At 37.8% G+C, this 144179-nt stretch overlaps 2 protein-coding genes across 7 annotated transcripts; both read left to right on the top strand.

Annotated features, from left to right (window-relative positions):
- The first annotated feature begins 42295 nt into the window (after positions 1 to 42295).
- SOGA3 (SOGA family member 3) lies at positions 42296 to 87413 on the top strand. Of its 6 annotated transcripts, XM_032862496.1 has the most exons (8): positions 42298 to 43100; positions 45124 to 46235; positions 46696 to 46920; positions 48737 to 48895; positions 78531 to 78602; positions 84689 to 85864; positions 86595 to 86633; positions 87274 to 87348. In XM_032862496.1, the coding sequence occupies exons 2-7, from the start codon at positions 45141 to 45143 to the stop codon at positions 86604 to 86606; spliced, it is 2739 nt and encodes a 912-aa protein (XP_032718387.1). In that variant the 5' UTR covers positions 42298 to 43100; positions 45124 to 45140; the 3' UTR covers positions 86607 to 86633; positions 87274 to 87348. The 6 variants fall into 6 exon arrangements, with proteins under 6 accessions (XP_032718384.1, XP_032718382.1, XP_032718383.1 ...); XM_032862495.1 differs by lacking the exon at positions 87274 to 87348 and having other exon boundaries at positions 86595 to 86931; XM_032862494.1 differs by lacking the exon at positions 86595 to 86633 and having other exon boundaries at positions 42299 to 43100; positions 87274 to 87413.
- Positions 87414 to 104481: 17068 nt separating this feature from the next.
- On the top strand, positions 104482 to 115650 carry KIAA0408 (KIAA0408 ortholog). The gene is made up of 5 exons (XM_032862497.1): positions 104482 to 104642; positions 108619 to 108978; positions 109068 to 109147; positions 111639 to 112968; positions 115052 to 115650. Exons 1-5 carry the CDS (start codon positions 104508 to 104510, stop codon positions 115223 to 115225), a joined length of 2079 nt encoding a protein of 692 aa, XP_032718388.1. The 5' UTR covers positions 104482 to 104507; the 3' UTR covers positions 115226 to 115650.
- The last annotated feature ends 28529 nt before the right edge of the window (positions 115651 to 144179 follow it).

Genomic DNA, 144179 nt, shown 5'->3' with positions numbered 1-144179 from the left:
TATGCACGTGCTACAGATATTTTTTAAAAGGCAAGTCCATTTTAGAAGTATTTTTAATAAATAATTTTAAGTATCATTCTATGATGATATTACGGGTTAATCAAAACATCAGCTCCAGGAAAGGTGTCATCAAATGGTGAATAAGAGGCCATGATTAATTTATTCATTCATTCCACACCAGGTACCAGGAAGAGAATGGTAAATATGAAAATTTTGTATCATCCTTCCTACAGACACATTCACATGGTGACAAGCAAATTTTCTAAAACTAAACTTTACTACCTTAAAAGAGTTCTTCTCCCTACTTTACTCATCCTCCCCAGAAAACACATGAACCATATTTTACCTTTCTTCTTAATAAGAGACAGCAGGAGTGAATTAAGAATTAAGAATACTAAGTCTTCTAAAACAAAAACAAACCAAAAAGCACAAGTGACTATAGAAAGCATGACGACTACAAAAATTTGTTCTGAAGGCTACTAAATTATTGTTAAGGTTTTTCTAAAAGTTAAAATGTTCTAAAATATGTTTAATTTTTACACATGGCAATGAAACGCTGGATATTATTTTCTTAGGACAGAGAGTATTTTAATAGGAAGACATGACATAGGACACTAGTGGTCCAGGCACAGAGGTCTCAATTAGATACGCCCCTCTAATCGCATCGTACTATCGTTTTACCGAACAATGTGTGCTTTGAGCGAGAGGAAATGAGCGGTAGTGTTCAGATGCTGCCACCATGTGGCAGAAGAAAGCAGGTACTGGATCCCTGCTGAAAAGCCCGAAGGAGAAACAACCAGGGGCACTCAATTCTAAGTTTTGAGGAAGTCCCCCAACAACCTCCCCCTCCTTGCGACCCCCAACAGCCAAAGGTTAAATAACTATGAATATATTAGGTTCACTACACCTTGAAGACTCTTAAAGACTGATTTTTACATGCAAAGTCTTTCTATTAATTGTTTCTAACATGGTTTTCTGATCATGCTATTTGGAGAAAAAATGTAAAGAATAATACTATTCAGAAAGTAGGCAATTAAATGACCAATAATTTAGGGGCACCTGCTTGGCTCAGTGGGTTAAAGCCTCTGCCTTCAGCTCAGGTCGTGATCCCAGGGTCCTTGAATCGAGTCCCGCATCAGACTCTCTGCTCAGCGGGAAGCCTGCCTCCTCCTCTCTCCCTGCCTGCCTCTCTGCCTACTTGTGATCTCTGCCTGTCAAATAAATACATTTTTTTAAAAATGATCAATAATTTAACATTGATTAATTTATTTCCTTAATTATATATTCATTCATTTAAGCCAGTGATCCCGATGGTAATAAAAATCTACCTGATCTTAGCCAAAAGGCTGAGATGTGATCTGATAATAATAAAAATAAAAAACTATTTAACAATTTGGTGGCAAAATTTCAGTAGATATTCCTCATATTCTTTCTGATACATCCTTAAATTTATTTTACCCAAATGACATTATATATATTATCATATGATTTTTCAATCTACTTTTGTAACATGTAATTTAATCTTGTATGTTTATAGAGATATTAATACATGTATTTTAAATGCCAGTACTTGTAGATTTACTTTGTTCTTCTGGTTGACAGAATGTCAACCTGAAAATAAAGAACTGCAATGAGAGACAAATGAGCATCTATTTGAGATTAAAGAATTGCAGTTCAGGGAACAGAGATTCAGGTGGAAATTTAGTGTTCCCGCTTATAGGGTGAAAACAAGGGGTTTTGTGAGGAAAAGTTAAGGAGAGCAATTACATGGGTTGAACGAAAGAAAAAAAAAGTTTTTCTATAGGTGTTAAGTTAAGCTACTTTGGGTTTTCCATTAATTGACTACTGACTTTATTTTCAGAAAGTCTACAACCATCATTCTTGCTGCCTTCTCAAGCAATTACTTGAAACAACTGCTGCTTTGCCTAGTCCAAAGGTTTTGGCCCAGTTCAAACAGAGCAGACTAGGGCTGTTCTCTGCAAAGGACATTCCTGCTCTGTTTTAAAATGGCTCCAGTCATATCAATTTTTCACAATAAACTACATTGTAAGTACATACAAACCAGCCTCATAGCATGCAAATTTTAATTGGTTGTGTTAAAAAGAAAACCACAAGCCCAAAATGGCACCACTTAGGTTAAGGCCCCAAATCAGTAAGCCAAGAAAGGCTTAATCCCCAAACTCACTGGGGTTTTAATCCACTCCCCCACCCCTGACCCAGGAATGTAACATTTAACCAGTCACCATGGGAGCTTCCAGGAAAGCACTAGGAAATTTGCTAATAGGCTCCTCCCATTCCCATTAGGAGGACCACCTTTCCAAAACAATGGATTCTATGTTAATAATTTTCCTCCCTATCTCTACATTTTTCTCCCTATCTCTACTTTTAAAAACCTTTCCTTTTCTATAACCCTATGGAGTTCTTCCCTCCTTGCTATATGGAATGCTGCCCAATTCATGATCCAAAATGATGCCAATTAGATCTTTAAAATTCTACTTGATTAAATTTTTGTTAAACAGTTATGAAGTTTTATATTATTTATCACTTTATTCCCGGTATTTCATATAATGTCTGATATAAAATAGTTGGCAATAAACACTTACTAAATAAAAAAATACGTATCTGCAATAGGAAACCTTTTCCTTTAGGTCAAAATATATATAACTTTAAATTCTGAGAGACATTATCACATGGAACTTAAGGAAGGATGTATACTACTACACGTACTGATTAATTTGCACACTCCAACAGTTCTGAGCAAGGCTATTGTAAAGTGTTACAATCTTTGCCGTTCTAACTGATAAAATAAAATTTTAATTGTTTTATTTTTTGTTTTCCTTTTAATAAGAATAACAACATTTGCAAATGATTTGCAGTCAGCTCTTCTCTCTTGAATTAATTGCCTATTTGATTCCTCAACCTATTTTTCTATCTGCTTTTTCCTTAAGGATTTATACAATGCCCTTGTATACTATGGAATGGATATTAAATTTTTCTCTGTGACGTGGACCAAATATTTCAACTTTGATTATGTTGACTTAAATAGATACAAATATCATTATTATTATTAGATTTTTCTGATACCGTTGTGTCTTCATTGAATCTACTATGAGTTGAGCATATGGTTTCCCCTTGAATTAAGGTGGTCAGAAAATAACAAGAATAATTATTATTTTTAAAATATTTAAAAAACAAATTCTAAGAATCAATCCCTTTTATAAAGATATTGGCTATTATAATTAAATTTCCTTAAACACATATATTTATACGTTCCTAATCCTAAAATTCTGTCAAAGTCATGTTAGCCTGTCCAGGTGTATCTAAAAATATAGCTTTATTTCTTGCTTAAACTGTAGTATTATGTTAACATTATTTTAAAACTGTGAGAAAATCAAGACGATAGTATCAACCCAGTCTAATTTCTAACTATTTACCAAATTTGGGGATATTACTTGAACTTATTTTACATGTTCAACCCATTTACTAAAACTTTTAAATTTTTTTAAAGTGTTCTGGTTCTGTTAGCAAGTCTTTTTTCCTTAGTGTGATATAGACTCTTATATAGTAATATTTTAAAACAAGGCCACTAACTTGACTTACTAACTTACTTTTGTTAGTAAGATCAACTTTAGAAGAAAAGGTTTTTCTTAAGAGATTAACATATTTTTTTAATTTGGGAGTAATATTTTTTTCTAGAATTCCTTCAATTGCTCTTTTCCAAAATGATTTCAGCAATATATTTGCCACTATAAACCAATCAGCACATAAATTAAAATGTAATGAATATACCTGTTAGGAACTGAGATTCCTTCAAGGGATTGTTGACGCTTTTGACATTCCCCGACATTTAACAGAATCAGGAGATAAGTTAGCAAGATATTACAAAACTAACATAAAAGACATGACACAGAGCCAACAGACTTTTAGTTAATGTTTTGGCCAGTTCTGGTCTGTCTATACGTCATGGGAGATGGGGAGAAGATGCAGGGGGCAAATAGACTAGGCACAGATTGAGTGAGCTGCCTACTAATGCTATATTTCAAATTCTGGTGATGAACTATTCTCCCTATGGAAATTTAATGTACAAACAGACCGCAAGCCAAGGATGGGAGCTCCATCTATAAACATTCAGTTCACAACATGGTGACCTTGCGTATCACTCAACAGAAGATTGCTGGCTAGGGCAAAACCCAAAAATCAGGGAAAGTAATAAATACTCTGCTATTGTGGAGTTACTTGCCACTCACTAAGAACAGCAGATGCCAGAAACAGGGACTCATGAGACCCTATCATGAACACTTCAAGCTCCGTGTTGATCTAAACCAGTGGTTCTCAACAAGGGGTTAATTTTGCCAAGCAGGGGACATTTGGCAATGCCATACCTTAAAGAGAGGGTGCTATGGACATCTATTTGCAGAAGCCAGGGGTGCAGCTAAGTGTCCCATAGTGCACAGAACAGCACCCCCAAAGTCAATAGTGCCAAGGTTGAGAAACCCTGATCTGGATGAAGAAAAGCTAACCAGTTCGCTCACTGGTATCTCTTTTTAAAAGAGTGTCAACAATTCCATCAATAAAATGAACACTGAGGTTTTTTTTGCTTGCTCAGGCAAGACAAAGAGTACCCCAGTAAGGAACTTCCTTAAGTAGCCCTCTGAAGGGGAGAAGTAACCTATATAAGAGAGAAACGGAAAATTTGCTGTGGTTAGGATAATTAAAGGATTGAAACTTGGACCCAGAAAATGGTAGGTCCTCGTATACAGATTTGTACTTGGTGAGTTAAAGCATATCCTATCCTTCATTTTCTTAGTGTTCACCTTACACTCTTTTTCTGTCCCAGGATCTCATTTAGAATTACAATTACTTGGCATGTTTCCATTAGATGCTTTTGACTGTAATAGTTTCTTGGGCTTTCACTCCTTTTGATGACTGCAACAGTTTTGAGGAAGAGTGGTTAGATGTCTTGTAGAATGTTTTTCAGTTGAGGTTTGTATGATAGTTCTCATGGTTAGACTGAGATTATGGATTTTGGAGATCACAAAGGTACAGTATCACTCTCATGACTTCATGTCAAGTGTACATACTATCAACAGGACATCACTGCTGGTGTTAAATTTGATCAGCTGGCTGAGGTCATATTTGTGAGTTTTCTCCATTGTAAAATTACTCCTTTTTTTCCTGTTGTCTTTGAAAGGAGTCACCATGCACAGCCCACACTTATGTTTATATCACACATTTGTTTATATGAGTATGGACTCATTAATATTTGTTTCATATTTTGGATTTAATCTAGTACTCTGCTATCTTTTTTTTTTCTCAAACTGTTCCAACTTTAACTACAGGGCACTATTCCAACTGGCTCTTATGCTTCTTTGACATATCTACATCATTGTGTTTTGTGATTGATGCAGGGTTTTTCTGCTCTTTGTTTTGTTTTATGAGGCGGTGGTAGTGATTGGAGCACTTCCTTGCTTTCTGGGACCATGGAATGCTCTAAGATTACTGTGTATGTTTCCTTCCCCAGTCTTAGAATCAGCCATTCTGCTAAGAAGACTCGCTTCCTTGTACTGAAGAATAGAATTAGAAACGAAGATGTGGGACCTGGGTGTCTCTCTACTACCAAGCTGTCCTTACTTCTAGGCCCTCTTACCTGACAGATGAGGAAAAATATGTATATATACTAATGCATGTTTCTATAAAGATTTCTATAAAGAGTCACCTGTATCTATATTAAACTAAGCATGAGTTCATACTGATGTCTCAACCTCTGATCTATTACAACACACACTGTTTTAGCCCACTTCCTTTGCTTGTCTACAATCTCTCATTACAAAAGTGAGAAACCTAACTCCCATTATCCACCATTCATTTAATTACTCTCAATTCCAGCATATGTATAGTGATTTTAGAATTGCTAACCCATATCCCCATGGGAAATAATGTTGCCAACTAGAGTATAGTGTTTATATACTAGTAGAGGCTAAAGGCCTCCACTCATTTCCACAGTGACTTCGGTTAGCACCCTTTGTCCTCATACCCTTTAGTGAGAGTATTCATAATTCTATAATGTTGCAGTTTGCATTCCTGGTGTCTCCCAAACTTCTGGTCAATTTTTTTTTATTTTAATACAGTAAAATGTATTCTTTGTGATATGAAGTTCAATGCATAGCATAATGTATCCACTATTACATTATCATACAGGATAGTTGAACCACCCTAAAACATCCTCTTGTTTCATCTATCAATCCTCCCCCCTCCCCAGACTTATGGAATTCAATCTATTTACCATTTTTATAATTTTGCATTTTTGAGAATGTCACATAAGTGAGATCATACAATACGGAGTCTATCCAGACTAGCTTCCTTCATTTATTAATTTAAATTAGTTAATTTATTACCTATTAATAATAGCACAGATCAGAGTGCCCAGGTGGCTCAGTTGGTTAAGCGACTGCCTTCAGCTCAGGTCATGATCCCAGAGTCCTGGGATCGAGTTCTGCATCATGCTCCCTGCTCCATGGGGAGTCTGCTTCTCCCTCTGGCCTTCTCCCCTCTCATGTTCTCTCTCACTGTGTCTTTCTCAAATAAATAAATAAAATCTTTAAAAAAAATAATAGCACAGATCATCAATATTTACAAAAAGCTTACTGTGATTCTGATTGCAATTGCTTTGAATCTATAGTTCCAAGTTGGGAAGAACTGACATTTGATGATTAATGAACCTTCCAATGAATTAATATGGACTACCTGTCTATTTATTTTGGTCATTTTGATTCCCTTCAGCATGTTTATGGAGTTTTCCACATTCACATCCATAAATATTTTGTTAGATTTTTATACTCAAACATTTCGGGTTTTTAGTGCCTTTTTTTTGGTATTTTTAAAATTTCTGATTTCTATTATTTATTGGTATAGGATAGGGAAGAAATTGACTTTTATATATTGACTTCGTATTGTACTACCTTGATATACTTGCTTATTTCTACATAAAGAATCATGTCATCTGCAGATAAAGATTTTTTCTTTTACTATCTGTATGTATTTTATTTCTTTTTCTTGTTTCATTGCAGTAAGTAGAACTTTCAGTAAGATGTTAAGTTGTGAAAGAGGACATCCTTATTTTCTACCCTTTCTTAGAAAGAAAATAATCTAGTTTCTCACAATTGAGTTAGCTGTAGATTTTTTTTTTTGTACATATCCTTTCTCAAGTTAAGGAGTTTCCCTGCATTCCTAGTTTGCTGAGATTTTATCATGAATGGGTATTGAATTTTGTCAAATTTTTTTTATATCTGTTGATATGACATATGATTTTTCTTTTTTAGCCTATTGATGTAATTATTGCATTAATTGATTTTAGAATGTTGAACCCACTTTGCATTTCTGGAATGAACACTGTTTTGTAATGATATATTATTCTCTTTATTCTGGATTTGATCTGTTAATATTTTGTTTAGGATTTTTCTGTCTATGTTCATGCGAAATACTATTCGGTAGGGTTTTTTTCACCTTGTAGTGTCTTTATCTGGTTTTGATATTGAGTAATGCTGACATCATAAAATGAATTGGGAAATGTTCCCTCTTCTATTATTTTTGGGAAGAGACTATGGAGCATTGCTGTTATTTCCTTGTTAATGTTTGAATAGAATTTGCCTGTGAAACCATCTAGATCTGTTTCTTTTTTGAAAGATTTTAAATTGTGAAGTTAATTTCCTTAATATACAGAGGCATATTAAAGTTATTCTTTTTCTCCTTGAGTGAGTTTTGGTTTTTGTATCTTTCAAAGAAATTGGTCCATTTAATTTAGTTATCAAATTTGTGGGAAAAGTTATTCATATTATCCTCTCTGTTCTTTGAATGTGCATGGGATCACTGGTGATGATCCCTCTTTCATTTGCAATATGGTAATGTTTTCTCTCTCTCTCTTTTTTCTTTCTTTCTTCTTCTTCTTCTTCTTCTTCTTCTTCTTCTTCTTTTTTTTTTTTTTTTTTTGGTTCTTGGTTAACCTTACTATTAACCTTACTTACTGATCTTTTCAAAAGGCTTTCATTTATTTTCTGTATTCTTTATTTTCAACTTTTAAAATTTTACTTTTATTTTTATTATTTTTGTACATAGCACATTTAAAATATAAATTGCAGACATACTATGTTCTCAGACCACAATGGAATTAAACTAGAAATAATAACAGAAAGTTCACTGGAAAACCCCAAAGGTCTCGAGATTAAACAACACACTTCTAAATAACATGGAGGTCAAACAAAAAGACTCAAAAGAAATTAAAATATATTTTGGATTAAACTGAAATAAAAAATACAGCTAATGAAAATTAATAAGATACAGTAAAAATGATGCTTAGAAGATAATTTATAGCTTTAAATGTATATATTATAAAAATAAAATTAGAAAATTTCAAAATTAATAACCAGAATTCTACTTTAGGAAATTAGAGAAAGATGACAAAATTATATTTAAAACACTAGAAGTAAAGAAATAATGAAAATGAGAGTATAAACTTAAATAGCTGAAAATGGGAAAACAATATCAAAAATAAGCAAAAATAAGAGCTCATTCTCTGAAAAGGTCCCTAAGACCCATAAGCCTCTAGCAAGACTGGCCAAGACAAAATTAAAGGGTAAATTCCAAGCAATATCAATAACTTTTAAAAAGATTTTTATGTAGTCACTTTAAAAAAATGTTGAAATTCTGTTCTAAGTTTTTAATTAAGATGAATTGTATGGCATTTAAATGATTCCTGAAATGTTGGTCTGAATTTTAGCTTTTGGTTTCTAAATAAATTGATTTTATTTAAAGTGGCCTAACAGCATCAGATAGGCTCAAACAAGAAGACTTGCTGAGTAGTGGCAAAGACTGCTACTCCATTTCTGTATCCCCATCATCCTAAGACATCTGAGTTCAGTTATTATAACAAGGTGTCTTTTCTTCAGAAATCCCAGTATTTGGCCTTGGCGTCCCACAGCTTTGTTTTATGCTACTGTCCTTCCTTTGATGTACCACAACTTCTGAACTTCCCAATGGCTCTATAACTGGCCTACTTGATTAGTGGTCCACAGGGACAGTAGCCTGGACAAATGAGAAGAAGGAAAAAAACAAAAACAAAAACCGGAAACTCTACTCCACAGTTCAAATAGGGTGAGTTCCAGAGAATCAGAAATTCCAGTTCCATTTTGCAGATGCATTTTTGACTCATAAATGTATGGTTAAACAAACAAACTGCCTGTGCTTTAACTTCAATCAAATGATGCTTTTTCATCTCTGATGCTGTCTGAATACTCAGGAATTAGATAACTTCAAATCCTACTCAGAGACTATAAAAACTTTAACACACTAGAAATTACTAGACATCTAAGGTATAAAGGTCTTCATACCAGTTACTAGAAACATATTGGTTTTCAACCACCTGTTCTGACTTCCTGGCTTTCCAGACTTTCTGGTAACCCAGGGTCTGTCATTGCCACTCAGAATCAATAAAATGTGGATCATCTTTTAGTCTAAACATGTCAGCCACCATCTGGAATTTGATGTTAGGAAACACAGACTAGATTGTGTATAATTTCCCCTAAGGAAACTTATCATTCCAGTTGGATTAATAAAATCCTCTTGAAGGAAGTATAGGCCACTATTTTAACTTTTGATCATCAGATAAATAAAATGATCTATCAGTGTGAAGTTATAGGCAAGGAAGTGGAACTTATGCAATCAGAGCAGAAGAAAGAAAAAATGAATGAAAAACAGTAAAGATAGCTTAAGCAGCCTATGGCACAACATCAAGTGGACTAACATTTGCATTATAAGGCTCCTATAAGGAGAAGAAAGAGAAATGGACAGGAAATTTATTTGAAGAAATAATGGCTAAAAACTTCCCTAACCTAGGAAAGAAAAGAGATATCCAGATCTGAGGATTCCAGAGAGTTCCAAATAAGAGGAAACTAAAGTGATCTACACTAAGATACATTATAATTAAAATGTCAAAATTTAAAGACAAGAAAGGAATCTTAAAATCAGCAAGACAAAAACAACTTTTTTTAATTGAGGTATAGTTGACACACAATGTTACATTAGTTTCAGGTGTACAACATAGTGATTGTGCTAGAGAAAAACAAGAGAACTCCCATAACAATAACACCAGATTTCTCAAAATACTCAGAAACTCTTCAGAAACTCTGCAGGCCAGAAGGGAATGGAATGACATGTTCAAAATACTGAAAGAAAAAGAAAAAACTCCCAACCAAGAATACACTACCTGGCAATGTTCTCATTCAGAACTGAAGTAGACAGAAAGAGTTTTCCAAGCAGCAAAAGCTGAAGGAGTTCATCACCACTAAACCAGCCTTACAATAAATATTAAAGGGATTTTTTTTTAATCAAAAGGAAAGTGTGCTAATTAGTAACAAAAAATGTGAAAGAATAAATCTCAGTAGAAAAGTAAATATATAGTAAAGGTAGTATTTTAATCACTTTCAAAGCTAGTATGAAGGCTGAAGGACAAAAGTAGTAAAAATAACTATGATAACAATAATTAGCAAAGGATACACAGGATAAAAAAAGATGCAAAAAGTGACATCAAAAACAAAAAGTGTGGAGGAAGAGTAAAAAAAGTTGAGTATTGCAATGGGATTGAACTTGACTTTTAATCAACTTAAAATAGACTGTTATAGATATGTTGTTATATGTAAGCCTCATGGTAACCACAAAATAAAAACCTAGATACATAAAGATAAAGAGTAAGGAATCAAAACATCATTAATCATCAGGAAAATGCAGATCAAAACAATAAGATATCTCACCCCTGCTAGAATGGCTATGATCAAAAAGACATCTAAGAGATGTCTGTGGAATTGCTTTAAAAAATTAAGCATAGAACCACCATATGATTCAGCAGTTCTACCTGTGGGTAATTATTTGAAGAAAATGAAAACACTAACTCAAAAAGATATATGCACTAGCATATATACTGCAACATTGTTTATAATAGCCAATGTATAAAAACAACTTGAATGTCCATCAGTGGATGAGTAGATAAACAAATTGTTTATATATACACATACATATATATACATACACATACACCCTTATAGAACATTATTCACCCATAAAAAAGAATGAAATCTTTTCATTTACAACAACATGGTTGGATCTCAAGAGATTATGTTAAGTGGAGTAAGTCGGTAAAAAAATACAAATACTATATGATCTCTCTAATATATAGAATCTAAAAAAAACAAAAACAAAAACAAAAAAAGAACATTTCACAGATACAGAGAATGAACTAATAGTTGCCAGAGGCAGGGAGGGGTTGGAGGGTGGAAGAAATGAGTGAAGGGTTATTAAATATTAAAAAATTAAAAAATGAAGTGTTCTAGAGGGGAAAAATACATACTTGGACTAGGATTTAATTTCCTAACGTCTTGAATGAACAGTTACCCTCCCTGCCTTTTTCCCTCTCCCAGCAGCCAATGGACCATGATAATCAGCTATAAATGATAGGGAAGCACTTTGAGAGGAGTGAGAGTTTTACATTTTAGAACAGGAACTGACATCAAGTATCATATAACTCAAAACACTCATTTCATGAAACTGAGGTACAGGCCAGAGACATGATTTGCCCCAAATCACACATTGGCTTAGAAATGGAACTACTAGGTAGAAAGTTTAGACATGAGCAGAAGAGGATCCAGGGGGATGAGATGGGGCCAGCTTCCATGGCAGACCACACCTATTGGTCAAAAGCCCTCCTCAGAATTTGCCTAGGCTGTTGTCACCAATATCCTAATAACCAGGACATAAGCAACCACAGGATCATCCTGGAAGGATGGACATGCACAGAAAGAACCTTCAGGTATCCTGGCATTAACATAATTGACATATAAATACAGTGCCATTTACATTGTGGTTTCCCTCCCTCCCCCTAGTTTTTCAAGAGGATCATGGGAAAATGGCAGGCCAGCACAAGCACCCTGTGAAAAGGAATCCCTGTCAATCATAAAAGGGAGGAAACCTGAGAAACCTCCCCCATCAAGGATCTACATAGGACTGGAAAACAAAAGGAGAGCATATTTGCCGTCTGCAAAGCTGCCCACTATCCCTTCCTGAGAGTCTATTTCCACTTCCGTCAATAAAGCCTCTTTGCTGCTTCACTGTCAATATTTCTCAACTGAATTCTTTCATTGAGAAGACAAAAAATGAGGACCCAACTCAACCCAGAAAGGAACCATGCACTAAATGCAAATATTATAGTTCTTTTACCTGCATACTTGTTTGCAAGAGACATTCCTTACTTTAAAAAAGCTGTAATAATGTATCAATCAGGAGAGTGAGCTAGAGATGGTTCCGCCATATGGTAGAAGAAACAGTTCTAGGGAAAAGATGAGCCTTTCCACCAGCAGAGTGTCCCCCCAGAGAGGCAGCTTGCCAGTAGGAGGCACACAGCTCCCTTCTTGAGAAGAATTTCCATCAGCCTGAGAAGTTACAAAATGGCCAACCTTACAACCAAGGTCTGTGTCATTTGGGGACTTTGTAGAATTGTGAGATATTAACTTCAATTTGAAGCTGGAGAAGAGGAGATAACATTTGGATAACACCTTAGTCATATATCAGCTTCAGCGTGATTGAAAACGGGAACAAGGGTAAACTTCCAGGTTGTTCAGGACAAAGATGTCAAACCAAGTATTCAGTCCCTGAAAAACAACACCTCTCCTACCATCACATATTTAACATAGATTCTCAATAGTGAGTTAATGTGAGACTACAGCATAGAGAGATAAGAGTCCATGGACAGACTTAGAGGTAGTTTGACAGATCAACTAATTTTTCTTTAAAGATTTTATATATTCACTTGAGAGAGAGAAAGAGAGAGAGAGAACAAGCAAGAGGGAGAGGGAGAAGCAGACTCCCTGCTGAGCTGAGAACCCTATATGGGGCTCGATCCCAGGACCGCAGGCTCATGAGCTGAGCTGAAGGCAGACACTCAACCATCTGAGCCACCCAGGCACCCAGATCAACCGATTTTTACCGGAAAACCAGGAGGAATGAGTTCTAGAAATCAGAGAAGTAGTTGAATAAATAAAGAAAAACCAGAGAGATTCTAAGCATGGGGTGCTGACAGAGATAACAGGTTTGGTTAGGGACCAAAGTGCTATTTTCTATTGAAGGAACAAAACAAGAAAATAGGGTGTCTGAAGAGGAGAGGTAAGAAAACAAGGGTGGGGTGCAGTGGTATAGATTGTAGGCAGCGATCAAACTCATTCTGAATTCTGAACTAAGTTTAAAAGCATAGAAACAACTGACAAAAGAGCTTCTTACTGTGTGTAATCCCTCTGCTGTGAGAAACTCAACTTTTTATCAAGGCATTGGGAAATATTTCATATCTCTCATCATGCTCAAGGGCAAACTTTTTACACAGCAAAACAAGAATCCAAGAATAAGCTTCTTATATAACTTAATCTCCCTCAGTTTTCAACTTCCCACAATTCCTGTGAAATGTAACAACACTGTCCTGCCAAAAATGTAATACAAACAATGATGACATTTCACCGTAAGACACAGTGAGACTAAATGTTGTAAAACATAGATCAGAGTAGCAAATCTGTTGAAAAATCAGGCATTGATATGCACAAATCTACAGTGCCTCTCCTGGGAAAATACTTGTTATTCAGAGAGAGTAATAAAAGAGGACTTTCCCCCCTAATTACTATGCAGTGTTGATCTAAAATTCAATATTGCTTCTTAGGAAGGTTCTTTGCCAACATAAAAATAAAGGAAAATAATTCATAGACTAATTTGAATAAAAAGAACTCTTTCAACACATGTGCTTAGTGTTCACTTTTTTTTGGAAAGAGATAACCAATTTATATTCATAATTTCATTTTGGAATCACTGTTCTTAATTCAGTGTTAATTAGGTTGAGCAGAATAACATTTTAAAGCAAGCTACCAACACTGATGTGGAGAGGAACTGAGTTTCCATGTATTATTTCCATCTGTCCTTATTACTTAAGAGACGTTTCACTTATGTTTTGACACTTGAGAATCCAACATGATAGATTTTATTCTGCAAAAGAACCATTAACCATTTCAAGTTAGTTGGCTGAGCTGCTTTGTTTACTTAATTTCCACTCACAATCCAAAGAGATATTTTATAACAATTTAAGAAAAATCAGAAAAGGGTGACTTCAAGTCATTTCTGAAAGACATTACACTGATGAATTAGCTTGGTAAAGGGCAAACCATCCAGGAGTTCACTAGCACACCTGCAGAGTCAATGGAGAGTTTTCAGAAAGCTCTGAAAAGACAGTTAAGTTCCAAGGTAAGAGGAGTGCAGAGAAGCCTAACCCGAAGCAAGGCCCCTGATGAGTGAGGAGGGGAAAGGCAGTTCTCAACCTTACCCTACATGTGTCTTACAGGAACTGGTCCTCAGGCTATATCACTCCTTCCTTGCACTTGGCCCAGATGGTACCTTGGAAAGTGAGGCCAACAGCAAATATTATACTTTATTGAAAAAGAGAGCAAAAACTTATCTAGCTAATCACATTAAAATCACAAATAATAAAACTAAGATGAGACTGCACCACTGCTCACTGTTATCCAGCATCATTTAGAAAGTTTTAACCAAGAAAGAATGGAGAGATAGAAGGAAGAGAAAGAAACAGAAGGAAGGAAGGAGGGATGGAAAAAGGAAAGAAAGAATATGAAAGAAAGAAAGGCAGGAAGGGAAGGCAAGATGGAGGGATGAAAAGAGAAAGAAATCAATAGGGTATATGTATGAAAAAAGGAGAGTCAAATTTATTATTTACAAGCAATAAAATAATTTACCTAGAAAATCCAATAAAGAACTATCCACGCAGATGAGAGTGTAGAATGGCAGTATGTTCTTGGAACAAAAGGAGAAAATTTAAGCCTTTCCTATACCTGGGAAAAATAAGACAAATAAAATATAAAACCAAACAAAATAGAAAAGTAAACAAGACACTGGTAATGATTAAAGAACAAACAGAAAAGAAAAAAACCAGAAATGGAACAGAAAAGAAAATAACAGAAATTGACCCAAATACTTGAAACAATTTGGTATATAATAAAAAAGAACTTTCAAACCAGTTTGAGTTGTTTGGATAATGAATATATTGGACTAAGTAACTAAAAGTCACAGTAGATCAGTACCTCAGAAAAATAAATTCTACATCAAAGCAAAAAAGAAAAAAGTTTTTGAGAGAGTTAATGAAAACATGTAATTGAAGAAATACTGAAATAAAATATTGCTGAATAGCCCCAGATTGAAAGAAGCTTATCAAATTATGTCACCAAGAGCAGAAACTAATAATGGACATATCAAGATTTTTGTTATTTTAAAAAACCTGTTAAACATGAGAATGAAATTAGAAAAATGGGACATGGGAACCCACTGATATCCAGAATTTATTGGATGGTCTTAAAATTGGGACCTTTCTCAATCCAAGTAAATGAAAACTTTGCTGTTGTGTTAGCGGCTGAGCAGATAGAGCTGTTCTAACAATCCTCCCTCAAGTCTTCAGTTAAACCTTTCTCAGCATCTGCACAAATACAGTCCTGCTAGCGTTTGCCCTGAAACATTTGACCAGTGGCCATGCAGGGCAGTCTAGAAGAGTCTATGACTCAGATAAGCAATAAGTTATGCTTTGTCATGAAAATTAAGTAAACAACAGCATACATTCTCTTCACTGTGTAAGGTTACCTAACATGCTTCTGAGATGGCCCAGACGCCTTCCTCCTGCTTGGATATAGAAGGGCTCTCTAGCATGCTTCACCCAGTCAGGAGAATCTGACCAAAAGCTACTCTTCCAGGCTCTGCAAGTTGATGAATGATGTTTCCCAGGAGATTTCTATGTTGCCTCCAAATTTCTCTACAAGCGAAGAATGAGTTAAAGGAGAAATTAATGCAAAAGCTGTTACTTTCTCTATTACATGTGAAACATTTTAAAAATTATGGTTAACCTGATGCATTTTAAAATTACATACTAGGAAGCCAGATGGTTTCAATAATGTTCCAGATATACTAGTGATATATATTACCCACGAATTTATCATGAAGAAATATGTTAACGACTACAGGTATATTTTGTTTTGAGACTCCATTAAAACAGCAACAACAACAATTTTTAGGGTGCTTTTAGTTAAGTATTCGATTTTTGGTCTCAGCTCAGGTCTTGATCTCAGGGTTGTAAGTTCAAGCCCTGTGTTGGGCTCCTTGCTGGGCATGGAGTCTACTAAAAATAAATAAAATAAAAAACCTTTCCCTTCCATACAAGTGATTAACTCTCAAAGTGTATCTAACTGTAAACCTTACTAAATCAATTGTATCCATTAACATTTAGTTTATCAATATCACTAAAAACCGTTCCCATGTTGGTGGTTGATACAGGAACTGAAGGTTAAACTAATTAGCTATCTGGAGAAGCAGCTCTTTTTTACCCAGGGAAAAGGTATAATAATATTTCCACATATGATCAAGTCTTGTAACCTCGAGATAAGAAAACAACATGTTTGAGTTACAGAGGTTCTCATGACTTTTCCCCTTGTGGAGCATATCAAGATTTGAATGACCTCACCAAAAACTGGAGTTATGAATATTGGCTTGATTTCATCTTATAGAGCATGACTTGGTGAACTCTCTAAAGATATGTAAAATCTCTTATTAAAGGTCTAGTGCTCCAGGGACAAATTAAGTGATCACGTGTACCATGAAATATTTCTGCAATAGGAAGGAGCATAAGTTTATACTAAAAATCATCAAATGATGAACTAAACATAATCTTTAAAATTTTCAGTCAAATGGTTAATATGTTTATAAAAGGTTATTGAGTTTCCCTTACCTTAAAATTGTGTTGTAATATGTAGAAATAAAAAAATGCCAGAATTATGTTATTGAATATCGCATGTATAAAAGAGAACAGCATGGCTGCGTTGTATCACAGTTGTTGGTGTGACCAGAGTGAACATGATTCACAAGCAGTCTGACCAGCCTGGTCTGCGCCCTGAGCCTCCCTCTATCTCATCCTAGCAACAAACCCCAGAGCAGCTCCAGGGCCTCCTGAGGGATAAGTGAAAACATCCTCAGGAACGGCCCCTAGCAATCGCTTTTTTACTTCATTCTTATTAACACTATTTATTTCCCAGAAAGAGGGCTCACATACCAGACTGTTGAAAACCTTGAAATCTGACTCATTCTATACTGAAGCTGAGAGCAAATGCCTATCTTTTATAAGAAAATTTATCCCAATTTTCTTAAAATTTCAAAATAATTGTCAACAACAGCACTAGAAAGCTGATTTCTTGAATATAAATTGGAAAAATCCTTTAAATATATGTAGTTCTCAGGGTGTGTGGGGGGCTCAGTTGGTTGGGTGCCCGACTTTGGGTTCAGGTCGTGGCCTCGTGGATCATGGGATCCAGCCCCACATTGCTCTCTGCACTCAGCCAGGAGTCAGCTTGATTCTCTCCCTCTGCCCCTCTCCTCTCTTTCTCTCTCAAATAAATAAATCAATCAATCTTTAGAAAAATGAAATAACTGAATAAATAGAAAATAAATAAATAAACATATGCTGTTATCTTGCTGGGCCCATAAAATGTATACATAGTTGATTATAAATGTATTTCCCATTTATGGTGCCTTTTTAAATACTACGTTAAGCGAAATAAAACTTCCTCAGTTATTAGTGTGAAATAGGAACAATGATGAAATTTCTTAGATTACCACTAGATGGTACTATAAAACCTAGTAAATGTAGTCTGCTCTCCTCGGTTTTGCTCTGTTTCAGGTTCTTTCAGTATGGCTCTTTTAATGATTGTAAGTCCAATGATAGTTAATATTTATTTAATGACTTCTAGAGACACTGATGAAATAATATTGTACTTGTTTAGCGACCTTGAACAAGTCAGTTATCCTCCTTTGCCTCATCTTTGTTTTCCCATCTATGAAATGACCAGACGACTCCTGGTTCTCTTGCAGGACCCCACATCATGACCCCTGGGATCTGGATGAATATGGCAAGGGTGAACCTAGAACCTAAAAGCAACTCAGCATCCTTTCCTGGGATTTTTTTTCAAACTAGAATTGGAGAAATCTAACTAGTACTTCCTGCATGTGCTGGAGAAGCCAGACAGGAAGCTGGCCTTAAATAGGAAAAAAATGAACAACAGAGAAGCAGAAACAAGGGGCTAAGATTGAGTCCTGATAGTGTTCATGTCCCCAGTTCCAGCTGTTCCTGGCATCAGTCACTTGATGGTCCTGCCTTCCCAGAGGCTGATGAGCTACATTTGTTCAACCACACTTGACAACAAAGTGTCCCTCCAGGAAATACTTCTTTTTGCCACAGGTGTTTGAATTGAGTTATCATCACTTTGACCAAAGAATTCTTACTAATCAAGGTGGTGAGTTAACTCTATCCATTCAAAAGTGCAACCAAACCTAATATCTGCTCAAGTCTATCTACCATGGTAAGTAATAATATCATGGTATGTAATTCTCCCAAAATAGGGAGAATAAATTCAAAGCTTATGATCCATTAGGAACAATTAGATTCTTGAAGGGATACACCCTCCCAGAAATGCAAATGGATATTACTTCTTATAACCATCACTTCAGTCTTACGAGACTAAATGGCTCAGCCCTTCCAGACATTTTGCTACAGGTTTTGAAGGGCAAGTAAGTGGTATGCCTTTATTCCATAAACTCACAGTATTCTTGATTACCCCCTTATAAACCAATAGGGCAGACATGTATTTCTTACATTCTCAGAAATGTAATACTAAAGAAAATAGCAAAGATATTGGGGTTTTAGTACAAAACAATAAACCAGTTTGGGTCTTTCTCTCTCCCTTTCTCTCTCTTTTTCTGTATCTCAGTGTACAAGCATAGGACCTTGAGAATCCATAATCCCAATGTACTGTCTCTGAAAGCACATTAAAATGTATCCATTTGCTAGGGTGGTAAGACCAAAGAGAACCTGGGAACTCACCTCTGAGTCTCAATACTCTTTCAGATCCAGTAAGAACATACCCTAAATTGACTTAGAGAAGTACAGAATCACTCCTCTGCTAATTAGTTTACAAGTCAAATTACAGCTGTCTGATATACAGAAGAGGAATATAAAATATAAAAGTAAAACATGGTTTGAAAAAGTCGTTTAAGACTATAAAGTTGTTTTCATTCATTCTTCTCTACGTCACAGCAATTTAAAAAAAAAAAGAAAAAAACACCTATCATAAACCATAGTCCTTTCTCTATAACAGCAGTGTCATCCTTTCCAACTTCTCCCTTGTTGGTAGTGGCACAACTGTTCTCTAAAGTCACTGTGTTTGGAACGTCTAAGAATACTACCTCCCTCCACCCACTGTGATTAATTCATCCAATTCACTTTTCGTCCCATTTGAATTCATTGCTGTTTCTCCATTTCCATAACTATTCTCCCAAACCAGATTTCAGTGACCTCAGACTGGATTACAACAATCCCTCCCTTACTCTCTGTCTTTCTCAAATTTGTTCTCTCTCTGACTGTAGGTAACCTCGACTTCCTTCCTCAGCCACCCATAGAGGACCTCTGTTGTTTTTCACATCAAAGCAAAACTCTATCTTGACATTTGAAACCTCCATCAATTCTCTCTTTCTTATTCATGCATTTACTTTTTATTCATTCATTCATTCCGTAAATAAAAACGCTTTTGAGCACGTACTATAGTCCTCTTTCCTGAGTCCCAAGAAATAGAGCAGTGAAAAAAAAACAAAGCTCTACCATCTTGGACCTCTCATTCTAGAGCAGGGAGGCAGACAGGGAACAAATCAATGCAGAAACTGTTAGATGGAACTAAGTGCTATGAAGAAAAAACTAAAATGCAACAGAAAAGGTAGAGTTTGTTGAATGGACATATATTTGTATAAAGAAGTCAAAATGTTGGGACAGTCAGAAAAGGTGACATTTGAAAAAGACCAGAAGAGATATGAAGATGAAGCAAGCTAATATTTTGGAGAAGAGATTTCTTATATTGGTGGCTCAGTTGGCTAAGCATCTAGACTTTGGCTCAGGTCATGATCTTGGGTCCTGGGATGGAGCTCCAAGTTGGGGGAGGGGGCAGTTTTCTTGTCCCTCTTCCTCTGCCCTCCCTGTCACTCATGCTCTTTTTCTCTCAAAAAAAAAAAAAAAAAACACAACAACATAAAATATTTTTTAAAAATAAAATGTGAAGATTTTATGTATTTATTTATTTGAGAGAGAGTGAGAGTGAGTGGGAGGGACAGGGAGAGAGAATCTGAAGCCAACTTCATGCCAAGCACAGAGCCACCATCCAGGCTAGATCGCAAGACCTGAGCCAAAACCAAGGGGTCCAGCGCTCAGCAGACTAAGCCAACCAGACACTTAACAGCGTGGAAACAATACTTCAAAAATTATGTCATGGATGTGTTTGTAGTGTTATATGTTGAAAGTTCATTGAGTGGTGTTACCATTCCACAATGGGGTATACCTATTCCATGTTACTTTCCTTAACTAAGTGCCTTGCCAGTGAGTTTCCCCAGCACCTGTGTCAGATCAGCAGTAGCCAGATTTGCACTTAGATGTATAGTTTCTTAGAAGTTACATTAGTTATACTGTGGAAAGTCAACTTGAAAGCAGGAGCATGATCTGATTAATTTCCTTTGAACTTTAAAAACACTAAATAAATATCGTGAGAAAGTTATAAAGTATGCATGGGTATGGGGTGCCTGTGGCTTAGTTGGTTAAGCATCTGATGCTTGATTTTGGCTCAAGTCATGATTTCAGTGTTGTGAGAGCGAGCCCTGCATCTGGCTCTGTGCTGGGCAAGGAGCCTGCTTGAGATTCTCTCCCTCTGCCCCTCTCCCTGGCTCACACCAGCTTGTTCTCTCTCTCTCTAAAATAAATAAATAGACAAATAAATAAATAACTATGTATGAATATTATAAAACATCTTACATCATTTTAAAATGTTTTTGGAGAAGGAGTGGGGGAGGGTAAGGAGGTCTCCCCAAAAGAACAGAACACTTCACTCTTTTAGGGTGTGTGTGTATAATGTATATGAAATTGTTTGCATATATGTGTATGTATATATGTGTCTGCATATGTATGTGTGTGTGTGTATCATCTCAGCCCGAAATAGTAATCCACTAAATGTTCAAGAGATTTAGTCAAATATTTGGCCTTGAATTTTAGTCCTTAGATTTTAAATCAAACAATTGTAGTACTTGCACATATATTGTACAATTTCTATGAGTTATGGGATGTGTAGGGGTTTGGGTTTTTTGGGGGGTGTCAACATATTTCACACTTTACTAAGCATACTTACATACACAACACATTTTTTAGATGGGTTTTAAAATACATAATTTTATCACCTGGTTTACAACTAAATATGTTGTGAATATTTTCTCTTTTACAATAACTAAAATAATTGCATTATATGGAGAAAACATAACTTATTATGTACCCTGTTGGGGAAATTAAGAAAGAATTTTTTTTCCAATGAGACTTCATTCTCTTTACAGTGCCTTGAATAAAAAGGGATGTTCTTTTCTAATACAATTTTTTATAAATGATAGAAATCTATCCTTCAACTTAGCTTTTGAACTTGCTTCTCTGTGCCCATCTAATCATCAATCAAGTAATCTATTGTATTTTTTTCCAAGTGCTCTCTCCCATTTGCTTCCTCTTTTCTATCTGTTGTTTCCCTGTACACACACTTCCGTTACTCTACCATCCTATCCCTTACCTCCAATATCTGCCTCCTCTTCTCTTCTTGGCTCCCCTTACAAATGCTTTCTTTCCTTTCTTTTGAAAATACTGTTTTGATTTTGATCAACTCTACTCAAAGCTATATCATCAGTTCCACATTAGTAATAGTTTTTAATAATCTGAAGATAGAATTTAATTGTTTAAAGGAAAATATTAGTAAGTCCCTTGGTAGAGTTCAGATGTAAATATTCCTTTTATCAGGCACTGCATGTTGTTTTAATTTTCTCTGAAATATTTCTGATTTAAACCACTATCACTTTGTGGTAAGGATTTTAAAAATAGCAATGTTTGGAAACACAATCAAGTTTGAGGTATTCTGCAAAGGTAGTGATGAAGGATAGTGGCAAACCCCTTGGGTCCCCTCCTTCCTAGGGACATTTGTATTATCACTTCACTATTGTTCAGTAAACTTTGCTTTGCTGCCCACCACTCTGTCTGGTCTACCTTTTCATTCTTTGAAGTTATGTGACCAAGAACCATGGGCACCGGTGGAGGAAGAACTCTTATAACAGTAGCATATTTTAATAAACCACTAAAACCTGCTGTTATGCTAGTTATCATCTCCTGGTAAGATGGTCTTGGTCAAAATGGAGCATTTTATTCATAATTGCTGTCACCAGTTTGTCATTTGCTGATTTTATTCCTCATGTTTCAGAGGTGTACATTAATGTGGTACATACATGCATTTGTGTGTATGTGTGTGTGTGTCTGTACTTTAGATGAAATACTCTTTAGGTTGTCTCACACCATCAATGACATTCATAGGATAAAGAATTTGCCTTTTAAAGATGCTGAGGTTGACAAATCTTAAAGAAATCATTGTACAATGCTGATGTTGTTTCTTTGAGTGAGACACCATTTAGTTGCGTAAGCAAGATTTGAAGTTATCATAATAATGTAAATTGACATATAGTTTTTTTCTTAGAATTTTTTATGCAAAAGAAAAAACAAACCAAAAAAAAAAAAAAGAAAGACAGCAAAGAAAAAAATTCAAGTGAAGAAAATTGTTTCACACCCACACGGGCTAGCTCAAAATACATAAAATTTAGTTGCTTTAATGGGTAAATTCAAGGAACATAATAGTCCTCTGTGCCTTTCTTTTTTAAATTATTCATTTGTGTAACAATTTTATATTCTTCATTTCTAAGGAAAGCCAAAAGCTCTTCATGGTTTTTACTTCTAAAAGAAATTTAAAATAGTAATTGGAAACACAGAATTTACAAGATCTTTCAGCTACATGGCAGAGACAAAAATCAACTAATTATAGTTTTCCTACATACATAATTACATTCATACATAGTCAGAAAATATCATTGAAAATATGCTGTTTACAACTAAAACAAATATTTTGGAACACCTGAAAATAAACCAAAAGAAAAGTGCAAGTCTACAACAATAAAAACAAAACAAAACCCAACAAAAGGAAGAAAAGAAACATTGTTAAGGACCAATTTTTAAAAAGCAGAAAGCAATGAATAGATTATGTTTTTATGTAAAAATAGCGTAGTATTAGAGAGACATTAATTTGGGATGTGCCCTACCATATACCAATGATCTTGAATTCAGAGTAATTAAAGTAGCATACAATTAACATAGGAATAGATCAACAATATAAGTGGCTAGTACAGAAAAGACATCTATTATTATTGGAATTTAGGATATTATAAACATAGCCTGATAGCTAAGAGCATACATTCTAGAGCCAGACTGGCTGGGTTCAAATCTGATTCTAACACTAACTGGCTGTGTCACCTTGGGAAAACTACTTAATCTTACTAAACTTTAATTTCCTAATGTGTAAAATGGGGATAATAACACTACCTACTTATTTTTAGAATTAAATTAGTTAATTCACATAAAACAATTGAAAGGCTAAACAATCCTAGGTAACAATCAAAGATATTGTCATCATCATCATCATCAGAAGAAGAAGACATCCATAACTATTATCAGGCCGTTGGAGAAAGGATAATGGTTTATTCATTTACTTAAAACGTCCTTAAATCAGTTTCACATCATTCACAAAAATAACTTCCAGATCTATTTGTAACAACTGATTGTTCAAAGTAAAAATAGAACAAAATTGTATTTGAAATGAAATTATGCAGGGAAATTTAATTACAGTTTTGTAATGGAAAGACATTTCTAAGCTAGATACAAACTCCAACAACTAAAGACATAATGAATAAAAAATTATGGGCATACTAATTAAAACTTTTGTGCAAAATACCATAAAGTCAAAAGGCAAAAGTCAGTCTGAAGAAAACATTTTAAAAAGAATGTAGAAAAATTATTATTCAGAATATTAAAAAACTCCTAAAAGTCAGTAAGTAAAATTGAATCTAATCTAAAAATAAGTAAAAGAGATAGAGGCAATTTAAATACAAAAAAATATAAAAAGATGCTCAATATTACTAAAAGCTAGGGAAATGTGTATTAAATAAACATGACCTACAGTTTTTTTATGTAACATAACAGCAACAATTAAAAAGATATCTAGTTTTGACAAAAGGAGGAAAACTAATTTTTCTCAAGTGCTGTTTGTAGGAAAATGTATTAACCATGACATTTTAGAAAGTAAAAGGGCAAATTTTCTAAAAAAATTAAAGGAATATACATTTCAATCAGTATTGACTTCTGGATATACATTCTACAAAAACACAGGAGGATAAGGGCAAAGACACAAAGTTGGTTTTTTACATTATTATTTGAAAAAGAAAGTTAGATACAAAACATTACAAATAACTTAAATATTGGAATATTCATTGCAGGATGTACTATACAGCAGTTGAAGAGTAAGGTAAATCCTTACAAGAAAAGACATTTAAGAGGAGAGGAGTCAAGCTGGCGGAGAAGTAGTAGGCTGAGACTACATCAGGTAGCAGGAGATCAGCTAGATAGCTTATCAAACCATTGCAAACACCTACAAATCCAACGGGAGATTGAAGACAAGAAGAACACCAATTCTAGAAACAGAAAATCGACCACTTTCTGAAAGGTAGGACCAGCAGAGAAGTGAATCCAAAGGGACGGGAAGATAGACTGTGGGGGGAGGGGCCGGCTCCCAGCAAGTGGCAGAGCAACGGAGCAAAAAATCAGGACTTTTAAAAGTGTGCTCCACTGAGGGACTTCGCTCTAGAGGCTAAACTGGGGTGAAGCCCATGTGGGGTCAGCATGGCCCCAGGTCACGCGGGGTCACGGAAGGATCAGGGGTGTCTGAATGTCGCAGAGTTCGCAGATATTAGAGCGGGGAAGCTGGCTGCAGAGACAGAGCTGAGGAATGAACTCTCATCTTGGGGTTACCGTGAATTGGTCGCAGGCTGGGTGAGGTAGGAGCGCGGCCAGAGGCCAGGGAGATGGGAGTGATTGGGCTCTTTTATCTGAGCGTGCACTGAGGACTGGGGACCCCAGCTCTCGGCTCCTCTGGGCCAGAGACTGGGAGGCTGCCATTTTCATACCCGTCCTCTGGAACTCTACAGAAAACATTCAGGGGACAAAAGCTCCCAAAAGCATTGAGGACTTTTATCCATTTTGAGTTTATCTTTGTGTATGGTGTAAGAGAATGGTCGAGTTTCATTCTTCTGCATATAGCTGTCCAGTTTTCCCAGCACCATTTATCAAAGAGACTCTTTTTTCCACTGTATATTTTTTCCTGTTTTGTCAAAGATTACTTGACCATAGAGTCATAGACCTCAGCGTGAGACAAGAATCCATCAGAATCCTAGAGGAGAACATAGGCAGTAACCTCTTTGATATCAGCCACAGCAACTTCTTTCAAGATATGTCTCCAAAGGCAAAGGAAACAAAAGCAAAGATGAAATTTTGGGACTTCATCAAGATCAAAAGCTTCTGCACAGCAAAGGAAACAGTCAACAAAACAAAGAGGCAACCCACGGAATGGGAGAAGATATTTACAAATGACAGTATAGACAAAAGGTTGATATCCAGGATCTATAAAGAACTCCTCAAACTCAACACACACAAAACAGACAATCATATCAAAAAATGGACAGAAGATATGAACAGACACTTCTCCAATGAAGACATACAAATGGCTATCAGACACATGAAAAAATGTTCATCATCACTAGCCATCAGGGAGATTCAAATTAAAACCACATTGAGATACCACCTTACACCAGTTAGAATGGCCAAAATTAGCAAGACAGGAAACAATATGTGTTGGAGGGGATGTGGAGAAATGGGAACCCTCTTATAGTGTTGGTGGGAATGCAAGTTGGTGCAGCTACTTTGGAGAACAGTGTGAAGATTCCTCAAGAAATTAAAATTAGAGCTCCCCTAGGATGCTACAATTGCACTACTGGGTATTTACCCCAAAGATAACAGATGTAGTGAAAAGAAGGGCCATCTGTACCCCAGTGTTTATAGCAGCAATGGCCACGGTCGCCAAACTGTGGAAAGAACAAAGATGCCCTTCAATGGACGAATGGATAAGGAAGATGTGGTCCATATACACTATGGAGTATTATGCCTTCATCAGAAAGGATGAATACCCAACTTTTGTAGCAACATGGACAGGACTGGAAGAGATTATGCTGAGTGAAATAAGTCAATCAGAGAGAGTCAATTATCATATGGTTTCACTTATTTGTGGAGCATAACAAATAACATGGAGGACAAGGGGAGATGGAGAGGAGAAGGGAGTTGAGGGAAATTGGAAGGGGAGGTGAACCATGAGAGACTATGGACTCTGAAAAACAACCTGAGGGTTTTGAAGGGGCAGGGGGTGGGAGGTTGGGGGAACCAGGTGGTGAGTATTGGAGAGGGCATGGATTGCATGGAGCACCAGGTGTGGTGCAAAAACAATGAATACTGTTATACTGAAAAGAAATAAAAATTAAAAAAAAAAAAAAAAAGGCTCCCGAAAGTGATCCCGAGTGGATTACTTAGCCCGGATCCAGGTAAGGGCGGTGCAATTCCGCCTGGGGCAAAGACACTTGAGAATCACTACAACAGGCCCCTCCCCCAGAGATCAACAAGAAATCCAGCAAAGACCAAGTTCACCTACCAAGGACAGCAGCAGATTTCCAGAGGAGGAGAAAGCAAAGCTCGGAACTCATGGCTTTCTCCCCATGATTCTTTATTCTTGTGGTTAATTTAATTATTTTTTTAATTTTATTTTTTCTTCTGCTAATTTTTTTAACTTTTACCCTTTTCTTTTTGAACGTTTTTTAACTACTTTATCTAATATCTATATATATATTTTTCTTTTTTATATTTTTTCTTTATTTGTTTTCTTTTTTTTTTTTTTTTCTGAACTTCTTTTTATCCCCTTTCTCCCCCCCACGATTTGGGGTCTCTTCTGCTTTGGTTAAAGCGCATTTTCCTGGGGTCTTTGCCACCCTTTTAGTATTTTATTTGCTCCTTCATATACTCTTCCCTGGACAAAATGACAAAGCGGAAAAACTCACCACAAAAAAAAAAAAAGAACAAGAGGCAGTACTGAGGGCTAGGGACCTAATCAATACAGACATTGGTAATATGTCAGATCTAGAGTACAGAATGACGATTCTCAAGGTTCTAGCCGGGCTCGAAAAAGTCATGAAAGATATTAGAGAAACCCTCTCGGGAGATATAAAAGCCCTTTCTAGAGAAATAAAAGAACTAAAATCTAACCAAGTTGAAATCAAAAAACTAAAATCTAACCAAGTTGAAATAAAAAAATTAATATGATGTGCAATCAGAAATGGAGGCTCTTACTGCTAGGATAAATGAGGCAGAAGAAAGAATTAGTGATATAGAAGAACAAATGATAGAGAATAAAGAAGCTGAGCAAAAGAGGGACAAACAGCTACTGGAACATGAGGGGAGAATTCGAGAGATAAGTGACACCATAGACAAAGCAACATTAGATAATTGGGATTCCAGAAGAAGAAGAAAGAGGGAGGGGAGCAGAAGCTATATTGGAGAGAATTATTGGAGAGAATTTCCCTAATATGGCAAAGGGAATAAGCATCAAAATCCAGGAGGTGCAGAGAACCCCCCCTCAAAATCAATAAGAATAGGTCCACACCGCGTCACCTAATAGTAAAATTTACAAGTCTTAGTGACAAAGAGAAAATCTTGAAAGCAGCCCAGGAAAAGAAGTCTGTACCATACAATGGTAAAAATATTAGATTTGCAGTGGACTTATCCACAGAGACCTGGCAGGCCAGAAAGAACTGGCAACAACACAATCAGTTGCATTTCTCTACACTACATTCTCTCAGAACACTAAATGAGAAAAACATGCAGGCAAGAATACTATATCCAGCTAAGCTATCATTGAAAATAGAAGGAGAGATAAAAAGCTTCCAGGACAAACAAAAACTGAAAGAATTTGCAAACACCAAACCAGCACTACAGGAAATATTGCAAGGGGTCCTCTAAGCAAAGAGAGACCCTAAAAGTAGTAGATCAGAAAGGAACAGACAATATACAGTAACAGTCACCTTACAGGCAATACAATGGCACTAAACTCTTATCTCTCAATAGTTACCCTGAATGTTAACGGGCTAAATGCCCCAATCAAAAGACACAGGGTATCAGAATGGATAAAAAAACAAAACTCATCAATATGTTGCCTACAAAAAACTCACTTTAGACCCAAAAACACCTCCAGATTTAAAGTGAGGGGGTGGAAAACAATGTGCCATGCTAATGGACATCAGAAGAAGGCTGGGGTGGCAATCCTTAGATCAATTAGAATTTAAGCCAAAGACTATAACAAGAGATGAGGAAGGACACTATATCATACTCAAAGGTTCTGTCCAACAAGAAGATCTAACAATTTTAAATATCTATGCCCCTAAATGGGAGCAGCCAACTATATAAACCAATTAATAACAAAATCAAAGAAACACATCGACAATAATACAATTATAGTAAGGGACTTTAACACTCCCCTCACTGAAATGGACAGATCATCTAAGCAAAAGATCAACAAGGAAATAAAGGCCTTAAATGACTCACTGGACCAGATGGATATCACAGATATATTCAGAACATTTCATCCCAAAGCAACAGAATACATATTCTTCTCTAGTGCACATGGAACATTCTCCAGAATAGATCACATCCTGGGTCACAAATCAGGTCTCAACCGGTATCAAAAGATTGGGATCATTCCCTGCATATTTTCAGACCACAATGCTCTGAAGGTAGAACTCAATCACAAGAGGAAATTTGGAAAGAACATAAATACATGGAGACTAAACAGCATCCTTCTAAAGAATGAAAGGGTCAACCAGGAAATTAAGGAAGAATTGAAAAAATTCATGGAAACAAATGATAATGAAAACACAACGGTTCGAAATCTGTGGGACACAGCAAAGGCAGTCCTGAGAGGAAAATATATAGCAGTACAAGCCTTTCTCAAGAAACAAGAAAGGTCTCAAATACACAACCTAACTCTACGCCTAAAAGAGCTAGAGAAAGAACAACAAAGAAAGCCTAAACCCAGCAGGAGGAGAGAAATCATAAAGATCAGAGGAGAAATCAATGAAATAGAAACCAAAAAAACAATAGAACAAATCAAAGAAACTAGGAGCTGGTTCTTTGAAAGAATTAATAAGATTTTAAACCCTTGGCCAGACTTATCAAAAAGAAAAGAGAAAGAACCCAAATAAATAAAATCATGAATGAAAGAGGAGAGATCACAACCAACACCAAAGAAATACAAACAATTATAAGAACATATTATGAACAACTCTATGGCAACAAATTTGGCAATCTGGAAGAAATGGATGCATTCCTAGAGGAATATAAACTATGACAACTGAACCAGGAAGAAATAGAAAACCTGAACAGGCCTATAACCAGTAAGGAGATTGGAACAGTCATCAAAAATCTCCAAACAAAAGCTCAGGGCCAGACAGCTTCCCAGGGGAATTCTACCAAACTTTTAAAGAAGAATTAATACCTATTCTCCTGAAACTGTTCCAAAAAACAGAAATGGAAGGAGAACTTCCAAACTCATTTTATGAGGCCAGCATCACCTTGATCCCAAAACCAGACAAGGATCCCATCAAAAAAGAGAACTACAGACCAATATCCTTGATGAACACAGATGCAAAAATTCTCACCAAAATACTAGTCAATAGGATCTAACAGTACATTAAAGGGATTATTCACCACGACCAAGTGGGATTTATTCCAGGGATGCAAGGTTGGTTCAACATCTGCAAATCAATCAATGTGATACAACACATTAATAAAAGAAAGAACAAGAACCATATGATACTCTCAATAGATGCTGAAAAAGCATTTGACAAAGTACAGCATCCCTTCCTGATCAAAACTCTTCAAAGTGTAGGGATAGAGGGCACATACCTCAATATTATCAAAGCCATCTATGAAAAACCCACCGCAAATATCATTCTCAATGGAGAAAAACTGAAAGCTTTTCCGCTAAGGTCAGGAACATGGCAGGGATGTCCATTATCACCACTGCTATTCAACATAGTACTAGAAGTCCTAGCCTCAGCAATCAGACAACAAAAGGAATTTAAAGGCATCCAAATCGACAAAGAAGAAGTCAAACTATCACTCTTCGCAGATGATATGATACTATATGTGGAAAACCCAAAAGACTCCACTCCAAAACTGCTAGAACTTGTACAGGAATTCAGTAAAGTGTCAGGATATAAAATCAATGCACAAAAATCAGTTGCATTTCTCTACACCAACAACAAGACAGAAGAAAGAGAAATTAAGGAGTCAATACCATTTACAATTGCACCCAAAACTATAAGATACCTAGGAATAAACCTAACCAAAGAGGCTAAGAATCGATACTCAGAAAACTATAAAGTATTCATGAAAGAAATTGAGGAAGACACAAAGAAATGGAAAAATGTTCCATGCTCCTGGATTGGAAGAACAAATATTGTGAAAATGTCTATGCTACCTAAAGCAATCTACACATTTAATACAAACCCTATCAAAATCCCACCCATTTTTTTCGAAGAAATGGAACAAATAATCCTAAAATTTATATGGAACCAGAAAAGACCTCGAATAGCCAAAGGAATATTGAAAAAGAAAGCCAAAGTTGGTGGCATCACAATTGCGGACTTCAAGCTCTATTACAAAGCTGTCATCATCAAGACAGCATGGTACTGGCACAAAAACAGACACATAGATCAATGGAACAGAATAGAGAGCCCAGAAATAGACCCTCAACTCTATGGTCAACTCATCTTCAACAAAGCAGGAAAGAATGTCCAATGGAAAAAGGATAGCCTCTTCAATAAATGATGTTGGGAAAATTGGATGGCCACATGCAGAAAAATGAAATTGGACCATTTCCCTATGCCACACATGAAAATAGACTCAAAATGGATGAAGGACCTCAATGTGAGAAAGGAATCCATCAAAATCCTTGAGGAGAACACAGGCAGCAACCTCTTTGACCTCAGCCACAGCAACATCTTCCTAGGAACATTGCCAAAGACAAGGGAAGCAAGGGCAAAAATGAACTATTGTTTCATTTTTTTCCTTTCCTATCCCCCAAACCCCCCACATTGCCTCTCAGCTTCCTCATATCCGGAAGGTCATATGATAATTGTCTTTCTCTGATTGACTTATTTCGCTCAGCCTAATACCCTCTAGTTCCATCCACATTGTCGCAAATGGCAAGATTTCATTTCCTTTGATGGCTGCATAGTATTCCATTGTGTATATATACCACATCTTCTTTATCCATTCATCTGTTGATGGACACCTAGGTTCTTTCCATAGTTTGGCTTTGCATCAAAATCAAAAGCCTTTGCACATCAAAGGAAACAGTCAACAAAAGACAACTGACAGAATGGGAGAAGATATCTGCAAATGACATATCAGATAAAGGGCTAGTATCCAAAATCTATAAAGAATTTAGCAAATCCAACACCCAGAGAACAAATAATCCAATCAAGAAATGGGCAGAGGACATGAACAGACATTTGTGCAAAGAAGACATCCAGATGGCCAACAGACACATGAAAAAGTGCTCCACATCACTCGGCATCAGGGAATTACAAATCAAAACCACAATGAGATATCACCTCACACCAGTCAGAATGGCTAAAATTAACAAGTCAGGAAATGACAGATTGGATGCAGAGAAAGGGGAACCCTCCTACACTGTGGGTGGGAATGCAAGTTAGTGCAGCCACTCTGGAAAACAGCATGGAGGTTCCTCAAAAAGTTGAAAATAGAGCTACCCTACGACCTGGCAATCGCACTACTGGGTATTTACCCTAAAGATACAAATGTAGTGATTCAAAGGGGCACATGGACCTGAATGTTTATACGAGAAATGTCCACAATAGCCAAACTATGGAAAGAACCTAGGTGTCCATCAACAGATGAATGGATAAAGAAGATGTGGTATATATACACAATGGAATACTATGCAGCCATCAAAGGAAATGAAATCTTGCCATTTGCGACAATGTGGATGGAACTAGAGGGTATTAGGCTGAGCGAAATAAGTCAATCAGAGAAAGACAATTATCATATGACCTTCCGGATATGAGGAAGCTGAGAGGCAATGTGGGGGGTTTGGGGGATAGGAAAGGAAAAAAATGAAACAAGATGGGATCAAGATGGAGACAAACCATAAGAGACTCTTAGGCTCACAAAACAAACTGAGGGTTGCTGGGGGGAAGGGTGGTGGGGTTATGGACACAGGGAAGGTATGTGCTATGGTGAGTGCTGTGAAGTGTAAACCTGGTGATTCATAGACCCGTGCCCCTGGGACTAATAATATAGTATATGTTAATAAAAACATTAAAAATTAAAAAAAGAAAAAATGGTGGGCATGATATGGTAGACCAAGTACATTTATTTATATTTCCTTTTTTATTAATAAGGTTGAGTGTATTTTCTATGTTTATGGGCACTTCACATTGGTCTTCTGTAATTGCTTTTTTGTGTCTTTTGACCATTTTTTTCCTGTTAAGCTATAAATCTTTTTCTTACTGATTTGGAGGAACACCTTAAGATATTCTGGATGCTAATCTTTTGTTGTAATATATTTGAAACTCTCATAACTTACCTTTTAACTTTTTTCACATTATCTTTTGATGAACAGAAATTCTTATGTTTAATAAAGTCTAATGTACTAATCTTTCTATTTGTGTTATGCACTTTTTGAATCTTATTTTTTTATCCTTCTTTATCCCAGACTGAAAAAATATAGTCTCCTAAACTTTCTTTTTAAAGTGTTAAGGTTTTGCCTTTCATATGTAAGTCATAAATTCATTGCCAAGTGGTTTCTCTTTATGAGCCAATACTGTGATCCAATTTATTTTGTTTCCATAGACTTTGTCATTTGTCTTAATATCATTTATTGTATAATCCGTCATCTTCCTGCTGACTTTGCCACCTCTGTTACTTACTAACTCTGTTTCTCTAGTTTTTCTATCCCTGAGCCAATAATATACTAAGTATTAAGGTTTAAATATCAATATCTCATAGGGAAAACTCATTCTATCATGGTTATTCCTAACCCTGACACTTCACATATAAGAATCAAGTTGCTAATTTTCAAAAAATGAATTTTGGGATTTTGATTGGCAATCTCTGAACTATAATAAACTATTAATTCTCTATTAATCCATTATAAAAATGTGTAGGATACTGAATCCTCCTATAAACATTTATTAATGTCAACCTATTAGCTGACTTAGGACTTATTTAATTTTTCTGAATAAGGGTTTATCATTTTCTTCAAAAAGTTATTCTACATTTCTTATTTGATTTATTAATACACATAATCTATTTTGTAGTTATAATAATACATATCCCTTTAAATAATGTTTTCTGTTTGTTATTGGTATAATGACATGGATTATAAATTGATTTTTTTATCACACAACAGTCTTTCTTAACTCTACTATCAATAATTTATCTGCATTCTTTAAGACAGTTTTGGGGTCAATAATAATATCAATAATTATATCACCTACAATGATTATTATTTTTACTCCTATTGCAATTCCTTTTTTAAGATTTTTTATTTATTTGAGAGAGAGAGAGAACACAGAGGGAGAGTGACAGGGAGAAACTGACCCCCACCCTGCCCCCAAGCATAGAGCCTGATGTGGGCCTCAATCCCAGGATCCTAGGGTTATAACCTGACTTGAAGGCAGATGCTTAACTAACTGAGCCACCCAGGTCCCTGTAATCCTTTTTTTTTTTTTTTAAGATTTATTGATTTATTTTAGAGAGAGAGAGAATGTGAGCAGTGAGAGGGGGAGAGGGGAAGAGAGAGAATCTCAAGCAGACCTGAGATGAGTATGAAGCCTGATATGGGGCTTGGTCTCACCCCTCTGAGATGATGACGTGAGCCAAAATCAGGAGGCAGTCACTCAACTGACTGAGCCACCCACGCACCACTCCACTGCAATTCTTTTTTTTTTTTTTTAAGATTTTATTTATTTATTTGACAGAGATCACAAGCAGGCAGAGAGGCAGGCAGAGAGAGAGAGAGAAAGCAGGATCCCTGCTGAGCAGAGAGCCTGATGCGGGGCTCGATCACAGGACCCTGGGATCATGACCTGAGCCGAAGGCAGAAGCTTTAACCCTCTGAGCCACCCAGGCGCCCCTCCATTGCAATTCTTAAACTAAATTTTTATTTTACTGTTACTGTAGAATCTCTATTAGAATATTGAATATAAATAGTAGTCTTTCATATCTTTGTTCTAATTTCTCAAATGAAGCATTTTTAATAAATCATCAAATATCCTGTTTGCTATAGATAATTTTTGTGGATATACTATATAGAGATGACAATGTTTTCCTTTATTCTTAATTTAATAATATCCCATTATTACTATTTCTATTCAATATTGTACCAGAAGTCCTAGGCAGTATTATAACATGAGAGAAATTAATTTAAGGCAAAAGATTTGGAAGGAAAAAAAATTAACATTACTATTTTTACATGATATAATTTTATCTACTTAGAAAATGATTCTATAAAAAAATTATATACAAGTCCATTGCCATTCTATACATTAACAACACGCAATTAAAACATATGCTTATCAATGGAACTAGAGAGTGTTATGCTAAATGAGATCATTCAATCAGAGAAAGAAACAAATACCATGTGATTTCACTCATATTTGGAACTTAAGAAACAAAACAAATGAGCAAAGGTTAAAAAAAGGAGGAAGAGAGAGAGCCAAACCAATAAAGAGACCCTTAACTATAGAGAATAAACTGATGATTACCAGACTGGAAGAGGGTGGAGGAATGGGAGGGTGGGTTACATAGGTGATGGGGATTAAAGAGAACTTGTGATGAGCACCCGGGTATGTATGGATGTGTTGAATCACTATGTTGTACACTTTGAAACTAACACTACAATGTATGTTAACTAACTGGAATTTAAACAAAAATGTTTTAAAAATATGCTTAAAAAGAAGACACTTTTAACAACAACATAAAAATATCAAGTACTTGGAATGAAACTAACAAAGGATGTGAAAGCTCTTTGGGAAAACAAAAAAAAATTATTCAGGTTCAGAAAGACAATCTAACTGAATAAAAAGATATACCATGTTAATATAGAGGTAAAATTCATGTCTTAAAAATGATAAGCCCTTCAAATTGATTAATATGCAATCCGATGAAATGCCCATAGAGAAAATTCATTACCAGTATTGAAAGAAATATCTCAAAATGTATGCTTTTTCTGAAAATAGAAATTTTTTTTAAGATTTTATTTATTTATTTGACAAACAGAGATCACATGTAGGCAGACAGGCAGGTAGAGAGAGAGAGGAGGAAGCAGGCTCCCTGCAGAGCAGAGAGCTCAATGCGGGGCTCGATCCCAGGACCCTGAGATCATGACCTGAGCCGAAGGCAGAGGCTTAACCCACTGAGCCACCAAGGTGCCCCTGAAAATAGAAATTTTAAGATCTCTGTCATACATGAAAAATAGGAGTTTGTGAGAAACATCGTAATTTTAAAGTCTTTGAGTTATTGATCACGTTGATCACATTTTTTGTGAACAATATCTTTATTTTAATTAAGGCATAGCTGACATATAACCTTAGATTCATTTCCTGTGTACAACATATTGATTCAACAATTACGTGCATGACAGAATGCTCACCATGATAAGTGTAGTTACCATCTGTTACCATACAAAATTATTACAAGATCATTGACTATATTCCCAATGCTGTACTTTTCACTCCTGTGACTTTTTATTTTACAACCAGAAGTGTATACCTCTTAATCTCCTTCACCTATTTTGCCTATTCTGTCACCCCCTCCCCTCTGGCAAACACCAGTTCCTTCTCTATATTTATGACTCAATTTGTTTTGTTTGTTTATTTTGTTTTTTAGATTCCATATACAAATGAAATTATATGGTATGCATTTTTCTCTGCCTTACTTCATTCTGTGCTGAATATCTTATATTCGACTCCTTCAAATTTGTTCTCCAACCAAGAAGATGGCTTGAGTGGATCTCGTCAAATACCTCCTAAGGCCTCTGGATTTAATTGGAAAAGCCTAAGGAGAACCCCAACAGGAGACCAGAGGCAGGCAGGACAGTGAGATCATCTTGAGCTGATTATGTCAGCCAACAGGAAAGCTCTGTTCTCAAGTAGCCTGCTCTACACAAATTTATTTTCCTGGGTTCCAATGACCACTCTGTCTTCTCATCTTTTTAATACTATTGCCAATGGTGTCTCTGTTGTTGTTGTTGTTGTTGTTGTTGTTGTTATTTTTACAAAGTGTGCTGATAATCTCCTGTCTGGTATTTAACCCCAAATTATTTAAGTATCCATTGTGGTTTTTCCTATATCCAATCTACACCTCATAAATTGTAAATAAGCCCTCTTCAAATTATCTTAAATTGAGTATGTCTGAGTGAACATTTACATACAATAAATATCACTGTGTGAAGAATAAATCAAGTCAAAGTAACCTAGGATCATCAGATAAAAGAGTATCCTGGGGGTACCTATGGGGCTAGTTGGTTGTGCACGCACCTCTTAGTTTCTATTTAGGTCATGATCTGAAGGTTGAGGATAGAGCCCCATATCTGGCTCTGTGCTCAGTGCAGAGTCTGCTCATATTCTTTCTCTCTGCCCCTTGCTGCTCTCTCTCTAATGAGTAAATAAAATCTTAAAAAAAAAAAAGAGCACCTTGATCTTTATGTACCATATTTTAGTATCCAAAACTTTAGTGACAAGACATTGAAAAAAAACCTCACTGATATTTAAGAACATCAAGAAAACAGGATACTAGAATATAAAGTATAGGTGGTATTTTACTTATTTTTCTATAACTGGATCAACTAAATATTAAATATTACTTGTTAAAAATTTTTTTATTTTTTTCAGCATAAGAGTATTCATTATTTTTGCACCACTCCCAGTGCTCCATGCAATCCGTGCCCTCTCCAATACCCACCACCTGGATCCCCCAACCTCCCACGCCCCACCCCTTCAAAACCCTCAGATTGTTTTTCAGAGTCCATAGTCTCTCATGGTTCACCTCTCCTTCCAATTTCCCTCAACTCCCTTCTCCTCTCCATCTCCCCTTGTCCTCCATGCTATTTGTTATGCTCCACAAATAAGTGAAACCATATGATAATTGACTCTCTCTGATTGACTTATTTCATTCAGCATAATCTCTTCCAGTCCTGTCCATGTTGCTACAAAAGTTGGGTATTCATCCTTTCTGATGGCGGCATAATACTCCATATACACTATGGAGTATTAAATATTACTTTTGCAGCTTATTTAACAAATACTCAGGCATATAATAATATAAAAAATGAGCAGATCCATTTACCATTAGTAGAATCTTTGCTTATGTTCCTTTTTAAAAATTTTTTTATTAACGTATAATGTATTATTTGCCCGAGGGGTACAGGTCTGTGAATTGTCAGGTTTACACACTTCACAGCACTCACCATAGCACATACCCTCCCCAATGTCCATAATCCAGACACCCTCTCCTTACCCCCACCCCCGGCAACCCTCAGTTTGTTTTGTGAGCTTAAGAGTCTCTTATGGTTTGTCTCACTCCTGATTATGTTCTATGCAGAGAAGGACCCTAATATAATTTTTTAAGACAGGATGGGGGAAGGTAAGAGTTAGAACTTAAAAACTTGTGCTAAAATTTCCTAGTGAAGTACCTGGTAACTTGGGATGCCATTCTTGTTGGTCTGACATAATGAGAATTAGCCTACTATACTTATATTAGGTCAGTTATTTATTGATGAAGGAGGATTTAGAGGTGAGATAAAGGGTTATTAAAACATTGCTATAAAAATCAACAATTTTTGCATTAGGGGAAATTTAATGGTAATCTTAAAAATATATAGCATTTACATAATAACTATAGACTTGTTAAAAATTTCCACTAACATTAAGATTGAAATGAGACTAAGTTGAAATCAAATATCTGACGGAATTTTGCTTATGGTGAGGGCCTAGACATTGGCTTGAATTACCAAGGGTAAATATTCATGAGCATTTATAGAAGCAGTCCAAGAGAATTTTGACTATGCAATACCTAACTTCAAACGTACACAACAGCAAATGCATGAGTAACTAAAGCCTTCATAGTACACTAGTAATTTCTGCCAATCATAAAGCAGCCGGAATCCAACATATGAATTAACAACTAGTTATTGGTCACAGTGTTAAGTTACAACATACATACATTTACTTTGAGAAATTGTAGCACAAAAATTAGGCAAAAGACAATATATGATATAGTTTGGGTAGTCTGCATAGACATAAAAAGATGAGTAATGATGTTTACAACCCAAGGAGTCTATGATTCATAAATCATAATCTAAAATGTAATCCAGAGAACAAATGTGGCTTGTGACTGCATACATATATCAGTAAAGGTCAAGACAAGGGCACATCTCCAAGCTAAATTACTCTCTAAAAACAGGGGATGGATCTGAGAGTATCAGGTTTTCTCTGTCATTGAAGTCTACGAGTAAAATTCCAGCCCTTGTGCCGACTAACTACCTGCTAGAGATAATGAGAGATACGGGAATGTTATTTGAAAATATCTATCATATTTACAATTAATTTTTAATTTGAAGTAGCACATTAGCTTGGGATGGACAATTATAAAATAATTTAAGACTAACCAAGTATTTCTAACAGTGTGACATTACTTATTAGTTCTATGGAAATGATTCTATAGAAATTTTTTCTAGAGAATTTGGTGTAAACTAATATAATAATATTCCTAAATATGAAAAATGACAGCAAGAATTAACATTTACTGGTACCTTACAGAGCCAGGCACATAGTAATTATCACTTAAAATTTGTTATGATTAGCACATGTCCCATGCACTGTAATAAGAATTACCTTCACCATTTTATAATAATCATCACAAATTAGGTATATAAACTCAACAATATATGTTAAATATATAGATAAATGAATGAATGAATGACTGAGTGGAAAAATACAGAGGCTCAGAGAGTTTAAATAACCTGCCTAAGTTCACATGACAGAATAATTTGAGACTTAAGGTGAGCCTTAAGGGTAGCTTTTTTGTTTTTTATTTATTTGTTTGAGAGAGATGGGAGGGGCATGAGCAGGGAGGAGAGGGAGAATGAGGGGGGCAGTAGGAGGAGAGGGAGTAGGGAGGAAGGATAAGCAGACTCTCCACTAAACAGGGAGCCTGTTCTGGGTCTCTATCCCAGGACCCTGGGATCATGACCTGAGCTGAAGGCAGACTGTCAAGTAACTGAACCACCCAGGTGCCCCATTAAAGGTAGCTTTTGAATAGGAGAGGAAGACAGACATGCTAAGTATGGAAAACAGCAAGAAAAATAATACACAAACAGAATGAGCCCTAGATGCTTAAGGGGTAAAGAGACAATAAGTACAAGTAGGAAGGGAGTATGTGTGGTGAAGCATTAGAAAGCACATTTTGGTATAGGATGGGGACAGTGCGATTCTTTGAAGTCTAGAAGAAGAGTTTGAACATGATCCAGTGATTGTAAGCAGAGTGACATGAGGAAATTTTTTGCCTGAAAGAAGTGTAAACAGGCAGCATTAGGCAGTATGGGTGTGGCAGAAAGAATCTATTTAATATAGGAGGAATTCACAATGGTCTGGATTTTGGTATTCATTACACAGAAAATAAAAAAGATAAGTCTAAGAAATATTTTGAAAGAAAAAAATGGATATAGAAGGAAACAGATTAAGCAATAAAGAAACCAATATTTAGTGAGAAGATGTATCAAATGATGATTTCATTTAAAAATCAATATAGAATATAGTTTTTCTTCACTAAAAGGAAAAGAAAATAAAACTCAATACCAGTTGGACAAGAGAGAACATTTTCATATGGAGTTTGAGTTGATAATGTTGTTTCCAAATGTAGGCAGTCTGTTCCTATGTCAAAAGATCAGCCTAGGTAGGACACAGGTACAAATCAGCCTTGATTTTTTTTTTTAAGTCCTGGTATGAAAAATAAGTATGGGGGAAGAATATAAAAAGCAGACTGGATATAAGAAAGGACCCAAGTTCACGTTCTGATTGTGAAATTTAACTTAAATAAGTCACTTACCACCTCAAACTGTTTTAAGTGGAGAAATAGTATCTACTTCACAGTATTTTAAGCGTACCAAGTGAAATGGTCTTGCAAATTGTAAAGCTATATAAAGATACCTTTATACAGTTAAAGTCTTGAGAACCAAAGGGTAGATATTTTAAGCTATGTATTTAAGGACTTTGGAACTGAGACTTCAGCCTTCTTCCCTTGATTGAAGATGCACCCCATACTATGCTACACAACAAGTAATTCATTATTACAGAATTAAAAGGCCACTTGGTCTGTCCGCTTCCAAGACACAGCAAAAATAATACTGACAAATTCTGACAAAATCTTTGAATAATCATCTTCGGGGTTTGTCTTATTGAGTAAATATAATCTTAACTAACAAATAAAAGAATAATTTTTGAGTTCAAAAGTTCTCATGGCATATTTACATGAGTAGAGAAGCATCTTAATATTGCTTATTCTTATTCTTTATTAGTCTTCAAACTTGACATTGCATAATACTAAATTATGAAGTGACACATTTAAGCACAGTGACTACTTGATTGAAACATGCATGATAATAAATTCTTGGTTTTTTTATAAGCCTTTTAAAGTTACTAATTACACTGAAATAAATAATACTGCCTTAGGAAAAAAAAACTGAAATATAGGTGACTGAACAGAGTGCAAGCTCTTAGAGAAGCAGGACAGGGTACATTTTGTGTTCATAGACTATGTTTATAATATTATTTTATTTGTAAGGATTAATCTGAAAAAAATATTTTTATCCAATTTATCCACTTTGATTGAATGAGACCTATGGATCTTGGTATTTCTTAAGGAAACTACAACTCAAGTTTGAGTACATAACGACAAGTTGTCTAATATAAATTCCAAATAAATTGTGATTATATTTTACTTTGCTTCCCCCCGCCCGTTATTTTTGCAGCCTTGTTGAGGTCTGAGCTGTTCATTATAGATGTCACAGATACCACATTTCCACTTTTAAAAAGTAGGAAAAAGATTATGTGGAAATTATCTGATTCTCTTCAATATGCCTGAACCTCCCAGACAGGAAGTATTTGTTTTATATTTGCATACTTAGCACCTTGGACAGTGCCGGGCATAAAATCGGCATTTATCTATTCTAGACCAAATGAATACATGAATGTTTTGTCCTATAGATTGCTGGAGCTACTAATCACCAGGACTTAAACAGCTTTTTATTTTGCTGTAATTATGTTGCTTGTATGCAAACTACTCTTAAATTGTCTTTATTTCATTTTTAATGCAAGATGTTACACTCAGAAAATAAAATCTCTTAGGCTAAAATTCATGTTAGCTTAAAAAATATTATATTGACCACCTTTGTACCTACAAAACCACATATTAATGAATAAATTAAAACAAAATTAGAGCCAAAAATGCCTTTTCTAACGCAGTGTTTACTTTTATTCTCATCCTCAAGTTCACCAAGGAATTCTTTGAGGTGCAAGGGAGACCTCCATACCAACCCCTCCTCCTCAAAAATCACCGGAAGGAAAAATAATTTTCCAGTCGGATTTCAAAAATACTATTGTGGAACAGTATAGATTAGTGTACATTGTAAAGACATATTTTCTGAATTCCTTCCTTTCCTCCCTGAATTTCCTTTAATCTCCTATTTTATAAATACACTCGATGATTTCTGTTCACCATATGCACTACTATAAAGATTATGGATTCTAGCAATTGCTTCTTGTATGCACAACAGAAACGAGGATTTAATAAAGGAGAGAGGAGTGTAAACCAAGGGCAACCCCGCTGTAAACGATCTCTGTAAACCGATATTTATTAAGTTTGCACTAAATTGGTGGTGGCATCTCAAGAGCCCTTTGTCTGTAGGACGGTGGGTCTGGCAACCATTATCTACTCGGGGAAGCAACGTCTGTGACTCCGCCCGGGCTGGGGGTGGGGAGGGTGCACCGCGTGGAGGGCTGTACGAGAATTAAAGTGAGCGAACAAAGAGAACTCCCAGCAGCCGCCTGCCAGCTCCTCGCAGCTGCCTCAGGAGACGTCAGTCACGCCCGGGAAGGCTGTTCGAATACGCCTCCCAGAGAAAAGAGCTCAAGTGAATAATAGATGGAGATTGATCCGCCCAGCACAAAGCTTTGCAGAAAACCAGCGCATCCGATTTCGAGCGGTTTTGGAATCCTCTGCCAAGTACAGGATATGGGAGCGAAGCAAGGACTTGGAGCACAGCTACAGATCTTCCATCTCGGGTGTGGCTCCGGCCTTTTTGTCTTCTAGCCACCTCCCATGTCATCCCCTCCTTCCCCCACCCCGGCCCGTCCCCGCCTTCTTCTCTTTCCTTATGAAAGTAGCCTCTCTTTGGTTACTTCTACCCTATCCTCCCTTGCAGTCCCGCCCTCTCCCCTGCCCAGTCCGGTGAGGTCAGCTCATGAATATCAGTGCACTTCCTGAGGAGCGTCTGGCACCGCTTGGTACCTCGCATGTTCGCCGGCTTGGAGCCGCAGCTCAGCCGAGTCGCGGACCACGGGAAGTAACCGGCTCTGGGGGCCGCGGAGCCTGCAAGTTAACGCCATTGTCTGGAGAAATCGAGTGGGTGTGGAACTGGGGCGAGAGGGCCCAAAGTCGTGCTCAGCCAAAAAGTGGCATATAATACTACGCAGTTAAACTTTCCTTTTAAAAGACGTAAAAATAAACCCTGAAGTCGCCGGAGGATCAGAAGGAAAACGCTGTTGATGCAACTTCGAAACATCGCGTCTGCAGAGAAGTGAGCAGTTCTTCTGGATTTCTAAAGGGATGGGGATGAGAGATGGGGTGGGTCAGTGGGCAGATAAAATTTGAGATTAAAATTGTTGGTTTGTGCCCATCCGGGGTTGCTTGGTTGGCGATTTCCACGGGGGAAGCCTTGCAGAGGCACAGCATCTTGTCACTTTGTGAGAATCACGTGACAGCATGGTACCTTTGATTGTGGGAGCCGAGTTCCTGAGCTTTCTCCTGGGTTAGAGCTTTCTGGGAGCCGAATTCAAACGTTGTCAGGGGACTCTCAGCTCCTAAGTGATTATGCCTAATTCAAAAACTAAAATAAGGTTGCATTGGCAATATAGCTTGTTTAAGTGGTCCGCATTAGTATGACCCATGCCTTTGAACTAGGCCAGCCATTCCAGAGGGATGTGGCTCCGAAGAACGTGTAGAAAATAAGTTGGTGGATAACTTTTTTCCCCTTAGTGACTTCTTTGTTCGCCATTATTTTTTAAACAGTTGGGGGAGATCCCAAAAGAGAAAGTCAGGGGCAGAAGGAAACTTCCAGTAATATTTCTTCATAAAATGAGGAATTGCTGCATGTTCACTAAGTTATGATATTTAAAATGGACAATAACAGGAATAATGCTAGTAAAATAACTGGCAAGCATCTCTTCTCCTAATAGGAAGGTTTTTTTTGTTTTGTTTTTTTGTTTTGTTTTTGTTTTTTTTTTAAGCAGAACTTTCTGCCTAGTCATACCCCTTTCGGTGCTTTAAAGAGAGATGGTAGCTCTAAGGGAAAAGCACCAAACTGACAGTCGACCAGGTAGCTGGATCACTAGGCAGAAGAACCCAGGAGGCAATGGCTTGCTATTTTCCAGATTTTAAAAGCTAGTGATGGATTTATCTTGGAAAAAATACACAATAGAGGTTTATCTTGCCACCATGAGTAAGGATGCACCAGGTTTCTTGGCTGGAGGGTCATTCTGTCTCAGAATTTGACTCCATAGAAGGAATCCGGCACTTTAAAAGTACAGCTTTACCTATGATATAAACTTTACCTGTGATATATACCATATAATAAGATGTTTAAGAATGAAAATATCTTCTATCTGGCAATTACACTTAAAACTAAAATGACTCACAAGAACTATAAAATTCTAATAAATGTAGAAGTCATCACGTGTAACTTAAGACATTGTGCAGGGCTGGCAATAAACTTTTCCAAAAGTATTTTAAAAATTGTTTACCAAAGCTTAAAGAAGAATACTTTTAGGGTTACTAATAACTAAACCATCTAGATGATCCTGAATGCCGTTACTTTCTTAAAATGAAGTTGATTTAAAAACCACTCATTACTTTTGTCTTATTTCTAGTCTAAAAGAAAATGGGTGAATTTCTCTAACCAAGAACAACAATAAGAGTCAGACCTGTCTGCGAAATGTATCCACAGCAAATTTCCTGTAGGAACCTACATCATAACCCCTTTCCTTTCATTGAGAATAGTAATTAAATAAAATGTTCTTTACTAAACTAGGTTTTAAAATGTGGATTCAATAAGGAGGAAAACCAAAGTTGAAAAAGCGGGTATTCAACTCTAGCATGTGGACTTCTTTTCCTTCTAAAGCTTCTTCCTGACTTTATCCCATCTTTTTTTTTTTTTAATTCTCCCTTCCCATCAATTCCTTTCTGACCCATATCTCACCATTGCCAGAACCTGCTACCGTGAGAATTTTAGGTTCAGCTGCTTTCCGATCATCATCGTTTTAATGAGATGGAGTGAGTTGGAGATGGTGCCTCCCTCAACAAAATTAAAATAGACTCTTCTGCATCCTCTTCCTAAATTCAAGGCTTCTGTTAAGTGCTTTACAAATTTCATGATTTTCTAGGGCTTCTCTTTTACGGGGAAATCACCCTTTGCTCCGTAACAATGCAGACGTGTTGTGTGCTTCCCTTCTTTTGTTTCTATCTCAGATTAGAAAGGAAGGTTGGCGGATTTGAGAAGGGAAAAGAATGATCTGGTGATGAACCATTCTAATCTCATCTGGTAGATTCTTTCTAGACCGCTATGAGTCAGCCACCGATGGGGGGCGCTGCCCCCGCCACAGCCACAGCTTCTGCAGCCACCTCTGCCACTGAGGCTCGACTGCACCCAGAGGGCAGCAGCAGAAAACAGCAGCGTGCTCAATCACCTGCCAGACTAAGGGACAATTCGGTCCGACAGACAACCGCGACCACACGGTCCCCCGTGGGGGCCGGCACTAAACTCAATTCTGTTCGACAGCAGCAGCTGCAGCAGCAGCAGCAGCCGGGCAACAAGACCGGGAGCCGCTCAGTGCCTCCGACCAGCGCCCGAGGAGGCGGAGGCGTGGCGGAGAAGGCTGCGCCCCTGGCGCCCAAAGGGGCCGCGCCGGGAGCTGTCCATCTCGCGGCTGGTGCTGAAGCGGCCCCTGCGGCGACCCTGGCCCCCGTGGGCGGCAGGAGGCCTGGCCCGTCGGAGGAGCCATCCCGGGAGCTAGAGCCAGTGTCCGCTAAACTCGGGGAACCCCCTCCGCTCGGGGAAGGAGGAGGAGGGGGTGGGGAAGGAGGAGGAGCCGGCGGCGGCTCCGGGGAAAGGGAGGGGGGTGCTCCGCAGCCGCCGCCGCCGCCCAGGGGCTGGCGAGGGAAAGGCGTACGCGCTCAGCAGAGGGGCAGCAGCGGCGGGGAGGGGGCCTCCCCTTCACCATCCTCTGCGGGCAAAACCCCAGGCCCCGGCAGCAGAAACTCCGGAAGCGGTGTTGTGGGGAGCGGGAGCGGTGGCGGAGGGAGCTACTGGAAGGAAGGATGTCTGCAGTCTGAGCTCATCCAGTTCCACCTCAAGAAAGAGCGGGCGGCAGCGGCGGCAGCCGCGGCTCAGATGCACACTAAGAACGGCGGCAGCAGCAGCCGCAGCTCCCCGGTCGCTGGCGCCCCTGCCATCTGCGAGCCTCTTGCAATCCCTTCAGTCTCGCCAATGGCGGCGGCAGCGGAGGGCCCCCAGCAGAGCGCCGAGGGCAGCGCGAGTGGAGGGGGCATGCAGGCGGCGGCGCCTCCTTCGTCGCAGCCGCACCCGCAGCAGCTCCAGGAGCAGGAAGAAATGCAGGAGGAGATGGAGAAACTGCGAGAGGAAAACGAGACTCTCAAGGTGAGAAGGGTGGGGGGCAACCCCGTGGGGGAGGGGAGGTGTGGGTCTCGGAGGATTAGGGCGTGTCCCGCGAGGGTGAGAGTCTGTTAACCTGTTAGAGAGCCTTAAAAAGGGAAGGGAAGAAGAAACAAGAGGAGGGGGCTCCTAGGCCTTTTCTAGATTTAAAACGGCCTAAGATTAGTAGCCTCAGGTTTTAATTTAAATCCAAATTTGGGCCTTCGTTCTCTAATTATCATGGCTTGTCCCACTTTTTCATGCAGAGAGATAGAGTAGGAGAGTGCGAGAAGGCCCAAAGAAGGCCCGTTTTTCTAGTTTCTTCTTCATTCAGCTCTGTCACTCCTGTCTCATGGAGAGGGGGCAATAAAACTGAGAATTTGGAGTTGGCATGGGGTACGTACGGTGCATGTCCGGATGGCAGGGGGCGAGGTTAATTTTGACCCACGGCCTGTCACCGCCTCAGAACGAGATTGATGAGCTGAGGACCGAGATGGACGAGATGAGGGACACTTTCTTCGAGGAGGATGCCTGTCAACTGCAGGAAATGCGCCACGAGTTGGAGAGAGCCAACAAAAACTGCCGGATCCTGCAGTACCGCCTCCGCAAAGCCGAGCGCAAAAGGCTCCGCTACGCACAGACTGGGGAAATCGACGGGGAGCTGTTGCGCAGCCTGGAGCAGGATCTCAAGGTCTGCAGCACCGGGGCTTGGGTAGGGGGTGGGGGGCACGGGGCAGGGGCGGCAGGTGAGAGAGACCTCTTTGCGAGGAAAGGCCTTTACTGGTCATTAGCAAAGACACGGAGTTTCGCAGCGCTAACCACGAAATACCAGGCTTGGGGCAGGAGAAAGGGAAGAACAGACCAGTGGGTCTGAAGGGTCTAGTGTGCGTGAAAGGCCTTGAGGAAAGCGAGGTCTGTAGGCTTTCCTGGGAGTAACGGTGACTCCTCCAGAGTTGGTAGGAGGAGGGCGCCTCCCCTGGCAGAAACGCGGGCGTGGCAAAGAGCAGACTCTGGCGTTGGTAGATCTGGCCTCCAGAGGCTGTCTTCCGAGCGAAGGCCGGGTGAAATCAGGCAGTCAAGAGCAGCGCGATGAAGACTCCCGAAGGGAGAGGAATTGAAGACCAGAACAGGAACAGCGTTGGAAAGATATTAGAGTTAGGGTTTCTCGCTGCAAGTCACCCTAACCTCCTTCTTTCAGGACTCCTTCCTTTCTGTACTTTGCTAACTCCATGAAAGAAAATCTGCCCAAATCACCGCCCCTTGTGGAGAAGTAAAGAGCGAGGGCAGTAAATGAAAGAACCTCATTCTTAATGTGAAGCTGTTCCTTTAGAATTCCCCCCAGTGTGGAAATTTTAACCTTGAAATACGTTTTTTAAGTAGGTGTGGCCTAATTACTTCGGTTCAGTTTGACTGTAGGCAGATTCACTGACAGTGCAAACCAATGTTACCTTCATAACCTCGGACAACCAAACATAATTTTAATTATTCTAACTTCCTCAAGATATGAAAATCAAGTGTCATTATCCTATATTTGTTTTAAAGAAAGCTGTGAGAAAACACTTAATGGAGGTCATTGTATTATTTTTTTTTCTTTTCCCAACATTTGTTGAGTGCTCACGATGCACCAGGCACTGTGGCAAGCATTCTTATATATAACAGTGAATTATCTCTCTAAATGTTAGCAGAAGACACACACACACACACACAAAAAAAAGGGAGGGGGACCTATGAGGTTGGAATTATTACTAACATCATCTTGTATGGAAGCTGAACCTTTTCAAAGCTAAAGTGCCCAGCCCCCAGCCCTGGGAATTGGCTAGTAGGTGGCCAGGCTGTCTCCCCATCCAGTAAAAAACCACAGTCTATGTCCTGAGCCACTGTATAATATCGCGCCAAAGCAAAGGCAAAAATGTACACTGTAGTTAAAACAAAACAAAACTTAATCTCAAGGACTGATATATTTCCTAGGATTTCATATTTCTTAGGATCAGAATTCAATCCTCACACTTCACCTGTGAAAACTTTGTTTTCTAGTCTTGAAAATGAGTAATAACAGAAATATATAATGTTGTAGAATCAGAGGAGATACGTGACGTTTCTTTACGCGTGATGAATCACAGTTGAACATCTATTACGTGGTGTAGTGTAGAGGTTTAGGGAACAGAGTGGAGAGCCAGACTACCTGACCACTTGTTAGCTGTGTGACCTTGAGCATATTACTTCACATCTCTGAGACTCCATTTCCTCATTTGTAAAGTAGGAATAGTAATAGTCCCTATATCATGGGATTGTTGTGATGGTTAAATAATTTATATATGTGAATGACTTATATATAAAGCATACTGGTATATGGCAGAAACAATTTGTATATCAACTCTTATTAGTTTTATTTATTTATTTATTTATTTATTTATTTATGGCTCTTAGTAGTTTTAATGTGAATATAACTTTAGCTCACTATTTTATTGTCTTTAATTATATATTATTGTTAAAACACTTTAACTTAGGTTGCAAAGGATGTATCTGTCAGACTTCACCATGAGTTGGAAAATGTGGAAGAAAAGCGAACAACAACAGAAGATGAAAATGAAAAACTGAGGCAACAGCTTATAGAAGTTGAGATCGCAAAGCAAGCTTTACAGAATGAACTGGAAAAAATGAAGGAGGTTAGTATTTGATTATCTCATGTTCTGCTACATATACATTTAGTTCTTTAGAAAAGAATCCCCAGGACAAATATGACTGTTAAAATACTTCCATCTTTTAATGATTATAGATCAGTTTGTTGTTCTCACCCAATATACTAACAGATGCATGACTTCATACTAAATTAATAAGTAGCAAAGAAAAACTGACCTCAGCCCTACCTCTAACTTGATATATATGAGCTCTGACTGAGGTTCCATTCTGTCCTCTAAGTTCATGTTAAAGAGGGGCATCTGCGTGGAGCAGTCGGTTGAGCTCCTGACTCTTGGTTTAGGCTCTGGTCATGATCTCAGGGTTGTGGGATTGAGCCCTGTATGAGGCTCTGCACTCAGCCCGGACTCTGCCTGGGTTTCTCCCTCTCCCTCTCTCCCTACCCACCCCCAAATAAATAAATAAATCTTTTTAAAAAATAAATAAATAAATTTATGCTAAAAAATTACACAACTATACAAACACAAAGGATGTCCAAGATTACGAAGGACTAAGTCTTGTGTTGAGAAGAAGAAATAGTCCTGTGATTATTAATGAGTTCATAGAACTGCAGACTTTTAGGATGAAAATGCCATAAAAATCATTTAATTGAATCGAATTGAATCATTGCTTGAATCCTCCTTATGACAAAACCCCCAAATGATCAGATGCTTAGAACATTACCAGTGACTGACCTTTAAGTTCATTTGCATTAGCCAATTCTGTCACAACCTAGCTCTGTTTAAAGGTTTTCTTTGTTTTGAGTTGAAATCTATGTCATTGTAATTGAAATTGACCAATTCATCTTAGTTCTTACCCTTTAGGGTAGAAGGAAGAGTCAAGAGTCCTCTTCCACATCAGGTATTTGAAGTTTCTATTTCCCCTAAATTTTCTCAAAGAACAAAATTAATATCAAAGAAAATAATTGGAGGAGAAAAGAAACAGAAAGGATTTATCAAGAGGTGATTAGCTTTGTTATGGAGAGAGTGGTTGGGTTATGAACATCGGGAAGGTATGTGCTATGGTGAGTGCTGTGAAGTGTGTAAACCTGATGATTCACAAACCTGTACCCCTGGGGCAAGTAATACACTATATGTTAATAAAAATAAATAAAGAAAGAAGTAATTAGCTTTGTGATAAGTAGCAATTGAATTAAAATAATCATCTTTGAAAACTGCCTGAGAGTATATGTGCAACTTACGAAAATTATTATTGAGAATTAGCAAATGCACAAATGGTCCTCTGGACATTGTCCTCTGCTTAAATATGCAGAATTTAAATGAAAATCCTAATCTTTCCATAGACTAACTGAATTATTGCACCTTGCATTGCTTTGCTTATCTCAAAATGGTATAAGAATATATTTACCATGTAACAGTGAAAAAAGTATCAAGTCTGGTTAGGAATATGTGTCAGGAATTTGTAATAGTTTCAGTGGGGTAAACTATTTTGTGATCTAAGTTTCTATTTATTATTATATTATCCTGATTTTAAACATTTTTTAACATGACAAATTAGGGCAAAACCATTTTCATGATCTGTAATTCCTGGCTAATACCTAAGGACGGCTGTGTGCTACAGGAGGAAAACATGGAAACCGGGAGCCATGTGACCATCTTTACCATGTAACTAACTGTGTGACTTAAAAAGCTTCAAACTTGCCTCAGTTTATTCAGTTGTAAAATGTTGTCTTAATGATTCTCAGCATCTCCTGCAGCTATCATGACTTTTATCATGAAGTCCAGGACATTATCTTTATAGAGTAGCATAGATTTTTTTTTTCCTAAAGTTAAGAGATTAACTATGAAATTATGTGAAGTATATGCTTCTTAAACAATAATGTACAGTTGAAATTAAAAAATGAAAAAAATTAATTTCCAGGAAAAACAAGGAAATAGGCAGCTTTACTAGTTTGCTAGGGCAGCTGTATCAAAGTACTGCCAACTGGGTAGTGTAAATAATAGACATTTATTTTCTCACAGTTCTGGAAGCTGGGAGTCCAAAGTTAAGGCGTAGTCAGGGTTTACTCTCTAGGAGAGCAGGATCTGTTCCAGGCCTCTCTCCTTGGCTTGTGGACGGTTGTCTTCATGTTTACACTGCATTCTCCCTATAAATGCCTATGTCCAAATTTCCTCTTTTATAGACATCAGTTGTTGTAGATTAGGACCTACCTAATTGTAGGTCGTACATTGTAGATTGACTGCTTCTGTAAAGACCCTATCTCCAAAAAAGGTCACATTCTGTAGTACTCTGGGTTATGAATTCAGCATGTGAATTGAGGGGACCCAATTCATTCTATAACCATAGCAATTAAACACCTTCTTATAGGCAAGTAAAGAGAAAGTTCATTGTCAGTTACATTAGGCTCCATTCCATCTTCATACCGCACTTGCCTTCTCCCATATTCCTTGTTTATACAATTAAGAACATTCAAGTCAAAACAAACTTCATTTGATGACCAGGAATGAAAGAGAAATACTTTGTGATTTGGTATCATGTGAATGTTTTTTAAGTAAATATCTGAAAGTTGGATTTAAGAATGGCATAAGAGCTTCCTGATTCCATTCTGTGTCCAGAAAAGGGGAAAATGCCTGTAGACTGTCCATTAGCCAGACAGATGGGACCTCTGCTATTGTAAAATAAAAGCCAGAATAGTCTGGCTACCAGGAAGGAGGACTAGAACCTGAGAATGCCCTCAGGAGAATCACTGTAGAGATGTGTTTTGTTGATTCTGTTACCTAAACTCTTCCCTTAACTTTGTCAGTCAGGGCTCTGACTCTGATTTGGGAAAACATTCTTGTAGCATCAAACAATGTGGGTATATGTTCATGCCAAAAAGGAAATTCACATTCTCCTTGGAGTTCTAAAAGCCAAACTCCAGTCCCTGATTAGAGACTACAACAACAATAACAAAAAGTGGAGGGAATTTAGGAGCATTTATTCAGGATATTAGCTTTTAAAGTAACCTTTGATTAAAAAGATGGGCTTTACAATAGCATTCCCAGTTTGAGAAGGTGGTTGGCAGTGGAGAAAGGAAATAGAAATAGAGAGGAAGAACATGAGAGTAGAAGACAAAGATCTGGGGGATTCTAAATGCAATAAATGAAAAATGAAAAATATTCTCACAGGAAAGTTCTGAAATCATTCATTTGAGGTTAGCCTTCATAGTGCTCAGAAAAGAGTCAGGAATAGAAAGGGTAGTGTAAAAATATATTTGGAAATCAGAAATGTTTCATTAAAATGAGATTCTTGCAATAATTTTGTTATCTTCCAAGAAGATCAGTATTAAAACTGAGTTGCAACATAAGTGTCTCACTGTGTGGGGTAGGAGCTGTGAGTTTGAAGCAAGAGTTGGCCTCGTGTGACTGTGACAGTTTCAGATAATCATCTGTTTACTTGGTTGTAAAACGAAAACCTATTCAAGTCCTTGGTGAGTGTTAATCACACAACTGTCATCCTTTGTGGCATTCTAATCAGTGGAGAAAACAGAAGGAGGCCAAACTTTCCATTACAAAGAAAAGACACTAGTTATGGAGTAAAATCATAAAATGTTAAGTAGAATATATTAGAGAGAAGCAACGCTCTAACTCTCAGTTTTTAGTTTCTTATATGGAGTCATATAGATGTTGAACTACACAACTGGGACCAATAGGCCATCTGCTGGAGTTTGGAAGCCATTTACTAAGAGTTTAATTGGCTTCAAGGGTGTTGACCAATTGCTCTCAAGGCTAGTGCCTACACAAGGTCCTCTGCACCTGCTCACATCCATCTGCTTATCTTCTTCCTCTGAGAGTACAGAGTGGGCACTGGGGTAAGAAGAGTTGAGTAGAGGCAGGATAGAGGTAATTAGACGAGTCTACTGCAACTCATTGCTTGTGCTGAAACTGTTGGTATTCTGCCAGCTGCAAACAAGAGGGACCTCTTAGGATGCAGCCTTAGAATCTTAATGGTATTCTCATCCGATTACAAAACATTGATTGCTACTACCACTATGCTTTCTTGCAGTAGAAAAATGCCTTTACTTTTATGTAACCCAGGGAAAATGACGGTTTTTCAGCATCACAAGCAATCAGAGACAGGTTTTTACAAAAGTTATTACATGGAAACTACAACTCATGGTTTGAATGCCAAGACAGGTTAATGCACAAATAGCATAAAGTAAAGATATGGAGGAGGCTCTCTGAGGGCCGAGTGTCTGCTACAGCTAATTGAAGGTCACTGCCCTTCATGAAGTCCTTCTTCTGTAGGAAGAAACTTTACTTTGAGAGTTCTGAAACCCTTGTGCTCTTCAGAAGGGAGGGGTCTTCTCGTGTCGCCTTTAAGATCTGATACTTTGAAAGGCATTGGTAACAGACATTTGAGGAAAGAAATGGACCTTTGAGGTTGGAAAGGAAGAAAGAGTAATGATGATGATGATGATGATGATGATGATAAATGATTATTTGATCCTCTTTATTTCAGAATCTATCTTCTTTGTGTTGTTTCATCCCTGAACCTCATGCAAGAGTCTTAAAATAATTTTCTTAACTTTTCCTGGTCTTTGCCCTAGAGGGCTCTTAATTCACCTACTACAATAGCACTATCTATCTTGGGACTTTTGTTTTCTGTGCACTTGGTTAATATAGCCTATCTATTACAGTGAACTCTCATTCTAGAACACAAAAATAATTAGTACCATAAATTTCAACAGTAATGTCTTTTTTTTAAGTATATAAAGAATATATCTGTTTACCCAGACTCTCTTTACAGACAGATCGCTAATAAATAAATTCTTGTCCTGCATGTTTAGTATTGCCTATTTATTTTTTGATATAAAATAAATAAGTGTAACTTTAATTGGTTTTGATAGGGTATGTTAATCTAAGTTATAAAGTTCAAAAATGAAATGCTGAGTGATAAATCAGTAAAGAAGCACTCCAAGAGATGGTTTTAAGGGGGTATTTCTTTGGCATTCAAATATTTTCCCCCTGGTTCTGGTAGTTGTAATTTGAAAAATAGAAGAGCAGATATTGACATTTTTAAATGAAATTTCCATAAATATTTTTAAATGCATCAATTAAACTCTATTACTTTAGTCACATCTTCTCAGAAGCAGTGGTTTGTTGAACAACTTAGGCAGGAATAATATGGATTAAATTAGAAGCAAAAAACAATGTGCCTGGTAAGCAGAAGAAACCTTGTTTTCCAGGTTGCTATATATTGGGTATGTGTTTTCGAAGATGTATTTATTTGGAAATTGTAAACTCAATTGGATTTTTTTTTCATGAAATTACATATGCAGTTGTATGCACTCTGAAGTTATTCCCTAGACTCAGTCCTATATTAGTGGGTCTTTTATTTTATCCAGATGCCAAGCCCCCAGCAAAAGCAAATCCCTGTTGGTGAGACAATCCCCGTTGGTGGCGTATTTTGTGAAACATATTGAACTTTTATTGTAAACCTCAAGTTTCTGTTTATTTAAATGAAAAGCACAAGGGTTTCAACGCTTTTGAAAGTAAGGATTCTTCCTACAGCCAGTTTGTGTCTTGGCTGGGATTTTGAACTTTATGTTCTTAAAGCACCAAGGCACTGTATAAATATGAATTTTACCTAATTAAGCATCTCCTTTTGATTATATATTCATTCCCATTTCAAATATCTATTAATTACAATGTTTGCAATGGCATGGCTTCATAGATCCTGTTCAATAAATGTATGTTGAAGGGCTCCTAGGTGGCTCAATTGGTTGAGCATCTGGCTCTTGATCTCAGTTCAGGTCTTGATCTCAGGATCCTGAGTTAAAGCCCCTACTTAAAAAAAAAAAAAAAAAAGTATGTTGAAAGGTTTGCTGCATTTGCTGGTAAACCATATCGATGGCAACTAAGTCTCCAACCATGTACACTACCAGTTTAACGAGGTCCTGGGGCTCTAGGCTGAACTTTGAGAGATCTGCTTGTGAGAGGTGAGCAGTTTATATATGTTTAAATATCTCCATGGAAGTTCTTTACCGACACAGGTATTAGAGTTGTTTACTTCTCCAGCTTCTTTCTCTAACCTACCTTAAAAAGGAATTTGAAACAGTTCTCAATAAATCATAACCCTTGAACTAAGGGTTTAAAATTTTGGCCAAGTAAGAATTCTGGACAGAGGAAAGAAAACTTAATCCAAGGGATGTGTGTGAAACAGCTTTGAGCTCAGTAGCAGTCGAGGCAGGGAGAGAAATATTCAGAGAAGTTGCTTCCTAACTGTGGCTGGATATGGAGGCAATGTCAAGCTTTATAGGAGGCCTTCAGAGCAACCATGAAGAAAATTAATCCTAGTACAGGAAAATGTTCACAATTATAAACAGACAACCGGTAGATGGCTCACATGACAACCGGTGGATGGCTGAGCCTTCATAACCACTGTCAGTTCTCATCTATCCAGTCTATAAATTAAGAATTACCCTTTTGCAGAAAAGAACATCTAGACATTTTGTCATTAGCTGTGAATTTGAGTGTGGTTTATTAGAAAGTTCACATGTCATGGCATCTAGAAACTGACTTTGAGCAAATAACTTGAAATGTATCGTCTTTATTCATAAATGTAGAAGTTAAACTAAATACTCTCCAAGTTTCCATAAAAATGTCATTTTCTACTTTGTTATTCATCTCTATTCTCCTTGAAAGTTTTATTTATAATCAAGTATGCCAGTCTGTTTCACTACTATTATTTTTATTATTGTAATTATCTTTTCCCTTATTCAATCAACAGATATTTATTGAATACTATTTATTGCCTACTGTAATATGGGCATATAGACACCCCACCCCCAGAGCATACAAAGACACAGATGTCAGGGTGTTGTGTTAAACTCAGAGTTTGTCCTAAATGAGTGAAGTCATCAGCTAAACATCCAAACATTTTAATTTTGCTATTATTGAAATGATATGACTTCTGAGATTTTCTGGAGGTTCAAGTCTTTATGTTTCCAAGAGTACAATAAAAATCTCTTTGAGGTCACTAGGCTTTTGTGTGTGTGTGACAGAGAAAAACCTCACGTAGAACTGACCCCCATTAAACAACCAGTCTTTTCCTTAAGGGACTTTGTTGGGTGTAACTGTGACCCAGCTAGTCCCTGTGGTGACTTTAGGTTTTGGGGCGATAATTCGTAACATTATTCTCTCCCACTCCCCTCTACCCTTGACTTCCTGAGAAGGGCCCGCTTTTAGTGGTGCAGAAAATAGCATCTCTCTGCCTCAACATCTTCCTCAGAGCTAAAAACCAAAAAGTTTGATCTGATTTAGCAAAGTTTGTTTGATTTAGCAAACATTTTATTGAGTATATATATATATATTTTTATATATAGTGTATATAAGAAGATAACAGTTAGTATAACCATGAGGGTAGTCCCTGACCTCAAGTTAATTACTTTCTGATAGAAAAGACAGCCTTGTGGGGCACCTGGGTGGCTCATTGGGTTAAGCCTCTGCATTCACCTCAGGTCATGATCCCAGGGTTCTGGGATCGAGCCCCGCATCGGGCTCTCTGCTCAGTGGGGAGCCTGCTTCCTCCTCTCTCTCTCTGCCTACTTGTGATCTTTGTCTGTCAAATAAATAAATAAATAAAATCTTTTTTAAAAAAAGAGAAAAAGAAAAGACAGCCTTGTAGAAGTTGCACTTTGACAATATTTACACATGTGTGTTACTATACTGAATGCTTTGATGTTCATTATCTCAGAATGGAAAATTTACGAGGATGAGGCTGACACCGGCTTTGATCACTGTAGTACCCTTAACATCCAGGTCACTGCCTGGCATTTAATCAATTAGACCATATTGTTCTGTAATATAATAACAACCATTATTCCATTCTTAATTTGTATATATCTTTTTTCCACACTAGACCATAAACCCTCTGGGAGTAAGAACCGAATCGTGTCTTACTCAGCATCATGCCCACAACAATCAGAAATTGTTGACAGAAAGGCCACAAAGATTAAATAATTTTGAGTGAGCGAATATGTGGAAAGTAGGAGAGGTATTTCAGGCCCTATTTTGTAGAGAACAAGAAATAGGATTCAGAAACAGGACTCTTTCCATGGGGCCTGAGTATAATAGAAACAAGATAGGAGGAAATCCAGGCTCACCCTGCTTCCAGAATTAGAGATCTCTTGAGACTTTGCTATCTCCTAGAAACTTCTAGTCCTCTACCTTGTTTCTTTCAAACCCGTTATTCCCCAGAAACAACAAGCCTTTCCTGGAATAAGGTCTCATAGTCTTGGGATGGGAAATAAGGACAAGAGCTCAAAAACAAGAGGAAAACCCTGACACCCTACACGTCAGTTCTGTGTTTGACTTCTATATCCTTTGGTGAAACAATGCAGAATGCAGGTTTAGAGAACGAGAGAAGACTGCAGACTGCAGATCTTGTCACTCCCAAAGACTATTCAACTATTTGCTTTAAATCTCTGATGTTTGAGAGTCAGCTCAGCAGTTAATTTGCCTGGACAGACAAGGGAAATTACCCCAGGGCTGCCGCTGCTCAGTGGCTACAAGCACTGAGTGCTAATTATAAACCAATCTCTGTGCCAGATACTTCATGTATAATGATGTTAATAGTTTCGTTTTAGGGGCACCTGGGTGGCTCAATCAGTTGAGCATCCAACTCTTGGTTTCAGCTTAGGTCATGATCTCATGGGTCGTGGGATCAAGCTCTGCCTCTGATTCCATGCTCAGCGGGGAGTCTGCTGGAGATTTTCTCCCTCCACTCCTTTCCCCATTCTCTCTCTCAGATAAATAAATCATTTTTAAAAGTAGTTTCATTTTAGAGGTAAACACTCAAGGCTTAGCAAAGTTAATATCACTCGTAAGCCGGCAGGGCCCACACTGGTCCGCCTGCCTCCAAGCCCATAGTCTCCACTGGCCAATGCTACCCAGCCACACCGTTGGGACACAGGGTGCCCCTTCCACAAGCACCTCTATCTTCTTCCAGACCACAAGTGACCTGCCATCTTTAGGGACCTTAATTCTCTTAGACTCTCCTAAGTTTGGCACCTCTAGCACACATTTAGAAAACACACTAAGAAATATTGAGAGAATACTTCCAAGGTGTCCAAAGGAAAATTATGTTTTCTCTCACAGAAGGGAAACCCTTACAGGAAAAAAAAAAAGAAAAGAAAAGACTAGAAAAGAAAAGGGAAGGGAAGGGAGAAGAAAGGAAGAAAGAAAGAAAGTAAGTAAGTGAGGGAGGGAGTGAGGGAGGGAAAAGGAAGAAAGAAAGGAAAGGAAAGAAGGAAGGAAGGAAAGGGAAGGGAAGGGAAGGGAAGGAAAGGAAAGGAAAGGAAAGGAAAGGAAAGGAAAGGAAAGGAAAGGAAAGGAAAGGAAGAAAAACTGGGAACATAGCGCTAAACAACATGTTTTCAAGTCTGTTGATACCATCTCTTCTTTTTACAGATTTCATACCTGTGTTATTTCAGATAAATCACTAATAGACTTAATTGCCTCTTAAAGGAAGATAACTATTTTCCCTCTTCAATCTATTCTCAAGCACAACAGAAGAGAATATATGTGGCATGCCTTATAAGCCCTAAGGTGGTGTAGACATCAGATGCTTTTGTCATTATCACATAGTTTTAGATTCTCTGATTAAGACTTAACTCTTAGAAAGAATGTTTGAGTCCATGAGAGTGAAATTTTAGATGTAGCCAGGACTCCAACTCTTCTACACAGGCTTTGAAACACTTCTGCTTTATCTTTCCCCATGAGTGTCCGTGACCGCGAAGTTCTTCTTTATAGGTCCCTTCACTATAAAGCCATTCTAACTTCTTCCACGTGTCGCATTCCCTCTTCCATGAGGCATGTTATTAGACCCGACCACTTCACCATCCAGAACTTCACCTTGGCAGAGGTTTGAAGGGACATGCAGACACTGCAGCTAGATTGTCTGTCTCCACACTCCCCAACAGGGCTGACCGCTGATTTGTCTGGGTGAATGTCTCTCCTACCTCTGCTGCTCTATAAATATTTTTCTTAAAGAGAAACATCTTAGCAGGGAGAGAAGGACTATTGTATTCAAGTACAAGACACTTTAGATTGTTTTGTGCCTTTTAGTGACTCCAAAGATAACTCTGTGCTCTCCGAATTTAGGAACCATATTTCTATTTAATTCACAGAAAGACTGTTATATATACAAAAACTGTAAATGCTTTTAAATGCTTGGGCAAGAGAAGAGGTGCTTAGGAAGATGTGATTGCTATCAGAGGAGCTCATCTTTAGCTCTTAGATTGGAAGCGTTTTTATCATCGTCTTTGTCTGTTTTATCTTTTCTTATCTGCTGCGCGTGTACATTTCCTTTCTCCTCCTATGTGTTCTTGGTTTTTATTATTTTTTTCCCATCTTTAGCTCTTAAATTAGAATTTACTCAATTCTTTTGTTTTCCAATACTTGTGTTACATCTGAGTAAATATAACGAGCAATTTCACCGTATATTAAGAAGTCTTTTCTAAATTGAAAATTCAGTTATATCTTGAAGATTTTAGACTTCATTGCATTTTAATGGAAATACAATCACTCATTTGATGACTCCATTCTAATTCCATTTTTACATTTCAGGGTCAGTTAAACTGATCTTTATCTCAGATGGTAAATGACATTTGAAGATGACATTTAAAGATGTCATTTAGCTTCTCTCCTGACATTTTCCATTTTATACTTGTATATTTCACTTAATGGAGATATTTATATTCAGTGTGATTCAACTCAGAGGTGCTTAAAATTAAAAATTCAAAGTATTCTATACTCATCTGCTGGCTAGTTCAGTTATTTCCAATTTGTCTAGCCAATTAATCATGGTGCTAAGTGGTTAATGAAATTAACTACATTATTTTTTCTTTCCTTCACAAAATAAATGTTCTTACCATTATGTTGGCCAGGAACCTTGAATAAAAGCAGAAATAATTAGACAGCCCAATTGATTATTGTATTCAAGGGCATAATGAGTGACTTATACATTGGTATGTAATTGTATCTACTGCCTCCTTGCATATGGAAGAAAAGATTTTCATAGAACTTGATCAAATGATAACCATCTGTCTGTATTTAGGATGGCCTGTTTTATGGAAAGTATTGTTTTTTGAGGATAAAATACAGCTCTCAGATTCAAAAATACAGCTATCAGATTCACTTCTTTTAGAGGTATGGCTACATTTAAAATAGAATAAATATGTTCTGCAATGATTTGGAAGGTAATTACTCTATTTTTAATTCTACTAGTATTGACTTTAAGAGTTTTTTCGGTAATACATTTATGATTCTCAATTTTTCTAATCATCAAATTCAAGAATAAAACAAGGAATTAAGAATTCTTTCTTGGATTAGTGTTTGATCTTTGTTAATTTAACATAGGATTATAAACTAAGATTTTTACTGTTACTTACTGTTATAATATATAGTTTTGATTTAAAGAAAATCTTTTGCTTCATATGTAATTCAAACAATATACTTCCAGTTTCAATACTTACACTATCAGTGATTTTGAACCACAACTACATTTTTGTAGTTTTAAATAATCTTTAATTTGATTAGATAATGATCTTGACTTTCTGTTTTATAGGAAAAATTTATAGATGTTCTATTTCTTGACTCTTTGTATTTTTGAAAATAGCATGTGGCTGACTTCACACAGAAATGGCAGAATGGCATTAGCAAGTGAAATTTTTTTCTTTTCACATTATATATTCTGTTCCATTATCTTCTGGCATTTGTTTTTCAGTGGAGAAATATGAGATTGACCTGATTTTGATTCCTTTGTAGGTCAGATTTTTTTTAATTGGTAAGGTACCACTTGATTGCTGCCTTTGTCTTCTTTTCTTCCTTCTCCCCCTCCTCCTCCTCCTCCTTCTCTTCTTCTTCTTCTTCTTCTTCTTCTTCTTCTTCTTCTTCTTCTTCTTCTTCTTCTTCTTCTTTTCTTCTTCCTCTTCCTCTTCCTCTTCTTCTCCTCCTCCTCCTCTTTTTCCTCCTCCTCCTCATTCTTCAGTAGGTTCCATCCCCAGTGTGGTGCCTAACACTGGGCTTAAAATCACAACCCTGAGATCAAGACCTGATCTTAGATCAAGAGTCAGACACTTAACTGACAGAGCGGCCCTGGGAGCCCCTGCTCCATTTTACATTCTACCAGCAAAGGAGGGTCCAGTTTATCAACATCCTTGCCAACCCTTATTGCTTATCTTTTTTGGTATAGTTGTCCTATTGAGCATTAAGCAGTATGTCATTGTGGCTTAAATTTGTGTTTCCCTAATAATGTTGAGCATCTTTTCCTGTGCTTTTTTTTCATTCATGTATCTTCTTTTGTGTAATATCTATTCAATTTTTTTTTTCACTTAAATTGGATTATTTGTCTACTTATTTCTGGGTTCTAATTTAAACTCTATTTACTCTGGGGGTTGCTGGGATGCTTAGTCTGTTAAGCGTCCAACTCTTGATCTCAGGGTGGTGAGTTCAAGCCCTACATTGTGCTTAAACTCTAAAAAATAAATATCTAAACTATATATATTCTGGATATACTTTTTTTTTAATAGAGGTATGATTTGTAATGTTTTCTGTGTTGCTTGCCTTTCACTTTCTTTATGATGTCCTCTGTAATGCAAAACATTTTTATTTTGATGAAGTCCACTTTATAAATATTTTTCTTTTATCACATATGCTTTTGGTGTCACTTCTAAGAAATCTCTGCCTAACCTACAGGAAAATCACTCCACTGTTTTTCTAAGAGTTTTACAAGTTCTAGCGATTACATTCAGGCCTATAATCCATTTTGAGTTAACTTTTGTGTATGTTGTGAGTTAGGCATCTGAATTTATCTTTTTGCATATAGATCTCCAGTGGTCCCAGCACCATTTCTTGAAAAGACTATCCTTTCCCCACTGAAATGCCTTTATCCATTGTACTTCTATTTCTTTTTCTACTTTTTTTCTTAAAAAAAGAAATACCATTGAATGTCAAACTTTCCTTTTAAATTCAGTGTTGTCTCAAGACACACTCACTGTGTAACTAGCTTGTAGTCCCTCTCACTGCTTGCTTTCAGATCCAAAGCTATCTCACAACTTAATACACACAGCTCCAATCCAACGTTTGATGGCCGGTAGACATTTATCTAGTTCTGGCCTGTTTGGAAGGAATATGAGAAAGTCTACTACTGCAGCACTCAGGCATGCTGACTATGGGGAAAAGTTGAATCTTAGAAAAATGTTCTTTTCTTTATCAGTAGTGTGTGAAAACCAACAAACCCCAATTTGGGTGTTCCCAAGGCTTTTCTGCCTGTGGTTCTACCCATGAAGCCCTGGATTGTAAAAGAACCTATCTCATGATTCATTGCACAATTAATCATCTAGCTCCTTCCCTGCTTGGCTACTACTTGTATTGGAGAATTGTAGTTCTGACAACCTGAGAGCTGCTGATTGCAAATCAGCCAGGCCCTTTCTCCAGATACATGATAAAACAGTATCTGTGCAATATTTATGCATGTATTAGAGAGAGAAAGTAGGGCTGGGATATAGAAGTGTTGGCTGCCCAAGTGGTTTGCTTTTTGATAACTTTATTGAGGCACATTTTGCATGTCATATAATTAACTCTTTCCAACTATACACTTCAGTGATCTCTGAGCAAATTTTCCATGGCATGCAATTACTACAATAAATTAATTTTAGAACATTTTCATTACCTTATAAGATCCCTCATGCCTACTTACTGTTAATCCCCATTTCTTCCCTCCTTCTTGCTACTCCAGGCAACCACTAATCTACTTCTTCTACCTATTGATTTGCCTTTTCTGGACATTTCATGTAAGTGGAATCATACAGTATGTGTCTATTATGTCTAGCTTCTTTCACCTAACATAGTGTTTTTGAGGCTCATCCATGTCATGTCATATATCAGTAGTTCATTCCTTCTTTTTAAAATTGCTGAATATTATAGTATTGTATGGATACCATATTTTATTTATCCATATTTATCCATTCACCAGTAGATGCACATTTGGTTTGTTCCCAATTTTGAGCTATTAGGAATAATGCTTCTATTATATTCTTCTATATGTATTCTATTTTATATCTAATAATGCTTCTAGAATATTCTTGTGTACATCCTATGTGAATGTAGGTTTTCATTCCTCTTGGGTATTTACCTAAAAGTGGAATTGCTGAGTCACATGGTAAATTTGTGTTTAACATTTTAAGAATTAGGGGTGTCTGGTTTTGTTTGTTCTGTGTTTCCATTTCTACTGTTTCAGACAGTAAAGGTTATGTATAAGATATGTTATGTTTCTTCATTGAATTCCATTGATACTGCTATTAAGGGAAATTTTTCTTGATTCTGGAAAATGCTTGACTGTTAACTTTAGTTTCCAGTGTTACTGCATCTGTATTTGTATCTTTGCCTTCAAGCATATTTAAATAGGAAGAAAGTGATAGCTTCATATTTTATTAGCCCCATATTCTATTTGACTAACAATGTAAATGGCAATTATTCTTTAAAATATAATACCTTAGGAAATGAACCTGATTCATCTGTGATTACTTTCCATAACTTCCTTAATATATGGAATATTTTATTTTTGTACCACTTGTATCTCAAGCTCTTATATTCATGTGTGTATTCCCATCAGGTACTTATTTATTATTTATAAAGGCATTACTATATGCATAGCTGTTAAGTTGCTCTCATGTCTAAAAAAGATGCATGTACACATGTGTATATTCTTGAGCATTATATCAAGGGACTAAGCAAATTCATTTACCCTAGAAAATGGTATTTCTTTTTGTTCAAATTAGAATTTCAGAAATTTAGTGATTGTCCATTTATTCCAAAATTACTTAGAAATGGACTGACTCATTTGGTCAAATACAATACACTTCCAAAGGACATTCCAATACCTCTTAACATGAAGTAAAATCAGATTGTAAGATTTCAATAAATGTGTTCTCTAGTGATATCTATAATAGATTTCAGGTTATGTGTTTGATCTATAGATAGAAGTTACAGAGATTCTGTTTGGCCTTGTGTTTTAGAATTCACTGAGCAGGGTTTACGATATGCTGAAATGCCTTCCAGGACCAAGCAAACATACGTATATACACATGCATGCTCCAAGACATATATACAAATATTCACATATACACACAGACCTGTGCACAGACTCATACTCATTTGTTCGGTGAATGGGAACGTACATGTACAAATAAAACACACTCCATGGATGTGTTATTTCACTTTAAAAGCTTGGGTTCAGTTCTTTGCCATTTTAAATATACTATGTAATTTTTTAAATTAAACCAATTACTATGGAGGGCACGTATTGTGTGGAGCACTGGGTGTGGTGCATAAACATGAATTTTGGAACACTGAAAAAAATTAAATTAAATAAATTAAATAAAAAATTAAATTATAATTAATTAATTAATTAAATGATATCAATTTGAAGGGGAAAAAATTACTTCTTCCCCAACTTTCTCTATTTTTAAAAACGGAAAAGAGCCAGTTTCTCAGGAATAGTTATTACTGAAATTAACCATGGAAACAGATTTTTTTCCAATCCATTTAAGATTTGCAGAGAAAATATTCTATAATCATACTTTATTCATGATTTTTACTTACTTGGTATATGATAGAGACTACAGGATTGTGATTGTCCTCGTTTATTCATCAATGTTTTCATAAATTTGTTACAGCAAGTTAACTCAGTCTTCCTTCTTATGTCATTTGTTTCAAGTAATTTCAATTATGTTTCTAGTAAACACCTATTATACACTAAAGAATGTCTAAGCAAAAACAAAACAAAAGAAAGCAAAACAATAACTGAGCAGAAACCTCCTTAGTAATAATCAAGAAAGATACAGGCAAAGACAGAACAAAAAATCAAAATGATGTCAACATAAGAGAGTGCTAAAAAACCCACACTAATAAGATGAAATTTAATATGAATAAATATGATGTCCTATGATGTGATTTGTAAAAATGTACACAAATACATTTTGTGTATATAGAGAATATATACAGAAATATAGTCATCGCTATTTACACAAAAAGAGGCTTAGGGAGTTTAGTTGACCCAAAGCTAGATATGAGACCATGTCATATAATAAATGCTTATAAAACTGGGGAGTGTGGATGTATACATATATCCTGAAGAAGAAATTGCCGTATGTGTATATATATGTATATATAGGCTGAAGAAGAAAATACTTGACATGTGATTGCTCTCTTCCAATGTTTGGAGGGATTTAATATAGAAGAAAAGATAGACTTTTTTAAAAAAATTTTATTTATTTGTTTGACAGAGAGAGAGGGAACACAAGCTAGGGGAGTAGGAGTGGGAAAAGCAGGCTCCCTGCTCTGCGGGGAGCGTGATGTGGGACTCCATCCCAGGATGCTGGGATCATCACCTGAGCTGAAGGCAGAAGCTTAACAATTGAGCCACCCAGGCACCCAGAAGATAAGATAGATTTATTATTTGAATCACTTTAATTTTTTTTTTAAGTAGTCTCCATGCCCAGCATGGGACCCAACACAGGGCTTGAACTCACAACTCTGAGATCAAGACCCTATCTGAGATCAAGAGTTGGACACCCAACTGTCTGAGCCACCCAAGTGCCCCACTGTGAGTCATTTTTAACTTTAAGTGGATTCGGGATCGAAGTACAGACATTTTACCCATTAGAGCCATGTGTAAAGGGATTGGCTTGCCTGCCTCATGTGGGAACAAGCTTCTGGAAAAGCACCGGCAGAGACTAGGTAGTATACAAAGGATTCCTGTAGGGTGCTGAATGGAAGATTGGTTTTCTTAGCACCTTCCACATACGTGACCTTAGCAATCCAGGGCAGAGTTTGAACATTTTACTGTCACTAGGGGCCAACCAATTATATAAATGAAGGAACCTCTTTGTGTAAGGCTGATGGTACAAACTCAATATTGTATGTCTCAATATTTAGTTCCAACCCAAGGATGTCATGCCATAATCAGGACCTAACATTACCAGGTCTTCCCATTTTTCAAGTGAAGCTGGAAATCTTGATTTTTAGAATGTAAATTATCCACATTTAAAAAAAAAATTGGCAACAATTCCAAAAATGTTAAAGCACAACTATGGGCTATAACTTTTTAACCTAGTCTAGGAATTATTCCAGGAACTAACAACTACTCCTTTTCAGTACATTTCAGAAATGGTTGAGTACTCTGACCTTTAAAATTTTATCACAAAATATCTTAAATGTATGTATAATTGTATAAAGAATCATTTTAAAGTACCTAAGTACTCACCCCTCAGGATCCTGGCACACCAATGGTATTTTAAGCATATTTCTTCCAAGATTCTGAACTTAGTACAAAAACTTCTGTATTAATAAGGTAGAAGCTTGTTGAGACACAATATAAAAAAGACTGGACAAATCATCATTTCAGCTTATAAATGCTGGCTGCAGTATATTTTTTCCTACTTTGGTTCGGGGTAGAAAAAGGCCATAAGGCACTGCTATCACTGTCCAGCCATAATTTTCTAAATGCATTTTAGTTGCTAAATGCAATGGCACTTAGATCTCAGTTCATTAACTAGAGCAAATTAGAAAGGAATAGAAAGCTCTGTATTTGCTCATGACATTCATAGCATAGTGAGGATATATTTATTGCGGATAAAGGGTCTAAGGCATAAAATAATTTTTTTAAAGATTTTATGTATTTATTTGACAGACAGAGATCACAAGTAGGCAGAGAGGCAGGCAGAGAGAGAGAGGGCAGAAGCAGGCTCCCCGCTGAGCAGAAAGCTGGATGTGGAGCTAGATCCCAGGACCCTGGGATCATGACCTGAGCCGAAGGCAGAGGCTTTAACCCACTGAGCCACCCAGGTGCCCCCATAAAATAATTTTTAACAATTACTTCAAAATTCATTAACCAGATTTTCAGACTTAAAGAAGTAAGTGTAACTGAGAGAGCTTCCCCTTGCTTGTGTGAATCTTTCCGAGGCATTTGCATGTTATTTGCAGGACACAAATAACAGAGAAGCACTTACTATGTTGTCTTTGCTTTTTTAAAGCAAGATGGTCTTACTTTGGGATCCGTTTACCATCAGTAGTTTGGAAAACCCACTAAAAACCTATACACTACTCCAAAAGAGGGTTTCTACAATGACAAGAGAATTTCTTGTATTAAAAACTCTCTTGCCAGTAACCTGGAGCCCCTTGAGGGTCCTAGAGAAGTTTGGAGAATACCGAGACTAATTCTCCCTAAGGATCTTGTTTTGATCATATGGTATGAAGCACACAATAGAAAGTGGGAGTTATTCATTCCATGCCCAACTTGGGGCCTGAACTCATGATCCTGAGATTAATGGTTGAGCGTTGTCCCAACTAAGCCAGTCAGGCACTCCTTTTGGGTCCTAACTTTAAACAGATATTCTTCACAGATAATTTATAAGACCCAACTATTACAACTTCAACTCCAGCTTCCTCACTATGTCACTTCCTCTGGTCCTATAGTATAACAACAACCCATTAATGAGAAGAGCCTCCATTTTCTTTTTCTCTTTCTTTTTTCTCTCTCTGATATCCCATGGTCTTTAAGATCTCTTACATTTTCTGGGGTGAAGTTGAATATTTTGCTGTTCAAGTTTTTTGGCTTACCTGAATTTCACTGTACTAATCATGGAAAGTGAGTTCCAGCGTAAAAACACTTATGCGCTATTAGCAAGCTGTTCTCCATTCTGTCCTTTTCCAAAGTTGGGTCTTCTTAACTAACGATCAGTAGAAATTTGAAAAATCTAATCCTACATTACAGTTGAGGATTTTCTGGGTACAGCTTCCTTTAAATTCTTTATGTTTCACTTCTGAAACATAAGTAGAAAGTCTTATAAAATTAAAGTTATTTTTATTCCTCTGCCTGGGAAACAAAAGGACAATCGAAATTTGATAAACTAAAGGTGGAACTGACATATAAATAAGAAACCTATATCTAGGGAAACACTGTAAATGTGTATACATCACTTCTTCCTGAAAAGGAAGAATAAAAGCTAAGTTCAGGCGTGTTAACTTCAAAAATGTGCTGAACTAGACCCTGTGATAAGCCTGACTGTTAGGATGAACTTTATTAGCTCTTAACTCATATCACACCTTTGGTGCTAACTGAACACCTACTTTTATTAAAAGAAACATCTGCAATCTGGAACTGGAAGGTGAGCCTTTATAATAATTTATTTAAAGTTCAGTTTTATTAAAAAAATATTTTATGGAATCAAAATATTGACAAAGGCAGGAGTAGACTAGAAACAAGGAAAATACATTGAACTTTATTTTTTTCTTATGTTTGAGAACCCCCTTCAATTCTTTTTCTTGATCTTTTATGTGAGTCTTTTGCTTTTCTGGAATTTTGAATAGGAGATTTTTTTCCCCATAAATATCAACTGGGGCTTTTTCAATTCCAATGATGATAAATATTTGGTAAATATATCAGCTTTAGCTGTGTAACAAACCATCCCACAATTTAGTGGCTTAAAACAATAATTATCTATTTACTTAATTCTGTGGTCCTCTATATGGATTATTTTGGTCTTAATTGGGTCCCTGAATTTATTTTTGGTCAGTAACAGCTGACAATCAAGTCTCTGTATCTGGAAGTTTGCTGGCTATTGTCTAGGACAATGGGAGTAACTAGGCCATGTGACTCTTTCTACCTAGCAGGCTATCCTAGACTTGTCATATGAGGCAGCCTGTGTCCAAGAGAGAGTGAGCACAAGTGTGCCAGATCCTTGAGGGTAGTGTCAGAACTAGCATGTCACCTCTGCTACCACACTTTACTCCCCACCACATTTTATTGTTGAAAGCAAGTCAAAGGGCCAGCCCTGTTTGAAGAGGCACAGAAATAGACTCTGCCTTTTAATGGGGCATATTGCAAATGGCCTGCCTATTGGGAGGGGGAAAATACAACCAGTTTTGTGAAGAATCTTACTGTGGAAAGCCTTAACCACTTAAAAAAGGTGTGAAGTCTAATGTATAACAGACAGTAGTTGGGGCTCAAAGGTTAGTTGCCTTTATACCCATAATTTCCAGACTATTTTTTGTAGACGTTTAGTGAATGAGATGACATGGAAAGCAACTTTGTTCCCATCAGAATAATCACACTGATGTTTCTCCAAGGCTAGGGAAAGTGAAAGAGTTGGGCCAGTCACTGACTTGGTCCCTCTGTGACTGAGAGCAGAGAGAGAGCACTCTAGAAAACAAGTTGGAGAAGAGTCCTAGTGACCTGGGCTTGGAGGCAGGAAGAGAAGAGAAGCCCAGGTTCCGGAGACCTTGATGGCCAGGGACAGAAGAGAAACTCTGTAAGAGGAGCTGATGAGTAGAAACCACAAAAGCCGACAGCCCATCAGAGTGTTGGTACCAGATATCCTTTCCAAAATGATTTTGAGACCCAGAATCTTAATTTTTGACACTGGGGAAAATGGGATTGGTAAAAAAATCAAGAAAAGGATTAGAGCACAGTGAAAATATATCATATGTCACACTGTAAATACTTTTCAGCACATTCATTTTTTGCTCTTCAGACCTTTTCTGTAGAAAACAATGAGACATTTTTATTTTTGCAAGCTTTAAATGGACTTTTATTTATTTTTTGACCTTCTACCAAGTGCTTGGGTTATAATGCTTCAAAAAACAAATCCGTGTAAGAAGTAAGGTCAAAGTGGTCATTTCTTCATTCAGGTGATACTGTCTGAGCAACGACCTTGTACCAGGTGGACCTCTAACAAAGAATACAGAGTTCCTTTGTGGGTAGAGCTCACGGTCCAGAATGAGGATTAGACATGAATCAAATACACAAGTCAGAGGCGAAAGGAGCTATGCAGAAAATAAAGCAAAGTTAGAAGACAACCAGTGCATGTAGCAAGAGAGTAGAGGGGTTATTTTATATGGTGTTATCTGTTATCTCCTATGAAATGGTTGGGTAAGGTTTCTGGTTAGGGACCTTGAAGAATTTGCAGGGGTGGGTATGGGAGCATAGGAAGGAAGAATGTTGGTGGGCAGAGCAAAGGCCCCTATTTGGAGCACGCTTGGCATGTTTGAGGAACCACAAGGATGTCTGTGACACGAGCACCAGGAAAGCGGGGGTGCATGTGGTGACAGATGAGGCACAAGAGCTTGTTGGAGGTGGGGGGTGGCAGACTAGTCAGGCAGGAGAGCAGTGGTTCTCAGAATACATTGTGCTCACCCTGCAAATTCTGAAAAAAAAATGCCTGGGCCTAACCCCAGAATCTGTTTTAATTGGTCTGGGTTGAAGCCTGATGCAATCTTTAGAAGACATTACCAGGATAAATGCAGTGTGTGATCAAGGTCTCCGTGGCCTTTGTAAAGTGTGGCTCTGATTCCGAATGAGACGACCAACTGCAGGACGATTTTGCACAGAATGGCATGACCTGATTATCCTAGCCTGCCTCCTTCACCCTCATTCCCTTTGGCCTCCCCAAGATCATGTCTTTGTATAAAGCTTGGGATCCTGCTCCCCCCCCTTTTTTTTTTTAAGATTTTATTTATTTATTTGACAGAGAGAGATCAGAAGTAGACAGAGAGGCAGGCAGAGAGAGGGAGGGAAGCAGGCTCCCTGCTGAGCAGAGAGCCTGATGTGGGACTCGATTCCAGGACCCTGAGATCATGACCTGAGCTGAAGGCAGTGGCTTAACCCACTGAGCCACCCAGGCGCCCCCTACTTCCCCCTTTTAAGGGAGAGCGTGGAGAATGTGGTCATGAGCAAGATCTCTGGGTGCTATTGCCTGTCCCTGCTCTGGCACTCTCTCTGGTAGGTGTCAAGGATACAATAGGAGGGAAGGAGGAAGACTTCTAGAGCCTCTCCTGTTTCCCTTCAAAATGGGTTGAAGCCTGTCTTAGTCCATTCGAGCTACTATAACAAAACACATACTGGGTAGCTTCTAAACGACAGAAATTTATTTCTCACAGTTCCTGGAGCCTAGAAGTCTGAGATCAGACTTGTGCCCTCGTGGCCAGGTGAGGACCCTCTTCCAGGCTGCAGACTTGTATACTCACTAGGCAGAAAGGGCTGGGGAGCACTCTAGGTCTCTTTTGGTAAGGGCACTAATCCCATCTATGAGAGTTCCACCCTTATGACCTAAGCACCTCCCAAAGACCCTACATCCAAATACCATCATCACATTGACCATGAGGATTTCAACATATGAATACAGAGGGTGGGGTGGGACAGAAACATTCAGACTGCAGGAGAGCCAGAGCCAGACTTCCTGCATCTCGGTTTTCCTCCAGTCTTCCACCGGAAATCCCCATGCCTCTTTCCCAACATTGCTGGACATTTAGAGGATGAGTGTGGGTGTGTATGTCACTGCTGGTGAGCCCTATGTTGAAAATAGGAAAAACATATTGCTTGCGTGTAATGTATGAAAACTAGGGCCCCAAGCCCAGGCAGCCGTGGTGTGACAGCATAGAGGAGAACATGCTCAGGGATAATCCAGCCCTGTGCTTTTCTTCCTTTGGTGTAACACTGTAATGTAATTATTCAGAGCAAGAATGCTGAAGCTGGATAAATTACACCCTGATTCTAACACTTATTAGCTGAATGATTTATCCTTTGAGTGCTTCAGATAATTGGTGCCAACCTCCTAAGTCTGTTGTAAGATCAAATGAATAGTTACATGTCAAAAGATTAGAAATGCGCGTGACGCACAGTGAGTGCTCAGTAAATCCTAGATATTAATACAGCTATAGTTTCCTTCTTGATTTCATCACTGTACAAATGGGTCTCTTCAATTTTAGCAAAAACATAGGAGGCTTTCATACATATCATGTCTTTCAATACCATTTGAGACAGGTTTTTCTCTGTTGTTTAATTGCTGAAAACATAAAGATGCTGCATATTAAGAAGTAGACCAGATTTCAGTTGAGAGGGGGGAAAAGGCAGCCTCAAAATTTTTTTAGTACATGAACAATCCATTTTCTATTATTGCTGTGCAAGCATGTGTTTTTTCGGAAAAACCTTCTAATTCCTGGCCTTCCTATGGATGAAAAAGATTAGCAGCCTCTTGGGACTAGTTGAGCCTGGGAAAGAAAAGAATTAAGATGTGGACAAGAAAATGCTTCCAACACTTTTATCTAGAGAGCCATCTGAAAAGCCTACTTTGAAAACAAATATGAAAATGTGAGATTTATTCTGGTGTCCCAAAGAGTTTCCCTGAACTCGTGCCTGAATTCTTTCCTGGATTGCATGCGTGCAGGTGGGACAGGATGATGGGGTGGGGAGTTGGTGTTGGAAATTTACACTCACAAGAAAGAGACTGGACTTATGGGGCGCCTGGGTGGTTCTGTCATTTAGGCGTCTGCCTTGGCCTCAGGTCATGATCCCGGGATCCCAGGATGGAGCCCCACATTGGTCTCTCCGCTCAGTGGGGAGTCTACTTCTCCCTCTCTCTTTCCTTCTCTCAAATAAATAAAATCTTGAAAAAAAAGAGAGAGAGAGAGAGAGAGAGAGAGAAAGTGGACTTATATTAGTTCTCCAACTTTCTCTATCCAAATGAGTCCTGTCTTTGTTTTATTAGAGTCAGAAAGTTAAAAGCTTACGGGAATATGAAAAGATGATTAAATATTTATCGAACATTTAAATGTGATACCTGAAGGTACTTGAGTTAGAAGCGCCTTACAGGCAGTTTACCTTTCGTCAAGGAGAAATCTTTTCTCAGAGCTTTGGGTTTGACACCTCACTTGAGTGATATTCAAATAAAAGTAAAATAGAAAACGCCTCTTAGGAAAGGATGGCCTGATTTCACCCTTTCTCTGATATTAATTTAGAGGGCTCGTTTTAACATTGCCCACAGGATAAAGTCTAAACTTCTCAGCTCCACAAGCTGACCTCAGTGCTTTAAAAGTGTCTCCTTCTCCCTGAGCTCTATAGTGTCTCTACCCCCATTACTTCTTTTTTTTTTTATTTTTTATTTCTTTTCAGCATAACAGTATTCACTGTTTTTGCACCACACCCAGTGCTCCATGCAATCTGTGCCCTCCCTAATACTCACCACCTGGTTCCCCCAACCTCCCACCCCCCGCCCCTTCAAAACCCTCAGGTTGTTTTTCAGAGTCCATAGTCTCTCATGGTTCACCTCCCCTTCCAATTTCCCTCAACTCCCTTCTCCTCTCCATCTCCCCTTGTCCTCCATGTTAATTGTTATGCTCCACAAATAAGTGAAACCATATGATAATTGACTCTCTCTGATTGACTTATTTCACTCAGCATAATCTCTTCCAGTCCTGTCCATGTTGCTACAAAAGTTGGGTATTCATCCTTTCTGATGGAGGCATAATACTCCATAGTGTATGTGGACCACATCTTCCTTATCCATTCGTCCATTGAAGGGCATCTTGGTTCTTTCCACAGTTTGGCGACCATGGCCATTGCTGCTATAAACATTGGGGTACAGATGGCCCTTCTTTTCACTACATCTGTATCTTTGGGGTAAATACCCAGTAGTGCAATTGCAGCGTCCTAGGGAAGCTCTATTTTTAATTTCTTGAGGAGTCTCCACACTGTTCTCCAAAGTGGCTGCACCAACTTGCATTCCCACCAACACTGTAAGAGGGTTCCCATTTCTCCACATCCTCTCCAAGACACGTTGCTTCCCGTCGTGCTAATTTTGGCCTTTCTAACTAGTGTAAGGTGGTATCTCAACGTGGTTTTAATTTGAATCTCCCTGATGGCTAGTGATGATGAACATTTTTTCATGTGTCTGATAGCCATTTGTATGTCTTCATTGGAGAAATGTCTGTTCATATCTTCTGCCCATTTTTTGATATGATTGTCTGTTTTGTGTGTGTTGAGTTTGAGGAGTTCTTTATAGATCCTGGATATCAACCTTTTGTCTGTACTGTCATTTGTAAATATCTTCTCCCATTCCGTGGGTTGCCTCTTTGTTTTGTTGACTGTTTCCTTTGCTGTGCAGAAGCTTTTGATCTTGATGAAGTCCCAAAATTTCATCTTTGCTTTTGTTTCCTTTGCCTTTGGAGACATATCTTGAAAGAAGTTGCTGTGGCTGATATCGAAGAGGTTACTGCCTATGTTCTCTAGGATTCTGATGGATTCCTGTCTCACATTGAGGTCTTTTATCCATTTCAAGTTTATCTTTGTGTACGGTGTAAGAGAATGGCCAAGTTTCATTCTTCTACTATAGCTGCCCAGTTTTCCCAGCACCATTTATTGAAAAGACTGTCTTTTTTCCACTGTATATTTTTTCCTGTTTTGTTGAAGATTATTTGACCATAGAGTTGAGGGTCCATATCTGGGCTGTCTACTCTGTTCCACTGGTCTATGTGTCTGTTTTTATTCCAGTACCATGCTGTCTTGGTGATCACAGCTTTGTAGTAAAGCTTGAAATCTACTGCTGCCAGTTTTATTTTGTTTTTCAACATTTCCTTAGCGATTCAGGGTCTCTTCTGATTCCATACAAATTTTAGGATTTTTTGCTTCAGCTCCTTGAAAAATACCAGTGGAATTTTGATCGGAATGGCATTAAAAGTATAGATTTCTCTAGGCAGTATAGACATTTTAGCAATGTTTATTCTTCCGATCCAAGAGCATGGAATGATCTTCCATCTTTTTCTGTCTTCTTCAATTTCTTTCATGAGTGTTCTGTTGTTGACTGATGCTGTTGTCTGATTGCTGTTGCTAGGACTTCTAATGCTATGTTGAACAAGAGTGGTGAGAGTGGGCATCCTTGTCGTGTTCCTGATCTCAATGGGAAGGCTGCAAGCTTTTTCCCATTGAGGATGATATTTGCTGTGGGTCTTTCATAGATAGATTTTATGAAGTTCAGGAATGTTCCCTCTATCCCTATACTTTGAAGCGTTTTAATCAGGAACGGATGCTGGATTTTGTCAAATGCTTTTTCTGCGTCAATTGAGAGGACCATGTGGCTCTTCTCTCTTCTCTTATTGATTTGTTCTATCACATTGATTGTTTTGTGAATGTTGAACCATCCTTGTAACCCAGGGATGAATCCCACCTGGTCATGGTGGATAATCTTTTTAATGTTCTGTTGGATCCTGTTTGCTAGGATCTTGTTGAGAATCTTCGCATCCATATTCATCAGTGATATTGGTCTGAAATTCTCCTTTTTGGTAGGGTCTTTGCCTGGTTTGGGGATCAGGGTAATGCTGGCTTCATAAAAAGAGTCTGGAAGTTTTCCTTCTGCTTCAATTTTTTGAAACAGCTTCAGGAGAATAGGTGTTATTTCTTCTTTGAAAGTTTGGTAGAATTCCCCAGGGAATCCGTCAGGTCCTGGGCTCTTGTTTTTTGGGAGGTTTTTGATCACTGCTTCAATCTTGTTACTAGATATCGGTCTATTCAGGTTGTCAATTTCTTCCTGGTTCAATTTTGGGAGTTTGTAGTTTTCTAAGAATGCATCCATTTCATCTAGGTTGCTTAGCTAATTGGCATATAACTGTTGATAATAACTTCTGATGATTGTTTCTACTTCCTTGGTGTTAGTTGTGATCTCTCCCTTTTCATTCATAATTTTATTAATTTGGGCTTTCTCTCTTTTCTTTTGGATTAGTGTGGCCAATGGTTTATCGATCTTATTGACCCCATTACTTCTTGTCTGAAGTCAGTGAGTCTGTAAGGGCACACCTATTCCCCTGAGTCCTTGCTTTTTCTTTTTTTTTTTTTGGTTTTACTTTTGTCAAAATTTTGTACAGCCTTCAAAGATCAGCCACCTCAGATGATTTCCTCTCATCTCTCAGGATCTGGAATCATAGTTGCCTCTTTGTCCTCTGAATTTTTTGTTTGTTTTTCGCCCATTGCTCTTCATTAATTCTGTCTACAGTTTTAGCTAATTATCTACATCCTCTTACCCACTGTAACAGTTAGCTCTTTGGTGGGGAGGATAGTATAGAATATATGGCAGAACTCAACAAATATTTATGGAATGAATGAAAAATAAAGGCCCACTCAAAAAAGCTCTCAGAATCATAGAGCCTACTTTCCCTCATTTCCCTTGCATGATGTCCCTTTACCTTGTGGCCATTTGGACTTCTACTTTTGCATCTATGTATTTCTTCTATGACAATCTGATTATGGATACTTTTTGCTTGCAACAACCTTATTCAGTATCCTTCGAGATCTGATTCAGCCATCAGCATCATTTGCTCTCCTCACATTTTGTTACAGACCTGCTGAAATGTGTCCCAGAAATGATTTTTCTACATGGAATGCTTTGTTTTTCCCTTTCCCCTCTTCTCTGTCTTCAGCTGGCTGACTCTTCGTCTACCAGATTCAAGATAAGATGTTACGTCTTTCTGGAAATTTTCCCTAGCTCCCCACACCATCTCCAGTTCCAGACTGGCTTAAGCCTTTCTCCTTTATGACCTAGTATATAAAGATAAAAAATACGTGGGTCAAAACCTGATCCTGCTACTTACTGAACTGTAATTTTAGACCAGCCCTTCTCAAACTTTATCATACATCAGAATCACCTGAAGAGCTTGTTAAATCTAAGTGGTGTTTTAAGGGTGCCTGGGTGTGACTCAGATGACTACATGTCTCCCTTTTGGGCTTCCAGCTCAGCAGGGAGTCTGCTTCTCCCTCTCCCTCTGCCTCTCCTCTCTGCTCATGCTCTCTCTCTCTCAAATGAATAAATAAAATATTTTAAGAATTAATTGAGATAATATATGTAAAGTGTTAGAGATGAATTAGTGTTCAATCATTGCCAGTTACTATTGTTTTTACATTATCATTGCTTTCATCACACTGTTTTAAATTGCTGAGTGAATAGACCCTTTGCCTAGTAAATTAGGAAACTCATAATGAGCAGTGACTCTGCTGGTTTTATCATTACTGTATCACAGGTGCCATATAAATCACATTAGTTAGCAGTAAATTAACATATAATAAAATACACTGAAAATAATAGCATTCAGTAAATATTTAATAAAACGAATTTGAGTGCTTCTTTGTAGGTAGCTTCTAAACAGACTGTTCTGGGATTCCCTAGTTCAGCTTGCTATTTTGGGGGGTTTTCTTGGGACTGCTTTTGTTGATTGGTTCCCAAACCACTTTTGGTTATTGCGAAGCAGTCCTCACAGCCTTTGTTTCTAAGATTATACAAGCAACATAGAGAACATCTTTACTTCTGTAGAGAAGTAGAAATAAATAAGCCCACAGGCCATTCATTTGGCTCTAGTCTGAGTTTCATACCGAGTGAAAGCAGTTGCAGCAATATATTCCCCTGCCTTCTGGACCTGACCATATGCCTGCATTTAACATGGGATATGGGTTAGAAATTAACACGGGAAAAATGCAGTGTGGAGTTCTTTGCAGATCCATGAAGCCTCCGTTCCTGCTTTTACATTCAGTCTACACCCCCACCTTCCTCTTTGACCCCAGAACCTCATATTTTCTGAATATAGTCATCATGAATATGTTTCGTTAGTTCAGTAAATATTTTTTCCAATAGCTGCCCTGTGCCAAGTACTACTCTGATGGTGTTAATACCACAGTAAGACAAAGCACTATTACACAGAACCTAAAGCCTGGCATTTCCCAGCTTGTACAATAATTGTTTGCTTCTCTGTCTCCCACGGTATATTATTAGCTTCCTGATGATGTGCGCACAGTTTAATTGATATTTGGATATTACGTTCAATATGAGGTATGTGGTAGGTATTCATACATATGGATTAGTATTCATACAGACAGACCCTCTGTATTTTTTTTGCTTACAAAGTATTGTTTGTCAGGGCCCCTGGGTGGCTCAGTTGGTTAAGCAACTGCCTTCAGCTTAGGTCATGATCCTGGAGTCCTGGGATCGAGTCTCACATCGGGCTCCCTGCTCAGCGGGATGTCTGCTTCTCCCTCTGACTTCTTCCTTCTCATGCTCTCTCTCCTCATTCTCTCTCTCTCAAATAAATAAATAACATAAAAATAAATCTTAAAAAAAAAAGTGTTGTTTGTCTGAATTTCAATCTGGCCGAGTACATAACAATCCAGATTTCTAGCTTCTCTAGAAAAAGCCCACATTTCTGTATGACACCAATAAGCTACAGCTAATTCCCTCTCAGCCCGTTCCTTAGACAGAGCCTGTCCTCTCCAGTTCACTCTAACGATTCCCTACTGTATTACATTATATACATGTGTATGGGCATTGTATTTGTCTGCAGAGATGTGTGGTGAGGAAAGAGCAAAATTCTTCAAATTTTCCATAAATCCTCTGAGAGTTTGTCTTTACAAGCTTATGAAAACCTGCCTTCAACTGGAAATACCCTATTCCTTTTTGTTCTTTGGTGAGAGGAATGCTAACAAGGATTTGCGTTTGTTTGGAATAGGTGATATATTGGGTCATCGGTCTAAATTTTATCCAAATTGTTTTCTGCAGTTTCACAGTGGGTTTCCTTAAATTATTTAGATGGTTGCCACTTACTCATCTACTGAGAAGTGTATCCCAGTCCTAGGTAAAAATACATGAAATTCTATCTGGTTTGTATTTTTTTTTTCTTCTGGATGATGATTGAACTAACACAATTTCTTTGGTTTGGTTTTGTCATATGACAGTAGACACTTTTGAGACCATAAAATGGAGTTAAAATAATAGTTTACCAAACTAAATATGTTCGTGCTTTGTTTCAGCTATCCTTAAAAAGAAGAGGAAGCAAAGATCTGCCGAAATCTGAAAAAAAGACTCAACAGACTCCCACAGAGGTATGTGGAAATAAAATTTCAACTAATGTATCAAACACTTCTAAATGTATATAAGAATAAGCTACATCTATAAGTGGACATAGTAGCCAGATACACTCATGTAAAAAAAATTTTTTTTAATTATGCCTCTCCATTCTGTAGCTGTAGATAGAGGCAGAATAAAGCACTCAGTGTCTTTGCTTATAAAGCTAACACTAACAAACCTATTATTGCTTAAAATGTTATTAGTACCTTATGTGTTGCTATGTTTGACAACTGTACGCACAGTGCTAATCATCTTCATTCATAATTAATAAGGTCATGAGAATGGCTGTTCCTATAGCATCAGGAGTGAGTAGAGAAAGGAATGTTGTCGGAAGGGATGGTGAGGGGTGGGATAGGCTTGTGATGAGAAGGCCGTAGAAGAAGTAATTCTGTATGCCAGTGATTGGGGAAGCAAAAGAAAGGAAATGAATAAAAATAAAACTTAAGGGATGTACTAAGAGATGCCTGGAGGTGCTGATAGATGTAATGGAGGAGATTTTAAAACAGAAGAGGAAATATTTGGGGGCAGCAATGACGTCATGGCTCTTCATAAAAATTGGCTAGTTATTGACTTTTGCATGCATCAGTTGGAATCGCATACTATAACATACTTTTTTTTATTCTTACAATTTGTTTTCTCATTAAATAATAATTTTAACTAAAGCGATATTGAAATATCCAAAATTTGGAAAAGTTGATCTCAATTTTTTAACAAACACAACTTATTAAATTTTTTTTAAAGATTTATTTATTTATTCATTTTAGAGAGAGAGCATACAAGTGGGGAGAAGGGCAAAGGGAGAGAATCTTAACTAGCCTCCCAGCTGAACACGGAGCTGAGTGCAGGGCTCCATCCCACAACCCAGAAGATCGTGCCCAGAGCTGAAACCGAGAGTCAGATGACTCAACCGACTGAGCCACCCAGGCATCTCATAAAACACAGCATCTTGAATGTTTATTTTCCCTTTTCTTCTCTCTCTCTGCTCTGTTCTTGGTTAACTTTTTTTTCCTGGTCCTGGCACAAGGATATCAAGAAGGATCAGCAGTTCAAAAGTCCCAAAGAGTCTCAGAGCCAGAGCCTTACTCCATTTTGTATCTTTCTCGTTGTCGTGTTACTAGGTTCAAAGATGCTCTGTCACTGTAGCTTTCTCACTCTACCTTTGCCATTACTGTAGCCACCTTCTCTACATATTTTGCTATGGGTCATTTCACATGTTGCAATCAATTCTCTTCTCCACCTCATTGATGGAGAAGGGGCTATATTCTCCTTGTTCTAAAATCCTAAGTCAGCTGTAATAAGCAGTTTATTTCTTTTAAAACTCACATTTGGCCTATTCTTATACTTCCTATGTTAAAGTTTACTTATTTCTGCAACAATACTCTCTTATCCAGGAACATCTAAGAGTTTGTTTGTAGCTCTGTGACCCTCCCACTCTACGCGCATGTGAGCACCTTTCTGTAAAAGACATCCACACCTTTCATGGGTTTCCCAGTGGGACCTGGGACCTTACAACAATCAAGAAACATTGCGGTCCACCCGTTTTTATTTCCTGGCCCAAACACCTGGGAAATTTTAAGTGCGCTGTTGTGGCCATTAAAGTCCCTGCTAGTGTTTCCAGTTCATTTATTTTCAGAGATTATTACCTGTAGTTTTCCAAAAACCACCCCAGTGGATTGAGCAGGACTGTCTTGGATGGGAGATCTCAATTATAAAGTGGTCCGCAGATGATTCTATTACTCAGTCAAGGTTGAGGACCATCGATTCTTAGATTACTGCCAGCCTCCTATTCTACTGTTTATATATTCATCTCCCATACCATCCCATCGCCAGGGTGGATTGTCATCATGGGTCATGTTATGCAGCTTTGACTTGTCAGTGTCTAGTGTCTGATACTACAACGTGTTCAGTATGTGCTTTTGAATACTCTCGTGTCTCCTTTATCTAGATTGAGCCAAAAGAAATTGCCAACATGCTGTGATTTTGACCTATGCAAATGACAATTCCATATGGTTCAACCTACTATTATTTGTACGGCTTTGTACTTCATTTTTATTTGCTTCACCTTCTTCGATGGATGATTTACATGTTCCTTCAGCACCACAGTGACTGTATTTGCTGAGAAATGGTATCACACACAGTTAAGGGCAGTTACATGCCAGCTGTATGGCCTTAGATGACTTATTTATTCTTTCTATGCCTTTGTTTCCTCATCTGTAAAAGGGGATCATAATAGAGAGTGGTACGAATTAAATGAGTTTAATCCATGTAATTCATTAGGAATGTTATTTAGCATCTAGTAGTGGCTCAGTCAAAGCTGGGATCGACTCAGCCCAGCTGGCCCCTCATCGTCCTAATGCTCCCCTTCTTCACATGTCATTCATATCTTCTTAAGAGTGAGTCTTTAATATACACAAAAATAAGAGACCACTTGCTTCACATGTCAAAGCACTGTAATGTTTCTTGCCTAGCATTAACTGTGGACAATAGGAGCAAAAGGGTACTGCCCAGACACTGTCAACCAGGCACTTCCCATACCATCTCGGATTTAATGTTTTCAGCATTTATACACAGTATTTCCATGCTCAGTTGTAAATGCAGCTACAATACTTAGGTTACAGGCTGAGCATGCAGGGCACACTGGCTTACAGGTTCTTAAGTTCTTGACCTTGTAGAAACTATCACACTTTGTATACTGAAAAGATTTTATTTTATTTTATTTTTAAGATTTATTTATTTGACAGAGAGAAACACAGTGAGAGAGGGAACACAAGCAGGAAGAGTAGGAGAGGGAGAAGCAGGCTTCCCGCTGATCAGGGAGACCAACGTGGGGCTCGATCCCAGGACCCTGGGATCATGACCAGGGCTGAAGGCAGATGCATAATGACTGAGCCACCAGGCACCCTGAAAAGATTTCTTTTTAAGCAAATACAAAATAATTACTATGTTGTCCATCATTTTCTCCGTCCCTCATAGGGACTTTCTTACATGTAGTATATGTTCAAGTCTTAAAATAAGGTTTATGTTTTCATTCCTTTAAGGCAGGGGAGTTTACATATATGCAAATCAGGTAGCCCTCCTTGCTAAAACATTAAATGTTATGCTTGCTTAATGTAGCCTAGTGAAGTGTTATTCTGCTCCAGTCTGTGACTTAGACCACATCCAGTGCTATTTTGGATGGATTCAAACTGCAGTATTTTACTAACACTTTTTTTTTTTTTTTTTTTTACTAGCAAATAAAGGCCTAGACTTGCAATCAAGGAGTACTACCACACTCAACCTAACTTCCCAGTCTCCCCTACTCTTACTTTCTAACAAAGCGTAGCTTATGTAAAGGCATATTGGACTTGCTTATTGCTGGTCACCTTTCTACTCAAGCATTGTTTCTAATTCCTGCATGATATTTGACTCTCTTGCCTGCCCGCCACACCTTTAGCCATGTCTTATGTGTCTCTCTTTCTTTTCTTCTCTTCGGTTCCTTTCAGAACCGCTGCCATAGCTTCAACCATCACCTCTATACATCTCATTCTCATGTTCCTCCCCTTTGCACCTGAACTCTCTGCAGGGCCAGATGTGTAATCTTTGTAATCTTGGGCCTGAGAGTTCACTTGCCTTCGATAGATGTTTCCGCTAGATACCCCTCCACTGACACACCTCAAAGACAGCATTTTAATATGCTTAGACCCATCTTCTTCACACCTTCTCCTCTTTGTTCATTCTCTTTTCCTGTCATTAGCAGCACCAACCAGTAAGATGCCTAAGCTGGAAACATCAGAGTTATCTTTGAGTCGTCTGCTGATTCAATAGTAAATATTGTTCTGTGTCCTTAGTTTCATACTCACCGAACTGGTTTGAGGGCCCAACATATAGTCTCTTGTAGAACAGCTTCTCTTTTGCCTGGTGAAATAGAGTTTCACGTCAAATCTTTCTGTGATTTACACTCATCCTTCTCTCTCACTGTGCTCCTGGGAATTCTCTCGTCTCTTCTCTCTGTGCTTCTGTCCTTTCTTCTAAACCCCTTCTAGAGGAAAGTATACAAACCAACACATCCGATTTCTTTTCTTTTACCCCATTGTCCTACTTTCCTTCTCTTGTGCTGCTTTTCTAGAGGCAACACTAACAATGGAAAGAATAAGAGTTTGGGAATCAGTCTGGTTACAGATGTACTCTGTCACTTAATAACTTGCGCTCTACCAGGTTAACCAACCTTTCTGAAGCTCATCTGCCTTATCTATAAAGTAGAACTAGATCACCTTCCTCATAGGACTAATATCAGGGCATAATGATATAAAGAATGTGATGGTCAGGCTCTGTGCACTCATCAGCTCTCAACCCTTCCATATTAATTCTCATTAACAGAAAGGAGGACAGGAGACCTGTGCCCTCCTTGTTCTACATCTCTTCCATCTCAGAGGCTCTGGGCCATATTTAATGAGCATCTCTGGCAGAAGCTTATTATTCCCACCTTCACTACCAGTGGTTGATGCTACTTTACCGCAATTCATTTCAAACACAGCTGACTCATTGCTGGGCAAGGAAGGCATTTTTATTTCCATTTAAAAAATGAGAAGGGGTGCCTGGGTGGCTCAGTCCGTTAAGCATTTGCCTTCGGCTCACGTCATGATCTCAGGGTGCTGGGATCAAGCCCTCATAGGACTCCCTGCTCAACGGAGAGCCTGCCTCTCCCTCTCTTTCTCCCCTTTCCCACCCTCCACTCATGCTCTCTCTCTCTGCCTCTCTCAAATAAATAAATAAAATCTTTTATAAAAAACATATTAAAAAATGAGGAAAACAAAATCCACAGAAGTTACGCAGTTGGCCCAAAGTACATACTTAAAAGCAAATGTGGGGAAATTGCTCTCAGGAAATGTGTCCTTGGGCATAATAATGTACTTTAATATTAGCTCTCAGCAAGTTGATTTCCAATTTTAGTTCGTTTGTACTTTTCAACTTAGTCAACAATTAGTATTTGGAGGTTGCCTAAGAATTGTGAGAAGAGCTTCCATAAGATCTACTCCATCATCCATTTACTGGGCAGAACCAACTTTATTCGTTTTAGACTGGTGGGGAATATATCTTTTTTTTTTATTTTATTTTTTAAGAATATTTATTTATTTATTTATTTGACAGACAGAGATTACAAGTATGCAGAGAGGCAGGGGGGTGGGGACAGGCTTCCTGCTGAGCAGAGAGCCCAATTTGGGACTCGATCCCAGGACTTTGAGATCATGACCTGAGCTGAAGGCAGAGGCTTTATCCCACTGAGCCACCCAGACGCCCCCTTATTTTTAAAATGATCTGGATGAAACACTTGCCAGTTTCTCCTTGGAGGAGCCATTCCAGTGTTAAGTTTTCCTTACTTTAAATAAGGTCTTTAAGTAAGCAATTTTGCCTTGAATGAAGATGGAGGAAAGAAGACTTTCTTTGCTCCTTCAGAATGACCATGAGCCTCCGAGTCAGACAGAACTGAATTCAAATTTCACCTTTGTTTTTTGCCACGTACTAGCTCTGTGACCTTGAAAAAGTTAAGGAGTATCTTTAAACCAGGCATTTTAGTATCTATCACTAAGTTCACTCTAAACATTAAATTAGGCCAGATGGATAAAGAACTTTCCAGAAATTGTCTGAGAGTCCGTGCTCGATAAGAGGCAGTGAGTACACGTCATGTGTTCCGTCCAGGGAATAGGTTTCACATTTATTATAGTCAGGGGAATTCAAATCACGTAAAAAAACAAAACATGCAAAAGGAACGTTGTTGAAATGACAGCCCCGCAGTTGTGCTCAGTTACAAGACATGATGGTCTCTGAATAGTGATGACCGTAGTGTTTTTCTTTTTATATTTCTTTTTCTTTATTGTTTCCAGGATGTGATATTGTCCTCGTCTTTTATCCACCAAATAATTTAAATGACTTGTAGAAAACATACAGCGTCTACTTATCTGGGTCTCATTAAATCTTGATTACAAGGAAAAAGCAACTACTTTTGCAGGTGTGCCTTTTTTGTGTGTTTTCGACTTACATAAAAGTGACCTCCTCTCCTCTGCCCCTCTTTTTCCCAAACGAGGAGGACAGTGAGGATCTGAAATGCCAGCTGCAGTTCGCCAAGGAAGAAGCTGCTCTGATGAGGAAGAAGATGGCCAAGATCGACAAAGAGAAGGACCGATTCGAACACGAGCTTCAGAAGTACAGATCCTTTTACGGGGATCTGGACAGTCCTTTGCCCAAAGGAGAAGCCGGGGGGCCTCCCAGCACCAGGGAGGCTGAGCTCAAGCTGCGGCTGCGGCTCGTGGAGGAAGAAGCCAACATCCTGGGCAGGAAGATCGTGGAACTGGAGGTGGAGAACAGAGGCCTGAAGGCAGAACTCGACGACCTGAGGGGGGATGACTTCAACGGCTCGGCCAACCCGCTCATGAGGGAGCAGAGCGAATCCCTGTCGGAGCTGCGGCAGCACCTGCAGCTGGTGGAGGACGAGACGGAGCTGCTGCGGCGGAACGTGGCGGACCTGGAGGAGCAGAACAAGCGCGTCACGGCCGAGCTCAACAAGTACAAGTACAAGTCGGGCGGCCACGAGAGCGCGCGACACCACGACAGCGCCAAGACCGAGGCCCTGCAAGAGGAGCTGAAGGCAGCGCGCCTGCAGATCAACGAGCTCAGCGGCAAGGTCATGCAGCTGCAGTACGAGAACCGCGTGCTAATGTCCAACATGCAGCGCTACGACCTGGCCTCGCACCTGGGCATCCGCGGCAGTCCGCGCGACAGCGACGCCGAGAGCGACGCGGGCAAGAAGGAGAGCGACGACGACTCGCGGCCGCCTCACCGCAAGCGCGAGGGCCCCATCGGCGGCGAGAGCGACTCGGAGGAGGTGCGGAACATCCGCTGCCTGACGCCCACCCGCTCCTTCTACCCCTCGCCGGGGCCCTGGCCCAAGAGCTTCTCCGACCGGCAGCAGATGAAGGACATCCGCTCGGAGGCCGAGCGCCTGGGGAAGACCATCGACCGGCTCATCGCCGACACTAGCACCATCATCACGGAGGCGCGCATCTACGTGGCCAACGGGGACCTGTTCGGACTGATGGATGAGGAGGACGACGGCAGCCGCATCCGCGAGCACGAGCTGCTCTACCGCATCAACGCGCAGATGAAAGCTTTCCGCAAGGAGCTGCAGACCTTCATCGACCGCCTCGAGGTGCCCAAGTCTGCGGACGACCGCGGCGCGGAGGAGCCCATATCCGTGAGTCAGGTACAGTTCTGCCTATTGCGAGCCACGGCGATGGCCAGGCTGGTCCGCGGATTCGTGCTCCCCGCTGGGGCGTCTCCGCGCACCGACCTCCACGCCCCGCTTCAGGGTTCCCGCGCAGAGCCTCACTGGGCTTCGGAGCCCCACAGCACACGTGTTCTCTCACACTGTCCTTCTTCAGGCCTCGGGTTTTCGGAACCCGCTTGGAAACTCCCTCCCCTCTGTTTTGGTTAAAAAGGAAATTTACACACACCCCCACCATCAGTTTTTGTGCAAAGATTAAAGGATCTTAAATAGGTATCACTATGTGTCGATATGTTCAGTATTACTCTACCGGTTCTAATGGATCAGGCTGCAAGAAGATCCCAGATGGGAATCTTTAATTGTGAATTTGCAGGTTTTGAACCAAGATTGAAATTGAGTTTTAAAAAGTGGCTTAATTACTTAGTATCCAGGATTATTGTGCAACTACTGGCAAAGGTACAAGCCAACAGTGAAGAGAGGATACTGTGTCTAGATCCCTACCAAAAGGAACAAATAGAAGTCACTCCTTTACAAGTGGAAGTAATAGGATCGTTATTTCTAGGGGGGGAAAAATCACTGCCATCTCTCTATGTCAAAATTGGGGAAGGAGTGTTATACGTTAACTTTAATCCAACACTGATTCAGAGAAATAGTAATAACTATTCCCGAACAGGGAAAACCAGCATTTTTCCTTCATCCTAATTTGTAGAGGCACAACTGATGAATTGGACTGAGCTGCTCTAGCCAGGTATGGTGGCCAAAGACCCATGCATTTTGTCAGAATTAACCACATATGAGAGAATTTGTAAAACACAGCAGGCAGCGCTACCTCTCTGGCAAGCCTCCTGTCCTGTATCCATTGGAGAGCACACGGAAGTACAACAGCGTGCATGGCTTTTAAGACACGCAAGAGATTTAAATTTAAAGATCACTGTATACGCAGAAGCATGATATTAAATTAACTGCCTGTTAGTCACAACTAGAAAAATCGCAACCCTATTGCTTATTTACCTTGCATGTTGCTCTGCTTTGTTATGAAAAAAAAAAAAAAAAATTTTTTTTTGATAAAACTTGTTGAATTTTGAAATATTAAGGCTTATTGTTTCTCTAATCATGTCAAATGGTTGGCTTTCGGTTTCCTTGTAGCAGATTTTTGAATACTTGAAGCATGTGGGTTTTCAATTATACCATCAGGGAAAAAAATAGAAATCAGAGTGAGAGAAAGAACTGTGTGTATTAACAGGTTTCAGATTTTGTAAATGCAGGCTTAAGGGAGGGTTCTTCTTCATCTTAAATTGAATGAATGCTTAGATTAATTAATATGAATTTAAGTTTTAAAAATTATTATTAATTAACTCTTCTCTTTGTCTCTGCATTTACCTTCCCAGATGTTCCAGCCTATCATTTTACTTATTCTCATTCTTGTATTATTTTCATCACTTTCTTACACAACAATATTTAAACTTGTCTTCCTTTTTACGCTGTTTTTTGTACTGTAAATCTTCCATCATTTATCATTCATTGTAGTATTTTCAGTTTATTTATTTTGTTCACCGTTCAAGACAAGAAGTAAAAGAAGTATAATTTCTGTAGTAATCAATGCTATAAAAACACTGAAGACTGCCTATTTCTTTAAAAGATCCATCTTACCACTACCAAATTCAAAAAGAAGCCCAAGCATTAAAATATTTCAGGTAAGGAAGTAATTATGACTTTTTATATAAATCATTTCAGTTTTTGCTTCTTTCTTTTACATCTTAGTCAGTACTCTTCTTGCTAACTAATTATGACTGTAAAAAATGACAAAATCTTTCAATTACTTCTCAGTAGTTGATTATTATGGTAATTGAAAAGCTGGACATTCACAAGACGGTCATATCTCAAAATATAGATAGATGGATTTATAAAGTATCTTTGCTTGGTTGCATTAGACCAACAAGATAGTTTTGATATCCAGTAAATGTTAGCAAAAATTATGGTGAATGAATGAAATGTGACCATCATGGAAAGTAAGCAATTTGTCGTGATGCTTGCTGATGGTATTCTGTTTAGAAAGATATGTTTGGAAGCATGAGAGTGAATTACGCATTAGTTCATTGAGAAAGTGATTATATCCCTCCTACTGCATTTGACCAGCTCCAAGCAAAACAGCCATTTCTGCATTTACCTATTATACTTGGGCATTTGTTGCTGATCAGATTTGTTGCCTGGAGTTCTGGCCTCTCTAATAGGTTATCACATAGAACTGCTTCCAGAGCAGATGGTACAGTAGGGAAAAAATAGTCATTCTCTAGAATTTCATCAAGTCAAAATCCAAGGCCAGTAACATCGTTCCAGTGGGAGTTGTTCTCTAGGTATAAACTTGCTTTGGTGAACCCGAGCATCTTCCTTTCTCTTCATCCCTAAAGCAGCCTGGATAGGTTCCATGTATCCAAAATGTCCTGTTCTGTCCATTTTGCTGACAGTGTACCCAGTGGAAAACTGGAATGTACCACTGCCATCAGGATTCAGAAATATCAGCACTCATGGAAGTCAAGCACTCAGAAATGCTTTGCAGCTTGGCTGGTGGATATGAAAATCTGTGGTTAAAGTGAGGTATCTTAAAATAAATAAATAAATAAATAAATAAATAAATAAATAAAGTGAGGTATCTTGCACCTCAGCATCAAGAATAATATGTGGAAAATCTTTGGTCTACTATGAAAGTTGGTTCGGGTAACAATCTCCTGAACCCTCATCCCCCAGTACTTCCATTTCCCTTTGAGCAGTAATTTTTTAAAAAAAGAAAAAAAAAATACACTTCACAATAGTTGAGAATTCCACTTATAAAAACTGCTCTTAGTCTCCGTGTTGTTCTTTACATTTTTCTTTTTAGCTTTTGTTTTGTTTTGGAGGGAAGAGAGACCAAGAGTGAGGAGGAGTAGTTAGCCAACAATTGGAATCTGTCACTATCTACTTGGCTTTTCGTCTTAGAGATTCAAAAGGCTAGGTAGAACTTTATGGCAAAAAGAAATAAAATAATCTAGGTGCTGTATTTAATCAATTATTCCACTGTTTCTTAAAAAAAAATTATCTCAGGGAAGACAACTACTTTAAAAATCAAAGTCTGTCTGTTAGAGCCTTGATTAAGCTCCAGACTGCCATCTCAGGGGGACCATTTTAGTAGCAGAACTGAAAGTCAGTGTTCGATGGCTGAAATTTATCAGAAATGTTTATTGCCTTTGAAGCCACCCCACCCACCTAAGTGATGATTTTCAGCTACCCCTGGAACGTTGGGTGGTTTATGGAGGTGTTGTAGGTGGTCACAGTAACTGGGAAGCTCTAATGGCAGTAAGAGGAAAGGAATCAAAATCTCAAATAATTGTCCCACCCAAATGGTTAATATTGTCCCTCTGATGAAGCATGGTATGCAGTGAACGTGCTCACTTCAGAAGTATCATGGATAGTCACTACCCTGTGTGACTTTAAGAAACGGGCTTCAAAATTGTAACTTCCTTTATCATGAAAAGAATCAAGAACTCAATATCTAGATCAGTGGTTTTCAGTCCTAACTGCATACTGATGTTCTAGGATGTTACTAGAATTGAATTCCTAGGATGTTTCTAGAATTGAGCCCCCACCTCACCAACTGACACCGAATTTTTGAATCCAGGCTTCTGTATTTTCTAAAACTCCCTTGAACCATTTCTTTAGATGTTTGAATTGTCTAAAATATACATACGTAGCCTGACCCAAGGCTGCGACCAACTGTGTGAGGCCAGCAGTATAGAATCCTGAGCCGTCTAGGTTTCAGCAGACCTTAAAGCTTCCACCATTCAGTGGATGTCCACATGCTCTCTAGTATATGGCTTTTGCCTCTAATGACAAAGCAGTTCTAATTCTACAGTGGTGCAGTGTTAGAAAACTCTCTTTCATTAGCACAGGTTCTCGAAACCAACAAAAGCAGAGAAGACAAATGGGAAGAGGACAGGACAGAAAGCAGGACTAAGATGAATAGTGGGTGGGTGCAGGGTCATGCGCACACCTGCAAGTGTAGGCACATACACACCCTCAATTAGAGCATCGAGATGAACACACACACACACACACACACACACACACACGGACAATCTACCAGTTTGTGGATTTGTATACAGTTATCTACTCCACAAAGCTTCCCGTGTGGTGTGCCACAAATCCTCTGGGAAAGGTAGGTGCCGGCTGACTGGTGTCCAAACCAAGATGAGAAGGCATATACAAGAGGTGTGAGAATGCAACAAAAATACAGAACATGGATCCCTGTGTATTTATTTATTATTTATTTTTAAAGATTTTCTGTATTTCTTTATGAGAGACAGAGAGAGAAAGGGAGGCAGAATGACAGAGGGAGAAGCAGGCTCCCCACTGAGTAAGGAGCCCAATGCAGGCCTCGATCCCAGAACTCTGGGATCACAACCCGAGCTGAAGGCAGACGCTGAACCGACGGAGCCACCCAGGCACCCTGATCCCTTGAGTGTTTAACAAACCATGGAAGGAGGTGGCTGTTAGGTGCAGACAAAATGATATTCGGTTTTTACTCTCTTAGCACTTTCAGTTGGTTCATTGACGCGGACCAGCATGTGAACAGCTGACTCTTGCAGGTACTCTTGGTGAAGTGTCAAAACACATGAACAAAAAGGCTCGTGGCTGCAGTTTATTTTTATTGGACACCTGAGAGCATGTTGGATTTCCCTAAGGAAACAGTAAAATCCCAAGACATTTTTGCATGGAATGAAACAATAAATACATATATGCATGCATGCAGACATACATACATGCCTACATGCTTACATACAGGGGTGCTGCATATATCTCCACAATATCTCGTGGCCTGAATAACAAAGGAGAGGCGAGCCAAAGGAGGTCTAGGCTGATCAAAACACCAGCCGCATCCTTAGATCTCTTGTTAGGAATTAAAGTCATCCTGGCAACAGGGATATTAATCTCACCTATGAACTTCTAAGGCATTGGTTTTAGAGAAGAATTCAATCCAGGCACTCCATCTATGGAACCCCAGTAAGAAACTGAGGAGGAGAAACAGGACTGACTTGATTACTGCTCCCATGTTCTGAGAGAATTGGGGTCACTCTGATAGCTTCTCTGAAGTTAAGGAGACAACTTTACAATATGGTTGAGTTCCAGGGAGATGCTTTCCAACTCTCCACTACCCGCTGCATACGCCACTTTCCCATTTGTGCCCACATATAAGCACACCCCTCTCCCATACTGTAGTGTACAGTGAGACATGCATTCAGCATCAGGGAGTTCAGACCTGCTTCTATCTCGTGGGACTGCTGGGAGCAAGTACGTAGGAGGTGGTTTTAGCAAACTGCTAGGAAGTGCAAAGCAACCTTATCCCTTGCTGCCTTCTCCCTGGAACTTAAGGCTGTTCTGTGAGTGCCCACAGTCTGTGGTTTATCATCCCTACATCACCATTTCTTACTGTCCCTATAGATGTTAACCACATCTATAGCCTGTTAACAGAGATGGTACCCGAGACCACAGAAAGAGCATCCCCTGTACCTTCTTCCCCTTCCCTTTGATCCTGTTACTTGCATTATCTTTGTTGTACAAAGCTAGTTCTAAAAGAGGAAGGCCCAGGTTTCTTTGTTCATCAAGAGAACAAAGTCCTCCAACTACTGAGACAAGGAATTTTCTCCTATTTGTACCTTTGAAGCTGTGCTATTTAAACATGACACTGACAAGAAATTCAAACAAGCAAACCTTATTGTAGACAATTCCGTTGCATGCACATTCTTGAGCTTAGGAAAGAGTGTCTTTGGTAAGTTGGCCTGGATTTAAGAAAAAAAAAATCAGTTGGCTATTTTTAAGCATAACTGACTCAAACTCATAAAACAAGGGAAAATTCAGTGCTGAGCTTGGAATGTGTATTGGCCTGCATTTTGCAACCTTCCTTTCAAGCCGTGTGACAGAGTTGCGACACGGTTATTTAATCAGCTGCCAGAGAAGTTTGGTATGTCAATTTGGTAGCGAAGCCTTAATTCCAAATATTCACACACTCTTTGTAGCTATATTTGGGTAGAACTCCAGCCCACTTTCATCTGGTAGTCACGCTTTGGGTCAGATGCTCTAACTGAAGGTAAGGATTAAAGAGAAAGTGGTAGAGCATATCAGAAAGTGAGAAAAGCTGTCCTTCAATGTTGATTTTCCGTGGTCCCTGCTGAGTGTTTGAGCTGAGCTGCTTATGTATCTATGTTAACAAACAAGACGTGATTTTTTTAAAGATTTTATTTATTTATTTGACAGAGATCACAAATAGGCAGAAAGGCAGGCAGAGAGAGAGGGAGGGAAGCAGGATCCCTGCTGAGCAGAGAGCCTGATATGGGGCTCGATCCCAGGACCCTGGGATCAGGACCTGAGCAGAAGGCAGAGGCTTTAACCCACTGAGCCACCCAGGTGCCCTTTGGTACATGATTTTAATCAAAGGCTGACAAATAACATTTGTTCCTTTTTGAGGTTGTCCAGCATAATGTACCATGAAATCCAGCAAGTCAGCTCTTCAAATTCATGTTGAAAATACCTATCTTAACTTATCTATGCGTTTGAAAATTAAGAGGGTGTGAGGGGCAGAGAGAAGCGCATTGGTTTACCCAGTGGCCTCAAATGGCTTATAAGGGAAGAGAATTCGAGAGCTTTTTTTTTTTCTTTTTTCCGAAAGATACCTTATAGAGTCTGTTATTTCTTAAAGTCAGAAAATTCTGCTTAGCATCTAGTTTATAATTTCCTTTCTTTATTTTCACAAATATGTGCAACTTTTGCACAATCCATGTCATTTCCTCTGAATCATGAATTCCTGGACAGACAAAACAGAGCTTGACTTTTTAAATAGAACCACCTATGTGGCAGCCTAAATCAGTTCTTTAGAACTTCAGAGGGAGAATGTTACTTAACAAGTCAGCAAAATCAGTTTATTCTGGATTTTAGATGACTCTTAGCAATCTGAGCAACTTTACCTGGGTGGGAGCGGGGGAGCATATCTGCTGAGGCACCAGGGCCACTGCATGGAAGGTCTTAGCCTTATTCTAACTGCTTAGGCTCCATATAATGAAAATATCCACATGAAGCCCCCAAAGGAGGTAACTGATGGAAAGTGAGGATCCCCCAGCCTTGGATGCTATAAGCTCTTTGTTTGAAGTCCTGCTATTTGTAGAAAGTAGATGGATTCAAAAAAGCAAGGGAAACTCAGAACAGATAAGAAAGAATGAAGTGTGGGACTCTTCCTGTGCAAAATATTTCAATGGCAACAGCATCAATAAAAGAATATGGTGTCAAGGCCAAGGACAGCCATTGGGGGTACTGTGTTTGCATCTCTCGTGGATTTCCTGAGAGACCTTGGTGTGGGCCATGGGTCTGCCTGACTGCAGAATGCTCTGATCACAATGTTCACAGGGTTGCCTGGAACTATGGCTTTGGGCCTCGCTGTTTGTACCTCCATCTTTAGAGCCTTTACCATAGTCTTCCCACGTCATGATGACATATTTCTTCTCACCTGGGCACCAACCCATGCATTTGGCACCCACCCAGACAATCTCCCATTCTCATCACCCTCCTTCTCCCCATTTCATGTCCCATGAAACTGATTCTTTTCCCAAGCTCCAATCAAAGCTAACCTCTATTGACTTGTTCCTCCCAGTCCTTTCTATGTGCTGGCTCTTCTTCTATGTGCCAAGGTGGGACCAGCCAGTGACTGCTTCTTCTGTCAATGAAATGTTATTAGACAATTACAAACTGGAAACACAATACTACCACCTATTGGTGATAAATCTAACATTTCTGGTAGAAGACACAAGTGGGCCAGCAACTCGGCAACTCAGCAACTCAGCAACTCCCCAGGAAGGCGGGTGGGGAAGGGAAAGGGAGTAGGGACTTCTTGCTCTGTCTTTGGCTAAAGGGCATCTCCGCCTGCTTTACTGCTGGAACTCCTGAGGGAGAAATGACTCGGGGTGGCCCTCTTGTGGTGGACCAGCATTCCTGAGGTTCTTTTCTGAAATAAGAGGTAACTCTAGAACAATAGGTCCCGTTATTAGTTATTATTTAGATTTTGTTCTCATCATTATCCAAAGCTCCCAAGTCAAGAATCTGTAAATAATATAATGAGGTGCTAAAAACCAGTTTGATCTATCTCTAATTTTAAATAGCCCATAATCCTAAAATGCTTTATTGCTTTATTGTTTTATTTCTTCAGAACACAGACCAATACTTAAACAGAACAGTTCGTTTAAGACTGTTTCTTTTGAATATTTTTGTCATCTGGAAATGCCTGTACATAAGCCCCATGACAGATATGCTTGGCCAAAACCTCTGCTGACATGCCACCAACACTCAGAATAGGAGAGCCAGCATCCCATGATTCTAAGGGGAAAACATCCAGAACTGGGGAAAGAGCACATTTGCTGAAACACAACAATCTAAATATGTGACAATCTAATACTTTGTGTGTGACTCTCATAATCTTATAACCCAAAACAGATTCTTATAAGTATCAAAATTATATTGCTTTTGCTAAGACAGAATCCAAACCCTGTCATTCTTGGACTGAAATAACATAGGACCCAATTTGAGAGAACTAGCCATGGAACTTTGTAAAAATTAAGAAATCCTGGCCTCATCACCTGATTCCGAAGTCTGGGGGAATGTTCCAACTTTCATGATTTTTTTTTTTTTTTAATCATTCTTTGAGTGATTGCAGGGTACAGCAAGGCTGGGAATTAACACTAAATTATGGTCCCCTTGATGGAATGCTGTGGGGACTAGGAGGAGAGTCTCTTCACATTTGTTTATACGTTTATTTTTGGGTAGTGGACTACTCAGGATGTGGGCAGTCATGCCACAGGTTACCTTTCAGGAATCATCAGCATTGACCAAGCTCATTGTGAAAAATGATTTGTCTTACTCTTCTTCTGGGCCTTAGGATCCAACAGTTTACCTCGTACAGAGTTGGTGCTCACAAATATTTGTTAAATGGAACATTAATTGGAGTGCCCAAGACCTCTCCCTAAAGAATGAAAGAGAATTTAAGGGTCAAGAGAGTTCTACTAAACAATCAATATCAAGTATCATAAAACATTTTGAAAATTGCAAAAGACATTATTCCAGAAGGAAAGATTATTTTAAATGTATGCCCTATAATAGTCTCTACATTTTAATATGCATAAGAATGAGTTCAGTTTTTCAAATTCATCCCCTTTCCAATTGTTTTCATTTCCTTGTCAAGGAAAATAGAAATACGATACCCTTTCAACTGGTAAATATGTTTGAAGAGTAAAAGAAAAGGGACTTTAAAAAGTATGCAAACCAGAAGTCAGAAGCCACCAGCCTCATATACAGCCAGAGTTGCCATAGCATAAAGAAATTAAATAAATGACTGCTTTGCAAGGCTTCAAGTTCATCATTCAATGAAAACTATAAATTAAATGTGTGCTGGCCTGCTAAAGGCAAAGTTGGAACATTTATTCCCAGATTTTCTTCAACTACCAAATTAAAATCCTTTATCTTTGCATTTGGACCCAAGATGCAGATTATCTCAGGACACAGGCCTCTGTAGGTAGGCAGTCATCAAGATAAATACTCTATTTGACTCCTATGTTATACTTGGAAGATGGAGTAGCCTCTCCCTCATGTGGACTTAGAAGATGGAATTTAGAAGTTGACAAGGCCAGAAATCAATGTTTCATGCCCCGAATCCTTTTCCCTTGAACTCCTTGGCATTTTAAACTTCAAGGCACTTCACCAAGAATGAGAAGACCGGGATTCTATTCTCGGCACTGCTAGTAAGTGGCTCTCTGACCTTGACCCGATGACATAACATCAGGGCCTCCTTCCTCAGCTGTAAAATGAGAGGGTTGGCTAGATGATTTCAGAGGTCCTTTCTGGCTCTAAAATTCTCTACATCTAGAAACACCTGCCATGACATTTATGCACTCAATGTTCTTGTTTCACCCTTTCCAAAATGTTTTCATCTGTGGTCTAAGATTATTATGCATATAGACTTCTTTAAATCCTTTTTGGGATTTTCCTTTTTGTATCTCGACACCTAACTGGTGTTGCTGCATTTACTTGACATGAAATGTTATTTTATTCATGTCCTCACATATCAGTTCTACATTGAGATAGGATTAGTATGGCACCAGATTTGCATGATTCTTCCAAATTCTCTCCAAGAGGCAGAGCAATGATTTGGGTCAATTTCATATTTGAAGGCATAAATATATAAATTGGTTTAAAAGCAATCTAGATTATACCACAAATTGCATTTTTGCCATAAAGTTTTCAGCCATTCTTGACATCAGCTTGAAAATGTCAGGCACTTCAAGATATCCAGATATCCCTGAGGGGCTGAGTATACCAGCCTTGGTCTTTTTATGTACCTAACAGTAGGAACTTTTCTTAAAGTTTTTTTAAAAATGTTTTTCGTGGAAAGATTCAAGAGCACCTGTGCTGATTTTTAATTGCCGTCCTGTCCTTTCATCATATATATATGTGTATATAGCATGGAAATTGAACCTAATACATATAAAAATTATTCAACAAAAAGGGTTGGTAAACACTAGAATAAGTGATAGACGTGGGGCGAAATTCTTGTCAAAATTCCTAGTTTGGTTCTGCATAATTTCAGGTGAGTTTTACCGTGACAAGAAGCAGATGAAGCACCTATGATAAATCATTACTAGGACTTCCATGAAGAGGGCATTGGAATTGATCCTGTTGAGTGACAGTACAGAGGATAGCCCAACATCATTTCTCCCATAACTTAGCCACATATTATCTGAAGTTCTAATAGGATTTAAAAACCAGTCTTAATTATATTTACAAAGGACCCATGGAAATGAAGAGGTTCAGAGTGGAAGAAAGTGTAGGGGCAGAAATGTTACCAGATAATTCTGTATAGGTGCTTTGGGGCAATCCTTTTCCCCCACTCCAGGATTTTCCTCCTGTCCTGGTAAGGATAGAGGCAGGAATACACTACCATTTTTGGGGTGCATGGCACTAAAAGTATCCCCTCACACTCTGACAACAACCTCAGGAAGTAAATATAAGTATCCCTTTACAGAAGAAACACACTCAAAATTTCACACAGATGAGTGTTGGCAGTAGGATGGCAAGATCTCCGTGACAAAATTCCCTGGCCTCCAGTTAGAGAAACAAGTTCCAAACCCTACTCCTCCACATGGGCATCTTTCTATGAACTTTGGGAAATTACTTTCTATCTCAGGGTTTTATCAGTAAGACTGGGTGAATAATATCAACACATACATTTGCTATGAGCGTGAACTAGGATAAAGATACATTCCAAGTAGTTAGTGCAGAGCTTTGCAGAGAGCTGCCTCTCCCTGAGTAATCGTTATTATTGCTATAACCATTATGTTGTTATTGCTTTTGAAATCATGATGGCAGGCTTTTGAAACACAGCATGATTTCCTTCAATTGCACTAAAGTGCTACCATGAGCAAGTTATTATTACTGAACTTTTGAGCTCCCACAAAATACTCATCTGGAACCACGCAAAAAAAAAAAAAAAATCATGTGAAAGTGAATGTGTAATGTTTTAATGACCATGCAGGAAATTCTTCAGACTTGAGGGTAAGACCTTAATATTTAAACCTTTAACAGGCTTATTTGCCGAAATACACACAAAATTGTTTTAGACACTTTCTTATAACTCATTTAAACCGAACATGAGCAGAGGCATGCGTGTACAAGTTCATACACAACCTGGAAATATTGCCAAGAAGGCATCTCTCCCAGTATTTCCAGGATAGATTCATTTGGCCATGGTCTAGGGGGCCCCTCCATATACTCGGGCTGCGGTATACCTCAGCTGAAAGCAAGCATATGGGTATCTCGTGGTGGTGGTTGTTGTTTTCTTCCCATGATAAATATCATTCTTTCCCATGGTCTCTGACTTCCTCTGGTGGGAAGACATCACTATACAGAGATCAAGCTGTCATAGAAACGTGAAGTGTATGATGTTGGTCTTTCCCTATGTCCCACTTCCACTTTATTTAAAGTCAGACGTTTGAAATGTTTTCACAAATCTCTGGAGACAGCTCCCGGTGTTGTTCTGCCACATCCAGACACCTACTTGTCAAGGCACTGAAGAGGGCTTTCTGACTCTAGCTGAAAAAGGGAAAGAGAGAGGTATGCAAGGAGATAATTCTTGCCTATAAAAACTGAGTTGACTTTTCCAAATGAAATCTAAAATTGGCCATTGTCATTGTGTGATATTAACACCAGCTCTTTTGGCAAGTTTGAAAATACTGGGCTCCATTATAAAAGCTAAAAATGTCCTGGACCTGGAGTTGTTTACCCGGAGCATGAGCCGCTCTAAAGTTACAGAGCTCTGGTTGGAAGACTGGCTTGAAGGCCGCCTCCAAGTAACTGACGTCACAGTCATCTCAGCTGCTGCTGTGACACCGAGCTGAGCAGCTTTTTGATTTGTGAAAGGGCTGAAGGTTTCTAAGGGACTTGTCAGTGCTGCTCTGTTGAATGGTTGGACAGGTTTTGCACTCCCATTTCTTGCAAAGAAGCAAGATACACCGAGCTGAGACTTTCGTCTTTAAAACAACAACAACAAAACCTAGCTATCCTTCCACTGCTAGTTGTGGTGGAACATCCGTAAGATTTCTCCCCAGAGCAAAAAGGTATGTTTCTTTCTATCATGTGACTCATTGTGGCAAAGTATAGAGGGGTTGCTGCTGATGTGACTTAAACTCTGGACACTGTTTAAGTGGAGCGTTAGTTCAACATCTGCCTCTTTCAGTGTCTGTGTCTGGGCTTAAAAACAGCGAGCAGGGTGGAGTAGTGGATTTTATTGACTTCCAGGGAAGCAAGGTTCAGCTGCTGTGGGTGGATTTCCCAACTCAGAGCTGACAGCGACATCCACCCTCTGAAACGGTCTTTTTCAGCACTGCTTCTCAGTACTTCGAGCAGTACTTCACCTACTGTGGAATTTCATTAAATGTATTTACGAGAATGCTGTTTTTCATCAGGATGAAGACTGTTTACATTTACAGAGTAAAGTTCACACTCCTAGAGATTGTTGGTATTTGAAAATTATAATGAAAAATAAATGTAGTTCATTCAAGATGATGGTTTGCTCACTCCATGACTAGTACTTTTGTAATCTGAGTGGAAGTGAGTGCCATTCATAACCCGTGAATCTGTGGTTAGCTGGGAATCTTACACTACATCTTCTGTTGTTTAAGTTGATGGATTTTGGGTACTTACTTATCCATGACAGAAGTTCCTTTAGAAAGTTTTCTAAGTTGAGAAAAGTAAAATCAGCGTGTCTCTATCTTGGAAGCTTTTTTTCTTTCTTTTCTTTTTTTCTTTCTTTTTTAATCCTGGATGTTTTCTAGCATGAGTGTATAACTGAAGAAACACAAGGAAAGAGAAGGTAATCAAATGAGAAGGCAAGAAGGATTTCTTCAGAATTGCATGTAGCATTATTGCTTTGGCCTTTTTGAAACATGAGGAACATGGTGAAATAACAAGAAACAGCAATGAGAAAATACTCCTTTTTGCCCTGCATGAAATCAAATCGTGGTTGTCTTTGAAAGATGCACTTGCATCTTTCAACAATAGGGGAGGAGTAAGGTCTTAATTTGTTGAAATGATGCAAGTGATTTGTAATAGCCTGGAGAAAGAGCTAGAGAGTTTTGGAGGCTAATGGTGCCTAACGCCAATGGGTGTGGGCATAGGAATTCCTCATCCCTCATGGTTAAAGAGAAGCAAAGCATTTCTAGGGCCAATGATTTTGCTAGGAATTGTGAGATTGATTGTACCTACTGTATGTAGCATTCCTACATTCCTTTGTAACCTCCTACAAATGAAAAACCTTTGATTATATGAAAAGTAGCATGTTTAGAAAAAAGAAATAGGAGAGCAAGAAACAGATACTCAGAACAAAAATCTCAGAAGAGAGAAGTAGCCATAGGGTCAGCACCTGTAACACTGTTTCATTTGTCTGGCTGACGTCCAGTTTCCAACGGGGGGGCGGGGGGGGTTGGTGGTTAAAATAGTAATGACCAAAGTGTAGGAAGATTGGAGCTTTCTTCAGAAAAAGAAGTGTTACCATGACCAAAATGAGACTGATTTAGGAAATTAATTTTTTGTGAGGTTCCTGAGTTTCTCTTAAATGCTGCTTGCTTATAGGGCAGAAGATAAGCAGAACTATTTCCCACCCCATCACCATGCTTGGGCTACCCACTCGCAACCCAACAATTCTGGCTTCCTGCCTTAGCCTCAGGGACTCAGAAGTAGGTTACATAGATTATATAATGCTACCTTAGCCTTGTCGAGGAAAGGACACATGCATGACTAATGCAGTTCACTCGATCCTTTTATATTTGCTCTAATAAATTTGTATTCTGAATGAAATTTGGCATGAAGCAAAATGATACAGAGTTGGAGACACAGAGAGGGATGCAGATGGCTCAAATCCTTCCTCCTCTCCCACGTAGATGCCAATATCCATGGGCGAAAGTGTGACAACTAGGAACAAAGAGAACGTTTGTATTTGCCTCAGTAGAGAGCACTGAAATGGAGTTTTAGAATCTGCTGAACCACTTTACCCTGTAACTTCTCATGATGGGACATTATGTTCCTACAAAGTTGCCCTATTACTTGGACTTTTTTTTTTAATATTTAAGGAGAATTATAATAAAAGCAGTTTAATGTAAGATTTGTCTATTCAGATTTTTATTAACAATAAAAAAAGTTGCCTAAATGTTCAATTTGCCATGTATTCTTAAAATATTTGAAAAATACTGATGGCAAAAGAAAGTCATTGAAAATATGAGAGTCTGCAAAATTAGATTTGTTCCTATTAATTTTCTAATTAAGTAAAGGTGAAAATTGTAAGTTTTATTCCAGAGAAAGAAAACATAAAGAAGGAAAAATGAAGGCAAGGAAGGAGGGAGGGAGGGAAGAAAAAAGAAAAAGGGAAGGACGGAAGGAAGAAACCAAGAAACAGGCATTTACTGAACACCCACTAGGATTCAAAACCATGTGAGGCACTTTTATTAAGCGTTCTCCCTGTTTTGTTCATGTAATCCTCACTACTACTCTATGGACCCCATTGTATTTCTGGAGGAGAAAGCAATAAATTCAGTCAGATTACGTTTGACATTTATGACATGACATAGATGCTAGGAAGACAACATAAATCCTCCCACAAAATTTGGCACAGATATTGCTCCATAGGAATTTTCTTTCAAAGGCTTGCTTTTGATCCATAACCATTACATTTCCTGGCACTAGATACTGCTCTGGCCATGGAAAGGGGAAGCTCTGTAGATTGGCCCTCATCCAAAGTAAGTGATGAGTTTGGCTGTTCGCAGTTAAGTGCAGGATTCTGTCTGCTTTGGCAACATTACCTGGGTTCATGTATAATGCTGTTACAAAAAGCAATCCTGAAGTAGTTTTGCTGGATGACCTTCAGGTAGGTTTAAAAAAAAAAAAAAAAAAAGAGAATAGTCTGACACCTTTTAGCCTTGGTCTGGAAGTGATTCAGGAAGAAGAGTTAGCAATAGAAAGAAAAATTGGAGGGGTGCCTGGGTGGCTCAGTCGGTTAAGCATTGGCCTTGGGCTCAAGTCATGAGCTCAGGGCCTTGGGTTCTCAGCAGGGAGCCTGCTTCTTCCCCACCCCCCACCCTGATCCTGTTCTCTCTCTTTCTCTCTCTCTCTCATAAATCAATAGAATCTTAAAAAAAAAAAAAAAAAGTTTAGAAAAGGGAAAGAAAATTGGGGACATTTGCTATGTAACTATAGGAGAAACTTTGTGAAGATTTCTGAATATTTCCTGTGCTTAGAAACAGGACGAAACATGGGCTGTCATAACACCTTCTTTCCAGGAAGCTTGAAATTAATCTGCTCCCTTTCTACAATTTTCTTGGTTACCTTTGCAGCTACCTCTTGAGGTCTTAAACCATTCCACTCTCCCTAAGAAACCGCAGTGTTAAGTACCTATTGTAAGCAAGAGAGTTTGAGCTCACAGTCAATTACATATAGCTTCAAAGCAGTCTGCCAGTCAAAAAATAGGCACTGTGCATTTCCTGTGAAGAGTTAGTAGATGAAATTAAAAGATTACTAGATAATCAAGATTAATGACAGATCTACCAAAACAAACAGAAAACAAGATTGTGTATATTCTTTACTATCTTTGTTTTGTTAGATCTTCATTGATGTATTTATTTTAGGCAACTTGCTTTGGGTACTGTGGTCACTGGTCACTGGCTCACAGGTGTGGAAGGTAGCAAAAGGACAAAAGGATGGACAGAGGAGATGGAACATGAGACTAGAAAAACAGCATGGCTAAGTGGATAAAATGAGACATGAGAGCATCTCAGACCTGAAATTAGCTTCTTTTCTTTACTGAATTAGTCACAGTATTAAGACTGTCAAAGAAGTAGGTAAAAATGACAAAGGCTCTGTAGCAAGTTGTTTATGAGAATGACAATGTAGATCGCAATATTTATGGGCTGTTTTTGAAGGTAGAGCCCTGTCTAGGGCACTCATTTTTTTTTTTTTAATCCTTATTAGTCTGTTATAATTCGTTGATAGATTGCAGCTCAAAAAATATGTTTGGAGCAGTTTACCCCTTGGATATGCATGTTCAGAACAGTCTGATAAAAACGAAATTAGTCTTCAATGTTTATCTTACATTTGGGACACGAAATACACGGTCATCTTCTGCCACTACAAAATGGGGCTTGCTAAGTAGTTATGTCGGCTTCATGCCACAGCTCCGATACCCAAACAGCTGTTGACTTTGGGGTCACTGTGCTCATAATTAGCATTAGCAGCCACCTGGTAAATTAACACATTTCGGTCATGGCCCAGATAACCAAAGAGCTAGACTTCCAATAGCCATCATTATCTTCAATAGTGATTCAGACATTTTAAATACTCTTTTCCACCCACTAAAAAATATCAGTCTGCCTTTTTTTTCTTTTCTTTCCTTTTTTTTTTTTTTTTTTAAGTAGACTTTATACCCAGCGTGGGGCTTGAACTCACAACACTGAGATCAAGAGTCAAACACTCCATCAAACAAGCCAGGTCCCCATATGCCCTTCTTAATAGAAATTATTTTTGGTAGAAGTCAGACCATGACTTTTTAAAGGAAAAACTAGAGAAAATGTGTAGATTTCTCAAATGATGTTGCCTACCGTGTGTTATATAATCTTTGTAACAACCCTTTAAGTAGCATCCATTTTAATGTAAATAAATCTCAGAGATTTTAGATGACATATAACAGAATTACTGATCTGGTATTTTAAGTTGCATCTTCAGGGGTGCCTGAGTGGCTCAGTCAGTTGAGCACCCAACTTGTGATTTCAGCTCAGGTCAAGATCTCAGGGTCATGAGATGAAGCCCTGCGTTGGGCTCTGTGCTGAGCATGGAGCCTGCTTAGATTCTCTCCCCCTGCCCCCTTCCAACCACACACACGTGCCATCCAAATAAATAAATAACTATTAATTAAATAAATTGCATCTTCAAAGCCTAAATATGCATACTCGAAATGCTAGAAATCTAATTATTTCAGTCACTGCTTAATGTGATCAAGGATATCCTTGCAAATGGAGCAGTGTTTTCTTCAGTGCTCTGTATTCAATAGGCTAAACAGATTGTGGTATATGGTCCATTAGGAGAAAATCAGAGCATGTGGTTCCCAGGATGGTTTTGTTGCTTTTACATTTTACTTGATGAACTAAAATAATGAACATATTTTTATGATTCAGTTTAGTTTTTTGCTGCTATGTCAGTCCCACCCAGATTGACTACCAACTCGGGTCTTATCACTACAGTCCTCACGTTTGTCATGGGCTTGCGACTCTGAATATAAATGGAGACTGTGATCCTGTACTACTCAGGACTTCAATTCACAGAAACACACAATCCGGTTGCATCCAAAACAGGAGTAATTCTGTTGCAGCAGAATCTACCACAGTTGTATGGATAGGACAGACCACCCAGTGGAATTTCATACTTCTACTCTTAGATAGTCACACAAAATTTCCATCTTTAGATTAGGTGGTTGGTTAAAGGAATGCTTACATCTTACATATGCATTTAAATATAATTTTGCTGACTTGTTTCAGAAAGGGGGAAAAACCCATTTGAGAAAGGGGATAAAAACCATTTGGACAATACTTACTTTTTGACTGTGTTATTTCTTTTTTTCTTTGTTTCTTTCTTACTTTTTTTTTTTTTTTAAATTAAGTAGGCTCCAACATGGAGCCTAGTGCAGGACTTGAACTCACCAACCCTGAGTCAGTGACTTAGTCGACTGAACCACCCAGGTGTCCCAACTGTGTTAGTTCTTCTTAAGCAGATTGTTCATCATCTTCTGTCTTAAGTATGGTTTTCCTATAGTTTGTTTATGTCGATGGCTCTTAACTAAGTTATAACATGTTTCCAAAAAGCAAATGGATTTGGAACTCTTTCTCCTTATGTTTATATTAGGCTTTATTTTAAAGGCAAGTGAGACTGCTTTGAATAAAACAACTCCAAGCTTCCAAGAAACAGTTGAGAAGGCAGAGACAAGCAGAAATACCCCTTCACTAACACTCACACGGTTGCCATGGACATGCATAAGCAGTGGGAGAACACAGAGGCTAACTGGCACAAGGAAAAGATGGAATTACTGGACCAGTTTGACAACGAAAGGAAGGAATGGGAGAGTCAATGGAAAATCATGCAGAAGAAGATAGAAGAGGTACAAATTGATTTGTTTTGAATACGTTGAAACTGAAAGCTCAGAATGAAAATTCTGTTTGAGATTCTGTTGTACTGGAAACTATTTCTGTTTTCCTTATTCTACCTAAGGGATGCACATTGAGTCTCAATGACATTTACTAGACCAAAAATAGCAGAACCTTATCCAGTGGTATTGAAGAGACTAGGTGGTTTGTTTTTTTTTTAATATAACCCTGAATGAAAATTAAGAACTTAAATGTCACTCTAAAATGTAGCAATTTGTTATTTTCTGACTAAAGTGACTTGGTATAAAAAATGAGTTGTTTAAAAAAAAATGAGTTTTGGTTATTGTTTTTGTTTTTGCATGAATTTTCAAGCACAAGGCCCAGGAGGAAAATGTAAGAAAAATGTAATTTGTGGAACATATATTAGCAAAATTACAATTGGGCTTTAAAATACAGATCTTTCCTGAAATGATTTATGAATCATGTCTACTAAAGGAAATTACATATTAGATAATTTAGCATAATGGAAAGGAGTGTCGTATATCAAAATGGCGGTGGACATGATATTTATTCTGGCAGAATGTGCCACATTTATTGGCACATTTGTTAAGAAAAGGGTTTTGAAAAACAACATGTCATGACTCTGACACAAATAGTCATTTTATCCCCATTAACCATCCCTCCCTGTTGGCCCGGGAATACTTCCTTCAAGTATTTACATTGATGTATTTTTGAGCTGGTTTCAACTGAAAATTATTTCTACTTATCTTGCTTTCTTCTAGTGCCATCCATGTTGTCATGTGGTTTGTGCATGTTGCCAAAGTGATACTTTTAACAGACTCCTTGGCCTATATTCACAGGCTATCAAAGCTGGTGCTTTATGTGTTTATAGTATAAATATTTTTCTTATTAACAACCGTGTAATTGCTTGTGAATAAAATATAAATCGGCACACTACAAGGGAAAATGTAAAAGAGTAACTATTCAACTCTTCCTGTAGCAGAGCTGAGAAGGCAGACATGTAGTGTGCTCATACCTCTGTAGTTTGGAAAGGATGTTTTGCTTATTCTCTTAACTCCTCTTTATCCAAAGACTAAGGGTGGATGAAAACAAGGAGATGTCAAAGTCAAATCAGAATCCAAAACTCCAAACAGAAACCTGAAGTCATGGGTCATTGCTTCCCAAAGGCTTGGAAGACCAGATAATTCTAACATCTAAGCAAAAAAATAAAAAATAAAGAAATTAAGGAGTCAGGATTAGTCTAGCCAATTGTTTAAGCAATAGAGCTAAAATAATCTGCCGTCTGGTGAGACATTTTATTGTTGTATTGTCAAATAATTATTCTCACAACTCTGAAGATTCTATCTATGGTAAATATTAGCCTTTTTGATGAGCAGTCATTAAATGTGTTTTAAACATAGGATGATAGTTTGTAGAAATACTGTTCTTTCTGCATCAAGGAGATAGAAGGCTTTAATATTTTTTCTTCATCTTGGATAGTAGCCATGGTGCTATTTGTGTCTTGCCTGAAATATACAGCCCCACTACTGGGAGTATTTTGCATAATGTGTTTTCCCAGAATACCCATAGATAAAGTTCTTTCATACCTGAATAATAGCATTGTACTCCCTTTATCATACTAATACATATTTCTTTTCCACTACCAGCTTTGTAGCCCATAAGGATGTACCTTTAATATATCCGTCTTACAGGCTACAAACGAGGGTAGAAAAATTTGAGGAAAACAGGAAGAAAGTATCCTCACATGTCAGAGAATCCAGAATTTTTTAAACTAAAATTAAACATCAACATTTGAAAAAAATTATAACATTCCGTGAGCATAATAGACTGTATTTGTTTAACATATATCACTAAATTGTGCGTATTAAGTCGGACACAAGTTATTAATCCACGTACTAGAGAATTGTGGGTTCCCAAATGTGCACATGTGATTTGGTTCCAAGAGATATCTTCCAGTGGGAGGATCCAGTGTTGAGTGTTAAGATAGATGCTAATGGCTCTTTGCTCAGCCACTATCCACAATCATTGCACTGCTATTGCCAAACCCAGATGTACATGTTATTGCAAAACCCAGATGTATTTGGAAACCTGGAGTAATCCAGATAGAAGCCCTACATAGAGGTCTTGGTTTCTGGAATTCTTTCTTTCTTTCTTTCTTTCTTTTTTAATCACATTGCAGTCTTTTCTGTTTGTCACCTTTGTTCAAATGATCAGAGAACCATAAACAAGTGCTGAGTATGAAGTAACACAGATTTTCTTGTACAAAATAACTTTGTTTTCTATCAATAACGTATTATTTGCTTATCTGTACCTCATTTAAATCCTAAGAGAATTTAAGATGGTATATAAAATGTTACATAAATTTTACATAAAGAACAAAATAGAACAAAAAGATGAGTTGAAGACAGGAGGAAGGATCTCATGTGAATTACATGCAGCAAGTCTATCTTTGTAGTAACATAAAAATTAGAAGTTGCATGTTTCTCAGTATTCAGAAGACAAAGGCAAACCTGTTTCCCAGGAATAGTACTTTTGTCCCTGATTTTGAAAATAAGACAATTTTGTTTTTACCCATAGCTCCTTAAAAAGCAGACAGTGTCACCATAAGCATCCTTAGATTTAACATAAAATTTTGAGGGTTGCTTTGTATCAGATCTCTCAAGGTCGGCCCAAATCATAATGCCCACAAGAGCTCAGAATAAGTAATTTGATGAGGACAAAAATGACTGCTCCATGGCTATAATTTGATGCTATCCTGAGATCACCCAATGATAGATGTGTATCTATGGAAATATATGTACTGTATAGACTTCAGCCAGCAACTCAGCATAGTGCTTCTCTCTGAGATGTGAGTAAATATTGAACAGCAGTATTGTCCTCCTTGAATAGATATAGGTTGGGGCCATAAAATGTAGTCATTTGCTTAGTTATTTGAAAAACTCCTTTGAAATTTGCCAAGCTTTCCCACAGCTCAAGCCTAAAGAGGAAGGCCACTTACTTCCTATATTTAGGGGTGAGTTGTGTAAGTGCCTACAGGTTAAACTAAACTCTCATCAAGAGATAATTTAGGATCCACTTTAACATAGACTAATAAAAGATGGAAGCCTTAGCGTTCTCATATCACAAAGGACAGGTCACATGTGTTTTAATCGGGAGAAGAAATCTTTTTATTTTTTAAGATTTTATTTATTGATTTAACAAATAGACACAGCAAAAGAGGGAACACAAGCAAGGGGAGTGGGAGAGGGAGAAGCGGGCTTCCCGCAGAGTAGGGAACCCGATGCGGGGCTTAATCCTAGGACCCTGGGATCATGACTTGAGTTGAAGTCAGATGCTTAATGAGAGCCACCCAGGTACCCGAGAAAGCTTTTTGGGGGGAGAAAAAAAGTCTCTTCTTAAAAAAAAAAAAAAATCTCAGTGGTACCTAGTAATACCTTAGTAACACCAACATATCTTCCAATGGAAACATCCTTCAGCTGTACAATGTCCACTTGGGGAGTGGAATGAACTGGAACATTACATGATATTGTCAACTGTTTAGACACTTTGCCATTGGCATGCAAGTAGAATCATATATTTTTAAAACATCACTTTAGTATCAGTAAACCAGATTTTATTTATTTATTTGACAGAGAAAGAGAGATACAGTGAGACAGGGAACAGAATCAGGGTGAGTGGGAGAGAGAGAAGCAGGCTTCCTGCCAAGCAGGGAGCCCAAAGCAAGACTCAGTCCCAAGATCCCGGGATCAAAACATGAGCTGAAGGCAGACGCTTAACAACTGAGCGACCCAAGTACCCCTAACTGATCAGATTTTAGAAGCACTACTCAGAAGCATGAGCATTAATACCCCAGGGTAGTTAGTATATCATGATATGGCAAAGAGAACTCAAAATAGTGTGCTTGGTATGAAAAATATTGACCAAGTAAATTAGGAGGAGAAAAAAGCTTTATCTTTGTTTTCTTTGCAGCTTTGCCATGAAGTAAAGCTTCGGAGGAAAATCAACATGAATGAATGTGCTAAGATCATCAGTCATGATCGTGAGAAAGCAATTCGAGATAAAGTGCTAGAATCTCCAAATGACCCCATTTCAGGGCGATGTGAATTTACAGGGATAAATCACAGGGATGGTCTGGAGAAAGAAAATAAAACAGAGCAGAGCTTACTCTGTGAGGGAAATCAAATGTGTAAGGATCAAAAAGCAACAAAAAAATCACAAGTAGGGTTTATGGATCCTTTGGCCACAGAGAACCAAAAAGATTGTGAGGCCTGCCCTGGTCCGAGGACTTGGAGGGAAGAGAGCAGGAGGTGTTCTGGGGCCCTCAACTTGGTAAGTAAGACTGTGATTGGCCTAGAACTGTTCCTAAAGAAATATTTACATTTCAAAGCGCTAACGAGCTGTTGTTTGTATGTGTAAAGGCTCTTGAAGAACTTGCCAAAGTTAGTGAAGAGTTATGCAGCTTTCAAGAGGAAATCCGAAAGCGGTCCAACCACAGAAGGTGGGCTGATACATCTATGATTATTTTCTCTCAGAAAATCAAGACAAATATTGTTTTCAGTGAATGAATCCAAAGTGCCTCCTCTTCATACTTGGTTCGTGTGAATTAACCATGAGTTATTAAAGGGTTATCTTAGATAGGAGATAAAAACTTTAATTGAATATTTCTCTGCTTACTAATTCTTAAGCCAAATCTTCTCATTGTCTCCATAATTTGACTGTGAGGAATACTGCACTCTTTTGGTGTTAGGTTAAGGGACACTCTCCAGAATAATGTAACAAGTATCTTGTGTAGTTCTTTCTCATCTTGAGTGTTGGCTGGTGGACGAGTACACAGCGGGGCTAATCCAATTTAAAATATCTTCAGATTTAACGATGTGGACTTTTAATTATATAATGATGTTCTAGTGGAGTATTTAATACTTAAGTCATTTATTTCTCTACATTTACTATGTATATAATGGAAGCATACATAAATCAGAACAACCTATTGTAAGTATGCATACACACATATACAAAGAGATTAAATGGTGCTATTTCAGTTTAGAAGCACCTATATAATTATAAAAGTAAGTTTTCACCAAATTAAAAAAATAAGTTGGAATTGTCTACAAGGTAAGTAAAGATGGATTGTTCTAGGATCAACATTTATCTCCTAGTGAAGGAGTGTGTTCCTTTTAGAAACAGCAGCAGTGTTTCTCTTAGCTCTTAGGAATACCCTTAGTTCTCTTTAGCTCTTAGGAAGCTCAGAAAGAATTTTTGTATTGACTTACAATAGATTTTTTTATTCAACCATATTTTATACATAATTTTGCCCTCTACCTGGCCATTTTGCTTTGGCCTACCATTCTCCATTACTGAGTATTTATCTGCACTTTACTGTATTCTATCCTGTAACATTTTACAAGCTGAAGAGATATAAATATGACTTACATTTATCAGTATGATCAATTTAACTTGTGAATTTATCTTGTTGCTTTATTTAGGTTTTTTGTTTTGATTGAACTTAGAAAAGACTCACTTGCCAATTTTCTTTTATAAACCACAACTGGTATAAAGTTCTCCTTGTGACTCCATACACTTCAGAAGTATAGTTCGAATATTGTATTTGAATTAGTATGTAATACTAATTCATTACATTTACATTACAATTAAGCCTAATATTTCTTTCCTCCTTCCCACTCTGCTTTATGATCCAGCTATACCAAAGTACTCTCTTGTCTTTGAAGAGCCACCTATTTTTACTGTAGCTCACTTTGCCTATAGGCCCTTTTATTCACCCCCAAAATTCTTTTTTTTTTGTATTTTAAAGCAAAAATTTTTAATGTTTATGGAAGCTACATGTTTGTCTTGAATTAAATTGGGGGAATCTTCTTTGTTCTACTCACTGAGACTCAGGCTTGAAAACACATCTCAGTCTAACATGGGCTTCCATGATCAGGTCAGCAGAAGAAATGGGGGTGGGGAACTCTGGAAGGTCTTACACCAGCAATTTAATAATCTAGCTTGGAAATGACCCACATCATTCATGCTCTCTGGTCTCAGAGTTTCACCTCTATAACTGGGAGCCTGGAAATTTAGTTGCCCATGTTCCCAAATGGAAGAGATAACTGGATTTCAATGGGTAGCGGTAATAAGTAACACATTCTGCTAATATGTTTATCAAATACTTTGTTTACTCTCTTATACACATAAGAACGATATGCACTCCTCTCCGAGGATCACACCCCAAAAGTCCCAATTAGACATGACAATGAGAACTATTCCTTCAGTGTACTTTTTGCTGAGGCATTTTTTCCCCAACCAACAGAATTGACTATTAGGAGGTTTTTTTGTTTTGTTTTGTTTTGTTTTGAATTTCTTTTCAGCGTAACAGTATTCATTGTTTTTGCACCACACCCAGTGCTCCATGCAATATGTGCCCTCCCTAATACCCACCACCTTGTTCCCCCAACCTCCCACCCCCTGTCCCTTCTTACTTCTGTTTCAAACCCAAATGACACCTTCCACTTGGTATTACTCATGTTTCACTGAGCTTGTATTCAGATTTCTGTCACACTGCTTAGTTTAGAATATCATTTCAAATCCAAGAGAAGGAAGTTGAACTCACATGACATAATGAGTAGGCATTCAGTAGGCAGAGCAGAGATGAGAAAATGATAGAAGGGAACCTATAGAAATGGGAAGACCAGTGGCAGATACCCCAAAGACTCCACAGTCTAGTCTGAGTGTAAGAGACAGTTTGAGAATATAATGGAAAGATAGCTTGGGTCAGAGCATGTAGACCATGAATGCTACATTGGGAGGTGGGCTTTATCCTTCAGGAAAAAGGACTTGGAGATTCTGACTAGAGAATTTAAATGAAAATGTTGTTTGAGGAAGTTGGGAGTCCTTTTCTTATTGCAGAAATTCATTGCTTAAGCCATGGTTTCTTTTGAGAACTCATCCTAAATAAAATTATCACTAATATATCATGTTTTATAATTGTTTAGGATGAAGTCAGATTCGTTTCTTCAGGAAATGCCAAATGTAATTAATATGCCTCACAGAGACCACATGGTCAATGATGGCCAGGGCATTCTTCCCCTCAATTTAGAAAAAGAAAAGCAGAAAAATATGAAGAACCTAAGTACCAATGTGCTCCAAAGCAATTCTCTGAAGACATGTGAACTTGATACAATTGATCTGCAAAGAAATGAAATTCCACCACTTCCTCCTCCAAGAAGCACATCTCGAAATTTTCCCAGCTCCTATTCTGAAAAAGCTCATGAAAGTTTGAAGGAAAATTTAGATCACTGCAGCCACGTGGCCCAAGAGGGTCAAGATGAAAGGAATTGCAGTTCTCATTTCCTTTTGAGGCACAATGAGATGCCTATCCTGTGTCTAAATGAAGGCAAGACTTTGAAAGATGGTATCATGTCTCCATCTTTGGCCCCCAAAGCCAAAATAGGTAACAAGCCTTCATGTAATGAAAATGTTGGACTTAGCATGTGGTTGTATGACCCTGGGATCAGTGCAAAAAATAGTCCCTCTCCATTGTGGTTTCAGAAAACCTGCTTGACTCCCAATAAGCCAAAGTGTGAAAATATGGTTCCAGATCACCCTACTAAAGCTCATCCTGATCTGCATATAAGCAGTGACTATAGCTCCTTGGTGACAGAGAGCAGCGGCCCACTTAAAAGTTTCAGTTGTGGCTTTAAGAAGACAACTAGGAATGAAAAACTGGCAGCAAAGACTGATGAATTTAACAGAATCGTATTTAGAACAGATAGAAATTGTCGGGCAATACAGCAAAATCAAAGCTACTCAGAATCATCTGAAGATCTTAAGCCCTGTGATACCTTAATTACTCATACAGGTAACATCTCAGAAAATGACAATGTGTCTGATATTCTGAAAACCAGTGTTCACGTGCCTGTGCCCAAAGAAAATGTGCCTGACAATCCCACCACAATATCCACAACAGGCCTCGTTAAACAAATGCAGGAACACATGAGCACCAGCAGTTACCGCAATATGCTCCAAGAGCATGACTGGAGACCCAGTAATTTGTCTGGTCGGCCAAGATCAGCTGATCCTAGGTCAAATTATGGTGTTGTGGAAAAGCTGCTGAAAACCTATGAGACATCCACAGGATCTGCATTGCAAAATTCTAAACGCATCCAAGATAACTGGACCAGATGTAATGCTGATGTCAGCAGTGGGCCCACGTTAAGTCAGCATTTAGAAATACTTCAGTTAGAACAAGAGCTTCAGCAAAAGCCAACTATGTGTGGAGCACAGCAAGTGAAGCAAGGAGTAGACTGGAGAAAGATAACAGAGGTGAGAAAGCAATTAACGTGCGTTGGGAGGACTGTGTCTACATGCAGCAGTGACTCAGAGTTCAGTCAATGGCCCATTTATATAAATAGAATGTAGGCACATGGTTTGGCATCTTCTTAATTTCTTGACCCTTTATTTGTGAATTAGTGTAAATTTTAGGATTGTTAACACAAACCTCTTAAAATACGATTTTTAAGACTGCGAATAGTACCTTATAACTTTAAAATTTTGAAATGGGACAACATAAATAAAATAAGTAGAACCAAGAACCTCAAGAAGATCCAATGTTTGCTGTTTCTTTCTTGAAAAACCATTCCAAATGTGCATTTATTGGTTTATAGAATTTTATTCTTTTAGTGTTTATAGTTTTAAAAGAGTATTGGAAATATTTTAAAAATAATTTCTTGCACTTTTCAGTTGTTGGCTATGATTGGTTCAGTCATTCCCAACATTTGATTCATGTTTTTTCTCATGGGATTAGTCACATGGATGTGACTATGGGTCTAACACATTGTAAAATAATGCTTTATAAAGTTCTCTTTTTTTGTGTGGAGCAGAAAGGCGGTACATGGAAATAAAATATTATAGCTTAAAAATTTTTAAGGTCATTCTTATTGGTGTAAATTCCTAACATGAAAATTGTCCCCTCCCAAAAAAGTACTTAAACTGTTATTCTTTTTTTGTTCCAGTCTGTTTGCAAAAGGATATAGTTTTCCTTAGCTATAGGAGGAAAAGATAGTTGAAGAGATTGGTATTTATAACAAAGAGCTATCCAACAATCCCTTTTTATGCATAATTTACAAAAAGTTACATGGTGACATGTTGTTATAATTAGCTAATATTTCAAAAAATCATACTTTTGCAAAATTCAGTGTGTATGCAATATAGTCTTAAGCTATGCAGGTTGCCTTCTTCTGGTGTAAAATAAATCATTTTTATGTGGCTTTCAACCTCATAAAAATACCAGTTTTTATCCATTTTACCAGAAACCTTGCCTATTTGTACAAGGTACAAGTAATTACCCTGGTTTTGTATTTCTCCATTTTTTAGTTGAGTCCATAAATACCTGGGAGGCCTGTAAGCTTCAGATGGCAAATGGAATCACGTATAAGATAAATACTCATCAGCTACATTTTTGCATTGGTTGTTGGGGTCCTCTACCATAGATTCTTCAAGTGTAGTTTTGCATCCCCTCCCCAACCTGTGGGAGCAAATCTAAAAAAAAATAAGATTCCAAAGACAGAAAAAGAAATTTCAGGTTATTGTCATAGAAATAGAGGCCATCCTCACTACCTGTTTCAGATGAAAGAGCACAGGGTTTGTTGGGAAAGTCAATAATAATACTGGTATAAAATGTGTAGTGGAAACTTTTTTTTTTTAAACTACAAGGGTCTAAGAATGTTTTTCTTCCATTAAAATAGAAAGAAAAGAAAGAAGAAATGAAAGAAAAGGAAGGGACAGGAAGGAAAAGGTTTTAAGTCATCCAATAATGCCCAATATAGATAATGATTCTGTATTAGCAATGAAGTTATATTTTGAAATATTTTAGTGACAATTTTGAAACTTTTGAGAAGTAGTAATAGTGGTTCTTGGTGGGGAAAAAAAGCATCAGATAAATCGTTCGGTGATCTGTGTGCCTTTTGCTTATGACCTCTGAAAGTGCCAATAACACATAAATGAGCACAGTTTCTCTTATAAAATATTATCTTTTTGTTCTTTAATAACACTAAACGATCCTAATGTCCCACTAATAAACACATATAGTTCCATCTTCAAAGTTATCTAACACAAATTTTTGAATCCTGAACTCATAATTAGTCGTAAAAAGAGATCAATTGTATTAAAATGTGGCAGTGTGAAAAGATCTACAAGATTATCAAATACCATATTCCTCATTAAAAGTGAGATGCTTTTGATTCAAGACCACAAATATTAAGCAATCACCTTCTTCAGATATCCTTGCTGTTACTTGCTTCTAAATAGGTTAGTCCATCACCCCTGAAGTTGGGATCCTTAATATATTAATATATTCTCAATTGTTGGTGCTTGTATAGTGAGATGGATGTCTTCCTTTGTCTCTTAGGAATCCATGGCAGTGAAATCTTCGCATGGAAAAGGATTTTCCCGACCGGCTAGACCAGCAAATCGCCGTCTCCCTTCCAGATGGGCCTCAAGATCTCCATCAGCGCCCCCTGCCGTGCGGAGGACTGCCCCCAGCTATACCATTTCTTTGAGATCCGCAGCATCAATGGTCTGAGTCTCTGGCCTGGATTGCTAGATGACAAAAGTCCTAATTGCCAAACAGAGCATTCCGAGTGTTTACAGCCAATCCTGTCTCTTCTCTGTCTTTCAAGATCACTGGGACAAACGATTTCAATCTTAACTTCCCATCAGTCTTCAGTGTTTTTAATCTATGGAATAATTATCTTCCTGTATTTTGATTTCTTAGATCAGAATTTTTTAATGCCATCCTCATTAATTTGCCAATATGATTTTGAGTTGAAACAATGTACTATATTGTATATTCGAACTTTCTTGCAAGTAGCAGAAAGCAAGGTTATGTGCATGGCCATGTGTTTGTAGATGCATGTGTTGCAATGAGAAGTATCCTAGTATGTATTTAGATAAGAAAAACATATGTGCTAGTGTTGACTTTGAAATTATAACCTGTATACCTATGTATCTTTCTGTTTATTTAAAATTTTTGAAAATATACAGTACTATTTATATTTTGTATACCTTTTAATAGGTATCCACTTAAGGCATTTGAGGTAAATATATTAACTGATCACTTTCTGGGCCCCAACTACATTGAAAAATAAGAATTATACACATTAATAACATTTGGTAGATTTCTAAATACAGCTCATAAATAGTTTCTTAACTGACATAAGGATGGGCTAATACCATAGATTTCCTTGTTTACTCTCTTAAATAAATAAAATTGTCACAGGTTTAATAGTTCAGGCTTCTAAAGCTAACATAAAATGTTCACAAAAATCTTTTGTATATCATTCGGTAGTCTATTATGGCTTTAACTGAGTACTTGATCCCCAGAGCCATTATTATGAGACAGCCTTAGAAACAACAGGACTTAAAAATAATCTTATTTTGTCAACTTCAGTAACAAATAATCCTTAAATAGGATATGAAAAGAAATTCAGTTATGTTGAATTCTAATTTTTTGTTAAATTGTATAGCTTTTAGTTAAGCTCCTTTATTTGAAGGCATATTTAGAGGTAAGTCATTTCCTTTTCCTTTTTTTTAACTTTTCCCCAAAATTAGAGGACAAAAACTAATTTGCTTTTTTAATTAACAAAAAATATTAAGAATGGTATTTGATTGAGAGGTGAATTATAATATATTTCTTACAGTTTTTACATAAAAAAAGCCTTAAACTAAACCTTGGCATCCATGAGTAGCATAAGAACAGAAATGTGTATTTTGGCCACAATTTGCATCCAGTGAACACATAAGATCTATATTGAGAACTAAAAGAAGTATGAATGTTGAAGTGCTTGGATTTTTATATGGAAGATCTTAGAAGTAACTTTGCTCTCCATTGTCTCTCTATAAAATCAACTTTGGTATTAGATATGAATTCTATTTAAGCTTTTCTTTATTACCAGAAAGGTTGAGAAAGTCTAGTGACATAAGTATTCAAAGACCTTCTTCTTATGATGTATTTTAACAATTAAGAGAAATTCATTGCATTATACATCATGATCTGAGGTAAAGTAAATAATTTCTAAATCCCAGACTGCCTTAAAAGGCTCAAGACTGTTTGTTGTGTGGTGATAGACAGATTCATGTTTTCCAATAAGGAGAGTTTATAGGAAGGAGTTGAGATGAATAAAATGTCTAGAGTATGAAGCTGGAGCAGATGATAAGTAACGGCTAGAGACCCACTCTTTTCTGGAATAGTTTGAGGAGAATAGGTATAAACTCTTCTTTAAATGTTTGGTAGAATTTGCCTGTGAAACCATCTGGTCCTGGACTTCTGTTTGTTGGGAGTTTTCTGGTCACTGATTTAATTTCTCTGCTGGTAATTGGTCTGTTCAAATTTTCTAGTTCTTCCTGTTTCAATTTTGGTAGCTTATATGTTTCTAGGAATTTACCCCTTTCTTCTAGGTTGTCCAGTTTGTTGGAATATAGTTTTTCATAATATTCTCTTAAAATTGTTTTTATTTCTGTGGCATTTAGATCCACGCTCTTAATTCTCGTTTCTTTCAGGAATATCCTTTTCCATAGGAAACCTATCAGAGAAAAGTAACCTAGACACCAAGTGATGTCACTTACATCATATGCTTTTCATCTAGAAGGGTGGGGAGGAAAGGGAAGTGGTGGTGTACAAGGATGGACCCATTAGGAAGGTGCTGCTGTGTTACACTGGAGAGATTGCTCAAGAATTGGGCAACATACCTGCTTCCCTCCATCACTGTATCCCAGGTAGTCTGAAATGGATCTATGTTTCCTACCTCTAACTAAAAGTCAAAATATTGAGGATCTCTTTTCAAAAATTAGATTCCTGATCTCATCCCATAATTACTAAAGCAGAATTTCCAGGGGTACACAGGGGGATCTGGAGTCTTTAATAAAACAATAACAACAACAACAACAAAAAGAAAGCAAACATTTGATGATTAAAGAGATTTGGAAGCAGTGACTTTGATGGATGCCCAAACAAATGAGCATCATTGGGTAGTCATGTTACTTCCCTGGGACTTGATTTTATTACCTGTAAAATAAAAGGGTTATATTATCAGGCATACAATTTTAAGTCACCTTTTCTATTACTATTTGAATGAAACATGAGACACATTTTAACATCTTCCTATGTCGACTAAAATCTCATAGAATATTAGAGTTGGAAAAAAGAAAACTTAGTATCTAGTCCAATTCCTTGATTGTTAAGATGAAGAAACTAAAGCAAAGATTATTGAAATATTCTGTTTTCTCTTTTAAAATATTTTATAATTTTTTATGGAAAAACCTATCAGGTAAATGGAAATTATCCTTCAAAAATATTTTTTTATGTATTGTGATTTTTAACTGGTAGTTTTTCTACTTTGGATGGGCATTTTCTTCCCAAAGCATACCCTTCATTCTGCTGGATTGAAGACATTTGTAAACATTTCAGAAATATTTGATTAGAAACACTTGTATTAATAGAAGCTTTGCTGAGCAGACTTTTTGGTGGGAAACCGCTTATGTTATTTCAAGTGAGGAATCTGATCTCAGAAAGTAATAAGAACAAGGCAGATAAAGTGCTTGAGTTTTTGTGCATGTGTGTGTGCGTGCATGTGTGCTTGTGTGTGTGCGCGCATACAACCCTTGCACGAGTTCTCTATGTTGCCTTATCACCAAAGCCAAATATAAAGATGTAAGTTATGTTTGCATAATTCACTTATTGAAAATTAACCTTAACTTTCATTTGTTTTTACATAGACAATGAAGATGATTAGCTATATCATGCATGATTTACCTCTACAGAGAGAAGGTAACCAGACTCCATGTCATCTTGAGAAAATATGTGGACCTAAGAAAGAGAATATGCTTCCCTGCAGAGATTTTTTAAATTATTTTTAGGCACATTTGCTGACAAACAGCTACTTGATATTAGAATCTCCTCCAGTGATTGGAAGTTACTGAATTAAATAGGTGTGGAGACACGTGTTGTGGCATGTCTGTACATTGAGAATATTTTGATTTTCCTCCTTTCCTATAGCAGTCTCCAGGAAAGCTAAAAGTTTTATGAAGTCTAAAATCAAATATGTCCACAGTTCAGCCTAGCTTCTCCTAAAATATCTCTACATAATAAAATCTAAAAGCCTGCATGAATTCCTGCACTTAGCCACACATAACCCCAAATAGCTTCTCATACCCTGATAGCCACTCTGCCCATTTAAACTGTTTATTGAATCTGATTAGTATTTGTTTGAAAAAAAGGGTACTCCTCTGAAATTTGCCTTTACATGTGAAGTTAGTTTAATTATTTTAGGTAGACTCAGATTTCTATTATAGTGTTATTTTGCTTCAAATTCTGCATGTTTCTTCTTAAGTAGCAAGTATCTTTATTAGAATGTGCAACTATGACTTATTGTTTGATAGAGCCCAGAATATGCTCTCTCAAAAAATGGGCTTCATAAAGTAAAAAATTAAAACAAAACAAACAAAAAACAAAGTTGGAGGAGGCAGCTTTTAGGCAAGTGTCTAGTCAACATTTTTTACTGTAGGAATTTTTCTTATCATAGAAAATAATTTTCATTCCAGTGGGAAAAAGTAAAAATATCTGATACATATTGCGATGATCTTTCGAGTCCAACATGTATGATTGGCAAATTCTGGAAAAGAAGTTCTGCTTATATGAAGCTATGATGAAGTCTAGAAATAAAGTCTAGAATAGCAAGGATCATAAAAGTCATGCGAAACAATCCTGAAACTCAGAGGTCTGTATGACGGCCAAGGTTATAAGGATGGTCACCACAGTAGGCTCCAACACCAGTGTTTGCCTCCCTGTATGCCTGCGTGCATCTATGACTTGATGGTTTGCAAAGCACACTTACATACCTTGACTTGTTGACTTCTTCCAACAAACTTCAAGGCAGCCTTTGTGATTTCTAATTACAGATGGAAAAAACAAATAACCAAGATAATAAATATTTCTCGAGATAATACTGAGAAATAAATAGGTGGGTCTATGAAATCCTCATTCTGACACTTTTCCAAAAAAAGAGGAAGAGGAAGCAAAGAGTGAAGTTCTTTTTCACTTACATTTTATGCATGGCAAGTTGTTTATTTTGATTTCGTTGAGAGTTTCCCTTAATTTTGCCTTTCAGTCTTCTTAACCAAAGTTCTTCATTTTTATATGGTTTCAAAAGATTATTAAAGTCATGAAGAAGGCTCACTTTACCAAAATATGTTTCTTTCTTTTGGTGCCTATGCTCTGAAATTGTGTAAATTTTGTATGTGGGCCAAAATCTTGAAGGTAAACTGATTAGTAGCCAAAGCAATCCTCATCTGTAGTACCAAGTGAATCCTGATCTCCTCACCCTTCAAAAGAATCACAGAAAATTTTCATACTATATGGCTTAAATGTATTCCAGAATAAATGAGAACATTTCCCTTGGAACTTGCAGTTATTTCCAATTTATAATCTTACTCCAAAATAAATTGTATCTGCCAATTTCCTTTTGAGGCTTTATTCTCCAATTAAATTATGTACTTATGTAATTTTATAAAAATCATTAAACAAATTCAATGTAGCTGTTTGGGATCTGCAGAGTTTTCTTTCTACATAACGTCATTCAGCCTCAAGATAATGCTAAATTTTCTAACCTCAATTATATATTTTAAACTTTGCACAAAATTTTGTGTTACAATTAACCCAGTTAACAGATTCTCTAAATTAATGATCTCTAGAGTGAAATAGTTAATGCACAATGAATGCCAGAGAACCATTTACCTTATTTTTTAAAAGAAGTTACATGTTGGAGTAAAAGGGAGCAATAGTTGCTATATGCTAAAATTCGGGAGGTAAATTATGGGGAATAAAGGTTCTTTCTGGGAGATCCCAGGCAAGGAGAGAGGAGCTAAGACTAAGCATGTCACCTTGTTAAAAAAGAAGCGAGTGGGAGCATAGCACAGGGTGCCAAAGCTAGATGAATTCATGACTTAGTTCAGCAAAAGCAACCACTAGGTTTTCCCAGGAAAATTGAGGGCTTGGGGAAAACCTAACATCAAAGACTCCAGGGTGCCTCATGCTTAGGATTCAGGTAAGGGGTCATCTTCAAGGAAATTCTTCATAAGACAGCTAAGACCCTGAAACTGAGGCCAGGGCCTGGGTAGGAATGAAATGATCAGGGAAGGAAATTGTCAAAAGCAAGATACTAGATCAAGAAGACTTGTCCTGTGGACCAGCGTGTAAGGAGGTTAAGAGATGCAGCTCAAGGTGGGCTGGGACATTGCCACTGGGACTAGGAACAGAGGGAGAGGTCTTCAGCCGCACACCAAATCTTTACTGAAGTTGGGAGCCGAGGAGACTTGGACAGCAAGTGAAGGAGGCACCAATTGCTAGTAAGCAGCTAGCAGTGTAACCACGACAAAGCTGAAATACATGGAGAGTCAGTACTGCGTGGGCTCTCATCTAGAATATTTTGAGGAACTAGAATTGATAGATGGCCATCAGAAGACCTTGCTGTGAGGAATTCAAAAGACAGGTAAAGAGGATGACATGTGAACAGATATCCTTTGCTCTCCCCCTTTGTTTTATGTTTTCTTGTGACTGTATCAGCAGAATCTAAAAACCTTATCCAGGGAGCTCATAAAATAAGCCACCCACACCTTCATGTAATAGACCATGAGAGCAAAATGAGGTATCCCAGAAATGGAAAGTGATGTTCTTCTCCAATAGTAATATAAAACAGGCACATAATCAAAGAGTAAGCCCATTTTTAGAACTTAGAAAATCACAGAAAATTGTCTGCATGACGTGGGTGAGCATAGGGAATCTCCAAGTTGCATCTGAGAATAGAATTTGTCTCAAAGAAATGCAGTGTGTTTATAACTAAAGGCAAAACGTAATCAGCTACTCTGAGCTCTGTCTGAATGGAAAGGAGATGAGCTGCATGGAGCCCAAGAAAAGGTAACCTGAGAGCAGAATATTTGTATTGTTTCACTGCCATCCAGTGGAAGAGGCCAAGGTCTGAAAAGAGGAAGTTCCTGGCCATGGCCTATTCTATTCTATCCTAGGAGAGGTGATTCCCCCAGATGGATCTGTACCACACACAGAACCCTCAAGGTCCCCCAATTCCAGCAGCTCACTTCCCACTTGCACTCAAGCAGCCTTCTGAATCTCAAATTAACTACCTAGGTATTTACAGAAGTAAAAGAGCATCTAGACCAGCGTCCTTTTGACATGTGTCAGAAAATTCTCTAATAGCAGAGAAAAGAAATAGGTATCCCAAGGTCTGGGATGGTATCTACAATTCTTGAATTTTGGAGGGTTGTAACATGAGCATTTTTCAGCTCTTAAACAAGGGTATTTTCTGCTTTATTCACTGATTGTGCCAAGCACTTAGAAAGATGTCAGCAAATAGTAGGCTCAATAAACATTTGTTGAATAAATTAAGGCAAATCTTAAATGCTTTAATTGTTTGCTATCAGGAAAAACAAAAGGTTTTCCTTTCTGCTTCCCAACTAAATCACAGCTGGTAATGTACTTCTTTTATAGAATTGAGGCAATCTGATTTTACATGTAAAGTAATTTCTCTTCTTGTCATAGTGTCATCACATTTTGAGACCATGACTCCATTTAAAAACGTGCATACAAAGCAAAATAGTTTTTCTCATTGTTGGGCAAACCTTATAAGCATAATAAGGTAAGCGATGCTTGCTGGTGAAAAGTTTAAGTATCGTTTAGCTGAAAAGTCAAATGACTCATGTCATAGAAAATATTGTGAGGATGTCTCTTTTTTTATTGTCTTAAGGGGAAAATAGTTGAAGGGCTTTTTTTTTTTTTTTGAAAAGGTGGAGATATATATATATATATATATATATATATATATATATATATATACAGCCTCTCATTTGAATGAGTGTGGACTCTTGGAAGCTTGACTACCCTGCCTTGTCCTACAAGTGGACCTGGAGAGCTTGTCGGGGGTTTCAGAGTGCAGCTACTCCTGTACCCTTAACTGAAGACAGGTCCACCGAGCACACAGCTTCAGGAAGGACCCATGGGGAGAGGTGAGGGAGGAAGGGGACACGGGTGAACCCGCCGGATCAGCAGAATCAACCCTGGTGATCAATGCAATGACGGATATCACAGCCAGATCGCCCTCACATCCTGAAGAGCTTTTTCGAAGGAAAAAAAAAAATTACATTATATGGGCTAAATTTTATCACACATAATTGAATTAAGTTTGCAAAATTTCATTGTCAATAAAGTCAACTCATGACAACTCTCACACTTTAATTCTGCTATGTCCTGTCACACCCAGTGAAATCTTTCACAATTTCACTTCTGCAAATAATTCACCCTTCAAGTGTTTTTGCTGAATAAGCCAATGTTGGGAATTACTGTTTGTCATTAGGCAAAACCACAATTCATCGTTTTAACCTGTGTTTTAGCCATTGTTATAATGTTTTTAATTTTCCATTAAAAAGAAATTAAATTTAAAATTTTAATTTTCCATTAAATTGAAAATTTGATGAGCATTTTTCTCTGCCTAAATCAGCACATAGCTATGTCAAATAGCAAGTTTTCAAACTCATTTCCCATTTCTTTACAAATTTATCTAAAATGATAAGCATCTAAATAATTATTTCTGAAAATTTACAACAAAAGCTCTCATTTTTTTTTGCCAGTCCATTAATATGCAAGGAAAATCAAGAGGCAAACTCTTTGAGAGGAGATGTTATTGACGGGCTGCTACAGGGCTGCTGATTCATGCAAAATACAAAAGGATGACTTTTCCCACTGATGTCAGCGTCATAGATTTTTCCCTGTGTGTCTCCATCAATATCTGTCTTTCCACTCATTAGAAGGAATTCTCCAGGCACCTAGGTGGCTCAGTCAGTTAGGTGACCCTATCTTGATTCCTCTCTTGATTTTGGCTCAGATCATGATCTCAATGATCTTGAGATGGAGCCCTCTTACCCACCCCCCCATCTCACCGTGGGTCTCTCTGCTCAGCCCAGAATTTGCTTGTCCCTCTTTCTCCCCCTCTGTCTCTTCAGGGTGCATCCATGAACATGTGTTCTCTTTCTCTCGCAAGTAAAAAAATAAAATCTTTTTTTAAAAATTAAAAAAGAGTACTTCTCACATTTTAAAAAATTATTTTTACTTGGTATTTTACTATAAAGCATTCTTCTAAAATTAGTGGGAAAAAGTCAATAACTGATCAAATTGCACACACATACACACCATAGTGTCTATGCTTTCCAATTTAAGATAAAGAGCAAGGTTAGCATTCAACTAGTACATTCTTTCTCAACTAGTACATTCAACTAGTACATTCTAAGATATTCTTTTGAAGTGTTAGAGCTGTTGAGTGCTGCTCAGTATGGGTAACTTCTTCATCTCTTTTTAAGCTCCCAAAAGATTTGACCATAACCCTAGCATGGAGTTTTCCATGGTTTTTGTTTGTTTGTTTGTTTCTCTTTAAATTGACCACCAAGTAATTCTGTCTTTTTAATTGTGCTTTTCATACCAGCCGATATTGTTGTTTCCTTTGTTGGAAACTTTCTGGTTATTTGAATAGTTCATTTTTAATGTCACCCAAAAGAGCAATGATGGTTTATGCAATTACTCACAGGGTTTTATCCATTAAAAGATATAAAGGATTAGACATCTGGCAGTGTTACAATATTATAGCTTATATTTTAAATATGCCTCTAAATGTATCCTACTATTTTTAGATGGCAACTACCTACTACCATCCTTTTACCATCATTTTCACTGGTAAGGCTGACTGCTGACTCTGGTTGTACTAAAAATTTTCAACTATCTTTCCTATTTTACCCAATACCCAGCTTGTGATCCAAACTCCCTGTATTAAATCATTTAATATATTTCCTTTGGAAATCTAATTTTATTTAAAATTATTATACTTTAAATGTATCAGTGGAAAAAAATGGTAAATCACACACACAAGTACAGACTTTGAGGATACTTACTTGCTATTGGCAGAAAGTAGAACTAGAAGAAATCAAGCACTTGTAAACGAAATATGTAATGAGAATAATTGTTAGAAATCCTTAAGCTCTATTTTGGAATCAATGACTTGCCTGGCTGGGGTGGAGGTGTGGTGGTATAACCTAAATCTTAAAAAACAAACGCTGATTGGGACGCCTGGGTGGCTCAGTCAGAGGGGCACCTGCCTTTGGCTCAGGTCATGGTCCCAGGGTCCTGGCATCAAGTCCCATATCAGGCTCTTTGCTCAACAGGGAGCCTGCTTCTCCCTCTGTCTGCGGCTCCCTCTGCTTGTGCTCTCTCTCTCTGACAAATACATAAAGCTTAAAAAAAAAAAAAACCCACAGATTGCTACAATAGCGAAACAATTTCTCCAAAAAATGGCTGTGCAAGTCCCTGAAGACACATGAAGAACTCTCAATCTGAAGCTTTTCCACTCCCGCCGTCAGTGCAGTGAGCAACCTTAGCACACTTAATTCTTCTAGCAGCATATCCAGATTAATTTCTTGGAACTGCAATATTGACAGTAACTTGTTCCCCCAGCATAGAGTTACCAAATTTTTCAATCAACAATTGTGGATGAAAATCTTATGCTCTCTGGGATTACACAAAATCAACAAAATAGTCACCAAAAAAAAAAAAATGTAGATTTTTAAATTTTCATGTTGTGGGCAAGTAGAAAACAGTTTTTTAATGCTTTTTATTTTGAAATATTAATAGTCTCATGGGAGGCTGAGAGACTAGAATGAGTTCCATGCACATTTTATCTAGTTCCCCCAATGAGGACATCTTATGAAGCTGTAGCATAAAGTCATTGACATTGGTACATGACTGTTTAAAAACCCACATTCATGTGCGTGTATGTGTATAATTCTATGCATTTTGTCATGTACAAATTAATATAATTGCCACTACAATCAAGATACAGATATTTTCTATTATCACCAAAGAACTCCTTTGTGCAACCTCTTTGTATTTGTATCCATCCCCCATAATCCCCCTGTCCCTGAGCACTAAAAACCACTCATCTGTCCATCTCTGTAGTTTTATCATTTTGAGGATTTTATATGAATGGAATCATACAATATGTAGCACTGTGAAATTAACTTTCTTTCACTAAACATAATGTCTTTGAGATCCACCCAGCTATTTGCATATATTATTATTTCATTAGTTTTATTGCAGAGTGGAATTCCAATGTGTGCATAGCCTAGAGTTTGCACAACCATACAACCCCTTAAAGACACTTGAGTAGTTTCCAGTATTTTACTATATAAATCACTCTGAACATTCTTATACAGGTTTTTGTGTGAACATAAACTTTCTCTGGGTAAATGCCCCCAAAGAGTATAATGGCTGAGTCATTGGAGAAGTGCATATTTGTTTTGTAAAATCTGGAAGACTATTTTCCAGAGTGGCTGTGCCATTTTATATTCCCAAAGTCATGTGTAAGAAATCCAGTTTCTTCCCATCCTCACCAATGTTTGTAATTAATGATTTTTGTTTTAGACAGTCTGATAGACATGTAATGATATCTCACTGTGGTTCTAATTTACATTTCCCTGCTGCACCAGAGAGGAGGAAACCAGAGTGGCACCCGGCCCAACGCATCCCACCTTGATCCACCTTGATGCCAGGCAAGGGCAGAGGCCCCCCTTCCACTGGGTCCTGATGACAACAGCGTGGGTGGGAATACAGAGTGAAGACCAGCCCAGCTTGCTCCTCTTCATTCGACTTTATTGATGCCAGTTTGGGATGGAGGCTGGCTCCCCGCCAGACCCCACTAACACTGCCCTGGCAGGAATTTCAGTCCACTGGGGCCAGTATTCATCAAGTAGGAGGTAGAATTGTCTCCTCCCTCATCTCTGCCAAACCCATGGAATGTGTACTGTGGGTGAGGTGGACGGAGTATTGAATATTATATTGGTATTTTGTTTCAAGTAGTGGTAGGTATTGTCAAAAAGCTTTTCTGTTCTGTTAGGTTGTCTTTTTCTTGGTTCTTTGATCAGGGTGAATAGACTTGGAGTTCTTTCAGTTTGGACCTATCTGTGGCTCAGGTTGCAGGCTTCCCCAGTGCCCCATCTAGAATATATGGAAGGCAAAAGGAAAATCCAGGGACCCCAACCCTGTATTGTGCCTCACATCCCAGGGTAACTGGATGAAGTCTCTGTCTTCATCTCAGCTTTCAGAGACTTCTGGCATTTGTTTATAGTGATATGTCCAGGGTTTTTAAAGAAGAAGGACCTGAAAAGGGTTGGGCTATTTCATCTTGGCCAGAACCAGCAGTCTTCCCCTAGCCAATTTCTTTTGTATTTTATAATAGCTTTATTGAGATGTGATTCATATGCCATACAATTCATCCTTTAAAATGTACAATTCAGTGGTTTTTAGTCTATTAACAGAATTGTACCATCATAACCGCTATCTAATTTTAGAACATTTTCATCATCTGAAAAAGAAATCCTAGACTGATAGCAGTTAGTCTTCACCTCATCCCCAGCACACACAAACACACACAACCTGGCAACTACTAATTTACTTTCTGTCTTTAGAGTCTGGGCTATTCTAGAGATTTCATAGAAATGGAGTCACAGGATACGTGGCTTTTTTAACTGGCTGCTTTTTTTTTTCTTACTTTGCATAATGTTTTTAAAGTTCATTCACATTGCAACATGTATCAGTACTTCTTTTTATTGCTAAATAATACTTCATTGTATATGTATACTTTTTCCCCCACTTATTAGTTGATATACTTTGGGTTGTTTCTAGTCGGGGGTTATTATAAATAACTCTGCTAAGAACATTCAGATACAAGATTTCATGAAAATATGTGCTTCATTTCTCTTGAATAGATACCTAGAAATGGAATTTTCTGGGTCATATGGTAAGTCTATGTTTAACATTTTGAGGAGCTGCCAAATATTTTTCCAAAGTGGCTTCACCATTTTACCATCCCACCAGCAATATACAAGGACTAAAATTTCTTCACATGCTTGGCAACACTACGTATTGTCAGGCTTTTTTAATTTAGCAATGCTTTTTGAATTCACATCCCTGGATGTGAAATAATATCTCATTAAGGTTTTGACCTGCATGTCCCTAATGACTAATGAAATTGAGCATCTTTTCATGTACTTATTGGCTATTTGTATGTATTCATTGGGAACTGTCCAAATCTTCTCCCAATTTTTAATTATGCTATCTTTTATTGTTGACTTGTAAGAATTCTTTACATATTCTGGATACAATTTTCTCATCAGATATATGATTTACAAATATTTTCTCTTATTCTGGGTGTTGTCTTTGTATTTTTTTAATGGTGTCCTTTGAAGCACAAAAGTTCTTCATTTTGATGACATGCATTGAGATTTTTTTTCTTTGGACACTAATGGTTGGTGTCATATCTAAAAAACATATCTATGTTTTTTAGATATGATAATACAAGGTCATAAAGACTTACTAATAATACAAGGTCATAAAGACTTACTTCTATATTTCTTAAAAACATGTTGTTGGTTTAACTCTTACATTTAGGTTTAGTATTCATTTTTAGTTAATTTTTGTACCTGGTGTGAGGTAGGGGTCTGTGTCTATAAATAGACATTGTTATACTTCTTTTTTAATCCAGATGTCTTTTATTTCCTTTCCTTCACTAATTGACAGTACAATGGTGAAAAGGAGTGGCAAGAGTGGACAATGGATGCTTTGAAAAGCAAGGAAGGTTTTAAGTTGATCTCCATGGGAGACTGACGGAGTTCCTAGTTGTAGTAAGATGATACTGATACGTATTTTTCAGGCTTAAAACTCTACAACTTGCAGCTCAGAAAAAAAATGGAGCAGTGTCCAAGTCAAAAGATTTTGGAACACAGAGGAACTTATAGCTTAGAGTAGGGTAAACTGACAAAGTAATTATAAACTAATAATAAAAAGAGCAAAAAAGTCATCATTTGGGGAAATAAAAGCAAATTATAAAGTAAAATATTTTTCCACCACAAGCGTAATAAAGCTCATTATATAAAATTTGGCATTGTTGAAGAAATATAATTAAAACACAATGTTTTCCCAGCCCAAAACAACAATAGAGAATGAAAGCACTTTTATTATGGAATAAGCCTTGAACCAGAATGTAATGCACATCACAGATAATCTGCTAAGAGACCGCAGACACGGAAAGGAATCTCAGCCCCCTTATATATCTAAGCTGATTCAACCCATTATATAGATGTTTTCAAGATGACAATAATTAGTCCTTACTAAGAGGACTGGACAGCACCATTAGTCACACATAGTTAGCCCTAAATTCACCTAGTAATTGAAATGGCCATCTGTGCTAGCTAACTGAACTTATCCACAGGAAAACCAAACTTATATTTTTATAATAGAAGGTAGTCTTCCAACTTGGAACAAGGTGCCCATTACAGCTAGGTTCCTGCCCTCCCACTTATCTTCTTTGATGTTTACATTTTCTTTTGGCGTGGGAAGGGAGATGTGGTTTAAACAACAAACATTTATTTCTCTCAGTTCCAGAGTAGAGACTGGGGAGTCCAAGGTAAAGGAACCTGGCAGATTGTGTGTCTGGTGAGAAGCCACTTCCTGGTCCATAGACAGGTATGTTCATTCTCACTGTGTCCTCACACAGTGGAAAAGTTTGATGTTTGCATTTGCATTTTAAAGAGATGGTTCTCAGATCCTTGAGAGAGACTTCTTGACAAAAGTCTTATCTAGCCCTCAGAAGGAATTATATGTACTTCGAAGAGAAGAGAAAGTATTTGCAATGACAAGAATTCTAAAGTAAATGCTTTCAGAAAAAGGAAGGGAGAGAAATCACTTCCCTTAATTTCAACAGGAATAATTAAGCCTCTGATTTTTAAATTGTTTTTGTCCTTATATAATATACAGGAAAATAAAAGAGTTACTTGATATGGTCTATACCTAGATATAACCTCATTAGCATTTTGGTTATTTTCTATAATATTTTATATAAATGACATAATATATCACTTTGTTTTTTAAAGCTTTAATCATACAATATAAACAAATTTTGTCTTTTTTCTCTTAGCATTATTGCATGTTATTATAAAATCACACTTAATAGTAGTATTTTAATAGTTGCATTACAATTAATTTATGCTAGGTAATATCTTGGTGAATAAAACTTTTATTCTTTCATATTTCCTTTTGAAATATTAACAGGAATAGAATTTCTAAGTAAATAAAGAATGAATATTTTTAAAGTTGTGATGTTGCTGAATTGCTAAAAGTTATTTTTCTAAATAGCACAATATGTTTTATCCAATAGTTCTATCTTCCCCTTGTTTTTCAAGAAATTGTAGCGTTCTATGATTTTTTTTTTTTGGTGACTTTAAAATTCCTTCTTCTTGTCCTGATTAAATACTCTAAAACATTCAAAATCATTGGGAGTCACGGGAAAGAATATCTCTGTTATTTTGCCCCCCTCCTTTTAGGGAAAGCCCAACCCTCTTTCTCCCCTTGGAAGTACAGTGAGACACAAAAATAAATTCAACCCAGTAGCAGTTATCAAAGATAAGAGAAGAGGATAGAATACTTGGTGAATTCAAGGTTGCCTTCAACGTTAAAGCCTTAACAAACACCTGTGATAATGTTATATAAACAGATTATTCAACTTTGTATTAATAACCAAATAGTGGCCTTTTAAGTAATGTATTTGGCTGTGTAACGTTTTTTTCTTGCTCTGCTCCAGATTGTCACATTTGCCCTAGAGACCCATGAAACTATACCTTGGTTACTTCATTTGTCTGCATCTCTGAAGCAGCCACAGATATCCTGTTATCATTGAATGAAAAAAAAAAAAAAGTCCCTTAAACAAAGCATCTTTTCTTTTTGATCTACCCCACCTCAAGCTTTTCCACTTTTTTTTTTAAAGATTTTATTTATTTATTTGACAGACAGAGATCAAAAGTAGACGGAGAGTCAGGCAGAGAGAGAGAGAGAGAGAGAGGGAAGCAGGCTTCTTGCTGAGCAGAGAGCCTGATGCGGGACTCGATCCCAGGACCCTGAGATCATGACCTGAGCTGAAGGCAGCGGCTTAACCCACTGAGCCACCCAGGTGCCCCAAGCTTTTCCACTTTTATTAGCTGTTTGAAAGCTCTTATTAAAGCCACCATGTTTTGATACACAGCCAGTCCCCAAGAGCCTGACTTACAAGTCATTCAACAGAGACTCAAAGCAGCATCTTAGCTTTGAAAGTTAATTTATGTGAATTAAAACAGGGAATACAGGTGGCATTTCACCAAATCCAACATTGGTTTTCTAGTAGAGGCAAAAAGGAGGGATAGATAATTTTTTTAAATATATACAATATAACTCTTCTTTGTCACAGTGATTGTTTCAAATTATCCCAAACACACTATAGTTAACAACAATAAAAATGAATTAAGCACTAAATAATAAATAAGATATCGAATGTGAGATGCTATGGAAACATTTCATCACTGTATCAAATCCAGGCAATCAATTGACAAATATTTTTGTTCATGTAGAATAAAAAGGATACCTGACCAGGCATATTAAGGAGACAAAGTATAAAAACTATACAGCAGTCTAGAGGATTTAGGATGGAAGCACTGAAATAAGATATTTACACATAAAATGATAACTAAAAACAATACATGATACTGAGCAGAAATTATGATATCCCTAATATTTTCATAACTTTTTAGCATTTACAAAGCTTAAACTTCACAATGACTCTGTGAATATGGTGTTATTACCATTCAAGAGATAAAAGGAATTGGGATTTAGGGAGACATGCTCATGCCCATTATTTCACTTGTTATAAAAGATAAGGTCTAACATCAAATTCATGACTCTGAGTATTCCAGGCAATTGAACGTCTGCAAGATCAAATCTGGAGCATGGCCCAGTCAGGAGAACATCCATGATAGACGCTGGATTTGACTGGACCAAAGCACATAGGTCATGTTAAGGGCAAAACAAGTTTGTTGTAAAGGTCTGGCAATAGGAATTCTAGAGGCCTCCATTGAAGCTTGGTGAACAGTGAGTAAATGAGCTTGCCTGGAGGGGAGGCTTCAGGTGAAGCTGGAATGGTAAGTCTAAAGTGTTAATACTTCATTAGGTATATTAATGGGTAACTAATGAAAATGAAAATTTTAGAACAAGGGAGTCACTTTATATCTCTCTGAAGAAAATGACAATAGCCTTCAACAAGTTACATAAGTCTAAAGTTCTACCAAATGAAAATTATTAGTTAAATTAATTAATTACTAATAAATAATGTAGTTAATTAATCCCTAATTGTCTCTAGGAACTCAGGACTGCCACAATATGACAGAATCAATTTTAAGACCACTAATCTTGGCATAAACTCTACAGATAACACTGGGCTGTCAAGATCCATTAACGGATGCTTCCATTCTGTTTGATAGTAGCTAAAGGATATTCATTTATGTCAACTGTTTCTTTCTTACAATGTCCAGAAATTCTAAGAATCATTTTTTTAATAAAAAATTGAGGTAATATCATCTCTAATAAACAGCCTTTATTTCAAGGACTTTGAACATTTTCTGAGGTACAGTGTTATTTCTCAAAAGCCTTGAGATGCCCTAGAAACTAAGAGGCATGGCAGAGAGGAAGTGAATGGCTTAACAGTGACACTGGTTTAGAGTCTATGGAGTGAAGTTTTAAGACCTAAGAATAGATTCAGATCTAGGGTTTGGGAACATTGTTTCCTTGTCTTTTGCTTCCAGATCAGAGCTGAACAGTAATCTTCCATTTCTCCAGTGAAACTCCGCCCTTCTTAGAAAGTTCCTTATTGGCGAAGCAGGGACAGAATCTATGGGTTTGAAGGATTCGTTAAATTGTTCTTATGAATACTATGCCAATTAATTTTATAACAACATATGGAAGCAAGACATACCAGAATGAATAAAATTAGTAAACATTCTAAAGAAGCTCTCAATGCTTAAATAATTGAACAGAAACACTGAAACAATATAATAGAAAGTTATCCTTTCATTTATTCCTTTTCTTCCATTCTCTGATTTCACATATCATGATATTTTAAGAACATACAAGATTTGTTTGTGATACAGATCTTGAAAATCTTGGTATAACTGATATGCATGGGTTATGATTACAATTTCTATGGCATTATTTGCCTCTCATAATTAAGATTGTCATTACCGTACCAAGTCAACCTATATTTATTGAACTTCTATGCAAACCACCATTTTACACATCATAGAAACCTGGTCCTTCATCCCTAAGTATTAAAACTTGGTTATAAACAAAAACATACATGATTTGAAACATTTCCAAAGTTAGCAGTCAGTGAGCATAAAACAATATTGTAATAGCACAAATTAAATACATTACATATAAAATAGAATCAGAGAAAAATAACAAACTAGACAGATTGGAGAATAATATTTCTGACCACAGATGGTACCCACGTCCCACTCAGCAGACAGAGATTTTTTTCCAAGTTTCAGGTTTCACGAGCCCATTCCATGACCTAGAAGAAATACGTCATTTTGTTCAGTCAGACTAAAACCCTGCTGACATTGTCAGTCCTGGTGGTGGTGGTGGAGCGGGGAGAGGATGAAGCCTCTATCACCCTAACCTCAGATACTCAGCAGGAAGAAGAAATGTATCTAGGTTTATAGAAATTCATCAGAAGATTAATAGTTTCTTTACCAAACTAAAAGATCCAAAGAAATTCTATGCTCAGTCACCATAGAATAAAAGACCTCAGTTTTTCATTCAACAAATATCTGTTGAGGACATGTATGTGTCAGGCACTGTTATAGGTGTTATAGCAAAACTGATCAAATTTCTTCCCTTGGTGCTAACAATGAAGTGGCTGAAGAGAGACAAGAAACAAAACTGTACATAAAAGATATAGGATGCTAGGTGGTGATAAGAAGTATGTTGAAAAATGAAATAGAAAGAGGAAAGAGTGTGATAGAAAGGGGACTCTATTTAAATAGAATAACTCTGGAGTCCCCATTGGGAAGAGGATATTCAAACGAAGATCACAAGAGGTGAGGAGTTGAACTTGTAGGCATCTGGAGGAAGAGCTGTCTAGGCAGAGAGAATAGCAAGTGCAAATGTCCTGAGACAGCAGTGTGTTTAGTATGTTGGAGGCACACCAGAAAGGCCAGGGTAGCTAGAGAAGAATGAGGAAGAGAAGATAGACTAAGAGGGAATGGGGAACCAGACTGTGTAAAGCCCTCCAAAATGTTTTAAAGAATTATGCTTTCATTCCAAGTAGAACAGAAAGCTATTACAGGGTTTTAAACAAAAGAATAATAGGATCTTACCCATGTTTCAAAGGGAGTGCTCTGACTGCTGTGTCGAAAATTAAAAGTCTAAACATATAATCCTCCCTTGCATTGGAAATAAGGAGTTCATAAAAGTATTACATATGAATTGAAAAAGAAAATGTCTTGTCCTTTGTACAAAGATGAGGCTGATTCATATTCATTTAGGTATGTGGCTAAAAAATGGTGGTGAAATCGGAACAGATCCATCCATCCTCTCTAACTTTGGCACCTTCATGACCGGGTTGTACACACTGAGGAGCCAGCTGGTCAGGATTATGTGCTTCCCTCCCACACAAGAGATGAAAGGAAGATGTGGGCCTCAGGAACTTGTTATTGGCAGAAGCAAGATGCACTACTTTTGTCTCCTCCCACTCCTACTAACGCGAAGCTCAGCTTGCTCTCAACAGCAAATAAACATTATTTTATTAATTAAAAAAAAAGTAAGACTTCTTTACTTCAATTACTTTCTTTAAAAAATAGAGCACATATTCAGCAACTCTAGATCTCAGGGTCATGAGTTCAAGCCCAACATAGAGCTTAGTTGGGCATAGAGCTTACTTTAAAAAATCTGTAGCATATACTCATCAGAGTAAAACTAAATCCCAAACCTGACATCCAAAGCTTCATCTACACAGTGCTCTTCTTTCCCATATTTTCTATTTTTCCTGAACATGGACAATGAACTTTAGCCAAACTGGGCAACTGTTGCCTGTTTCTTTGCTTATGCTGTTGGCTCTGCCTAAAATGCTTCCAGAATTCCCCCTTCTCCTGGTTTCCAAAAGATCCAAAATGAAGCAACAAAATGAAGTGGAAAGATCAAGAACTTAAATGAGAAGCCCTAGGTGAGTAGTTGCTAAACTTTGGAGACGTCACTCAAACTTTCTCAACCTTTCTCAAACTTTCATAACCTGCTATTATCTACTAACAGAGTATTTCATACACCAAGCAGACAATGTATGTGAAAGTCCTTGCAGATTGCAAAACACCACACTAACTTAATTAGTCAATAAATACTTGTTCCACTGAAAGGGAAAGGTTGGAGAGAATAGAGGAAACATGGCAAGGTATTTAGGAATAAGAAGCACAGTGGTAAATGCTAGCACAGAGGGAGTCTATGACTGCTGAAGCATTCTCCTTATTTTCACTGTACCTGGTCATATGGTGGAGAGAAGGTAATCAATCCTACCCCTAATATTTATGCGGCTTGGACCAAGAGCACAAATGGAGGCCCATATTCCACATGTCAGATACCTTCATAACAATAAAATTGCAAAATGTACATATAACTACATTTTTTTCCTAAGAAAGAGAGACAGCATTAGTGTGTGTACACACTCAGTCTCAGAACCCCAAGATCATGACCTGAGACAAAATCAAGAGTCAGATGCTTAACCAACTGAGTCCCCCAGCCGCCCCTATAATTATGGTTTTGTAAACAACTGGAAACATGAACAAAACTGAAGTTGGCAGAATTCAATTACGGTTACATGTGTCTAGTGTTCTGCTTATAGACTGGTGTTGTGATGAGTGTTAAAATACAGACAAACACCAATTAATAAATTATCATAAGTTCCATTACACTTACTTTTCTTGCCTTCATTTTAACAAAACCACTAAGGATGTGTACAGAAAATATACACAAAATTTGAAGATTTGTTACCAAAAAAAGAATATAAAATATCCCATTAATAATTTTGGCATTAATTACTCATTGATATGGTAACATATTAGATTAAAAAAAACAGTGAAATTTAAAAAATATATACAGCTTGCATTGACTTTCACATATTTTAGATAAAACTAGGTACTAAGCAGTCTAACGCTAATATGAGATAACACCCCTTTTCATTTTATTTCTGAGACAGGGAAGATGATAGAACCTTCTATCATTGCTCCTTCAGTCTTTTTCTTGAACAGACATAACAAAATGTCAGAAGCAAGTGCTGGAGGTCAAGAACCTGGCTGAGAGGTGGGAGGCATAAGTCAGCCAAAGTCCACCTTTTTCTGGCTGTGCCCTCCTTTTTCCCTTTCAGGGTTACCATGAGCCTAATCCTTAGACTGTGTAAATGGGAGGTGAGGAGGACTCTGAACCAGCATTGGCTCTGTGGGCAGCAGGAGTCCATAGCACCTGAAAATGGCATGATCTCAGAGCCCCCAGAAAACTATACCCAGAAGGACCTCCCTCCTCACAGAACCTTGAAATACTGGGAAAAAAATTGTTTTCTAAAGTTACAGGAGGAAAGGAACAGGATCCAAGCCACCTCCCATAAAACTGTATTTCAGGTTTTCTATAAGTCAGTGAGTATCTTCTGAAATCAAGGACTTCAGAGTTCCCAGAAATAACCCTGAAATTGAAATGTAACTGTAAGTGGCAATAAGCCTGTCAGGTAGGTTCTCTCTATCTGTAAGCATAGCACTGATATGAATTATAATCTTGCTAATTCAAGTAAAGATAGCCGATTCAGTAAATCTAACTTTAAAAAAAGTAAATTTCTCTCTTTTTCATCTGGATTATTTAGAGTATGAAAGTAACTTCTGGATTTAGAACATTCAGGACATGTAGGCATAGAATAGAGCCTGGGGTTTGATCACAGAGGCAGGTAAAGTTAATTTCCTTCTCGCCAAAAACGGAGAGTTTCTTTTCTTTCTTTTCTTTTTTTTTTTTTTAATTTTTTTGGAAATGGAGAGTTTTAGGGAGACATGCTTATGTGGAGTCTGCTCTTTTCATGGAGCAGACTAGGAAGGAGGGAGGAAAAAAGGTCAATGTTCGCTTCCCCATGTGGCCTCAGAGTAGAGCAAGATGAGAATTGAGTGGGCAGAAGGTAAAATCATAATAAGAGCAAAGAAAGCAATGTCTTTCTCAATGTCTTCCTTCCCCCTTCCAACCCATGAACACATATACATACCACCTTGTGGGAGAGAGTCTAAATGCCAAGATAGTAACCAAGACACAATTTTATTTTCATCTAAAGGGATACAAGTGGGAGGACCTCCCATTGTCCTTAACACCGTGGTAATGAGGTACTTAAAGAAAAGCTCATGGTGAGTGCACAGAGGTGACCTGGGATGGTGAAAGCAGAGTTATGAGATTCAAGACCCAGGAGTAACAGGCAGGGATTTGTAAAAGGCCAAGTCAGGCCAGAAGGTCAAGCAGTAGCCTAAGACGTCTCAGACAGAGAAAGAAAAAGCCTGTTGGCCTTGAGTGGCTGAACAAGCGTTTAAGAGAATGTTGTTTGCGCAAGTGGGAGACAAAGGAATAATACAATTTGTCTTTTAACGGATGGGATACAGAACTCCTCTTCTTGAGCTGTTAAATTTAATACGCAGCTCTAGGCAGGTAGAGAGACAACTGAGAGGAAAAAGATCACATTAGGAAGGACTTAAGAACCTTGTCTAAATTTGAGTTAAATGTAACAAAAATGAGGTGCCTCAGTGGCTCAGTCAGTTAGGTGACTGCCTTCAGCTTGGGTCATGATCCTGGGATGGAGCCCCGCATCAGGGTCCTTGGTGGGGAGCCTGCTTCTCCCTCTCCCTCTGCCTGCTGTTCTGCCTACTTGTGCTCTCTCTCTCTCCCTCCAGCAAATAAATAAATAAATAAATAAACAAACATACAAGCAAATAAATAAATAAATATCTTTTCTAAAAAATGTAACAAAAACATCAACAAATGCCCATAGGCTTTTTTCTCACTAGATCACAATGAAAAACTAAAATGGCAAACTTTCTGATTTTTTGACTCATCTTTTTTTACCTTATAATGTAAAAATAATTTTTCTAATTAAACATTTCTGAAAGAGATGATATTTGCATGATCACTTAGCAGTTTTGAATATGAGGAATATTTTGCTTTTAAATTCTGGTCTAACAGAGTAATTTTGAAATCTTCTAAAAGCATTTACAGGATCATGTTTGGGCAAAAGACATTTTTGATAATTATTGAAGTGACCATAAGAGAGGTATGTAATTGATAATATAGGCCACTTGGCACATCATGAAAAAAAAAAAAATTAGAGTTCAGAGCCACTTGCCAATCATTTCCAGTACTTTGAATCTCTAACTTGAAGTTTCCACACCCCTGATACATAATTTTTATCACTGTAAAAGATTAATTGATTAATTAATTAATTTACTAATTTTAAAAAATGAAATCGTGCAAGTTGGGGGCAGGTACAGGGAGGGGTAGAAGGAGAAGAAGAGGGAGAATCTCAAGCCAACTCCACACCTGGCAGAGCTCACCTCAGAGCTCAATCTCTCAACACTGAGATCATGACCTGAGCCGAAACCAAGAGCAGATGCTTAACACACTGAGCCACCCAGATGCCCCAAAAATATTATTTTAAATTTGAAAAAAAAAAAAAAAACTCATTGTATAGTCATTGATTTTCATTATATAAAAAATAAAAACATGCATTAAAAAGACAATTATAGCAAAGTCCCACTGGTGTGTTTGTTTATGCTATGTGGTATGTTCTTTCCTCTTTCTTCTGTTTTCTAAATTTTGTTATTTCTTCTGTGATTTAAATAACAAACATAGGAGCAGAAAGAAGTGGTCATGTTGTTGTGCCTAGCCATGTCATTCATTTGGAAAAATCAAGATTTATACTCATCCTATAGTTTCTTTCCTTGGGTCTATTGGGATGGCTGAACAAATGAGAGGAAATCCTATGCCTGTACAGGTTTGGATATTGTCACATAGGTTAATCATTAAGTTCACTTGGACCTCAGTGCCTGGCATTGCTCCGATTTTCTTCTTATCTCACTTCCATTGCCCTAAGAGCATTTTAGTACTCCACTTTTCCCAAGCCTTCTTTCTTCCCAACAATTGCCGCACCTCATTTTTTACAACAACAACAATAACAAAAAAAAAAAAAAGAGGTCATTTGGCAAGAACAGGATCATCTTTCCCCCATGTCCATGCCAGCCATCCAACCTTGACTCCTCCTATCTCAAAGACTGGCTCTTTCTCCTATGCCCTGGATGCTCTCCTCCTACTCCCTTAAGAATTTTCCCTTTGCATGTTGATGTATCTTAAATATTTCTATCTCTATAATCTCTTTCTCACAAGTCTTTAAATATACTCTCTCTAAAACATCCCCAGCTCAAAGAAAATTATCTTTTCCCAGGGTCATCAATGATCTCCTTGTCGGAAATAATTTGATAAGTTCTAAAATTATACCCAACCTCTTTTGCAGCATTTAAAGCACTGACTTTGCCCTTCATCTTGACACAGAGCTTCCCTGTTTTCCTTCTAGACCTCTGGCTTCTCCCATTCAGTATGCTTCTTCTCTTCCTCTAATCTTCCCTTAAGTGTAGATGGGGTTTTTAGTTCTCTTCTTTTTATACTTTTTTATATTTTCCCAAGGAAATCTCACTCACCACCATAGATTTGATTAACATCTTTAAATCAGTTTCTTTTTGATTGCTCCCTATATATCCACTATTCCACCTTACTCTAAAAATATTTCTGCACACCCTAGAGGCACAGAATGGGACAGCAGATCCTGCAACTCAGCAAGCATCCAGCTGTGGGGGACATGCTGGTCATCCCATGAGAAGGGACCAAGGAAAGGAGAGCTTTCACTGGTACCCTAAGAAAGCAGCCTCTCTTGCCCCATGCCTCTAAGGAGATTGAACAGATTATACTCTCTGCTAGAAAGTCCTTTGTTGGCAAATCCAATCATGAGACTGTCTAGTGTCATTTGTTCCCCGACATGAGCAGTCCTTACAGTGATCAGTCCAGAGCAAGGAAAGGTCTCACTAGGTACAACACCTTCGTGTTTTTCAATAACTTATTTACTGAATATTAAATGTCCTCAAAAATATTTACAATCAAGTGGGAGAACACATGTTAAACCAGAAATTACACCAATAATTATTTAATTTTATTCTACTAACTCCTCTGAAAGAAAAGTATAGAATGTTGAGAGTACGTAACAGGGAATCTTGCATAACTGTTGCATCAGTAAAAGCTTCATGAAAAAAGTTATTTAAGAAATGGAAGATGAGTAGGAGTTAGTTAAGCAAAATTGATGAGAAAAGGGCTTTCTTGGCAAAGTGATCATAAAGCTTGGCATGAAGCTTAATCAGCTATACTAATTAAATGTAGGTCTGTGTGTTTAGAGTTTATCAACCAAAGAGAAAAGAGGGTAAAGAAGGAGCTTTATAGGTAGACTTGAACTAGATCTTGAAGAAGCCTGCTAAGAATGTTGGATCTTAGGTGCTTGCTTGGTGGCTCAGTTGGTTAAGCCACTGCCTTCAGCTCAGGTCATGATGCCAGAATCCCTGGAGCTATCCCTGGATCAAGTCCCTGGATTGAGTCCTACATCGTGCTCCCAGCTCTGCAGAGAGTCTGCTTCTCCCTCTGACCTTTACCCCTCTCATGCTCTCTCTCACTCTCTCTCTCAAATAAGTAAATGAAATATTAAGAAAAAAAAAAAGAATGTTGGATCTTATCCTGTAAGCAACGGGAAGCCATTTGGAAGATTTAAATCAAGATTGACCTTATTTGTATTTTTTAAATGCAGATTTCAGATTTTTTGTTGTAGTTGTTGTTACCAAAACCAACTAGAACACTAGCATTTTAATTCATAAAAATGCAGACCAACTTCCAGGAATACATTTACTGTAGTCTAATGTCTTCTTTCTTTTTATCTAAACCATACTCAGTTGAAGGCATAGTTACCATTACTTCCTCCATGAAGCCTTCCTTGAACATTTTAGGGCTCAGTGACCTACATCTTCTTGAATTCTTAGAGCCACTGCAAAGGTATAATCTCCTCCCAGAATGTTAGCTCTAGGAGGACAGGGATTCCTGTCTGCTATGTCCACTGACATATCTAATCCCATAAAACAGGGCTTGGCCATGGTTGATGTTCAGTAGATATTTGTTGAATGAAAGAATGTATTGCCTTCAGTGAGGTTTTGCAATTCAGGACTTGTAATATCCCTTTTTGAAATGAATTATATTAATTTATTATTAAGCATAGAGTGGCTGAAAAAAAAAACTAAAATTCTAGCAAACTTAAATAAGTATGTTTATTTCCTTAAGATATAAATGTTATCTTCATAAATGTTCTACTTTACATATAATTTTATATATTTACGTAGAATCGAGCAAATTATACATATATGTTAGATATATGTGTATATTTAAAGCAAAGCATTTTTGAAGATATAAATTCATAAATTTGAAGGAAATGCTGAAAAAATCAGGTTCCAAGAAATACAGGAAATAGGCTATTTCTGGCGGTGTCATCCAGAGAAACCCTCAGAAGGTCTTTTTAGAGCTTTCTGTGCTTGTGTGATTTCACTTCAGATTTAGATTTTTAAGAGATGGTAATTGGTACAGTTTGAAAACCATGTATAGCTTACCCCTCTACCCCTTTGAATTTCAGATGAGGAAGGGACAATTTCCAAAAGGAAGAGCAAGTTGCCATTAACAGACCCTAGAGGGACACCTGGATGGCTCAGTTGGTTAAGCATCTGCTTTCAGCTCAGGTCATGATCCCAGGCTTGAGCCCCACATCAGGCTCCCTGCTCAGCGGGAAGCCTGCCTCCACCTCTCCTTCTGCCACTCCCCCTGCTTATGCTTGCTTTCTCCCTCCCTGTCTCTCTCTCTCTCTCTGTCAAATAAATAAAATCTTTAAAAAAAAAAAAAAGAACAAGTATTTATAGCTAACAATTTATTTGTAATTTTATATTATTTATATTAAAATGTAGATCAATGTGATGGATTCTAAAAATGGCTACAAATTTTTTCTCTCCATAAATCCATGTTATTGCAATTTGACTTTACAGATCCTCCCATCAAAGAGTATAATCTATTTTTCACCTTTGATTTGGGCATTAGTAAAGGAGACATGAGCAGCAGAAATTTGACAAGCACCTGTGTATTATAGCTTGCCCAGGAGAACAAGCACATATAGCTAGTCAGGTCAAAGATGACAGATCACATAGACAAGAGACAAGCCAAGCCATGTCCACTGAGGCCAACCTGGGTTAACTGCAGACACCCGAGTAAGGCCTAGACTCCAAACAGTGAAATCCAAACAAAATTTCATGAGCCAAATAAATGTTTGTGGCTTTAAAACACTAACCTGTGGTGTGATTTGCCACCAAGCAAAATCCAATGGAAAAAGTCAGTCGGTAAATTTACATTTTTAAGCTTAAGGGTAAAAATGAATAAAAAGAAGTAGAGCAGATCCAAACTTAACCATGTGTGTTGTCTCTCTTCCTTGTTTGACCCCCCCACCTCTTTTTTTAGAGAGAGAGAAAGCATAATGGAGGTGGCGGGAGGGTGGGGAGGGCCAGAGGGAGAGGGGGAGAGAATCTTAAGCAGGTTTGGAGTCTGAGGTGGGGGCTTGATTTCACAATCATGAGATCATGACCTGAGCCTAAATCAAGTGTCAGATGCTTAACCAACTAAGCCACCCAGGTGCCCCATGTTTGACTCTTCTAAATGATTTTTAAGTCAACATAGTACATATTAGTAAGCAAATTCTAAATTAACCTATTAATCTCCTTTTGTTATTTATTCTCTTAGTAAAAAACATAATATCTTAGATTTCAGGTAATCCAATTCTTCTGTTTTCAGAGTAACTTATACCTGTTTGGTTGTAGGTTATGTTGTTGGTTGGTGTGTTTGATTTAATTTACAGAATGAATATATTGTATTGTAGTAAGAAGATGAAGCATAGGTTATGCTTCAAAATATTCAAAGTTCTTTAATTATTTTAGCTTAGTTAAACCTCAAAATAATCCTATGAAGTGGTTATTATCCACCCCCACTTAATACTCCAAGAGGGTAAAATTTGTGAATTTAAATGTCCTAAATTAACACACTTTTGGAGTGGTTGAAACTCAAATAGAGCCCCAGTTGTCTCCCAATCCTGTGTTCTTTGCCTAGGAGCATACTGGGACATGCGCTATTGCCACAAAACATGTTCTCACATGTTGGGATAATCTGGAAGGTAATCCTGAAAAACCACTGTATATACCATCAGTCAGGTCTCACTCAATTTAAAACTCAACTAGTGATGTAGAAGCCCTGGGTCTTCTAAACTATCCCCAGAGATGCTGATGACATCAAAAGATTGAAAAAGGCTTTGAAGGGTATCCAATATTTATCATATCACACCATAACATACCACATCATATTTGTTTCTCTAGAAATACTGGTTAAAATACTACAACGGAGGGGTACCTGGGTGGCTCAGTGGGTTAAAGCCTCTGCCTTCCGCTCAGGTCATGATCCCAGGGTCCTGGGATTGAGCCCCGTGTTGGGCTTTCCGCTCAGCGGGGAGCCTGCTTCCCTCTCTCTCTCTGCCTGCCTCTCTGCCTACTTGTGATCTCTGTCTGTTAAATAAATAAATAAAATCTTTAAAAAAAATACTACAAAGGAAATAAGATAATTCTTGGCTTTTGCTTTCTCTGAAACAGGTCCAGAAAGACAAAAAGTCTTCTAGAATGAATAAAAGTACTCACGGTAAAACCCAACATTCATTTCAAAATTGCTCCTTTGTTCATCATAGGATTTTATTCATATGTGCATCCTAAGCTAAATAATTTACACTACTTAAAGTACCACAGTATCACCTCTATAACCTTCAAACGCACTAAGGAAAGAGAACTGGTCACACTGCAATTTCATTTCATCGTGTAATAGCTTGTCTCAGAATCTGGGTACATTAATCCATTCCTAAACTTACTGCATCTTTGTGTTCTAATGTAACTTAACAAGATATTCTTTTTTTTTAATATAGCCAAAAATGTTTTCTCTTTTTTTAAAATTAGCATATAATGTATTATTTGTTTCAGGGATATAGGTCTGTGATTCAACAGTCTTACGCAATTCACAGCACTCACCATAGCACATACCTCCCCAATGCCCATCACTCAGTCACCCTATCCCCCCCACCCCCCACCATTCTAGCAACTATCCATTTGTTTTCTGAGATTAAGAGTCTCTTATGGTTTGTCTCCCTCTCTGATTTCACCTTATTTCATTTTTACCTCCCTTCCCCTATGATTTTCCATCTTGTTTCTCAAATTCCTCGTTTCAGCAGGATCATATGATGATTTTCTGTTTCTGATTGACTTACTGAGTTTAGTATAATACCTTCTAGTTCCATCCACATTACTGTAAATGGCAAGATTTGGGGGTTTTGATGGCTGCATAATATTCCATTGTG

This window comes from Lontra canadensis, unplaced genomic scaffold (assembly GCF_010015895.1).
Source record: "Lontra canadensis isolate GAN:19392208 unplaced genomic scaffold, GSC_riverotter_1.0 scaffold23, whole genome shotgun sequence".
In the NCBI taxonomy this organism is placed as follows: domain Eukaryota; kingdom Metazoa; phylum Chordata; class Mammalia; order Carnivora; family Mustelidae; genus Lontra; species Lontra canadensis.
This window is presented reverse-complemented; position numbering and strand designations above follow the sequence as displayed.

Excerpts from the sequence above, each read along its gene's own strand:
- SOGA3 (XM_032862491.1), top strand. The coding sequence starts at position 45,141 with ATGAGTCAGCCACCGATGGGGGGCGCTGCCCCCGCCACAGCCACAGCT. Across the intron at positions 46,921-48,736 it reads GCCTGGAGCAGGATCTCAAG|GTTGCAAAGGATGTATCTGT; the intron begins GTCTGCAGCACC and ends ACTTTAACTTAG. Across the intron at positions 78,603-84,688 it reads CTCAACAGACTCCCACAGAG|GAGGACAGTGAGGATCTGAA; the intron begins GTATGTGGAAAT and ends TTCCCAAACGAG.
- KIAA0408 (XM_032862497.1), top strand. The coding sequence starts at position 104,508 with ATGGACATGCATAAGCAGTGGGAGAACACAGAGGCTAACTGGCACAAG. Across the intron at positions 104,643-108,618 it reads TGCAGAAGAAGATAGAAGAG|CTTTGCCATGAAGTAAAGCT; the intron begins GTACAAATTGAT and ends TTTTCTTTGCAG. Across the intron at positions 109,148-111,638 it reads AAGCGGTCCAACCACAGAAG|GATGAAGTCAGATTCGTTTC; the intron begins GTGGGCTGATAC and ends ATAATTGTTTAG.